General features: G+C 44.2%; 5 protein-coding genes across 22 annotated transcripts in view; all 5 read right to left on the bottom strand.

Annotated features, from left to right (window-relative positions):
* Window positions 1-4,650, bottom strand: part of LOC109869823 (protein disulfide isomerase Creld1) — a 10,625-nt gene extending 5,975 nt beyond the window's left edge. Inside the window, exon 1 of the mRNA XM_020460087.2 lies at window positions 4,440-4,650. The gene's annotated coding sequence lies outside the window, so the exon portion shown is untranslated. The remainder of the gene's footprint in view (window positions 1-4,439) is intronic.
* Window positions 4,651-4,848: 198 nt separating this feature from the next.
* Window positions 4,849-22,577, bottom strand: wu:fl23c11 (interleukin-17 receptor C). 3 transcript variants are annotated; one of them, XM_020460029.2, is made up of 17 exons: window positions 22,450-22,577; window positions 21,842-22,247; window positions 16,996-17,020; window positions 16,526-16,654; window positions 15,676-15,786; window positions 15,395-15,501; window positions 15,139-15,247; window positions 13,332-13,373; window positions 10,235-10,374; window positions 10,072-10,128; window positions 9,875-9,932; window positions 9,535-9,773; window positions 9,379-9,429; window positions 9,200-9,251; window positions 8,599-8,694; window positions 8,390-8,428; window positions 4,849-8,128 (listed from the first exon to the last, which is right to left on the bottom strand). In XM_020460029.2, exons 2-17 carry the CDS (start codon window positions 21,956-21,958, stop codon window positions 7,275-7,277), a joined length of 2,226 nt encoding a protein of 741 aa, XP_020315618.2. In that variant the 5' UTR covers window positions 21,959-22,247; window positions 22,450-22,577; the 3' UTR covers window positions 4,849-7,274. The 3 variants fall into 3 exon arrangements, with proteins under 3 accessions (XP_020315618.2, XP_031659800.1, XP_031659801.1); XM_031803940.1 differs by having other exon boundaries at window positions 15,395-15,498; XM_031803941.1 differs by lacking the exon at window positions 13,332-13,373 and having other exon boundaries at window positions 6,847-8,128.
* A 1,007-nt stretch (window positions 22,578-23,584) lies between these two features.
* LOC109869639 (interleukin-17 receptor C) lies at window positions 23,585-39,898 on the bottom strand. 2 transcript variants are annotated; one of them, XM_031803939.1, is made up of 17 exons: window positions 38,420-39,898; window positions 38,193-38,208; window positions 37,910-38,026; window positions 37,588-37,685; window positions 37,411-37,494; window positions 37,167-37,281; window positions 36,883-37,058; window positions 34,914-34,982; window positions 34,692-34,758; window positions 30,523-30,719; window positions 30,399-30,446; window positions 28,208-28,253; window positions 27,883-28,034; window positions 27,517-27,585; window positions 27,381-27,432; window positions 27,054-27,161; window positions 23,585-26,522 (listed from the first exon to the last, which is right to left on the bottom strand). In XM_031803939.1, exons 1-17 carry the CDS (start codon window positions 38,534-38,536, stop codon window positions 25,546-25,548), a joined length of 2,508 nt encoding a protein of 835 aa, XP_031659799.1. In that variant the 5' UTR covers window positions 38,537-39,898; the 3' UTR covers window positions 23,585-25,545. The 2 variants fall into 2 exon arrangements, with proteins under 2 accessions (XP_031659799.1, XP_031659798.1); XM_031803938.1 differs by having other exon boundaries at window positions 36,883-37,067; window positions 38,420-39,720.
* Window positions 39,899-53,757: 13,859 nt separating this feature from the next.
* Window positions 53,758-72,833, bottom strand: LOC109869524 (peregrin-like). Of its 3 annotated transcripts, none has more exons than XM_031804071.1 (16): window positions 72,511-72,833; window positions 70,422-71,194; window positions 65,123-65,312; window positions 64,581-64,868; window positions 63,659-64,176; window positions 63,309-63,549; window positions 62,877-63,008; window positions 62,611-62,739; window positions 62,131-62,524; window positions 61,677-61,985; window positions 61,225-61,494; window positions 60,933-61,080; window positions 60,660-60,793; window positions 59,051-59,163; window positions 58,724-58,878; window positions 53,758-56,512 (listed from the first exon to the last, which is right to left on the bottom strand). In XM_031804071.1, exons 2-16 carry the CDS (start codon window positions 71,147-71,149, stop codon window positions 56,329-56,331), a joined length of 3,933 nt encoding a protein of 1,310 aa, XP_031659931.1. In that variant the 5' UTR covers window positions 71,150-71,194; window positions 72,511-72,833; the 3' UTR covers window positions 53,758-56,328. The 3 variants fall into 3 exon arrangements, with proteins under 3 accessions (XP_031659931.1, XP_031659930.1, XP_031659932.1); XM_031804070.1 differs by having other exon boundaries at window positions 59,051-59,166; window positions 72,511-72,832; XM_031804072.1 differs by having other exon boundaries at window positions 59,051-59,166; window positions 63,351-63,549; window positions 72,511-72,832.
* Window positions 72,834-76,021: 3,188 nt separating this feature from the next.
* Window positions 76,022-140,687, bottom strand: LOC109869015 (serine/threonine-protein kinase WNK2). 13 transcript variants are annotated; one of them, XM_031803577.1, is made up of 31 exons: window positions 140,417-140,687; window positions 134,100-134,885; window positions 115,561-115,733; window positions 115,011-115,231; window positions 114,723-114,880; window positions 109,109-109,197; window positions 108,353-108,572; window positions 104,878-105,148; window positions 104,521-104,636; window positions 103,155-104,108; window positions 100,755-102,212; window positions 100,489-100,527; window positions 99,180-99,341; window positions 97,937-98,452; window positions 93,635-93,964; window positions 93,117-93,166; window positions 92,310-92,472; window positions 92,111-92,227; window positions 88,285-88,455; window positions 88,038-88,089; window positions 87,333-87,431; window positions 86,246-87,015; window positions 85,806-85,857; window positions 85,612-85,673; window positions 84,756-85,402; window positions 84,161-84,393; window positions 83,732-83,950; window positions 82,933-83,031; window positions 80,769-80,813; window positions 79,860-80,158; window positions 76,022-79,706 (listed from the first exon to the last, which is right to left on the bottom strand). In XM_031803577.1, the coding sequence occupies exons 2-31, from the start codon at window positions 134,727-134,729 to the stop codon at window positions 79,386-79,388; spliced, it is 8,736 nt and encodes a 2,911-aa protein (XP_031659437.1). In that variant the 5' UTR covers window positions 134,730-134,885; window positions 140,417-140,687; the 3' UTR covers window positions 76,022-79,385. The 13 variants fall into 13 exon arrangements, with proteins under 13 accessions (XP_031659437.1, XP_031659440.1, XP_031659441.1 ...); XM_031803580.1 differs by having other exon boundaries at window positions 84,173-84,393; XM_031803581.1 differs by having other exon boundaries at window positions 99,180-99,278.
* Window positions 140,688-144,179: the final 3,492 nt, after the last annotated feature.

Raw genomic sequence — 144,179 nt, 5'->3', positions numbered from 1 at the left:
CAGGCTGAACACCTTCTTCGCTTGCTTTGAGGATAATACAGTGCCTCCGGCGCGGCCCGCTATCAAGGACTGTGGGCTCTCCTTCTCCCTGGCCGACGTGTGTAGGACATTTAAGCAGGTTAACCCTCGCAAGGCTTCCGGCCCAGAAGGCATCCCTAGCCGCGTCCTCACAGCATGCACAGACCAGCTGGCTGGTGTGTTCACAGATATATTCAATCACTCCCTATCCCAGTCGGTTGTCCCCACATGCTTCAAGATGGCCACCATTGCATTCTTAAGGACAAGGACTAAGGTAAATGAACTAAATGACTATTGCCCCGTAGCACTCACCTCTGTCATCACGAAGTGTTTTGAGAGACTAGTCAAGGATCATATCACCTCCACCTTACCTGCCAACCTAGACCCTCTTCAATTTGCTTACCGCCTCAATAGAGCCACAAAAAATGCAATCGCCACCACACTGCACACTGCACTGTCCGACCTGGACAAGAGGCATACCTATGTAAGAATACTGTTCATTGACTACAGCTCAGCATTCAACACCATAATACCCTCCAGGCTCATCATCAAGCTCGAGGCCCTGGATCTGAACCCCGTCCTGTGTAACTGGTTCCTGGACTTCCTGATGGGTCGTCCCCAGGTAGTGAAGGTAGGAAACAACATCTCCTCTTCGCTGATCTTCAACACTGGGGTCCCACAAGTGTGCGTGCTCAGCCCCATCCTGTACTCCTTGTTCACCCATGACTCCGTGGCCAACCATGCCTCCAACTCAATCATCAAGTTTGCAGATGACAACAGTAGTAGGCTTGATTACCAACAACGATGAGACAGCCTACACTGAGAAGATGAGGGCTCGGAGTGTGGTGCCAGGAAAATAACCTCTCACTCAACATCAACAAAACTAAGGAGATGATCTTGGACTTCAGGAAACAACAGAAGGATCACCCCCCTATCCTCATCGATGGGACCACAGTGGAGAAGGTGGAAAACTTCAAGTTCCTCACACATCACAAACTGAAATGGTCCACCCACACAGATAGTTTGGTGAAGGCGGCACAACAGCGCCTCTTCAACCCCAGGAGGCTAAAGACATTTGGCTTAACATCTAAAACCCTCACAAACTTCTACAGATGCACAATTGAGAACATCCTGTCGGGCTGTTTCACCACCTGGTACAGCAACTGCACCGCCCACAACCGCAAACCTCTCCAGAGGGTGGTGCAGTCCGCCCAACACATTACCGGGGGCAAACTTCACGCTGTCCTGGACACCTACAGCACCCGATGCCATAGGAAGGCCAAAATGATCATCAACCACCTGAGCCACTGCCTGTTCACCCCGCTATCATCCAGAAGGCTAGGTCAGTACAGGAGCATCAAAGCTGGGACTGAGAGACTGAAAAACAGCTTCTATCTCAAAGCCATCAGACTGCTCAACAGCCGTCACTAGCAGATCAGAGGCGGCTGCCTATAGATATAGATTAGGAATCACTGGCCACTTTAAGGACATGAATCACTAGTCACTTTAATAATGTTCCGTATCTAGCATTACTCATGTACAGTTGTAGTCGGAAATGTACTAGTCATTTAAAAAAAAATTCAACCACTACACAAATTTCTTGTTAACTAACTATCGTTTTGGCAAGTCGGTTAGGACATCTACTTTGTGCATGAAAAGTAATTTTTTACCTTCTCAGCTCGGGGATTCGATCTTGCAACCATTCAGTTACTAGTCCAACGCTCTAACACTAGGCTACCTGCCACCCCAGTGGAAGCTTCTTTTAGAAGCTTCTGATAGGCTAATTGACATAATTTGAGTCAATTGGAGGTGTATCTGTGGATGTATTTCAAGGCCAACCTACAAACTCAGTGCCTCTTTGCTTGACATGATGGGAAAATCAAAATAAATCAGCCAAGACATCTGAAAAAAAATTGTAGACCTCCACAAGTCTGGTTTATCCCTGGGATAATTTTTTTATTAAACGCCTGAAGTATAAACACCATGCCGTCATACCGCTCAGGAAGGAGACGCGTTCTGTCTCCTAGTGATTAACGTACTTTGATGCGAAAAGTGCTAATCAATCCCAGAACAACAGCAAAGGACCTTGTGAAGGTGCTGGAGGAAACAGGTACAAAAGTATCTATATCCACAGTAAAACGAGTCATATAGCGACATAACCTGAAAGGCCGCTCAGCAAGGAAGAAGCCACTGCTCCAAAACCGCCATAAAAAAGCCAGACTGCGGTTTGCAACTGCACATGGGGACAAAGATCGTACTTTTTGGAGAAATGTCCTCTGGTCTGATGAAACAAAAATAGAACTGTTTGGCTTTGCTGCAGGAGGGACTGGTGCACTTCACAAAATAGATGGCGTCATGAGGAGTAAAATGATGTGGATATATTGACGCAACATCTCAAGACATCAGTTAAAGCTTGGTCACAAATGGGTCTTCCAAATGGACAATGACCCTAAGCATACTTCCAAAGTTGTGGCAAAATGGCTTAAGGACAACAAAGTCAAGGTATTGGAGTGGCCATCACAAAGTCCTGACCTCAATCTCATAGAAAATGTGTGGGCAGAAAAAGACTGAAAAAGCGTGTCCGTACTATTGTTTTTACAGATGAACGTGGTACCTTAAGGCGTTTGAAAATTGCTCCCAAGGAGGAACCAGCTATGTCAGGAGGAATGGGCCAAAATTCACCCAACTTATTGTGGCAAGATTGTGGAAGGCTACTCGAAACGTTTGACCCAAGTTAAACCATTTAAAGGCAATGCTACCAAATACTAATTGAGTGTATGTAAACTTCTGACCCACTGGGAATGTGATGAAAGAAATAAAAGCTGAAATAAATCATTCTCTCTACTATTATTCTGACATTTCACATTCTTAAAATAAAGTGGTGACCCTAACTGACCTAAAATGGATTTTTACTAGGATTTTTACGAGGATTAAATGTCAGGAATTGTGAAAAACTGAGTTTAAATATATTCGGCTAAGGTGTATGTAAACTTCCGACTTCAACTGTATAAACTGCACTTCACACTATTCTACGGTATCTTAGTCACTTTTAAATTGTGTTTACATATTGCATCACCCATTTAATATGTATATATTGTATTTTATTTTAGACTATACCACTGACTGTTAAACAGCCATTTACAGCACATCAGAGACTGCTGCCTATAGACATAGATTAGGAATCACTGTCCACTTTAAGGAGATGAAATACTAGTCACTTTAATAAATGTCCCCGTATCTTGCATCTCATGTGTAAACTGTACACTATACTATTCTACGGTATCTTAGTCACTTTAATTGTTTGTAAATATTGCATCACCCATCTCATATGTATATACTGTACTCTATACTATTCTACGGTATCTTAGTCACTTTAATTGTTTGTAAATATTGCATCACCCATCTCATATGTATATACTGTACTCTATACTATTCTACGGTATCTTAGTCACTTTAATTGTTTGTAAATATTGCATCACCCATCTCATATGTATATACTGTACTCTATACTATTCTACGGTATCTTAGTCACTTTAATTGTTTGTAAATATTGCATCACCCATCTCATATGTATATACTGTACTCTATACTATGTCACTGTATCTTACTCCAATGCTGCTATGACATATATGTATATATATTCTTAATCCATTCCTTACTTAGATTTACTTGTTAGATATTACTGCACTGTCGGAGCAAGAAGCACAAGCATTTCACTACACCCACAGTAACATCTGCTAAACATGTGTATGTGACCAATACATTTGATTTGATTATCATGATGGGCAGCATGATTAAATGTGTGTGAAAAGATAAGAGGATGAGTTATATCAATGTTTCAGTAAACAACGCAGAGCCACTGAATTCCTGTATCTCTCACATGTTCATTGACAAATCCAAACCTAGTTGGATCCTGTTATGGGTAAGCCTAGTGATGATTAAGCTCTATTGCCTCTGCTGCCTGGCAAAAAAAAGTATAGCTAGTTAAATTCTTAGAAAGCTAGGTATGGAGCTCACTACATTGTTGCCTTGACTGAACTATTTAGGCTGTGGTCTAATGAGGATCATCATCATTCTGAATAGCATCTTCATAATCAGTTAGACTGGCTAGTGTGGTCAGCGAACGTTAGCTAGTTACTGTAAAGTCCCGTTGGCAATCAGGTAACCCTCCATCAGGTCAGTACAAGTAATGACATGATTATCCATCTTAAACGTCATCAAAACCACCTCTGCTGGCTATTTCTTCTTGTCTATTGCTACATTGCATGGCAGTAAATTGACTGTGATAACTAGTTAGCTACCCAGATAACGCACTGCTATGGCAAACTAGCAATCTATCTAGATGGATAGCTAATGTTAGCTAAATTAGCGTTACCCTGCTAACGCTAGCTCCCAATACATTATGCTGCGCTGCATCCTACCTTCAGCTTGATAAACTCTCAAGAGCTTGTAGACAACCGATTGGAGCGTCCTCAGCACCTTAATACAATTTCACGGTCTTTCACCGGTTTAGTTCTTCATCCGTGCCATTCATTGACCGGTGCTGATGCAGTGGTTCTTGTTGATTCTTCTTCCCAGACTCTGTTTAGCTGAGGCGCAGCTGGCAGGAAACTGCCCAATCCCACTGGGACTTCAGTCTTCAACCAATCATTACCCGCGAGTACAAATAAGGGCGTGTCTTGTTTTAAAGAGGTTGAATGGGTCCTTGCCCTGATAGACTGTCAGACAGGTAAATCATTCAAGATTAGAAAAACTGCAAAATTCAACACTTAAAACATAATAATACCTAAATAGCCAACAAACGCACAGTACAAAAAATTACACAGAAAATAGAAGCAAACCACTTTATACCTATTACTGATGATGGATAAACCAGTCACGACATAGAACTGCACCATAACAGAACGCACAAATGCATAAAATGTTATACAATTAACCAACAAACCACTTAGTAAAAAATATTTTTTTACAAATTAACCACATAACACTTTGAAACGAAGATAATTGTTGAATACAACAATGTCACCCATTTACAGTTCAGAGATGAATACAAAAACGAATCACATTTTAATCGGTCGCATACAGTGCACATATTCTGCAGATGTTATCACAAGTGCAGCAAAATGCTTATGTTTCAACCTTCAACAGTGCAGTATACCTAACAACACAAAACAATACACCCCCCCCCCCCCATAATTTGCAAATTCATTCATTAAAAATCCTACAATGTGATTTTCTGTATGTTTTTCTTCTCCTTTTGTCTGTCATAGTTGAAGTGTACCTATGATGAAAATTACAGGCCTCTCTCATCTTTATAAGTGGGAGAACTTGCACAATTGGTGGCTGACTAAATACTTTTTTGCCCACTGTATATATAATGGAGGGTATGGACAGTATTGACAGTATATGAATAGGAAAGGAAAGGTGTGTACAGCAGTAGTTATATATGGTGAACCTTGATTAGAATACAGTATATACATATGAAATGGGTATAACAGGAAGTAAACATGATAAAAGTGTTCAATGACTATGTACAGTGTTTTCAGAAAGTATTCAGACCCCTTGACTATTTCTACATTTGATTAAGTTACAGCCTTACTCTAAAATTGATGAAATAGTTTTTTCCCTCATCAATCTACACACATTATTCTACACACAATACCGCATAATGACAAAGCAAAAAACGTTTTTTAGACATTATTGGGTATGAAGCTACAAGCTTGGCACAACTGTATTTGGGGAGGTTCTCCCATTCTTCTCTGCAGATCCTCTCAAGCTCTGGTTGGAAGGGGAGCGTCGCTGCACAGCTATTTTCAGGTTTCTCCAGAGATGTTCGAATGGGTTCAAGTCCGGGCTCTGGCTGGGCCACTCAAGGACATTCAGAGACTTGTCCCGAAGCCACTCCTGCATTGTCTTGGCTTTGTGCTTAAGGTCATTGTCCTGTTGGAAGGTGAACATTTGCCCCAGTCTAAGGTCCTGAGCGCTCTGCAGCAGGTTTTCATCGAGGATCTTTCTGTACTTTGCTCCGTTCATCTTTCCCTCGATCCTGACTAGTCTCCCAGTCCCTGCCGCTGAAAAACATCCCCACAGCATGATGCTGCCACCACCATAGCAATGGTGCCAGCTTTCCTCTACGTGTGATGCCTGGAATTCAGGCCAAATAGTTTAATCTTGGTTCTATCAGACCAGTGAATCTTGTTTCTCATGGTCTGAGAGTCTTTAGGTGCCTTTTGGCAAACTCCAAGCTGGCTGTCATGTGCCTTTTACTGAGGAATGGCTTCCATCTGGCCACTCTACCATAAAGGCCTGATTGGTGGAGTGCTGCAGAGATGGTTGTCCTTCTGGAAGGTTCTCCGAACTCTAGAGTTATGTCAGAGTGGCCATTAGGTTCTTGGTCACCTCCCTGACCAAGGCCCTTCTCCCCCGATTGCTAAGTTTGGCTGGGCGGCCAGCTCTAGAGATTCTTGGTGATTCCAAAGTTCTTCCATTTAAGAATGAGGCCACTGTGTTCTTGGGGACCTTCAACGCTGCAGATTTTTTTTGGTACTCTCCCCCAGATCTGTGCCACGACAGAATGCTCTCTTGGGTCTCTACGGACAATTCCTTCGACCTCATGGCTTGGTTTTTGCTTTGACATGCATTGCCAACTGTGGAACCTTATATAGACAGGTGTGTCATTTCCAAATAATTTCCAATCAGTTGAATTTACCACAGGTGGACTCCAATCAAGTTGTAAAAACATCTCAAGGATGATCAATGGAAACAGGATGCACCTGAGCTCAATTTCTAGTCTCATAGCAAAGGGTCTGAATACTTATGTATGTTTTTTATTAATATTTATTTTATTTGCAAACATTTCTAAAAGCCTGTTTTTAGCTTCGTCATGTGGTATTGTTTGTAGATTGTTGAGGATTTTTTTTTAAATTTCATTTAATTTTAGATTTACAAAAGGTGGAAACATTCAAGGGGTCTGAATACTTTCTGAAGGCACTGTACATAGGACAGAACTTTGGAACCATAAATGGAAGAAGTTTGGAGCCATCCAGAACCTCTCTAGAGCTGGCCGCCCAGCCAAACTGAGCAATCTCTAAACTGGAGTTGACAGTAGTTTTTCAGGACCACAAAAGTTAATCATTTACAATATTAACAAGTCATGCTCTACTTTGGACAGTAGCTCCAAAGGTACATGAGACACAGTTTCAAACTACCATCTCCTGAAGCCCTGATGTCCAGTATCGGATTATAGTATGCCACAGTTAGTATCCTGCGGAACAGGCTCCTGATTCCTCCTCAGCCTCTCCTGCCCTCTTAGACCCAGTCCATCCCGCTGGTCTTGGGCAGGTGTCAGGGCTGGACGGTGAGGTGGTGAGACATGGCTGCAGCGGCACAGACTCCCAGGGGTCCTCAACCCCTGCACCAACACAGTCCTGGGGCAGCCCGGCCAGCCGTAACATTGCCGAACCCCCCACAAACCCTCTCAGCCCCCCAGCCAGTGCCCGTGAGGCTGCCCTGAGCCCCCCTGCCCGCCTTCGTCGCCCTGATGCTGCCCCCCTACCTCGCCCCAAAGCCAGTTCAGTCAGGAAGCCCAGGCTCTGGGAGGGGAGGCTGAAGAGCGGCAGCCCCCTGAAGAGCTCAGGTAGGGGGCGGCAGCCACCGGGAGGCAGACACTCAAACTGCACAAGGGTGAAGCGTTCGCCGGCGCGGCCCTGCAAGTAGTCCGCTAGAATGCAGCTGAGCGAGGCACTGAAGACATCCGAATACGGAGAACGACACCCCACCCCTGACTCCCCATCCTCGTCACACCCCCTCCCCCAGAGAGTATCCCTCTCCCAGCCCCGGCTGCCCCGACTGCCCCACTCCTCAGCCCTCTCCCAGGCTGCCTGGGTCAGCACCAGCACCACTTTCCCCCCCTGTCTCTGCAGGCGATCAAGCCGGGAGTGGAGCCATGGAACCGGTCCCAGGACACTGAGCTCGGCCTGGCTCCACAGGTCTAGAGATACACTGAAGCCCAGAGAGGAGAGGGACAAGCCCAGACGACACACCAGACCCAGCACAGCCTGATCATTGTCAGGAGGGTACAGCAACACAATGTGGCCACCTCCTACTGCACCTGGGAGAGAGAGGGAGAGGGAGATGGAGGGGGGGGGGGGGAGAAAGAGACGAGAGAAAGAGAGAAGGTAGAGAAAAGAGAGGGAGAGGAGGGAGGACAGAAAGAGAAGAGCAGCCGAGGAAATTAGATCCAAGAAGAGAGAAAAAAAAGGGATAGAGAGAGGGTGGTTATTCTTCTGAAGCATGAAGAAAGAATATAATTGGATTCAGATATAATTGGAGACAGTGAATTGTGAGGGAATGTTTTAAAGGCTTATCTTACCTTTTATGTCCTCATCTTTCAACCATCTCCACACGTATCCTGTGGGGGAGATAAAAAAGTGCTAGAATAATGATGAGATGTGTGTGCCGAAAATGTCAGGCTGGCACCCAGGCTAGTAATATTATATTCATGTATAGTTAATACATTTAGTGATTAGATAGCTTCAGAGATAGGTAATAATATTGATAATATATAGCTGCATCACTAACCTTTGAGAGCACCATGTATGACGTAGGCCCCAAGTATTGCCAAACAGATTAGTAGCAGCCCTATCAGGAGAGTCAGGAGCCATCGGTTCCGTGGTGCTATAGGGGAAGTCAGTCTGATTACATACAGCTGTGGACCAATGCCTCATAATCCATCATTGTATCCATTATTTCTGCCAAATATCCTCTTTAGCTAATTTAGCACTAATCTCTATGCTGCGCGTTATAGAGACACAGATTAACCAAAGACCTAACCTGTTAATAATCCAGTATATTTCACTCTTAGTAAAAATGGTTCCAAAAAGGTTCTTCGCCTTTGACCCATAGGAGAACCATTTTTTGTTCCAGGTAGAACCCTCTGTGAAAAGGGTTCTACCTGGAACCAAAATGGGTTCTGCAAAGGGTTCTCATATGGGGACAGCAAATGAAACATTTTGGTTTCTAGATAGCACCTTTTTTCTAAGAGTGTGGGTCAGTTGCATTAATGAATTGATGACCATTTAACCAATCCTTAGTACAGCCAAATACAGCATACAACCAGTTTAGAACTATAGGTAAACCTTGTAAAATGTAACATATTGACCCTCAGGGGTGAAATGCATACTTGCAAATGGACACACGGGATCCAGCTTTGTATCCATCCCTTGTACTTTCATCTAGACAACAAGAAACAGTGTGGTGTCAGACATAAACACTTACAGTACTGCATTTCAGAGTAAGTACAGGCTCACAATTTCATTCAAACAGTGCACTCTGTCCACAGGTCAGGAGAGAAGTGTTTACCTGGACACACAGAGCAGGATGAGGGTTCACATTGATGAACTCTCCTCTTTTCTGTAAAAAAACCCAACAGAAACAGAAACTCAACAGTCATATTCAGTAAGGTCCTCAGTAAGGTCAAAGGTGAAGGGTAAGTCGACCTCACACGGTAGGCCTTACCCAGTGTCCGTGGAGAGTGGGCGTCCACCCGGCATGTGTGTGCTTGTGCATCCTCTGCCTGGAGCCCTTCAACTCCTCACAATGCCCCCCCGCTGAGCCCCTTCTACACAGCCACAGTTCCCCCTCCAGGCGACAGGGGGCAGTCACGTTCCAACTCAGCACTGTGCCGTTCCCCACCTTCTTCTGAGCCTCCTCCACTGACAAGGACACATTGTTGTCCCACATTCTTCTGAAAAGCTCTGAGAGAGGAATGGAGACATTTGGGTGTTACAATAACAAATATTTCCAGTCCAGAGTCAAGAGTTCTGCGGTAGGGAGGGAATCTGATTGAACTCCTTACCTTTGTTGTTCATGAAGGGGCAGATCTCTCTGCGTAGATTATGTCCCTTCCACCAAACCTGTTGTAAAGCAACATACAAGGAATGTGCACAAGTGACTCCTACATGACAAGGATCATGACTATTCAATTCAGCTTTGGAAACAAGTTGTTCGTCAGATTCGGTATGCCGAGCTGCAGTAAAATCAAGCAATGTTTACCTGAAAGCACAGACAGGGCGCTATAGACCTCAAAGGAATGCTCATCTCTCTCTGGCTCTGAAAGAAGAAGAAAGGGTGTGAGAAAGAGAAGGTGACAGTGAGTAAGGAGGTCACAGCTGGACCTTGTAAAAAAAATGTGTAACTTTTCTTTATACATACTGACCCACTTCTGGTATCTGCAAGGTTCTCCAGTCCCGAACATCTGGCACATGCCCATCTCACTGGTCGGTGTCTTGTTAGAACTGTCCAGTTGGAGCACAGCCACACCTCTCTTCTTATCAATCACAGCTTTGAGCTTGGGTGCTGAGACATATAGTACCGGTCAAAATTTTGGACACACCTATTCATTCAAAGGTTTTTCTTTCTTTTTACAATTTTTAGATATTGTAGAATAATAGTGAAAACATCAAAACTATGAAATAATATGGAATCATGTAGTAACCAAAAAGTTTAAATAAATCAAAATATATTTTATATCTAAAATTCTTCAAAGTAGCCACCCTTTGCCTTGGTGACAGCCTTGCGCAAGCTTTGTATTCTCTCAACCAGCTTCATGTGGTAGTCAACTGGAATGCATTTAAATTGACAAGTGTGATTTGTTAAAAGTACATTTGTGGAATTTCTTTCCTTCTTGATGGGTTTGAGCCAATCAGTTGTGTTGTGACAAGGTAGGGGTGGTATACAGAAGTTATCACACTCTTCCAACCCGGATGTTTTAGTCGTGTCTGAATCCTGGCTTAGGAAAACCACCAAAAATCTTGAAATCTCAATCGCTAATTATAACATTTTCCACCAAGATAGAACTGCCAAAGGGGGCGGTGTTGCATCTACTGCAAAGATAACCTGCAGAGTTCTGTATTACTATCCAAGTATGTACACAAACAATTCGAGCTTCTACTTCTAAAAATTCACCTTTCCAGAAACAAGTCTCTCACTGTTGCCGCTTGCTATAGACCTCCCTCTGCCCCCAGCTGTGCCCTCGATACCATATGTGAATTGATTGCCCCCCATCTATCTTCTGAGCTCGTGCTACTAGGTGACCTAAACTGGGACATGCTTAACACCCCGGCCATCCTACAATCCAAGCTTGATGCCCTCAATCTCACACAAATTATCAATGAACCTACCAGGTACAACTCCCAATCCGTAAACACGGGCACGCTCATAGATGTCATCCTAACTAACTTGCCCTGCAAATACACCTCTGCTGTTTTCAATCAAGATCTCAGCGATCACTGCCTGCATCTGTAATGGGTCTGCGACCAAACGACCACCCCTCATCACTGTCAAACGCTCCCTGAAACACTTCTGCGAGCAGGCCTTTCTAATTGACCTGGCCGAGGTATCCTGGAATGACATTGACCTCATCCTGTCAGTAGATGATGCCTGAATATTCTTTAAAAGTGCCTTCCTCACCATCTTAAATAAGCATGCCCCATTCAAAAAATGTAGAACTAGGAATAGATATAGTCCTTGGTTCACTCCAGACCTGTCTGCCCTTGACCAGCACAAAAACATCCTGTGGCGTTCTGCATTAGCATCAAATAGCCCCCGTGATATGCAACTTTTCAGGGAAGTTAGGAACAAATACACACAGGCAGTTAGGAAAGCTAAGGCTAGCATTTTCAAACAGAAATTTGCATCATGTAGTACTAACTCAAAAAAGTTCTGGGACACTGTAAAGTCCATGGAGAATAAGAGCACCTCCTCCCAGCTGCCCACTGCTCTGAGACTAGGAAATACTGTCACCACCGATAAATCCACTATAATGGAGAATTTCAATAAGCATTTCTCTACGGCTGGCCATGCTTTCCACCTGGCTGCTATTACCCCGGTGAACTGCCCGGAACCCTCCACAGCAACCTGCCAAAGCCCCTACCATTACTCCTTTACCCAAATCCAGATAGCTGATGTTCTGAAAGAGCTGCAAAATCTGGACCCCTACAATCAGCCGGGCTAGACAATCTGGACCCTCTATTTCTAAAATGATCTGCCAAAATTGTTGCAACCCCTATCGCTAGCCTGTTCAACCTCTCTTTCGTATCGTCTGAGATTCCCAAAGATTGGTAAGCTGATGCGGTCATCCCCCTCTTCAAAGGGGGAGACACTCTAGACCCAAACTGCTACAGACCTATATCTATCCTACCCCGTCTTTCTAAGGTCTTCGAAAGCTAAGTTAACAAACAGATTGCCAACCATTTCGAATCCCACCGTACCTTCTCCGCTATGCAATCTGGTTTCAGAGCTGGTTATGGGTGCACGTCAGCCACGCTCAAGGTCCTAAACGACATCATAACTGCCATCGATAAGAGACATTACTGTGCAGCCGTATTCATCGAGCTGGCCAAGGCTTTCGACTCAGTAAATCACCACATTCTCATTGGCAGACTCAACAGCCTTGGTTTCTCAAATGATTGCCTCGCCTGGTTTACCAACTACTTCTCTGATAGAGTTCAGTGTGTCAAATCGGAGGGCCTGTTGTCCGGACCTCCGGCAGTCTCTATGGGGGTGCCACAGGGTTCAATCCTCGGGCCGACTCTCTTCTCTGTATACATCAATGAAGTTGCTCTTGCTACTGGTGATTCTCTGGTACACCTCTACACAGACAACACCATTCTGTATACTTCTGGCCCCTCTTTGGACACTGTGTTAGCTAACCTCCAGACAAGCTTCAATGCCATACAACTCTCCTTCCGTGGCCTCCAACTGCTTTTAAATGCATGCTTTTAAATGTACAATTAAAAGCATGCTATTCAACCGATCACTGCCCGCACCTGCTCGCCCGTCCAGCATCAATACTCTGGACGGCTCTGACTTAGAATACGTGGACAACTACAAATACCTAGGTGTCTGGTTAGACTGTAAACTCTCCTTCCAGACTCACATTAAGCATCTCCCATCCAAAATTAACTCTAGAATTGGCTTCCTATATCACAACAAAGCATCCTACACTCGTGCTGCCAAACATACCCTCGTAAAACTGACTATCCTACCGATCCTCGACTTCGGTGATGTCATCTATAAAATAGCCTCCAACACTCTACTCAACAAACTGGATGCAGTCTATCACAGTGCAATAGTAAATATAAAGTATATATATGTATATAGTAAATATAAAGAAAAACCCTTGAATGAGTAGGTGTGTGCAAACGTTTGACTGGTGCTGTATATCAAATGTCAATCAATAAGAGATTAAGGTTTAAACTAAAGCAGGTACAGTATGGGGATGCAGGGTTGCATTATAAATTACAATGACTCACCATCACATTCTTTCACAACACTATCTAGGTCAGGGGAACAAACTAAGAGATAGAGTGGGGGAAAGAGAGAGACAGAGAGAGCGAGAGAGAGAGAGAGAGAGAGAGAGGGGTAGTCAAAATTCATGATCTGAGGAATGTACACTACCAGTCAAAAGTTTTAGAACACCTAACCATTCAAGGGTTTTTCTTTGTGTTTTACTATTTTCTACATTGTAGAATAATAGTGAAGACATCAAAACTATTAAATAACACATATGGAATCATGTAGTAACCAAAAAAGTGTTAAGCAAATCAAAATATATTTTAAATTGGAGATTCTTCAAATAGCCATCATTTGCCTTGATGACAGCTTTGTACACTCTTGGCATTCTCTCAAACAGCTTCATGAGGTAGTCACCTAGAATGCACTTAAAATAACAGGTGTGTCTTCTTAAAAGTTAACTTGAGGAATTTCTTTCCTTCTTAATGCGTTTGAGCTAATCAGTTGTGTTGTGACAAGGTAGGGGTGGTAAACAGAAGATAGCCCTATTTGGCAAAAGACCAAGTCCATATTATGGCAAGAACAGCTCAAATAAGCAAAGAGAAATTACAGTCAATCATTATTTTAAGACATGAAGGTCAGTCAATATTTTTTAAGTTTGTTCAAGGGCTGTCGAAAACCATCAAGCACTATGATGAAACTGGCTCTCATGAGGACTGGCACAGGAAAGGAAGACCCAGAGTTACCTCGGCTGCAGAGGATAAGTTCATTAGAGTTTCCAGCCTCAGAAAAAGGGGAATTAACTGCACCTCAGATTGCAGTCCAAATAAATGCTTCACAGAGTTCAAGTAACAGGCACATCTCAACATCAACTGTTCAAAGGAGACTGCGTGAATCAGGCCTTCATGGTCGAATTGCTGCAAAGAAACCATTACTAAAGGACCCCAATAATAATAAGAGATATGCTTGGGCCAAGAAACACAAGCAATGGACATTAGACCAGTGGAAATCTGTCCTTTGGTCTGATGAGTCCAAATTGGAGATGTTTGGTTCCAGCCTCCGTGTCTTTGTGAGACGCGCTGTATGTAAACTGATGATCTCCACATGTGTGGTTCCCACTGTGAAGCATGGAGGAGGAGGTGTGATGGTGGGGATTGCTTTGCTGCTGACACTGTCAGTGATTTATTTAGAATTTAAGGCACACTTAACCAGCATGGCTACCACAGCATTCTGCAGCGATGCGCCATCCCATGTGGTTTGAGCTTAGTGGGACTATAATTTGTTTTTTAACAGGACAATGACCCAAAACACACCTCCAGGCTGTGTAAGGACTATTTTACTAAGAAGAAGAGTGATGAAGTGCTGCATCAGATGACCTGGCCTCCACAATCCCCTGACTTTGACCCAATTGAGATGGTTTGGGATGAGTGGGACCGCAGAGCGAAGGAAAAGCAGCCAACAAGTGCTCAGCATATGTGGGAACTCCTTCAAGACTGTTGGAAAAGCATTCCAGGTGAAGCTGGTTGAGAGAATGCCGAGAGTGTGCAAACTGTCATCAAGGCAAAGGGTTGCTATTGGAAGAATCTCAAATATTAAATATATTTTGATTTGTTTAACACTTTTTTGGTTACTACATGATTCCATATGTGTTATTTCATAGTTTTGATGTCTTCACTATTATTCTATAATATAGAAGAAGAAAAAAATTGAATAATGAAAAACCCTTGAATGAGTAAGTGTTCTAAAACTTTTGACCGGTAGTGTATGCATATCAATAACATCTTTATAGTACAGCTATGGTATTGTGGTATAAAGAATGCCACTTACCATCTTCTAAGGAGGGGATAGTGGTGGTAACGGAGGTATATAATGCGTGGACGATGACTGGACTTCCATATTGTACTGGCTCTGGCTCCAACAATATGGACAGCCACAGCTACAGAAGTCAAACATGAACCTATTATATACTAAGCTATATGTTCTTTCCACTAAACAACCCTAGCAGTGCCCAAAGTTACCCAAAATAACCCTAACATTTTGAATAGACAACATTTTAATGACAGGCGATAAAGGGAATGTGTACCTCAGGAGGGTGCTGGTCCCCCAGAGCTGAATGGATCAATGTAAATGTCACTTCTTTGCAGCGATTCAAAATGTTTGGGTAGCTGTAACACACGGTTACAGAAGCTGCTGGAACACACAGTAGGAGAGACAACAAACAATGTATTATTTACCATGAGAAAATGTAAAAGACACATGAACAGTCAACCACAAGTTTAGATTGAGTGACTTTCATTTATTTTACTTGACCAACTTGTACACCCAAGGAGTGTGTGTGGGTGTGTTTTCTCTCTTTTTGATTACCTGTTGTGCTGCGTGGCATCCCTAGGAGACTCTCTTCTCTTAATTCCTTCTGGTTAGAGCTGTCATCTTCGTCACTGTAGTCACCAGACACTTCCTGGTCCTCATGTTTATCTGGGACAGCAGAAACAGCAACAACATGTAATGCATCAACAAATGAGAACAGCAAGAGTTAAGAATAACCTGCAAATGCCCCACAACCTATCAATACATCAATACACCCTATCGATACAACCTATCAATACATCAATACACCCTATCAATACAACCTATCAATACATCAATACAACCTATCAATAGAACCTATCAATACATCAATACAACCTATCAATACATCAATACAACCTATCAATACATCAATACAACCTATCAATACATCAATACGACCTATCAATACAACCTATCAATACATCAATACAACCTATCAATACATCAATACACCCTATCAATACAACCTATCAATACATCAATACAACCTATCAATAGAACCTATCAATACATCAATACAACCTATCAATACAACCTATCAATACATCAATACAACCTATCAATACCACCAATCAATACAACCTATCAATACATCAATACACCCTATCAATACACCCTATCAATACAACCTATCAATACATCAATACAACCTATCAATATGATCTATCAATACAATCCTGCTGTAGGTATGGCATGCTCCTGTCCCAGGCACAGTGACTTCCAGTTGGAGTTAAGGTTAGTTGTGTAGTTAGGGATAGTGGTATGGTAGAGTATGGACTAAAGACTATGGAATTGCATCCAGACATCACAGTTGCCTATGATGATAGTGTCTGCTGCAACTGAATGGTTGAAGTTGTAGGGCTACCTTTGATTGTGAAGTAGACCGTGACTCGCAGGCAGGGTTTGCAGTATTGGCCGTTCGTGCAACACAGAAACACGCTGAGCTCCAGCCGGCTAACTTTCACAGGACCCTTCATGCCAGGAAAGGCAACATCTAAGATGCAGAAGGGACAGAGAAATCGATATATATATAGATATATATATCGATATATATATATATATATATCGATATATATATATATAGATATATATATCGATATATATATATATAGATATATAGAGAGAGAGAGAGAGAGAGAGAGAGAGAGAGAGAGAGAGAGAGAGAGAGAGAGAGAGAGAGAGAGAGAGAGAGAGAGAGCGAGTGAGAGAGAGAGAGTGAGAGAGCGAGAAAGCGAGAGAGAGAGAGAGAGAGAGAGAGAGAAATGTCAATGTCATGATAAGCGTTCTAATATATTTTGGCTTATGATGGACTATATATGCTTTGTATGGTCTCACCTTTTACACTGCAGTCAGTCAGGCCCTAAGGAAACATACCAGACCAGACATATGATTGTGTAATTATTATTTAAATACATAGTAATACTTCCACTTGATATACGCGACACATGTTCTTCCGTTTAACTGCACACAACTACACTAGAGGTCAATTCTCATGACCTTGCTCCCAGAACCGTATCCTTGGAAATGGTCAACAGCAGTGGAGATGGAACACTCAAGCCCTGGGATTGGGTGTCACGCTCTAGCCTGGTCATGAATACATAATGAGCATTAAAACTTTGATGTGTTTGTGTGTGCTACAGTATAGACTGAGGTACATCGCATCTGTCAATCAAAACATAAATCTGCTCACTCAAACTGACCAAGTGTTTAACCAGCGCTGACCCATTCCCGTTTTCCACATTTTGCTCTGTTAACCCTTGTTCTAAAATGGATTAGATTTTTGGGGGAATCCTCATCAATCTACACACAATACCCCACAATGACAAAGTGAAAACAGAAATACCTTATTTACAGTTGAAGTCTGAAGTTTACATACACCTTAGCCAAATACATTTCAACTCAGTTTTTCACAATTCCTGACATTTAATGCTAGTAAAAATTCCATGTCTTAGGTCAGCTAGGATCACCACTTTATTTTAAGAATGTGAAATGTCAGAATAATAGTAGAGAGAATGATTTATTTCAGTTTTTATTTCTTTCATCACATTCCCAGTGGGTCAGAAGTTTACATACACTCAATTAGTATTTGGTAGCATTGCCTTTAAATTGTTTAACTTGGGTCAAACGTTTCGGGTAGCCTTCCACAAGCTTCCCACAATAAGTTGGGTGAATTTTGGCCCATTCCTCCTGACAGAGCTGGTGTAATTTGTAGGTCTCCTTGCGCGAACACTTTTTCAGTTCTGCCCACAGGTTTTCTATAGGATTGAGGTCAGGGCTTTGTGATGGCCACTCCAATAAGACATTTTGCCACAACTTGGAAGTATGCTTGGGGTCATTGTCCATTTGGAAGACCCATTTGCAACCAAGCTTTAACTTCCTGACTGATGTCTTGAGATGTTGCTTCAATATATCCACATACTTTTTCCTCATGATGCCATCTATTTTGTGAAGTGCACCAGGCCCTCCTGCAGCAAAGCACCTCCACAACATGATGCTGCCAACCATGTTTCACGGTTGGGATGGTGTTCTTCGGCTTGCAAGCCTCCCCCTTTTTGCTCCAAACATAACAATGGTCATTATGGCCAAACAGTTCTATTTTTGTTTCATCAGACCAGAGGACATTTCTCCAAAAAGTACGATCTTTGTCCCCATGTGCAGTTGCAATCGTAGTCTGGATTTTTTATGGCGGTTTTTGAGCCGTGGCTTCTTCCTTGCTGAGCGGCCTTTCAGGTTATGTCGACATAGGACTTGTTTTACTGTTGATATAGATACTTTTGTACCTGTTTCCTGCGTCTCCACAAGGTCCTTTGCTGTTGTTCTGGGATTGATTTGCACTTTTCGCACCAAAGTACGTTCATCTCTAGGAGACAGAACGCGTTTCCTTCCTGAGCGGTATGATGGCTGCGTGGTCCCATGGTGTTTATACTTGAATACTATTGTTTGTACAGATGAACATGGCATTTGCAAATTGCTCCCAAGGATGAACCAAACTTGTGGAGGTCTACCATTTGTTTTGGCTGATTAATTTGGATTTTCCCATGATGTCAAGCAAAGAGGCACTGAGTTTGAAGGTAGGCCTTGAAATACATCCACAGGTTCACCTCCAATTGACTCAAATGATGTCAATTAGCCTATCAGAAGCTTCTAAAGCCATGACATAATTTTCTGGAATTTTCCAAGCTGTTTAAAGGCACAGTCAACTTAGTGTATGTTGGGCCGGGTGGCGCAGTGGTTAAGGGCGCTGTACTGCAGCGCCAGCTGTGCCATCAGAGACTCTGGGTTCGCGCCTAGGCTCTGTCGTAACCGGCCGCGACCGGGAGGTCCGTGGGGCGACGCACAATTGGCCTAGCGTCGTCCGGGTTGTGGGAGGGTTTGGCAGGTAGGGATGTCCTTGTCTCATCGCGCACCAGCGACTCCTGTGGCGGGCCAGGCGCAGTGTGTTGCCAAGGTTGCCAAGTGCACGGTGTTTCCTCCGACATATTGGTGCGGCTGGCTTCCAGGTTGGATGCTCGCTGTGTAAAGAAGCAGTGCGGCTTGGTTGGGTTGTGTATCGGAGGACGCATGACTTTCAACCTTCGTCTCTCCCGAGCCCATACGGGAGTTGTAGCGATGAGACAAGATAGTAGCTAATAAAAAAAACAATTGGGGAGAAAAAGGGGTAAAATAAATTTTTAAAATTAAACTTGGTGTATGTAAACTTCTGACCCACTAGAATTGTGATACAGTGAATTATAAGTGGAATAATCTGTCTGTAAATAATTGTTGGAAAAATTACTTGCGTCATGCACAAAGTAGATGTCCTGATCGACTTAACAAAAAATTTGTGGAATGGTTGAAAAATGAGTTTTAATGACCACAACCTAAGTGTATGTAAACTTCCAACTTCAACTGCACATAAGCATTCAGCATTTGCTATGAGACTCGAAATTGAGCTCATCCTGTTTCCATTGATCATCCTGGAGATGTTTCTACAACTTGATTTGAGACCACCTGTGGTAAATTCAAAAATTGGACATGATTTGGAAAGGCACAGACCTGTCTCTATAAGATTCCGCAGTTGACAGTGCAAACCAAGCCAAGAGGTCGAAGGAATTGTCCATAGAGCTCCAAGACAGAATTGTGTCGAGGTACAGATCTGGGGAAGGGTACCAAAAAATGTCTGCAGCATTGAAGGTCCCCAAGAACACAATGGCCTCCATCATTCTGAAATGGAAGAAGTTTGGAACTGTCACTACTTCCGCCGAAGTTGGTGCCTCTCCTTGTTTGGGCGGCGTTCGGCGGTCGTCGTCACCGGCTTTCTAGCTGCCACCGATCCACGTTTCTTTTTCCATTTGTTTTGTCTTGATTGTACACACCTGGTTCCCATTACATTATTATTATTTCCCTATTTAACCCTCTGGTTCTCATTATGTTTTGTGCGTGATTGTTCCTGGTTTTGTGTTAGGGTTTGTTATCCCTGCGTGGATTTATTGGCCGATTATTTTTCAGAGTAAAGTACGTTGTTTTACTCAGTTCTGTGTCCTGCGCCTGACTCCGTCCTCACCTCTGCACAACTGACACTTGACAGGAACCACCAAGATTCTTCCTAGAGCTGGCCACCTGGCCAAACTGAACAATCGGGGGAGAAATGCCTTGGTCAGGGAGGTGACCAAAAACTTGATGATCCCTCTGACAGAGCTCCAGAGTTCCTCTGTGGAGATGAGAGAATCATCCAGAAGGACAACCATCTCTACAGCATTCCACCAATTAGGCCTTTATGGTAGAGTGGCCAGACAGAAGCCACATGACAGCCCACTTGGACAGCCCACTTGGAGTTTGCCTAAAGGCACCTAAAGGAATCTCTGACCATGAGAAACAAGATTATCTGGTATGATGAACAAGATTGAAGTCTTTGGCCTGAATGCCAAGCGTCACGTCAGGAGGAAACCTGGCACCATCCCTACGGTGAAGCATGGTGGTGGCAGCATCATGCTGTGGGGGTGTTTTTCAGCAGCAGGGACTGGGAGACTAGTCAGGATCAAGGGAAATATAAATGGAGCAAAGTACAGAGATATCCTTGATGAAAACCTGCTCCAGAGGTCTCAGGACCTCAGACTGGGGCGAAGGTTCACCTTCCAACAGGACAACAACCCTAAGCACATAGCCAAGACAGGGTCTGAATACTTATGTAAATGTATTATTATTTTTTGCAAATATTTATAAAAACCTGTTTTTGCTTGTCATTATGGGGTATTGTGTGTAGATTAAAGAGGGAAAAAAATATTTTTGAATAAGGCTGTAATGTAGCAAAGTGTTGAAAAAGTCAAGGGGTCTGAATACTTTCCGAATGCACTGTATCCCAGACTAGATCAGGAATTTAGTTGCAGGTACTCTAGTTGTGATTTCTTTCTGACAGCCTCCTGCTAGATACGACATATGGCTGTGCATGGTGTGTGCACGTGAACTAAAGCTTGTCTGTGTGGTTGGTTTTGCATGTGTCCTCCACATATGACAGCTCACCCCCCACACACTCATATAAACACATACAAAGTCCACATTCATTTACATGTGGTAAAGAAAGCAACACAAGTGTGCACATGCACATCCAAGCACACAAGCACACACATATATGGCTGACCTGAGGCTGTCCTGAGTACACTAAATAAATAGGGTGGTACAGGTGGGATTCTCATAAGCAGTTATACTCAAACATTGTTGTAGTACAGATCACACCAACATGCACAACATCCGACTTAATGGAAACTACAGGCCAAAACATTCCATGACCCCATCCAACATCATCAGAGAACAATCTGAGTAGACTGTTATAATGCTAAAACTATACAACCATATGGTAACGCTTCATTTTAAGGGGTCCTTATTGTTATAGTGTAATTACACTATCCGGGATCCTTGGGACGTCCTTACTCTAAAACTTAAACCCTACCCTACCCTTACCTTGACCATAACCCTTAGCTAACCCTTAACCCTTACCTTAACCATTTTAAATGTCAACTTCAATGGAGTAAGGACGTCCCAAGGATACTTACCAATCATACTTTTATGCAATAGCTATACCTTATCAGTATGTAGTCTAAATACAGTACTTGCACTATTAGCTTCATATTTGAAATAATACAAAAATCAATAAACAATTTAAGAAAACCTGACAGGCCTCATGTTAATTTGCTCCTTCTTTTACCTGGTCGCAGGTGAGTTGATGTGAGCCATCTATCATCTCTAGTGCACCTGCAGATGGGGACGTTAGCTGCAGCAGTAACAGTAGGACAAAGTGAGTGCAAGGGAACAGGCGAGCCATTGGCACTACAACACCCTGTACAGCGCTTCTGTGTCCAAGGTCCAGGCCTTCTTGTGCCAGTGCCCTGTCCGGAAAGTCTGTCTGGAAAAGTGGAGGTAGTTGCGCAGATCAGGCTGATTCTAACACCATTACCTAGAGGCAAGATAATTATACTTGTCACAACCCAACATGTACTGGCAGTCCTCCAAAGTCACATTGTTTCTAGTGAGGTCTTCCTGGGCACTGAAACAGGACCTGCCGAAGATCCTGGGCTACTGGAGACAGGTAGGCTTAACAGGATCCAACCTGGCTGAGGGAGAGAAGGGGAGGGGTAAGTTAATAAATTGCTAGCTGAAGTAGGCTACTAAAACTTTAAGCAGGCTACATTTCTGTATTGAATAAGATACATTTCTCAAGCACAGAACCAACTAATAACTGTATGTAATTCATATATCGATGCAGAGCAACTAATTCATATTTCAATTTCAAAGGTTAACTTGAATTTGACTTACAGTTGTGTGTGGACATGCACCTCCTGTATCAGGTTGATGGCCAGTTCTCTAGCTAGTGATGCGGGTACTCTGTGACACTACACCCAATCTCCTGAAAATATCTCAAATGGCGTTCTATGAATGTAGAGTGAGTGTGCGACAGTCAGGAGGAGGACAGAGGGGAGGTGTGTTTACCTGAAAAGGTGGCTCAATTGCACTGCATGGGGTTGGCAGTTAGATTTCTTACTAATTTAGCTTTTTAAGTAAACCATGAGTCCAGTAGTTCTGAAAATGATGCTTATACAGACTCTGCTGCTTTCCATAGTCCACTAACAGGCAGGCACAGAATTGACAGAAGTTCAGTTGCAGTAGGCTAAACCCCTAAGGTCCAGTCTTATAAGCCTGAAATGAAACATTGTTAGCTTTTCTTTCTCCATAAGAGCTTAACCATTAACTAGGGAACTGAGATTGGCATGAGAGGTGAACAGAGGTAAATACCTAAAGTAGGCAGTCATTGTTCCATAGCCACTCTCAGGTCAGGCTGTCAGGTTTCAGCTGTTTCATGCTTTATGGTCTGATCCCAGGAATTCATTGGCACAGACACACACACACATTTTATTATTCTTTTGCATTAGTTTGTTTCACATATCTGGAAAATGCTGAAACAGACTTTGTTTGTTAGTTAGCTTGTTGACTAAGCCGGGGTATGAATGAGATGGTTAGATGTAGGTTAGAGATGGGCTATGCCAGGTACAATATGTACTCTATGCCATACATACAGTAGTTTCTCCATTTGTTTCATCTGATCAGTCCTGTAAGTCTGGCTTGTTGTTTCGCAACATCAACCGGCTGTCAGCTCATTTGTTTTACTGATAACATCAACCGGTTGAGTGGGACAGAAATTACAGTTCAGTTTAATGGAGAGAACCTATCATCACGCACCTGCAATGTTGACACGCTTTAAATAGGCACCTTTTCCACACAGATGCCTGAGGGAATAATGTTGATGTATGTTTGCTTAGCTGCTGTCAGACAGATAAGCATGATGGACTTTAAGACAAACTTACCATAGATAATACATAGAAGAAGATTGTCTATAGAAAGCATAAATGCAGAAGTTATTTTTACGAGGCCAACAGCTAATATCAAAGTGAAGGATATTTACAAAATAATACACATTTATTTTACAAAAGAGCATTTCAAAATGTATGCAACAGGCACTTATAAGCCCACACACAATGGTAGAATGATAGATAGGGTAAACGCATAAACATTTGTTCTGAATACAGTTCATTTTAAAGGGGCAATCTGCAGTTCAAACAATAACAAAGTGTTTCTCCACCACTGTTTCAGTAAACAACCTGAGGGATGGGGCTGAAGAAACATAACCACTCTCAGAGCTATGGATGCAAGAGCTGACCATCCATGACATCACAATGATCATTTTAAGCATGTTTTGAGGCTAGGTTATGCAGTGGATGTTTACAATAACCTTGTTTTGAAAAAGTGGAGTAAAACAAGCAAAATATTATTTTGGTTTCTGATGGGGTATGCCAGTTGAACTAAGCTCAATGAGGCCTTATTAGGTTATATTCTTCAAGAATAAATGGGTATATATAATTAATATATAGTAATGACATATTGCCCCTTTAAACTTGAAGGAAAAGTGCTCTGTCTCTGTTAACTGCTTATTTCCAAACACAACCTACTACTGAAAAGCGTGGCTGGAAAACATCTGTGTTATGGTGTAAGGCTCCAGATGCTTTGCATACAGTCTACCGTTGAGCCCGTGGCTTCACTGACTTATTGGGAGAATGGAATGTGAGTCGTTGGTGATATTTGAATAATATTTGTTCACTGCCAATCTGAAGGGGCTTACTAGCAGTAGTATAATATTAAAGAACTGTAACTCAGTTGGTAAAGCATGGTGCTTGCAATGCCAGGATAGGGGGTTCGATTCCTGGGACCACCTGTACATAAAATGTATGCACGCATGACTGTAAGCTGCTTTGGATAAAAGCATCTGCTAATTGCTTATATTCAAATTATAAATGTCAGGCTTTGATACTATAACAGGCTCTAAGTCTGCACTATGTGTGTCCATTAAGTAAATCAACACTTAAATATTCATTTTAATTGAACAAAAGGCTATCTGAATTAATAAGAGGTGCAATGAGAAAATACATTATTAATACAGAAGTCATTTTATCTTTGTTGAATGCTATGTTGATAATAACTATATACTGCAAAGTGAAATATTCTGAGAACAAATTATTAAAATTAAAACCATAATATCCTTGGACTAAAGAATGAGTCACTAAGGTGTCTATTTCTTATATACAGTAGGTTACAGTACACAGTCCATAGGAGCTCATTGGAGTAGACCGGTTGCTATAGAGCTGTGTAGGAATGGTCTCTATACCCATACATAGATAATATAGCATCCATAATCCTCTATGGCACTGTGCATAACCAAGCAGTTCTACAGCCAACCAGTTTGAGAGATGGACAGGTGCTGGTTCAAGATGGGGCACGTTGATGCTGTGTACTTCTGTACAAATACATTTTGAAATGTTCTTGAAAGGATCTGACAGTCATGTGGAAAGTGGAGGCTTGGGTAAAACAACAGTTTGGATGTACAGTATGTGCCCTCAGAGCAAACATATCACATTATTTGATTATATACTGTTGACATTGAGAATGATGAAGTATATCCTTTCTCTTCACTGGAGCACCTGTGGTGAGGGTATCCAGGTCTATACACTAAGTTGAAGTTACATCCTGACTTTCAGGCATACCCACTTAGATAAGGCAGATGTGTGGCTTTACGTTCAGGTTCAAACTGTACACTCAGCATAAAAGCATAAACTGTGGACATTTGTGGGATGTAGCCCAGAGGAGAATATTTACCTACTCTTCACCACAGGCAAATCAAGTGGTAAGTTATCTTAGTAGTTTTATCAATACCCCCTTTGACTGTGGTAATAAGCCCTATGAAATGCTCAGTGTCTCTGCTCCACTGTTTGGGTCACTACACCACCCATGTGCTCTGCCTCATGTTACAGTCAAGACAAAAGTCTGGCTCCTGTATAAAGGTGAAACCTGAGATGCCCTGCTTCATTGCCATGGTGACCCGCTAAGCAACTCCTTCTGCTGCAAAGTGCTTGGCTCTGTCCTCTCCTCATTAATTGACAGCGACAACACATGCCTGGTCAGTGTCCTCTCTGATATCACTTCCTGTGATGATTTCGGTTTTAGCCCCTCCTCTTCCTGTGACAACCACACTCTGAGCCTGTGAGTTAGTCGTCGTGCCAACCAAAGTGACAGTGTTTTGGAAAGGAGTCTGGGCCAACAGGCCCAGCTGCCAATTACACTGTTCCTCCCTCTAGCGGTCCCATCCAGCTCACGTATCAGGCCTCCGAAGTCCCGAGGCAGGCAGTAGCGTGGGACTCCTCTGAGGTCCTTGGGGATGTCTCGACTGTGACAGAGGCCCTGGAAGTAGACAATGGTGAAGCCGTTGACCCTGCTTGCCCCCTGTCGTGCCCCCTGCAGACAGGACAGGGCAGCCCTGAACACTGGCCCTGTCACTGAGGAGGGCTCTCTCTCCTCTCTGCTCCTACTCTCCTCTTTCCATTCCTCTCTTTTCTTCAATCCTGCTTGCTCCTGTTCCACTCTTGTTTTCTCAAGTTCTTCAATTTTTTCTCCTCCCCTTTCCCCTTGTTGCATCTCCTCTCCTTTACTCCCTCCTGTCTTTTCCCCCTCCCTCCTATCCCCTCCCTCCCTCTCTTCTCTCCAGCTCTTATAGGATTCCTTAGCAACTGCGCTCCATACGATCAGCACCTGGCCTCCTGCCTCTCTGACTGCCTCCCACTGTCCATACAGCCAGGGCACAGGGCCCAGCTCAGCCACCCCAGCCCAAGACCTCTCCACAGCCCCAGGACAAGCCCCAATGGAGCTCTGGGTCCACAAAGCCATGCGCACTTCAGCACACAATTCCCCCTGTAGGAAGGAAGCCAAAGCGCACACAGCAGACACATGGGCTGACTGCTCTGATGAACACACCAACAACACAGGCCTCTGGATGAATAGCCAACCTGCAGGGAGAGAGAGGGGTGGCAGAGAGACACACACAAAGACATACAAAGAAGGAGATGGTCAAGGGAAGAGAGCGAGAGAGAGAGAGAGAGAGAGAGAGAGAGAGAGAGAGAGAGAGAAGGAGAGAGAGAGAGAGAGAGAGAGAGAGAGAGAGAGAGAGAGAGAGAGAGAGAGAGAGAGAGAGAGAGAGAGAGAGAGAGAGAGAGAGAGAGAGAGAGAGAGAGAGAGAGAGAGAGAGAGAGAGATGAGTATGGTGGAGAAACATATACAGACAGACAGACAAACAAAAAAGATGTTGGAAATTATTTGTATTTATTCACTGATTTCTCAATTATTTAAATCAATGGATATTAAATCAATGGATTAAATTAAGTGTGCTAGGTTTGAAGGATAAGGTGAGACAGACAGACACACATACAGATAGATACACAGATAGGTTAAGGATGGCACTCAATATTAATGCAATGTAATATGACTGAGGACACAAGAAGGGGCTACAAAGGTGTATGTACAGTACAATAAAAACTGACCTGTGACTCCCTTCTTGGTCACATAGCGGATGAGGCTTCCCAGCATTGCCACAGTAACCAGAAGTGTCAAGACTGCAACAGCATAGAGACCCCATCTCCTGTGGGAATCTGAGGAGGCATATGAGGATACTATGTATAAGTGTGTGTGTGTGTGTGTGTGTGTGTGTGTGTGTGTGTGTGTGTGTGTGTGTGTGTGTGTGTGTGTGTGTGTGGCTGAGGCTGAACTCACAGTCAGGACACAGTAGTCTCCTCCCATACTGTGTGTGTGTGTGTGTGTGTGTGTGTGTGTGTGTGTGTGTGTGTGTGCGTGGCTGAGGCTAAACTCACAGTCAGGACACAGTAGTCTCCTCCCATACTGTGCAGGATCTGACCGCCAGACCTTCAGAGATATAGAGAGAGTGAAAGTAAGATTAGAGATGCGTTCACGTAATACAAAAGCAATTCATAGTTCGTTAGTTCGTACCTGCACACATAGACCCTCAGTCAGGGATGATAAGGGCAGGTTCAGCTGTGTCTCTCTGGTGCCCCCACCCTGTTGAACAGAAAACTGCACTCTTAACAACATGGACCAGCAGTGTCTATTAAATTCAGGTTTTACTGTGACATGTTCAAGTACAGTGAAATGCTTAACTTGCATGCTCTACCCAACAGCGCAGTAATTAAAAACTAGTATAACTAATAAAAATACAAAATATATAATAAAGAGAACATGAAAAAGTAAAGATAAACACTCAAAGAATCACAAAATAGCACAGTTAGGTCGGAGCACGCAAGACAGCATATTATAGAGGCTATTATGTCTCTATATTGTGGTGATAGTTTATCTTACCATGTTTACTAAGTAGATAGCTCCTCTGGACACACATCCTTTCTCCTGCCAGACACAGAGTTGTGCAGCAAAGGATGCTGGGATAGTGGAGGTGAGATAGACACAGAGACTTTGTGAACCAGGACCAACATATGCCTCCCACTTAGACATACCTGAAGAAAGGAGGGAGGGATAGAGAGAGAGACAGAGAGAGAGGAAGGGAGGGTGAGAGAAGGCGAGAGAGAGAGAGAGAGAGAGAGAGTGAGAAGAAAGAGGGAGAGATTATGTTTATGATATGAACAATATCAAGTGCAGTACTTCTATCACTGTGGTCTTGTGGTCTCACCTGGTTGGAATGGACAGTGGACATCATGGCTGCCTCTGAAGGAAAACTACAAAGAGAGGGAGGGAGAGAGAGAGAGAGAGAGAGAGAGAGAGAGAGAGAGAGAGAGAGAGAGAGAGAGAGAGAGAGAGAGAGACATCAGTGACTGAAATCCACAGGTGTCATGTATCATACTGTTAACTATTGATACTAGACATACACTGAGTGTACAAAACATTAGGAACACCTTCCTAATGCTGAGTTGCACCCATTTTACCCTCAGAACATCCTCAATTCGTTGGGGCATAGACTCGAGAAGGTGTCAAAAGCATTCCACAGAAATGCTGGCCCATGTGGACTCCAGTACTTCCCACAGTTGCGTTCAAAGACACTTGAATCTTTTGTCTTGCTGATTCCCCCTCTGAACGGCACACATACACAATCCATGTCTCAATTGTCTCAAAGCTTTAAAATCCTTCTTTAACCTGTCTCCTCCCCTTCATCTTTAACCTGTCTCCTCCCCTTACTTTTCTGCTCTTCTGCACACCAATATCTCTACCTGTACATGACCATCTGATCTTTTATCACTCCAGTGTTAATCTGCAAAATTGTAATTATTTGCCTACCTCCTCATGCCTTTTGCACACATTGTATATAGACCCCCCCTTTGTTTTCTACTGTGTTATTGACTTGTTAATTGTTTACTCCATGTGTAACTCTTTGTTGTATGCTCACACTGCTATGCTTTATCTTGGCCAGGTCGCAGTTGCAAATGAGAACTTGTTCTCAACTAGCCTACCTGGTTAAATAAAGGTGTTCTCAACTAGCCTACCTGGTTAAATAAAGGTGTTCTCAACTAGCCTACCTGGTTAAATAAAGGTGTTCTCAACTAGCCTACCTGGTTAAATAAAGGTGTTCTCAACTAGCCTACCTGGTTAAATAAAGGTGTTCTCAACTAGCCTACCTGGTTAAATAAAGGTGTTCTCAACTAGCCTACCTGGTTAAATAAAGGTGTTCTCAACTAGCCTACCTGGTTAAATAAAGGTGTTCTCAACTAGCCTAACTGGTTAAATAAAGGTGAAAAAAAAATGAAAAAAAAAAATCATGTCTTTCACCTGGATTCAACTGGTCAGTTTATGTCATGGAAAGAGTATGACATAGTGTATATTGCTCAATGTGAGCAAGACAAAGGAGCTGATCGTGGACTACAGGAAAAGGCGGGCCGACAAGGCCCCCATTAACATCGACGGGGCTGTAGTGGAGCGGGTTGAGAGCTTCAAGTTCCTTGGTGTCCACATCACCAACAAACTATCATGGTCGATACACACCAAGACAGAAGTGAAGATGATACGACAACACCTTTTTCTCCTCAGGAGACTGAAAAGATTTGTCTTGGGTCCCCAGATCCTCAAAGTTCTACAGCTGCACCATCGATGGCATTCTGACCAGTTGCATCGCCGCCTGGTATGGCAACTGCTCGGCATCTGACCGTAAGGCGCTACAGAGGGTAGTGCGTACGACCCAGTACATCACTGTAGCCAAGATTCCTGACATCCAGAACTATACCAAGAGGCTTCTAAACAGCTTCTACCCCCAAACCATAAGACTATTTACATTGCCCCCCCTTTTACACCACTGCATGGCAAACAGTACCAGAGCGCCAAGTCTAGGACCGAAAGGCACCTTAACAGCTTCTACCCCCAAACCATAAGACTGCTGAACAATTAATGAAATACCCAACGATTATTTACATTGACACCCCCCCCCCCCATTTGTTTTTTTTACACGGCTGCTACTCGCTGTTTATTAACTATGCATAGTCACTTCACCGCTATTTCTCGTGCTTCTCCACCAGCATTGCTTGCTGTTTGGGGTTTTAGGCTGGGTTTCTGTACAGCACTTTGAGATATCAGCTGATGTACGAAGGGCTATATAAATAAATTTGATTTGATTTGATTTGATATATGTACAAATTACCTCGACTAACCTGTACTCCTGCACATTGACTCGGAACCGGTACCCCTTGTATATAGCCTCATTAATGTTATTTTATTGTGTTACTGTTAATTATTTTTTACTTTAGTTAATTTGATACATATTTTCTTAACTCTTTCTTCAACTGCACTGTTGGTTAAGCATTTCAAGGTAAGGTTGTTGCATTCGGCCCATGTGACAAATAACATTGATTTTATTTTATTGGCTTATACACTCTTACCTGCACACACATCTGAGGGTGTTTATCCACAGCAGAAACATTATATTTCTGTCAAGGATAGAGGGAAGATATCAGCAGCAGCATCATCATCATTTTCATCATCACCATCATCATCAACACTCACCAGATTTCCCTTCTCCTCCATGTCCTCCAGTGTGGAGTTTAGGATGGGAGTGCATTGTGGTGTGTTTCTCTGGTGTCGCCAGCAGAGAGAGGCAGAGGGCTTCAGGTAAGCAGCAGGACACAGGGCACTCCAGGCCATGCTTGAGCCCAACTCACCATACAGAGTCACATTACTGGAGCGCCACACGTCTCTGCCCCCTGGTGGTCAAACACATACAGTGCACTGTTACTGATAGTGTGAGGACTGCATGTTCTGCTGGTTTGTCTGTGACTCATTAATAATTGCTCCAGCAGAAAGCCCCTGCTATCCCCAGGTCTGATTCACTGGAAAATATACAGGTAACACACATAGAAACTGAAGCTAATCATCAGCTACGGCATCTCAAACAGGTCTAAGAGACAAACAATACATACAAAATCTGAGGTGTACTCAATAAGAAATAAGTCATTAAAGAGCAGCAGTAAAATAACAATAGTGAGACTATATACAGGGGGGCACCAATACAGAGTCAATGTGCAGGGGGGGGGGGGGGGGGTGCAAATAGTCTCATGGCTTGGGGGTAGAAGCTGTTTAGAAGCCTCTTGGACCTAGACGTGGTGCTCCGGTACCGCTTGCCGTGCAGTAGCAGAGAGAACAGACTATGACTAGGGTGGCTGGAGTCTTTGACAATTTTTAGGGCCTTCCTCTGACACCGCCTGGTATAGAGGTCCTGGATGGCAGGAACCTTTGCCCCAGTGATGTACTGGGCCATTCGCACTAACCTCTGTAGTGCCTTGCGGTCGGAGGCCGAGCAGTTGCTATACCAGGCAGTTATGCAACCGGTCAGGATGCTCTTGATGGTGCAGCTGTATAATCTTTTGAGGATCTGAGGACCCATGCCAAATCTTTTCAGTCTCCTGAGGGGGAATAGGTTTTGTTGTGCCCTCTTAACGACTGTCTTGGTGTGCTTGGACCATGATAGTTTGTTGGTGATGTGGACACCAAGAAACTTGAAGCTCTCAACCTGCTCCACTGCAGCCCAGTCGATGAGAATGGGGGCATGCTCAGTCCTCTTTTTCCTGTAGTCCACAATCATCTCCTTTGTCTTGATCACATTGAGGTGTTGTTATGGCACCACACGGCCAGGTCGCTGACGTCCTCCCTATAGTCTGTCTCGACGTTCTCGGTGATCACTGTTGTGTCATTGCCAACCTTAATGATGGTGTTGGAGTTGTGCCTGGCCGTGCAGTCATGAGTGAAGAGAGAGTACAGGAGGGGACTGAGCACACACCCCTGAGGGGCCACTGTGTTGAGGATCAGCGTGGTGGATGTGTTGTTACCTACCCTCACCACCTTGGGGCAGCCCGTCCGGAAGTCCAGGATCCAGTTGCAGAGGGAGGTGTTTAGTCCCAGGGTCCTTAGCTTAGTGGTGAGCTTTGAGGGCACTCTGATTTTGAACACTGAGCTGTAGTCAATGAACAGCATTCTCACATATGTGTTCCTTTTGTCAAGGTGGGAAAGGGCAGTGTGGAGTGCAATAGAGATTGCATCATCTGTGGATCTGTTTGGCGGTATGCAAATTGGAGTGGGTCTAGGGTTTCTGGGATAATGGTGTTGATGTGAGCCATGACCAGCCTTTCAAAGCATTTCATGGCTACAGAAACGAGTGCTACGAGTCGGTAGTAGTTTAGGCAGGTTACCTTAGTGTTCTTGGGCACAGGCACTATGGTGGTCTTCTTAAAACATGTTGGTATTACAGACTCGGATAGGGAGATGTTCAAAATGTCAGTGAAGATGTTACATGCCCCAGCTTCTGCGTTGTTGTGGGTTTGTATGTGTTTATGCGTGTATTTCAGGAAATGGCTTCCTGGATTCCCCCAAGCAGCTGATTGGTCAGCCCCATGGCAGATTGGAACTCTGATCCCGCCCTCTCGTTAGGGGATACAGTTGTCACCAATTACAAACTCCTTAAAAGCCAGTGTTCCTTTGGTAGGAGAGAGATCTTCTTTGGATGTCCTGTGTTGGTTGTTGTGCAGACAGTTTTTGGAAAGTATTTTGTAGCTGGTCCTGCTGAGGTATGTTTATGTCAAAAGGACTGTGTTTTAATTATTAAAATATTATTTTGTTTCATTTGTTCTGAGGGGAGAAGGTGAAGGCACCTTGAGAGTGCTTAGGCAAGAGGCCTGTGGGCATACATATACCCGTAGTGTGTACTCTGTCTATGCACACTAGGTAAGACCTGGGCGGACCACCCCCTGTATTTTGGTTAGCGCGCCAGGTGGTGTTAAGGTTAGGTAAATAGTGGGTAGGCAGGTAAGGTATTAGAGGGGACTCAACTTTTACTTTCTTTGCTTTGGTTCCGTCCAGTCCCTTTTCCCCACATTACCGTGTTAAGGAAATAAATTCCCAGTAAACTGTAATATTCTCTGCCTCTGTCATCCTTACCCGTAACTACAATCACATACCTCTTTCACTCCACGGGGAGTTGAGTGTAGCAGGGTGTTACGCTCCCTCCAAGAGGCGGGCATAAAAGAAGCCATTTGCCAGTTTGTCAGTGCATGCTTGCAGTACACGTCCTGGTAATCCGCCTGCCCCTGCGGCCTTGTGAATGTTGACCTGTTTAACGGTCTTACTCACATCGGCTGTGGAGAGCTTGATCACAGTCTTCCGGAACAGATGGGGCTCTCATGCATGCTTCGGTGTTTATTTGCCTCGAATTGAGCATAGAAGTAGTTTAGCTCATCTGGTAGGCTCCTATCACTGGGCAGCTCTCTGCTGTGCTTTCCTTTGTAGTCTGTAATAGTTTGCAAGCCCTGTCACATCCGATGAGCGTCAGAGCAGATGTAGTACGATTCGATCTTAGTCCTGTATTGACGCTTTGCCTGTTTGATGGTTCGTCGGAGGGCATAGCGGGATTTCTTAAGCTTCCGGGTTAGAGTTCTACTCCTTGAAATCTGCAGCTTTAGCTCAGTGCGGATGTTGCCTGTAATCCATGGCTTCTGGTTGGGGTATGTACATACGGTCACTGTGGGGACTACATCATCGATGCACTTATTGATGAAGCCAATGACTGATGTGGTGTACTCAATACCATTGGAGGAATCCCGGAACATAGTCCAGTCTGCGGTAGCAAAACAGTCCTGTAGCTTAGCATCTGCTTCATCTGACCACTTTTTTGTATTGATCTAGTCACTGTTGCTTCCTGCTTCAATATTTGCTTGTAAGCAGGAATCAGGAGGATAGAATTATGGGCAGATTTGCCAAATGGAGGGAGAGCATTGTATGTGTGTGGAGTAAAGTTGGTCCAGTTCTTTTTTTTTTTCCCCCCTCTGGTTGCACATTTAACATGCTGATATAAATTTGGTAAAACGGATTTAAGTTTCCCTGCATTAAAGTCACCGGCTACTAGGAGCAGCGCCTCTGGGTGAGTGTTTTCTTGTTTGCTTATGGCGGAATACAGCTCATTCAATGCAGTCTTAGTGCCAGCCTCTGACTGTGGTGGTATGTAAACACCTACGAAAAATGCAGATACCCTATCTACCTAGAGAGTTTCTCATGATAGCCTGTACACCACACTACCTCAGGCGAGCAATAGCTCGAGACTTCCTTAGATATTGTGCACCAGCTGTTACAAAAATACATAGTCTGCCGCCCCTTGTCTTACCAGACGCCGGTGTAGCGTATAACCAGACAGCTGTATGTTATGTTGATAGTGTCGTCGTTCAGCCACGACTCCATTAAGCGTAAGATATTACAGTTTTGAATGTACCGTTGGCAGTTCAATCTTCCGTGTAGGTCATCTATTTTATTGTCCAAAGATTGCACGTTTGCTAGCAGAATGGAAGTGGGGGTTTATTAGATCGCCAACGAATTCACAGAAGGCAGACCGCCCTCCGGACCCTTTTTCTCCACCTCCTCTTCATGCAAATCACAGGGATCTGGGCCTATTCCTGAGAAAGCAGTATATCGTTCGCGACAGGCTCATTAATGGAAAAAAGGATTCTGCCAGTCTGTAGTGAGTAATCGCAGTCCTGATGTCCAGAAATTATTTCGGTCATAAGAGACGGCAGCGGCAACATTATGTACAAAAGTTACAAACGACACAAATAAACTAACAAAAAACACAATCGGTTGGTGGCACGTAAAACGTCTGCCTTCTTATCCGGCACCATTTTAGATTAGATACTCACCATCTAATGAGCCATTCACAAATGGGCAAACTGTGGTTCGCCTTGCGTCTAGGTGTGTGTAATATACCTGCAGGCATATGTACAGACAGACAGGCAGAGAGACATGCAAGGACACAAACATGAGACATACTGTAGTTTTAGCCATGCAGTACTGTCACTGTCTATTGGACATTAGCTGATAGTTAACTCATTGTGATATGTCACTGAGTGAGACCTTCTTACCTGTACACAGACACAGGGTAGCAGGTAGGGGAAACTGAGAGTCACTGACCGATTCTGATTGGTGTCAATCTGGAGAGAACAACAGAATATTCATTAACAGATTATCAACCTACACTACCGGTCAAAAGTTTTAGAACACCTACTCATTCAAAGGTTTTTCTTTATTTTTTACTATTTTCTATATTGTTGAATAATAAAGACAAAACTATGAAATAACACAGAATCGTTATAACCAAAAAAAGTGTTAAAACAAATCAAAAGAGAGATTATTCAAATAGCCACCATTTGCCTTGATGACAGCTTTGCACACTCTTGGCAGTCTTTCAACCAGCTTCACCTGGAAAGCTTTTCCAACAATCTTGAAGGAGTTCCCACATATGCTGAGCACTTGTTGGCTGATTTTCCTTCACTCTGCGGTCCGACTCATCCCAAAACCATCTCAATTTGGATGAGGTCGGGGAATTATGGAAGCCAGGTCATCTGACGCAGCACTCCATCACTACCCTCTTGGTCAAATAGACCTTACACAGCCTGAAGGTGTGTTGGGTCATTGTCCTGTTGAAAAACAAATGATAGTCCCACTAAGCCCAAACCAGATGGGATGGCATATCGCTGCAGAATGTTCTGGTAGCCATGATGGTTAAGTGTGCCTTAAACTAAATAAATCACAGACAGTGTCACCAGCAAAGCACCCCCACACCATAACACCTCCTCCTCAATGCTTTAAGGTGGGAAATATACATGCAGAGATCATCTGTTTATCCACACCGCGTCTCAGAAAGACATGATTGGAAACAAAAATCTCCAATTTGGACTCCAGACCAAAGGACAAATTTCCACCAGTATAATGTCCATTGCTCGTGTTTCTTGGCCCAAGTAGGTCTCTTCTTCTTATTGGTTTCCTTTAGTAGTGGTTTCTTTGCATCAATTTGACCATGAAGGCATGATTCACACAGTCTCATCTGAACAGTTGATGTTGATGTGTCTGTTACTTAAACTCTATGAAGCATTTATTTGGGCTGCAATTTCTGAGGCTGGTAACTCTAATGAACTTATCCTCTGCATCAGAGGTAACTCTGGGTCTTCCATTCCTGTGGCGGTCCCCATGAGAGCCAGTTTCATCATAGCGCTTGATGGTTTTTGCGACTGCACTTGAGGAAACTTTCAAAGTTCTTAATGTTCCATATTGACTGACCTTCATGTCTTTAAAGTAATGATGGACTGTCATTTCTTTGCTTATTTAAGTTGTTCTTGCCATAATATCGAGTGGCACCGCCATCTAAGGCACTGAAACTCAGTACTAGAGGCGTCACTACAGACACCCTGGTTCGAATCCAGGTTGTATCACAACTGGCCATGATTGGGAGTCCCATAGGGTGGCGCACAAAAGGCCCAGTGTTGTCAAGGTTTGGCCAGTGTAGGCCGTCATTGTAAATAAGAATTTGTTCTTAACTGACTTGCCTAGTTAAATAAAGGTTCAATTAAAAATATATATTTTACCAAATAGGGATATCTTCCGTTTACCACCCCTACCTTGTCACAACACAACTGATTGGCTCGAACCCATCAAGAAGAAAGAAATTCCACAAATGAACTTTTAACCAGGCACACTTGTTAATTTAAATGCATTCCAGGTGACTACCTCATGAAGCTGGTTGAGAGAATGCCAAGAGTGTGCAAAGCTGTCATCAAGGCAAAGGGTGGCTATTTGAAGAATCTCAAATATAAAATATATTTAGATTTTGGTTACTACATGAGTCCATGTATTATTTAATAGTTTTGATGTCTTCGCTACTATTCTACAATGTAAAAAATGGTAAAAAAAATAAAGAAAATCTCATGAATGAGTAGGTGTTCTAAAATGTTTGACAGGTAGTGTATTTTATAAACAACATTCATCTTTTTAAAACACCTCTATACATGCACGCACGCACCCACACACACAATACACACATGCAAAATAGCTTACAGTAGAAAGAGCAGAAAGGTTGGAGCATTCTGCATCTGTGTGTCTGTAGCACAACCTGGTGTATACATCAGATGAGACAGCCGGTTGGTATATGTGGTCTCCAGTTGCTACTGTTACATTGAGGGATCGAGCCAGCTCATCCACAGACAGATCAAACTCTGGTACTGGATCTGAATCTGCATCACCTCAGACAGAGTCATAGTATGATTAGTATTGTGATGTCATTCTCATCACATCACAGGTGAGGGATGGGGATAAGTGATGGTGAAAGGTGAGATTAGTACCTGGACAGATGTCCTTCTGTACGATGTACCTGTGCTGTCTCTGTGGTTTAGAGGACAAAGACACATACACCTCTCGCCCTGCGTTAGCAGGGAAACAGTCATACACCAACTCCCACTGGAAGGCAGCAGAGACACACACAGCAACATGATCAGAAGCTTACTTTCATCATTCTACTGTGTGTGTGTGTGTGTGTATGTGTGTGTGTGTATCTGTGCATGCATGTATGAAAATATCAGATCTTACCACAATCATGTGGCCAATGTCATGGGGATGTAAGCGCTTAATGTTGGTCTTTCCTACTATGATGGATCGAAACGGGTCACTCCACTTAAAATAAAAATGAATAAAGTGAATGTATTTTATCCATTTATCTTATCCTTTAACTGAAATGGAGAGGGCTTTCTTTTCAAGAAATGGTACCTGTAAAGTGTCATTATTGACTCCATTTTTTATCGAGATGGTTCTGCGAGTTGTAGTTGACAGCTCCAGGTATTTAATGGTCAGTGTCCCGGTGAAGTCTAGAGGAACACAGAGGACATATTAAAGAATTGTGGCAGTAAAGGTAGAATGAGAGAAAGAGAGGAAGTCAGGTTAAGGAAGAAAGATATAGACTGAAACAAACAAGGCCAGAGAAAGGGAGACAGACTTTAAATAAAAGGAGGATGGGATGGAGGAAAGTTTTAAAGGGGGTGAGGATGGTGCGGAGAGACAGAGATTGGTTGTGGATGGGAAACAGTCTTACCTGCCGCTTTCATTCTGACACGTACATGGACACAGGCAAAACAGGAGCCTTGTGATGGAGAGAACCCGAGAGTGGACAGACTCAGCTGAGGAAGACTCTCAGGGTTCCAGTTGGAACCTACAGAAAAAAAGACAGAAACACAGAACATACGGACACTCAAAACAATATATGCAGTAAAATAAGTATACAAGTGAAGTCTGAAAATGCCAAATAAATGGTTCCTCTTCATATTGTGTACAAAATGAGTTATCCCATAGAGACCATGGACTGAAGTAACACTTACCATTTTGGTATTGAATCTATTGTGGAGAAATAGAGGAAGAAAAGGAGGAAGAAAAAGAGACTGGATTAGTGAAGTGAATCTTGATGCAGGACAGGTTCACATAGGCTAATCCATTTCCAATACAGTATTTCCATTATATACAGTCTGAGTATAATGTCTCTTTTGCATATTAGTTACATTATGTCCATGGTGGTGGGCCCCAAAGATGGTATGAATTAGTCCCTTACCTCGGTGACAGTTAGTCTGGCGCGTGTTATCTCCTCAGAGACACACAGGAGCTGCAGCAGGCACAACAGGAGCAGGAGCACAGCAAGTGCAGGTCCATTCCCGCGACTCATAATCATGACTAGCTTACTCACAACAGAGGCACATGTAAAAAGTAACGGCGTATCCAATGATGCTTGAACAACTTTGGCCCTAGGGACAAAAAAACGCAAATGCGCAAAAAAACAGCAGAACGACAGACCACACTCTCTACGTTTAGCCTTACTTGAATATTAAAATCAACGAAATGAAATCCAAGAAAACGGAAACGTAGCCTACATTATAAGTTCCAGTGCTATGTTGTTTTGTCTGTTCTCAATAAGAACGGTAAAAATAATGACTCATTAATAATTGTTCCATGCGTATCAAGTTGTGCATTGAGTGAGTGAGTGAGTGAGTGAGTAGTTTAGTACAGCTCCACCTTTCCAGCTGCCTCAGACAATGTGTACTCGTTTGACATGTATTTTTACGAACAATGAGGAAATAGCAGTCAGGCTATGCTAAGAAATACTTATTTTTTAACGTTACATCCAGAAGGAAAAGTGTATTGGCAAACATTGCAGTCCCCCTTGCACAGTCACTGACTGCTCTGTTAATCATAAATACCGCATCTTTTCTGAAACAGACCTTGGTTCAAATTATATTTAGGGTAATTCAGTAACTTTCTAAGACATTTCTAAGACATTTGGAAGTAAGGGTGTGTTCGTAAAACGCAGGAGTGCCAGAGCGTGCTCAGAGAGCGCTCTAGGCGTTAGTAAATTCAGTGTTGTCAGATTGTCCGTTCGTAAATTCAGAGTGTTTCGGCTCTCGGAGAGTTCAGAGCGCACACTGGACGCTCTGGCCGAGGATTACGGTTGATCCGAGTGTTCTGACCTCACAACTGGCAATCAAGCAATCAAGCACCCAAGCTAACTGACCAAAGTTGGCTAGCTTGCTAGCTACTGCCATAAACAAATGAGAGACCACCTCTCTCTGACCATTTTACTCGCCCTATCAGAGCTGGTTAAAGCTGTTTTCATGTTCTCTAGAACGTCGGTGACTGTAACTGTGCTGCTGGCAACAATTTAATAACGTTTTTTTTGCCTACGTTTACTGAAACTAGGTCATATCCAACAACGTTTACTGAAACTAGGTCATATCCAACAAGAGTGTTGCACGGTTGTAAATTCTTCAGTTATTCTGCGCTCTTGCACACATCACATCAACACCATTATCCCAGAAACCCTAGACCCACTCCAATTTGCATACCGCCCAAACAGATCCACAGATGATGCAATCTCTATTGCACTCCACACTGCCCTTTCCCACCTGGACAAAAGGAACACTTATGTGAGAATGTTATTCATTGACTACAGTTTAGCGTTCAACACCATAGTGCCCTCAAATCTCATCACTAAACTAAGGATCCTGAGACTAAACACCTCCCTCTGCAACTGGATCCTGGACTTCCTGACGGGCCGCCCCCCATTTCACTTTAAGTTATACACCTGTTGTATTCTGCGCACATGACAAATAAACTTTGATTTGATTTGAGACTAGAGTGCTCTGAAATCGAGGCCAGAGTGAATTTACCAACGCACCCTAAATATTTGAATATTTTTCATTTCATTTGAAGTATGTGGAAATATAAATATTTTCTCATGCATTTAAAAAAAAAATGTTTTACCTTTATTTAACCCTTTATTTAACCAGGCAAGTCAGTTAAGAACACATTCTTATTTTCAATGACGGCCTAGGAACAGTGGGTTAACTGTCTGTTCAGGGGCAGAACGACAGATTTGAACCTGGTCTGTTTGGTTATGGTATTTGATAATGTTTGTAAAGAAGTATTTGAAAATAGTTTCAGATAGTTTGCTGTTTATAGAAAATAATTTGATAACATTTCAACCCATGCCTGCAGCCGCCTCTGGTTAGGCTCCTGTGTTGTTTTCCAATTAAGCAATAAGGTACGAGGAGGTGTGGAATATGACCAATATCAAATCAAATTTTATTGGTCACATACACATATTTAGCAGATGTTTGCGGGTGTAGCGAAATGGTTGTGTTCCTAGCTCCAACAGTGCAGTAATATCTAACAATTCACAACAATACACACAAATCTAAAAGTAAAAGAATGGAATTAAGAAATATATTGAAACAAATATTAGAATAAGCAATGTCAGAGTGGCATTGACTAGAATACAGTAGAATATAATATAATTGTCACAACTTCTGATGAAGTTGGCTCCCCTGCCTGTTCGGGCAGTGCTCGGTGGTCGTCGTCACCGGCCTACTAGCCGCCACCGATCCCTTTTTCGTTGTCTGTTTGTTTTGTCTTATTAGTTTCACCTGTATCCTGTTGTATGTGCTTGATGGGCTTCCTTATGTAAAGTACGTGTACCCGCTCTTGTTTAGTGCGGGATTGAATTTCTGTTACGTGTGTGCGTTAGGTAGAGGTGTTCGTGTTCTGGACCTGGCACCCTGTGTTTTGGGTGGTCCATATTATTGTCCGTGCCCTGTGTTGTGGGCTTGTTATTTTGTGCCACATTAAAGTGCACCTTTTCCCTGTGGAACTCTCTGCGCCTGATTCCTTCCTCACCCACCTAGTCCCGCGTGACAATAATATAATACAGTAAATACATATGAGATGAGTAAAGCAGTATGTAAACATTAAAGTGACTAGTGTTCCATTATTAAAGTGGTCAGTGATTCCATGTCTATGTATAGCAGCCTCTAAGGTGTAGGGTTGAGTAACCGGGTGATAGCCGGCTAGTGATGACTATTTAACAGTTTGATGGCCTTGAGATAGAAGCTGTTTTTCAGTCTCTCGGTCCCAGCTTAGATGCTCCTGTACTGTCCTCGCCTTCCAAAAGATCGCGGGGTGAACAGGCCGTGGCTCGGGTGGTTTATGTCCTTCATTATGTGTTTGGCCTTCCTGTGACATCGGGTGCTGTAGGTGTCCTGGAGGACAGGTAGTGTGCCCCCGGTGATGCATTGTGCAGACGGCACCACCCTCTGGAGAGCCCTGCGGTTGCGGGCAGTGCAGTTACCGTACCATGTGGTGATACAGCCCGACAGGATGCTCTCCCTTGGTTCTCTATGGTGTTGTAGGTCAGGCCGTGACTAGGGGGGGTTCTAGTCGCTGTATTTCTATGTTTGGGTTTGAGTATGGTTCCCAATTAGAGGCAGCTGATTATCTTTGTCTCTAATTGGGGATCACACTTAAGGTGTCCCTGTTTCCACCTGTATTTGTGGGATATTGTTTTGTGTATGTGCATGTAGCACCACGTAGGTCACGTTTCGTTGTTTGTTTATTGTTTTGCTGAAGTTTCACTTCAAATAAAGATGTGGAACTCGAATCACGCTGTGCCTTGGTCCGTCTATCATAACAACCGTGACAGAACAAAAGGACTTGAGTTTCTGTAAGTTATCACAATCACACCATGAGTAGTTAATCATGAAACATACACCCCTGCCTTTCTTCTTCCCGGAGAGTTCTTTATTCTTGTCTACGCAATGAACTGAGAACCCAGCTGGCTGTATGAGCGAAGACAGTATATCCCGAGAGAGCCATGATTCCGTGAAACAGAGTATGTTACTGTCCCTGATGTCTCTCTGGAAGGAGATCCTCGTCCTGAGCTCGTCTACTTTATTGGCCAAAGACTGAACATTAGCGAGTAATATACTTGGAAGCCTTGGATGGTGTGCACGCCTCCTGAGTCAGACTAGAAGTCCACTCCGAATACCTCTTCTCCGCCGGCAGCATCTTGGAGCAGCCTCTGGGATCAAATCAAATCAAATTTATTTATATAGCCCTTCGTACATCATCTGATATCTCAAAGTGCTGTACAGAAACCCAGCCTAAAACCCCAAACAGCAAGCAATGCAGGTGTAGAAGCACGGTGGCTAGGAAAAACTCCCTAGAAAGGCCAAAACCTAGGAAGAAACCTAGAGAGGAACCAGGCTATGTGGGGTGGCCAGTCCTCTTCTGGCTGTGTCGGGTGGAGATTATAACAGAACATGGCCAAGATGTTCAAATGTTCATAAATGACCAGCATGGTCAAATAATAATAATCACAGGCAGAACAGTTGAAACTGGGGCAGCAGCACGGCCAGGTGGACTGGGGACAGCAAGTCGGAATAAGTTCAGTTGCCCTGGTGGGTACGAACAAAGGATCCAATTCTGGAAAGTCGTATTCCTGGTCGTAATGCTGATGAGCTACTGCCACTCTAATATTCAAAAGTTATTTTCGGGCTGTATGTAATAACAAAAAAACTGGGCTAATAATGTAAGAAATGTCATGACGTTCGTCTGGGGGTAGGTTTATGACAGTCATAAATACCTCTTCCCCCCTTTTTCCCCTCTCTACCCTACTGATGTTACATTTGCAAAACCCTTGGTTAACATAGAGATTCTGGGAACATCAGAAGGTGGGGGGAAATGAACTATATTCTGGTAATGCGACCAATTGAACATATGCGGTGGTACTTAATGAATACGATGTCAGTTCGGTTGTCATCTGAGACATTCTCATCAATGATAAGATGACAAACTCTACAGTGGAAAGTCTACACAGAGTTTTCGGAATCACATGGAATTGTTGTTCAATTTAAATGTTTGAATATGAAATTATTCATGAGGGGATGAAATGTGATTTTAGATTCTAAAATGTGAGATTTGGGTTTTCATAAGACAGGGCTCTGCTCAATCAGTGGCCCGCCCCTGTGAAGGGACATGGGCTATAAAACTTTTCAAACACGCCCTCCTCTCCCTTCCTACAGTGGGGAGAACAAGTATTTGATACACTGCCGATTTTGCTGGTTGTCCTACTTACAAAGCATGTAGAGGTCTGTAATTTCTTATCACAGGTACACTTCAACTATGAGAGATGGAATCTAAAACAAAAATCCAGAAAATCACATTGGATGATTTTTAAGTAATTAATTTGCATTTTATTGCATGACATAAGTATTTAATACATCAGAAAAGCAGAACTTAATATTTGGTACAGAAACCTTTGTTTGCAATTACAGAGATCATACGTTCCTGTAGTTCTTGACCAGGTTTGCACACACTGCAGCAGGGATTTTGGCCCACTCCTCCATACAGACCTTCTCCAGATCCTTCAGGTTTCGGGGCTGTCGCTGGGGAATACGGACTTTCAGCTCCCTCCAAAGATTTTCTATTGGGTTCAGGTCTGGAGACTGGCTAAGGCACTCCAGGACCTTGAGATGCTTCTTACGGAGCCCCTCCTTAGTTGCCCTGGCTGTGTGTTTCGGGTTGTTGTCATGCTGGAAGACACAGCCACGACCCATCTGCAATGGTCTTACTGAGGGAAGGAGGTTGTTGGCCAAGATCTCGCGATACATGGCCCCATCCATCCTCCCCTCAATACGGTGCAGTCGTCCTGTCCCTTTTGCAGAAAAGTATCCCCAAAGAATGATGTTTTCACCTTCATGCTTCACGGTTGGGATGGTGTTCTTGGGGTTGTACTCATCCTTCTTCTTCCTCCAAACACGGCGAGTGGAGTTTAGACCAAAAAGCTCTATTTTTGTCTCATCAGACCACATGACCTTCTCCCATTCCTCCTCTGGATCATCCAGATGGCAAACGTCAGACGGGCCTGGACATGCGCTGGCTTGAGCAGGGGGACCTTGTGTGCGCTGCAGGATTTTAATCCATGACGGCGTAGTGTGTTACTAATGGTTTTCTTTGAGACTGTGGTCCCAGCTCTCTTCAGGTCATTGATCAGGTCCTGCCGTGTAGTTCTGGGCTGATCCCTCATCTTCCTCATGATCATTGATGCCCCACGAGGTGAGATCTTGCACGGAGCCCCAGACCGAGGGTGATTGACCATCATCTTGAACTTCTTCCATTTTCTAATAATTGCGCCAACAGTTGTTGTCTTCTCACCAAGCTGCTTGCCTATTGTCCTGTAGCCCATCGCAGCCTTGTGCAGGTCTACAATTTTATCCCTGATGTCCTTACACAGCTCTTTGGTCTTGGCCATTGTGGAGAGGCTGGAGTCTGTTTGATTGAGTGTGTGGACAGGTGTCTTTTATACAGGTAACGAGTTCAAACAGGTGCAGTTAATACAGGTAATGAGTGGAGAACAGGAGGGCTTCTTAAAGAAAAACTAACAGGTCTGTGAGAGCCGGAATTCTTACTGGTTGGTAGGTGATCAAATACTTATGTCATGCAATAAAATGCAAATTAATTACTTAAAAATCATACAATGTGATTTTCTGGATTTTTGTTTAAGATTCCATCTCTCACAGTTGAAGTGTACCTATGATACAAATGACAGACCTCTATATGCTTTGTAAGTAGGACAACCTGCAAAATCTGCAGTGTATCAAATACTTGTTCTCCCCACTGTATATAAGCCCTTGACGACAATATAACCTTCTGTTTCGAGGACGTGAGGATGACGGTCTGATGTCAGAATGGTTCAGATAACAACTACAGAATGAAGCCAACATCAGCGTGAGCTTTGGTTGCGAATGGTATGAACTTTGAACTCTTATTCAAATCAAATCAAATTTATTTATATAGCCCTTCGTACATCAGCTGATATCTCAAAGTGCTGTACAGAAACCCAGCCTAAAACCCCAAACAGCAAGCAATGCAGGTGTAGAAGCACTACAGAAGTGATACCTCCTAGCCGTTGAGTTAGCAACAGCCGTTGCAAACGAGGGTTAGGAAGGAGCAGACAGAGTGTCCCATCTACCACACAATGACGTTACTACAACATATTAAATTTACCACCAGAGACATTCTTCAAAGAACTCGGTTGGGCAACACGGCCTTCCAACTACCACCAACCTACCGAAGCGCAGCTCAGCGTAAATATTTATTGTATTTTCCTTTTCCAAATGGGCGGTAATTTAGAATGCATAAGATACTGTATTTACGATAGCACAGCTTCACCCTTTGTTCCTCAGTCTTCCCGCTCTTTCACTCAAACCCAGCCTCTTTTCTTTTGTGTAACCAGCTGTCATATCTGTTCCGCCAGCTAGGGACGTTTTCCTTTATGACGTAATTTGTAATCAAGTTATGATTTGAATATGTGTATGTGTAATTCTGTGTGTTTAGTTAGGTATTTAGTAAATAAATTATTAAACTCAATTTTGTATTGCCGATTGAACTTGTTAGCCAGGGTTCGTCCAGATAACTAAGAATTTACAACTTTCAGATGAGACTGAATTAAGATGACGATTAATATTGACTGCTATTGATGTAAAATATTACTAGGTCTTTAAGAGTTTATTCGGAAGATAACAGCTCTATGAATATTATTTGGTGGTGTCCCGACTCTCTAGTTAATTACATTTACATGATTAGCTCAATCAGGTAATATTAATTACGGAGAAATGATTTTTTAGAATAGCATGTCATATTATTTAATCCGGCATAGCCAAAGACACGATAGAAATAACACACAAAAAGAAACAAAATACTGCAAAGTTGCTTAGGAGCTAGAAGCAGAGCTGCCATGTCTGTTGGTGCTATCTTGCTTCAATGCAGAGTGCCTGGATACAGCTCTTAGCCGTGGCATATTGGCCATATACCACAAACACCAGAAGTCCCTTATTGCTATTATAAACGGGTTACCAATGTAATTAGAGCAGTAAAAATATATATTTTGTCATACCCATGGTATACAGTCTGATATACCATGGTTGGCAGCCAATCAGCATTCAGGGCTCTAACCACCCAGTTTATAATGTTATATAGACTGTTGGTTGTTTAGCAACAAACCTGAGTCATACACAACTATGGGCCAACACAGACAGGGTTGGCATAGATTGTTGACAATATGTAAGCTATATTTAGTCTCCAATGTTTATTGAAAACATAAATACATTTGCACATTGAACACTTGTTGTCTCTCAAATACATCATTCCAGTTATTGGTTAGCTAGCTAGCTAATTTTAGCCAGTTAAAACACCTCAAAACAAGATATGGTATTAATTTGAAACGAGATGAATTGAGCCACTTACGATTCCCCAGATGGCAGTTTCTTGTCATTATTGTTAGCAATCTGGCCATCCAGAATCACAACAACATGCTGACTTCTGCCCCAGGAAGTGCACACATTGTTTTTGTGAGGTCAGCTAACAAACCCATCTATAGGTCTTCTAACAATATATGATTTGTGGGTTTCTGTCTATTAGTTTTTGTAAAGAAATAGTCAGATTTTTTTCTATTCTATCTATCTCAAACACACGCTATAACGTGTTAATTGTTAACTGTAGTTGATGGCAAACAGGGTCTCTAACTGGGTCAAAGGTTTCATAGTGGTGTTGATTGTCACAATACAGTGCATTCAGAAAATATTCAGTCACCTTCCCCTTTTCCACATTTTGTTACGTTACAGCCTTATTCTAAAATGGATTAAATGAATTGTTTTCCTCATCAATCTACACATAATACCCCATAATGACAAAGCGAAAACAGGTTTAGAAATTTTGTATTAAAAATAAAAAACAGAAATACCTTATTTACAAAAGTATTCAGACCTTTTCCTATGAGACTTGAAATTGAGCTCAGGTGCATCCTGTTTCCATCGATCATCCTTGAGATGTTTGTACAACTTCATTGGAATACACCTGTGGTAAATTAAATTGATTGGAAATTATTTGTCTATATAAGGTTCCACAGTTGACAATGCATGTCATAGCAAAAACCAAGCCACAAGGTTGAAGGAATTGTCCGTAGAACTCAGAGACAGGATTGTGTTGAGGCACAGATCTAGAGCTTGCTGCCCAGCCAAACTGAGCAATTGGGGGAGAAGAGCTCTGAAAGAGCTCCAGAGTTCCTCTGTGGAGATGGGAGAAGCCTTCAGAAGGACAACCATCTCTGCAGCACTCCACCAATTAGGTATTTTGGTATTGTGGCCAGATGGAAGCCACTCCTCAGTTAAAGGCACTGTAATGATGTGCGCTGAGAGTCAGGAAGCAAGTTCAGGGATTGAGTGTTTTCATAAGTAAACGTAACATAATAGAAAACAAGAAAACACGAACAACGCACAGACATGAAACAGAAACAATGATGCCTGGGGAAGGAACCAAAGGGAGTGACATATAAAGCACAGGTACTCAGGGAGGTGATGGAGTCCAGGTGAGTGTCATTAAGCGTGTACCGCTGGTGACAGGTGTGCGCCATAACGAGCAGCATGGTGACCTAGAAGCCAGCGAGGGAGCACACGTGACAGGCATAAGACATACCACTTGGAGTTTGGCAAGAAGCACCTAAAGAACTCTGACTATGAGAAACAAGATTCTCTGGTCAGAAGGTTCACCTTCCAAAAGGACAATGACGCTAAGCACACAGCCAAGACAACGCAGGTATGGCTTCAGGACAAGTCTCTGAATGTCCTTGAGTGACCCAGCCAGAGCCTGGACTTGAACCCGATCTAACATCTCTGGAGTGACCTGAAAATAACTGTGCAGCGACGCTCCCCATCTAACCTGACAGAGTTTAAGAGGATCTGCAGAGAAGAATGGAAGAAACTTCCCAATTATAGGTGTGCCCAGCTTGTAGCGTCATACCCAAGTTCCAACAGCTAGGAGACAAACACTTTTGAGTGTTTTCAGACACCCAACCCTTTGAGTTTCACTTCAGGATAGGCTATTACTGCTGTGAGAGAACATTACAACATAACATCACAGGCTTACGTTCTAAGGTTTCCACACACACACACACACACACACACACACACACACACACACACACACACACACACACACACACACACACACACACACACACACACACACACACACACACACAGAACTGTTGTGGAAATGGTAGCAGGGTGTATGTTTGCATAGACAGATCAAAGAACTCATGAACTGTCAGATGAAGAAAAACCTCAGTGTCGACATCCTGAGCTTATCTCTCATGTCATCTGTCCTTTCACTACTGGGTGATATCTATCAGTTCTTCCAGCTCCCACTCATCCTCCATATGACTGTAAACAGGAGTGGGGGGTTTAGGGCAGAAAACAGAGATCTTCAGAGAAGTGGGCTGTCTAGTTATCTATGAGTCTTTAGCCTGAATGGAAATACTAAGGGAAGTTAAGTTGAGTGGGTGATCTGGGTGGCTGGGGATATTTAACCTGTGAAGTTGAGTTGAGTGGGTGATCTGGGTGGCTGGGGGATCTTTAACCTGTGAAGTTGAGTTGAGTGAATGATCTGGGTGATCTTTAACCTGTGAAGTTGAGTTGAGTGGATGATCTGGGTGATCTTTAACCTGTGAAGTTGAGTTGAGTGGATGATCTGGGTGGCTGGGGGATCTTTCACCTGTGAAGTTGAGTTGAGTGGGTGATCTGGGTGGCTGGGGATATTTAACCTGTGAAGTTGAGTTGAGTGGGTGACCTGGGTGGCTGGGGATATTTAACCTGTGAAGTTGAGTTGAGTGGGTGACCTGGGTGGCTGGGGATATTTAACCTGTGAAGTTGAGTTGAGTGGGTGACCTGGGTGGTTGGGGATATTTAACCTGTGAAGTTGAGTTGAGTGGGTGATCTGGGTGGCTGGGGGATCTTTAACTTGTAAAGAAAATATGACACACATTTGCCCACACATGCTGATAAGAAACAATATGCAGGGCATTGGAGGACAAGTCTTGGTGATTTCTACTGTGATACATTGCATGTGGCTACAAGTCCATCCCTACTTATCGAAAAGATAATCTGAATGTCCCTGTAAGACTATTTTTTGAAAGACTGTAAATCTGACATGATATAGTGGGCCTAGAGCGAAGGATTCCCTAGTGTTAACAGGAAATTCTAACCAGTTGTACCAGCTCCAATGGCCTAGTTTAGACATCCTGTCATCTCTCAGTGCGTCAGTGTGTGAGTGACAGGCAGATAGAGAGAGACACAATGAAAGAGGTCAGGGGGAGTGTACTGTATGTTAGGCATGCACTGGGCAAAAAGGGTCCATTTCAACTGGGGAAACAAAGAAGTGAGAAGCTGTTCAGAAAAGACCTAAAATAAGTTCTCAAAACTGAGTAGCTAATTTGAGATGTTTAATTTACCTTAATAACTAGAATCAAAAGAATTAGCTAATTTAGCCAGCAGCCAGTAGGGCTAACTAGCTAACTGGTAGCCTAGCCAGCTAACAACAAAATTGCCTTCCTTTTTATCCCCTATCAAGCCTCAAGGTGACAGATAACGTTTTAAAACATTTAGGTGTATTTTGTATTACTGGTCAGTATACGCTAGCTAACTTAGCTAGCGTATACTAACCAGTAATACGAAATACACCTAAACATTTTAAGGAAGGCAATTTTGTTGTTAGCTGGCTAGGCTACCAGTTAGCTAACTAACTTAGCTAGCAACTTCGCTAGCTAGCTAGCTAGCTTGTTCCAGATAGTTTTCTCGTCATGAATGAAGACGGTAGAGTAGCTACCTTGTGTTATGATTACGTTAAATTATTAATGATTTATGCATTTACAGTTTGGAGTGGATCACAGACCGACACTACCACCACGTTGGGTCTGGACTGTGAGGGACCACCACTGACATGATGACCCAATCTGCACCCATCTCATCCATCCATTTTTATTTTCTGTTAAATATACTGAACTAAATGCAACATGTAGCTTTGGTCCCATGTTTCATGAGCTGAAATAAAAGATCCTAGAAATGTTTATTACGCACAAAAAGCTTATTTCTCTCAAATGTTGTGCACAAATTTGTTTACATCCTTGTTAGTGAGCATTTCTCCTTTGCCAAGATAATCCATCCACCTGACAGGTGTGGCATATCGAGAAGCTAATTAAACAGCATGATCATTACACAGGGGCACCTTGTGCTGGGGTCAATAAAAGGCCACTCTAAAATGGGCAGTTTTGTCACAAAACACAATGCCAAAGATGTCTCAAGTTTTGAGGGGGCGTGCAATTGGAATGCTGACTGCAGGAATGTCCACCAGAGCTGTTGCCAGAGAATTGAGTGTTAATTTCTCTACCATAAGCCACCTGCAACCATGTGGACGGCTGATGAAACTGAGGAGTATTTCTGTCTGTAATTAGGCCCTTTTGTGGGGAAAAACGACCACCAGGTGGGTGGGCCTATGCCCAGTCGTGAAATCCCAAGATTAGGTAGGGCCTAATGAATTCATTTCAATTGACTATTTCCTTATATGAACTGTAACTCAGTAAAATCATTGAAACTATTGCATGTTGCATTTACATTTTTGTTCAATATATTGAAAAAAACACTTATAGCAAAGATAAGTCTAAATTTGCATCTTTACAGAAAACGTATGTTGTGATAGGAGCTCTGGACTTGCTGTGCTGCATTTTTTAAACAAATAGCAGAGATGTGCTTTGGAAATAGCAACGTGGTTTAAATATGACGATGTTGGCCTTTGCGTGCCTTCTAACCTACTACTGAATATTGTGCAAACATATGCTCAGATCTAACATACGAGGATGAATATTAAAAATTAAATATCATGTAAGGATATCTATTGAAATTATGCATTTTTAAAAAACGGATACATAAATGATCAGGTAATGACTAGAGATTATACATTTCTGAAAATATGTGGATTCGTTCATGCCTAAGTATAAAGGCTTAGATATGCCAGCATGTTGACACATACCTTTCCAGAGTTTGAATATTCTATAAATATGTAAACGGGTGCCATGCGCATCAGTTGCATGTCTTGAATGTATCTCAGCCCAGATACAGTTGAAGTTTACATACATTTAAACTAAGTTTTTCACAATTCCTGACATTTAATCCTCGTAAAAATTCTCAATTTTAGATCAGCTAGGATCCCCACTATATTTTAAGAATGTGAAATGTCAGAATAATAGTAGAGAGAATTATTTATTTCAGCTTTTATTTATTTCATCACATTCCCAGTGGGTCAGAAGTTTACATACACTCAATTAGTATTTGGTAGCATTGCCTTTAAATATACTGCTCAAAAAAATAAAGGGAACACTTAAACAACACAATGTAACTCCAATCACACTTCTGTGAAATCAAAATGTCCACTTAGGTAGCAACACTGATTGACAATACATTTCACATGCTGTTGTGCAAATGGAATAGACAACAGGTGGAAATGATAGGCAATTAGCAAGACACCCCCAATAAAGGAGTGGTTCTGCAGGTGGTGACCACAGACCACTTCTCAGTTCCTATGCTTCCTGGCTGATGTTTTGGTCACTTTTGAATGCTGGCGGTGCTTTAACTCTAGTGGTAGCATGAGACGGAGTCTACAACCCACACAAGTGGCTCAGGTAGTGCAGCTCATCCAGGATGGCACATCAATGCGAGCTGTGGCAAGAAGGTTTGCTGTGTCTGTCAGGGTAGTGTCCAGAGCATGGAGGCGCTACCAGGAGACAGGCCAGTACATCAGGAGACGTGGAGGAGGCCGTAGGAGGGCAACAACCCAGCAGCAGGACCGCTACCAGAGCCCTGCAAAATGACCTCCAGCAGGCCACAAATGTGCATGTGTCTGCTCAAACGGTCAGAAACAGACTCCATGAGGGTGGTATGAGGGCCCGACGTCCACAGGTGGGGATTGTATTTACAGCCCAACACCGTGCAGGACGTTTGGCATTTGCCAGAGAACACCAAGATTGGCATATTCGCCACTGGCGCCCTGTGCTCTTCACAGATGAAAGCAGGTTCACACTGAGCACGTGACAGAGTCTGGAGACGCCGTGGAGAACGTTCTGCTGCTTGCAACATCCTCCAGCATGACCGGTTTGACGGTGGGTCAGTCATGGTGTGGGGTGGCATTTCTTTGGGGGGCTGCACAGCCCTCCATGTGCTCGCCAGAGGTAGCCTGACTGCCATTAGGTACCGAGATGAGATCCTCAGACCCTTGTGAGACCATATGCTGGTGCGGTTGGCCCTGGGTTACTCCTAATGCAAGACTATGCTAGATCTCATGTGGCAGGAGTGTGTCAGCAGTTCCTGCAAGAGGAAGGCATTGATGCTATGGACTGGCCCGCCCGTTCCCCAGACCTGAATCCAATTGAGCACATCTGGGACATCATGTCTCGCTCCATCCACCAACGCCACTTTACACCACAGACTGTCCAGGAGTTGGCAAATGCTTTAGTCCAGGTCTGGGAGGAGATCCCTCAGGAGACCATCCGCCACCTCATCAGGAGCATGCCCAGGCGTTGTAGGGAGGTCATACAGGCACGAGGAGGCACTACTGAGCCTCATTTTGACTTGTTTTAAGGACATTACATCAAAGTTGGATCAGCCTGTAGTGTGGTTTTCCACTTTAATTTTGAGTGTGACTCCAAATCCAGACCTCCATGGGTTGATAAATTTGATTTCCATTGATAATTTGTGTAATTTTGTTGTCAGCACATTCAACTATGTAAAGAAAAAAGTATTTAATAAGAATATTTCATTCATTCAGATCTTGGATGTGTTATTTTAGTGTTCCCTTTATTTTTTTGAGCAGTGTACATCCACAAGTACACCTCCAATTGACTCAAATTATGTCAATTAGCCTATTAGTAGCTTCTAAAGCCATAACATAATTTTCTGGAATTTTCCAAGCTGTTTAGAGGCACAGTCAACATAGTGTATGTAAACTTCTGACCCACTGGAATTGTGATACAGTGAATTATAAATTAAATAATCTGTCTGTAAACAATTGTTGGAAAAATTACTTGTTTCATGCACAAAGTAGATGTCCTAACCGACTTGCCAAAATGATAGTTTGTTAACAAGAAATGTGTGGAGTGGTTGAAAAAAACAAATTTTAATGACTCCAACCTAAGTGTATGTAAACTTCCGACTTCAACTGTATTTACCTGGATTGATATGGTAGCTAGGAGATTTCTGAGGTACTGATTGTATGCATGTAGAAACTGTCCCATTACGGAGAATATCCTAGTTCCATATGAAATTAGGAACATGCGTATCTGGAGCATGTCTACTCCTTACATCTGATAAAATGTCAGATATACGGGAAATATATAGATAAAGTTATACCGATATTGAGTCTTTTCTCCCAGTTACCGTGGTAACTAAATACACTCACTCATGATTCATCCTGGTTGAAAGGCAGAACAGGGCTTCCTTAAAACACACAGGGGTATTCCACATAACTTCCTTCTTACAACTGGTTAATGAAGGTTGCACAACAAGTCCAGGCCCTGCTGTATGTACTCATGTAATTCAATGTGATTAGATATCATATATGCAAAAATATTTTGAACGAGAGAACCTTTGAATTTAACAAGGAAAGGCAGCAATGTTGTACACACACATACACAGACAAACACAGATGCACAAACACAGGCAAAAGAGAGCTGAACAGGACCAAGGTGTACAAAACTCAATTATTTTATTAAACTTCTATTTTATGTAATCTGTATATATAAAAAGTTCTAAAGCCATTGGCCCGAGACTAGAACAGTGAGACTGGCGTGTGTTTCTTATCACATTTACATTAGTCTTCATTATTCGCCAGTGGCCAGAATAGTACAAACAGACAAGAACAAAGAGACGTAAACTAAAGAAACAAAATAAACACATACGGAAGAGTAGAGGAAACGACTGCACAATGCAATGTTGTGTAGACGGTCCGTCAGACTAGTAGAGAGAAGAAGACTGGAGGTCCTTGGGAGACGGAATAAATAACAGAGGAAGCTGCTTTGCTTTTACAGTCGATTGGCCATGCCGGCCAACCCCGTACTCCACTTAGCCGTGATTGGACACGGGGATCCGAGGGGGCGGGCAGAGGGAGTGGTGTATAGAGGGTGTTGGACCAGTGATACTGTGGAACCATAAGTGCACACCAAAGGGTGTGTGGATGCGTGTGTGTGCACATGCATTGCACTATTTGAATGTACAGTTGAAGTGGGAAGTTTACATACACCTTAGCCAAGTACATTTAAACTCAGTTTTTCACAACTCCTGACATTTAATCCTAGTAAAAAATTCCCTGTCTTAGATCAGTTAGGATCCCCACTGTATTTTAAGAATGTGAAATGTCAGAATAATAGTAGAGAGAATGATTTATTTCAGCTTTTATTTATTTATTCACATTCTCAGTGGGTCAGAAGTTAATATACACTCAATTAGTATTTGGTAGCATTGCCTTTAAATTGCTTAACTTGGGTCAAACATTTAGGGTAGCCTTCCTCAAGCTTGCCACAATAAGTTGGGAGAATTTTGGCCCATTCCTCTTGACAGACCTGGTGTAACTGAGTCAGTTTTCTAGGCCTCCTTGCTCAGAACACACGCTTTTTCAGTTCTGCTCACAAATTTTCTATAGGATTGAGGTCAGGGCTTTGTGATGGCCACTCCAATACCTTTACTTTGTTGTCCTTAAGCCATTTTGCCACAACTTTGGAAGTATGCTTGGGGTCATTGTCCATTTGGAAGACCCATTTGCAAGCAAGCTGTAACTTCCTGACTGATATCTTGAGATGCTGCTCCACATGATTTTCCCACCTCAATGAGCCATCTATTTTGTGAAGTGCACCAGTCCCTCCTGCAGCAAAGCACCCCCACAACATGATGCTGCCACCTCCCGTGCTTCACGGTTGGGATGGTGTTCTTCGGCTTGCAAGCGTCCCCCTTTATCCTCCAAACATAATGGTCATTATGGCCAAACAGTTCTATTTATGTTTCATCAAACCAGAGGACATTTCTCCAAAAGGTTTGATCTTTGTCACCATGTGCAGTTGCAAACTGTAGTCTGGCTTTTGTTGTGACGTTTTAGAGCAGTGGCTTCTTCCTTGCTGAGCGGCCTTTCAGGTTATGTCAATATAGGACTTGTTTTACTGTGGATATAGATACTTTTGTACCTGTTTCCTCCAGCATCTTCACAGGGTCCTTTGCTGTTATTCTGGGATTTATTTGCACTTTTCGCACCAAAGTACGTTAATCTCTAGGAGACAGAACTCGTCTCCTTCTTGAGCGGTATGACGGCTGCATGGTCCCATGGTGTTTATACTTGCGTACTATTGTTTGTACAGATGAATGTGGTATCTTCAGGCGTTCGGAAATTTCTCCCAAGGATGAACCAGACTTGTGGAGTTCTACCATTTTTTCCTGAGGTCTCGGCTGATTTCTTTTGATTTTCCCATGATGTCAAGCAAAGAGGCACAGAGTTTGAAGGTAGGCCTTGAAATACATCCACAGATACACCTCCAATTGACACACATGATGTCAATTAGCCTATCAGAAGCCATGACATCATTTTCTGTAATTTTCCAAGCTATTTAAAGGCACAGTCAACTTAGTGTATGTATACTTCTGACCCACTGGAATTGTGGTACAGTGAATTATAAGTGAAATAATCTCTGTAAACAAATGTTGGTAAAATGACTTGTGTCATGCACACAGTATATGTCCTAACCGACTTGCCAAAATGATCGTTTTTAATAAGAAATGTGTGGAGTGGTTGAAAAAACAAATTTTAATGACTCCAACCTAAGTGTATGTAAACTTCCGACTTCAACTGTATATATGCGTGTGTGTGTGTGTGTGTGTGTGTGCATATATCTGTGTGATGCTACCTTCTGCAGCCCATGTTCTTCAGTCGCTGGTAAACACTCATATCAGAATCATGATTCTGGGAATATCATTTTTTCTTAATACCTTTGTTTCAATTCTCTTAGATACATATTTTACATCTCAGATTAAATACCACTGTGTGTGCCAACAACGTGTGTGTGTTGGAAAGAGAGTGTTGCATGTGCTTTCCAATAGGTATTACTGGCATATTGTTCTGTGTGCTGGGTGCTAGGCTCTCCAAGGCCACAGGGTAGATCAAAACCCACAGATCTGAAACCAATACCCTATCAATACCTGGGGAGGCCAGCAAAGACGTGTGTGTGTGTGTTGGGCATATCTGTGTGAGTGTGCATATGTGTGCGAGTGCTCAGTCGCTGTCGCTGGTGTCGCTGCTGGGGTCTCCCTGGACCTTGTTGCGATGCTGCATGGCGCGGTGGTAGGCCACCTGCACTGACTTGCGGATGTTGGACTTCCTTCCCTCCAGCATCTTCTCCTTGTCCAGCTCCCGGTCCACCCCCAGAGGAACCAGCTTAGAACGCGGCAGCCACTGCCTTCAGACAGACACAGGAGACAGACACAGGAGACAGACACACACACACACACACACACACACACACACACACACACACACACACACACACACACACACACAGAGACAGACACACAGACAGACACAGAGACACACACAGAGACAGACACAGAGACACACACACACACACACACACACAGACAGACAGAGACAGACACACAGACACACAGAGACAGACACAGAGACAGACACACACACACAGAGACACACACACACAGACAGACACAGAGACACACACAGAGACAGACACAGAGACACACACACACAGACAGAGACACACACAGAGACAGACACACAGAGACACACACAGAGACAGACACAGAGACAGACACAGACACACACAGAGACACACACAGAGACACACACAGAGACAGACACAGACACAGAGACACACACAGAGACAGACACAGAGACACACACACAGAGACAGACACACAGAGACAGAGACACACACAGAGACAGAGACACACACAGAGACAGAGACACACACAGAGACAGAGACACACACAGAGACAGACACACAGAGACAGAGACACACACAGAGACAGAGACAGACACAGAGACACACAGAGACAGACACACAGAGACAGACACAGACACACACACAGAGACAGACACACAGACACACAGACAGAGACACACACAGAGACAGACACACACAGAGACAGACACAGACACACACACAGACAGACACACAGAGACACACACAGAGACAGAGACAGACACAGACACAGAGACAGACACAGAGACAGACACCGAGACAGACACAGAGACAGACACAGAGACAGACACAGAGACAGAGACACACACAGAGACAGAGACACACACAGAGACAGAGACAGACACAGAGACACACACAGAGACACACACAGAGACACACACACAGAGACACACACACAGAGACAGAGACACACAGAGACAGAGACAGAGACACACACACAGACACAGACACACAGAGACAGACACACAGAGACACACACACAGACACAGAGACACACACAGAGACACAGAGACACAGACAGAGACAGACACACAGAGACAGAGACACACACAGAGACAGAGACAGACACAGAGACAGACACAGAGACACACACAGACAGACACACAGAGACAGAGACAGACACACAGAGACAGACACACAGACACACACACAGAGACACACACAGAGACAGACACACACAGAGACAGACACAGAGACAGAGACACACACAGAGACACACACAGAGACAGACACACAGAGACAGACACACAGAGACAGACACACAGAGACAGACACACACACACACACACACACAGACACAGAGGCAGACACAGAGGCAGAGACACAGAGACAGACACAGAGACAGACACACACAGAGACAGAGACACACACAGAGACACACACAGAGACACACACAGAAACAGAGACAGACACAGAGACACACACAGAGACAGACACAGAGACACACACAGAGACACACACAGAGACAGAGACACACACAGAGACACACACAGAGACAGAGACAGACACAGACACACAGAGACAGACACAGACACACACAGACACACACAGAGACAGACACAGAGACAGACACAGAGACAGACAGACACACAGAGACACACACAGAGACACACACACACACACAGGGTTAGAAACACTTTCTCACAGGTAATTATTATCCACCCACAGTGCAGCACTGACTGCTGTGAGTTGTTTTATGTGTTGTGACCTAAAACAAAGTGTCTTTTCTCTCTCTTTGTTCTCTCTCAAAGCCTCCTCTTCAATCACTCCTGACCCACTTCTGCTAGCGGGAGATGGATTTTTTTTAGTGCTTTCTTGCATTTCTATGTAAAAAAACCCATCCTTTGCTCTTGTACTACGTGCAGACAGCATTTTGAAATGATTTAATGCTGCTGAGCTGCACATTGTTGACTACAGAATGAAGTTTGCTGCTACACTCTGATTCTGGGTTCTCCGCTGCCTCCACTGGGATATAGAAGCAGAAGCCTTCAAAACAACACTAGTGTGAGAGAGGGATAGAGGTTCACATGGGAAAGAGAAGGGGGATAATGAGTGAGAACAAAGACAGAGAGAAGAGAGAGAGGGAGGAAACAAGAGAGCTGGGGAAGAGAGAGCGAGGGGCAGAGAAAGACAAACACAGAGGACTGAGAGAGAGACAGACAGTGTACTGACCAGGTTCTCTTGTTGTCGAAAAAGAGTACCAGGAAGAGGTGTTCCCGGGCCTCTTGAGTCATCTGCTCCCCCAGCTTCAGGACATCCAGAGGGGGCACGGGGATAGGAACCCCTCTGTGGAATACCCCCTCACTGGGCATTTTAGGATCTATGATCTACAGGGGGAGGGGAAGGGTTAGAGGGAGGGTAAAGGACAAGTAAATGCAATAGTTTTATGGTATTGGTTGGTATGAGATACTAGCAACTTGTGGCCGAATGGAAATTTCAACCGTAGTTTATCCTAATGTGTGTGTATATGTGTGTGTGTCCAATCCATGGCTGGATTACCAAAGCAGGGTATGAAGGGTAGCCTCTACACTTGGCCCACACCAGGTCCAGAGCATCAAGGGAAGAGTAGTCATCTGATGGCGTCCTACAACCTGATCGGCCCCGGCCCCACCCTACTGAGAGAAACACCCAATACATCACAATCACACACATACAGTGCGTTTGGAAACTATCCAGACCCCCTGAACATTCCAACATTTAGTTACATTAGCCTTATTCGAAAATCTACACACAATACCCCATTATGACAAATCGAAAACAGGTTTAGACATTTTTGCTAATTTATACCAAAATAAAACTGAAATACCTTATTTACATAAGTATTCAGACCCTTTGCTATGAGACTGGAAATGTAACTCAGGTTCATCCTGTTTCCATTGATTCATCGTTGAGATTTATACAACTTGATGATTTGGAAAGGCACACACCTGTCTATATAAGGTCCCACAGTTGACAGTGCACGGCAGAGCAAAAACCAAGCCAGGAGGTTGAAGGAATTGTCCTTAGAGCTCCGAGACAGGATTGTGTCGAAGGAACATATCTGGGGAAGGGTACCAAAACATTTCTGAAGCATTGAAGGTCCCCAAGAACACAGTGGCCTGCATCATTCTTAAATGGAAGAAGTTTGGAACCACCAAGACTCTTCCTAGAGTTGGTCGCCCGGCCAAACTGAGCAATCGGGAGAGAAGGGCCTTGGTCAGGGAGGTGACCAAGAACCCGATGGTCACTCTGACAGAGCTCAGTTCCTCTGAGGAGATTGGAGAAACGTTCAGAAGGACAACCATCTCTGCAGCACTCTACCAGTCCTCCCTTTATGGTAGACTGGCCAGACGGAAGTCACTCCTCAGTAAAAGACACATGACAGCCCACTTGGAGTTTGCCAAAAGAACTCTCAAACCATGAGAAACAAGATTCTCTGGTTTGATGAAACTAAGATTGAACTCTTTGGCCTGAATGCCAAGCGTCACTTCTCGAGGAAACCTGACATCATCCCTATGGTGAAGCATGGTGGTGGCAGCATCATGCTGTCCCAAAGTGCTCAGGACCTCAGACTGGAGCGAAGGTTCACCTTCCAACAGGACGATGACCCTAAGCACACAGCCAAGGCAACACAGGATTGGCTTCGGGACAAGTCTCTGAATGTCCTTGAAAGGCCCAGCCAAAGCCCGGACTTGAACCCCGATCGAACATCTCTGGAGAGTCCTGAAAATAGCTGTGCAGCGACACTCCACATCCAACCTGACAGAGTTTGAGAGGATCTACAGAGAAGAGTGGGAGAAACTCCCCAAATACAGGTGTGCCAAGATTGCAGCAAAGTACTGAGTAAAGGGTCTGAATACTTATACAAATGTGATAGTTCAGTTTTCAATTCCTGATTTTGCTTTGTCATTATGGGTTATTGTGTGTAGCTTGATGAGGGGAAAAAAAACGATTTACAATTTTAGAATAAGACCTAACAAAATGTGGTCTGAATACTTTCCAAAGGCACTGTGTATACCTCCTAAACACACACACTTTGGGAAAACGAGAGGTAGAGGTGGCACGATAGATGAGATTGACGAAGACAGATAAGTGCATGCATGCCTATGCATGTATGTGTGGCACTCACAGTGTGAGACACTGCGTGACCCTCCCACAGAGTAGGAGTCGTTCTCTGTCCCTGATGTCTCCTCACTGCTGTCCTCCTGGAAGGCTGAACGAGAGAACGACTGCTTCCCCCGGCCCTGCTTAGACGGAGTGGTACTGCGAGAAATAGGGCGAGAGAGAAAGACAAAAAGAGAGTCATTCATTCATCCTAAACCAAATGTGTGCATCATAGACAGGGCAGTTGTGTTTGACTATGTGGCTGTGTGTAAATACCACAGTGTGTGTCTATAATTACCTGGTTCTGTCAGAGGCAGCACTACTGCTGCTGCTGCTGGTGGATTCAGAGTCAGAGCTGGATCGAGGAAGGCTCCTCTCGTTCCTGTACACCCGAAAACTCTCAGTCACCGGCTGGTTGGCCCCGCCAAAACCGTTAGTGGGCAGACCTAGGAGATACGGTCATAACCGTTACAGTTACTAGACTGACCTTAGAGAGTCGTAACTGTTAAAAGATTAGAGTAATGACAATGTAGTTACAGACCTAGTGTGATTGTGTATGTGATTGGTTTGATTGTGCGTGTGTGTCTTACTCGGGAGGAGGTTGTCGATATCACTGTCGCTCTCGGAGCTGGAGCTGCTGTGGGGTCTCTTCCTCTGCCGAGGGGGAGACAAGAGGGCCAGCTGAGGGGGACCTATTGGACTGGGGCTCACCCCTGCCCCTCCGTGTCCAGCGTCTCTGTTCTTAGGGGGACGGCCCGGCCTCTTGGGGGGTCCGGCCATTTTGGGGTTCTTCTTGGAGAAGAGGACAGAGGTACGGCGTCCCACCTCTGGAGCTAGAGCCGAGGATGTTGCACTTAAATCTGCAGAGAGAGAGAGAGGAGGAGGGAGAAGCAGGGAGACAGAGACTGAAAATGTTATTTCATAAATCTAACATAATGAGAGTTATACATGATAAGTATGGCTAGGCCTATGGGAGATCAATTTGTAAATGAATTCTGGAGCGTGTACACTGAGCTTAGTTTAGATATCCCCTCAGTCTCACCCTTGCCACTGATCTCCTGACTGCTGCTCTCTTCCCCCTCGTCGTGGCGTCCCGTGGATGAGGGGTGATGGGGGAGGGATGGTCCCCTGTCCCCACCGCCCCCTGAGTCCCTGACCCCCATGCCCGAGCCTCCCTCTCTCTGGTGGGCAAGTTTCCTCTTGATGACCGTCATTTCTTTCCTCAGGGCTTTGGCACGCCGCGACCGACCAATGCTGTGCTTCCCTGAGCTGACCTCATCAAAGCGCGCCTGAAGGAAACAAAGCTGCTCCTCCAATGGCAGCCTCCGCCGGTTCTCTGGTAAGAGCAGGTCTAAGGGACAGAGAGAAATTTAACAACTACAGAATCCCACACGGCTATACAGCAACATAATAACTTAAGTGGAAGAGTACAACTGTAAGAAAAGGAGAAGGCGGGAGTAGAACATTGTGATAATACAGGACTCTAAGCCACTCACCATCCTCATTGGAAGAGAGCGGCCTGTCTCCGTCTCCGTCCCTCTCTCGTTCCTGGTCCCTGTCCCTCTCTCGTTCCTGATCCCTGTCCCTCTCTCTGTCACGTTGGCTGTCCGGGCTGGGCTCTCGAGGGAGGTGCATACCTGTGTCATAGTCCAAGCCGATTCGCTCTGCCTGTCTGCGGGCAGTCCTGATCACAGCCCCACCCATCTCCCGGAGGCGCAGAGCAGCGCGGTAGAACACTGTGTCCTTGGCGTTGTATTTGAGGCAATTGTTGACGATGAGGCCGAAGTCTGCCTCAAAGGCTTCAAAGCTGAGGTAGCGGTGAGCCTCTAGTAGGTTCCACATGGTCTGGAAGTCCATGGGCCTCTCGATGTGGTCCAGGTAGTCTGGCACCTGAGGAGAGAGGTTAGGGGTTAAACCCCACCAGCCACAGTATGTGTGAGATAACACAAAGGGGTGTCAGAGTGTGTGTGAGTTACCTCGGCCAGGGGGACAGGCTCAGTGAAGAAGTTGCTGGTGTCTCTGTCCTGTAGCTGTTCCAGTGTGTTCCTCAGCAGGACCAGGAAGGGAGTCAGCTGCATCTCTAGCGCCATCTGCTGCACCTTGATCTGAACACACAGACAGATCAACATGTGTAAGCACACCTGCTCACTGTGCAAACTGCCAGATGTCAAGTGTGTGTTCATGTGCCAATATACAAAAGTGTGCATGAAGTAAGGATGTGAGGAGTGTGTGTGTGTCTCACCGTCTCCCTCTTGAGTTTCTCTCTCTTGCGGATGAGCTCTACCAGTAGTCTGGCCCTCTCCAGGTCATGTCTCAGTCTCTGCCATGCCTTCAACTGCTCCTTCAGAGCCAAGTTATTCTCCTCACTGTCCCTCTGGGGCCCCAACACACACACACAAACGTTAGATTAGCAATATAACACACACAAAATAAACGCACACAAACTGGTTAGTTTGGCAGTGTTACACACCAGTAAGCCTACATAGTTAAATCGGGATGCAGCACCACACCCACTACATCACAGCAGAATCAAACAAAGCAATCGCCTGAGACAATGCAACCTTAGCATTTAGCAAACAGAGCACACACTCCACTCCCTCTTTCCTTCTGTCTCTGAAAAGCCGGCACACTTCATTCCAAACACATGCAGAGCTTCTAGTAGTATTCTCCCTACCGCTGTGATAACAACACCAGACAGAGACTGTGTGGTGGTTACCGTGGTAACCTGCGACTGTGGCGCCTGCGGCTGTGGCTGTAGCTGCTCCGTGTTGCGCTGTGACTGCAGGTGGGTCTGGAGCCGGCGCAGCAGAGGGACACCATTCCGGCTCTGCCTCTTCAGGGTCCAATAACTGTGCAGTCGCTGCATAAACTGACTCTTCCTGGGCACTGTCAGGTTACTGGTGATCTTACTGAGCCTGGGGAGGAACACATAGGGAAGATGGTAGGACTGAAGAGACTGGGAGAGTATGTGAGGTCTGAATCTGTATGCCTTTGTGTCTGCAGTGAGTATGTGTGAGTGAGTACCTGTGTGGGGGTATACAGGGCACAGACACCACAGGCGCAGCGTTCCTCTTCTCAGCCAGTATCTTCCTGGCTCTCTTCATCTTCAGTCTGGACTTGGCCTTGGCCCTCTTTGCCCGCTCTGAGCTCCAGCCCTTGGTGTCGTCATCGTGACCTATACTGGGCTCATCGTCCTCTTCCAGCTCGCCTTCACTGTGGGAGGAGCCCATGCTAGCCCCTCCCACCCCTCCGAGTGGGCGTGCTAAGCCGGGCGGGGTGTGGATGTCGCAGTAGGCGGTCTTGCGGACGCTGAATGAGGTGCCATTGGCGCCGGTCTCCCTGACGGGCTCCATCTTCATGTAGAGGCCGGCCTGCTGGGCACAGGTCACGTGGAAGGCTGTATAGCAGTTGGCCTTGTGGCACTGAATGCAGGCCCCTGAGCCGCGCTGCTTGCAGATGTAGCAGGTGAGCTTCCAGCGCGCCGGGGGGATGTGCTCGATGCTGTCAATGGGCTCCAGGAAGACTGTGTTGGCAAAACACACCTGGGGAGAGATAAGGAGAGGGAGGAAGGGATGAGGAGATTCACATTCATTGCAACAGGACTGTCAACAGGACAGACTAGAGACATGCACAGCATCAAAACTTTGTCAATACATTCAAGCACAGCATGCACACACCCCCTACCCTCACACACTCCTACCCTCACACACACACCTAACCTCACACACACACACACACTCATACCCTCCCACCCACACACACCTACCCTCCCACACACACCCTCACACCTACCCTCCCACACACACACACCTACCCTCTCACACACACACGCACACACACACTCCTACCCTCACGCACACTCCTACCCTCACGCACACTCCTACCCTCACGCACACACACAGACTTCTACCTTCACACACTTCTACCTTCACACACACACTCTCACCTCGGGGATCCAGAGGGCACACACCACGTGTGCCCAGCGTGCATCGTCCGTCTGTTTAAAGGCCCCACCCTTGTTGGGGCAGAGGGCACAGTCGACGGCGCGGCTGGGGGACTGCAGGCAGCGGCGACACAGCCACTGGCCCTCAGGGATGTAGGGCACGCCGTAACACTCCTGGTGTACGGCCAGGTTACACATGTCACAGAACAGGATCACGTTGCTGTTCTGACACTCGCCGTCGTTACAGATGCAGCAGACGGCGTCCTCGTCGATCAGGGCGCTGGGGTCCGTCTAAGCGAGGAGGGGAAAGGTGGAGTAGAAAATGGACAAGAGGGTAAGTAAAGGGATAACTATTTAGGGGAACAGACTCACACAGCTAACGCCATTTTACATCCTACTGCTCACTCAATACAGTACACCACACACCCAACAGAAGGTGACAGATAAAGCAAGTCAACATCATGTCTGGAAAGAAGGTGGAAAAAAGCTGTAATGACACAAAATCTGTCACTCAGAGCAAGGCCGAGCGAGAGAGAGAGTGTCACCTTGTTGTGGCTCTCAAAGTAGGACTCCTTCTCCAGCCGGTCCATGAGATACTCAAACACCTCCTGGGGGATGGGCGTCACCCCGTCACTACGCCGTTTGTCATTCATGATGTCCAGCCAGATATAGTCCTCCTCATCAATGTCATATTCCACTTCTTCATCCAACTCCTCCACCGACTTATCTATGTACCTGAGGGAGAGGAATGGAATGACAGAGTATGGATATTTAGACCTTCAATACCATCAGCTGAGGCAGGGTACTGTGACTGACAATAACATGATAATATATGCCATTTAGCAGACACTTTTATCCAAAGAGACTTAGTCATGCATTGTTTGCGTATGGGTGGTCCCAGGAATTGAACCCACTATCCTGGTGTTGCAAGAGCCATGCTCTACCAACTAAACTACAGAGGACTGACTGACCTGTAGTAGAATGATTGTGTGGTACTATGACTGACCTGTAGTAGAATGATGGTTGTGTGGTACTATGACTGACCTGGAGTAGAATGGTTGTGTGGTACTATGACTGACCTGTAGTAGAATGATGGTTGTGTGGTACTATGACTGACCTGGAGTAGAATGGTTGTGTGGTACTATGACTGACCTGAAGTAGAATGGTTGTGTGGTACTATGACTGACCTGGAGTAGAATGGTTGTGTGGTACTATGACTGACCTGGAGTAGAATGGTTGTGTGGTACTATGACTGACCTGGAGTAGAATGGTTGTGTGGTACTATGACTGACCTGGAGTAGAATGATGGTTGTCTGGTACTATGACTGACCTGTAGTAGGATGATGGTTGTGTGGTACTATGACTGACCTGTAGTAGAATGATGGTTGTCTGGTACTATGACTGACCTGGAGTAGAATGGTTGTGTGGTACTATGACTGACCTGGAGTAGAATGGTTGTGTGGTACTATGACTGACCTGTAGTAGAATGATGTTTGTGTGATACTATGACTGACCTGTAGTAGAATGATGGTTGTGTGGTACTATGACTGACCTGTAGTAGAATGGTTGTGTGGTACTATGACTGACCTGGAGTAGAATGGTTGTGTGGTACTATGACTGACCTGTAGTAGAATGATGATTGTGTGGTACTATGACTGATCTGTAGTAGATTGGTTGTGTGGTACTATGACTGACCTGTAGTAGAATGGTTGTGTGGTACTATGACTGACCTGGAGTAGGATGATGGTTGTGTGGTACTATGACTGACCTGGAGTAGGATGATGGTTGTGTGGTACTATGACTGACCTGGAGTAGAATGGTTGTGTGGTACTATGACTGACCTGGAGTAGAATGGTTGTGTGGTACTATGACTGACCTGTAGTAGAATGATGATTGTGTGGTACTATGACTGATCTGTAGTAGAATGGTTGTGTGGTACTATGACTGACCTGGAGTAGAATGGTTGTGTGGTACTATGACTGACCTGTAGTAGAATGATGATTGTGTGGTACTATGACTGATCTGTAGTAGAATGGTTGTGTGGTACTATGACTGACCTGTAGTAGAATGGTTGTGTGGTACTATGACTGACCTGGAGTAGGATGATGGTTGTGTGGTACTATGACTGACCTGGAGTAGAATGGTTGTGTGGTACTATGACTGACCTGAAGTAGAATGGTTGTGTGGTACTATGACTGACCTGGAGTAGAATGGTTGTGTGGTACTATGACTGACCTGGAGTAGAATGGTTGTGTGGTACTATGACTGACCTGGAGTAGAATGGTTGTGTGGTACTATGACTGACCTGGAGTAGAATGATGGTTGTCTGGTACTATGACTGACCTGTAGTAGGATGATGGTTGTGTGGTACTATGACTGACCTGTAGTAGAATGATGGTTGTCTGGTACTATGACTGACCTGGAGTAGAATGGTTGTGTGGTACTATGACTGACCTGGAGTAGAATGGTTGTGTGGTACTATGACTGACCTGTAGTAGAATGATGTTTGTGTGATACTATGACTGACCTGTAGTAGAATGATGGTTGTGTGGTACTATGACTGACCTGTAGTAGAATGGTTGTGTGGTACTATGACTGACCTGGAGTAGAATGGTTGTGTGGTACTATGACTGACCTGTAGTAGAATGATGATTGTGTGGTACTATGACTGATCTGTAGTAGATTGGTTGTGTGGTACTATGACTGACCTGTAGTAGAATGGTTGTGTGGTACTATGACTGACCTGGAGTAGGATGATGGTTGTGTGGTACTATGACTGACCTGGAGTAGGATGATGGTTGTGTGGTACTATGACTGACCTGGAGTAGAATGGTTGTGTGGTACTATGACTGACCTGGAGTAGAATGGTTGTGTGGTACTATGACTGACCTGTAGTAGAATGATGATTGTGTGGTACTATGACTGATCTGTAGTAGAATGGTTGTGTGGTACTATGACTGACCTGGAGTAGAATGGTTGTGTGGTACTATGACTGACCTGTAGTAGAATGATGATTGTGTGGTACTATGACTGATCTGTAGTAGAATGGTTGTGTGGTACTATGACTGACCTGTAGTAGAATGGTTGTGTGGTACTATGACTGACCTGGAGTAGGATGATGGTTGTGTGGTACTATGACTGACCTGGAGTAGGATGATGGTTGTGTGGTACTATGACTGACCTGGAGTAGAATGGTTGTGTGGTACTATGACTGACCTGTAGTAGGATGATGGTTGTGTGGTACTATGACTGACCTGGAGTAGAATGGTTGTGTGGTACTATGACTGACCTGGAGTAGAATGGTTGTGTGGTACTATGACTGACCTGGAGTAGAATGGTTGTGTGGTACTATGACTGACCTGGAGTAGAATGATGGTTGTCTGGTACTATGACTGACCTGTAGTAGGATGATGGTTGTGTGGTACTATGACTGACCTGTAGTAGAATGATGGTTGTCTGGTACTATGACTGACCTGGAGTAGAATGGTTGTGTGGTACTACGACTGACCTGGAGTAGAATGGTTGTGTGGTACTATGACTGACCTGTAGTAGAATGATGTTTGTGTGATACTATGACTGACCTGTAGTAGAATGATGGTTGTGTGGTACTATGACTGACCTGTAGTAGAATGGTTGTGTGGTACTATGACTGACCTGGAGTAGAATGGTTGTGTGGTACTATGACTGACCTGTAGTAGAATGATGTTTGTGTGATACTATGACTGACCTGTAGTAGAATGGTTGTCTGGTACTATGACTGACCTGTAGTAGAATGGTTGTGTGGTACTATGACTGACCTGGAGTAGAATGGTTGTGTGGTACTATGACTGACCTGTAGTAGAATGATGTTAGTGTGATACTATGACTGACCTGGAGTAGAATGGTTGTGTGGTACTATGACTGACCTGGAGTAGAATGGTTGTGTGGTACTATGACTGACCTGGAGTAGAATGGTTGTGTGGTACTATGACTGACCTGTAGTAGAATGATGTTTGTGTGATACTATGACTGACCTGTAGTAGAATGATGGTTGTCTGGTACTATGACTGACCTGGAGTAGAATGGTTGTGTGGTACTATGACTGACCTGGAGTAGAATGGTTGTGTGGTACTATGACTGACCTGTAGTAGAATGATGTTTGTGTGATACTATGACTGACCTGTAGTAGAATGATGGTTGTGTGGTACTATGACTGACCTGTAGTAGAATGGTTGTGTGGTACTATGACTGACCTGTAGTAGAATGATGATTGTGTGGTACTATGACTGATCTGTAGTAGAATGGTTGTGTGGTACTATGACTGACCTGTAGTAGAATGGTTGTGTGGTACTATGACTGACCTGGAGTAGGATGATGGTTGTGTGGTACTATGACTGACCTGGAGTAGGATGATGGTTGTGTGGTACTATGACTGACCTGGAGTAGAATGGTTGTGTGGTACTATGACTGACCTGGAGTAGAATGGTTGTGTGGTACTATGACTGACCTGTAGTAGAATGATGATTGTGTGGTACTATGACTGATCTGTAGTAGAATGGTTGTGTGGTACTATGACTGACCTGTAGTAGAATGGTTGTGTGGTACTATGACTGACCTGGAGTAGGATGATGGTTGTGTGGTACTATGACTGACCTGGAGTAGGATGATGGTTGTGTGGTACTATGACTGACCTGGAGTAGAATGGTTGTGTGGTACTATGACTGACCTGGAGTAGAATGATGGTTGTCTGGTACTATGACTGACCTGTAGTAGGATGATGGTTGTGTGGTACTATGACTGACCTGTAGTAGAATGATGGTTGTCTGGTACTATGACTGACCTGGAGTAGAATGGTTGTGTGGTACTACGACTGACCTGGAGTAGAATGGTTGTGTGGTACTATGACTGACCTGTAGTAGAATGATGTTTGTGTGATACTATGACTGACCTGTAGTAGAATGATGGTTGTGTGGTACTATGACTGACCTGTAGTAGAATGGTTGTGTGGTACTATGACTGACCTGGAGTAGAATGGTTGTGTGGTACTATGACTGACCTGTAGCAGAATGATGTTTGTGTGATACTATGACTGACCTGTAGTAGAATGGTTGTCTGGTACTATGACTGACCTGTAGTAGAATGGTTGTGTGGTACTATGACTGACCTGGAGTAGAATGGTTGTGTGGTACTATGACTGACCTGTAGTAGAATGATGTTTGTGTGATACTATGACTGACCTGTAGTAGAATGATGGTTGTGTGGTACTATGACTGACCTGTAGTAGAATGGTTGTGTGGTACTATGACTGACCTGTAGTAGAATGATGGTTGTGTGGTACTATGACTGACCTGTAGTAGAATGATGGTTGTGTGGTACTATGACTGACCTGTAGTAGAATGGTTGTGTGGTACTATGACTGACCTGTAGTAGAATGGTTGTGTGGTACTATGACTGACCTGGAGTAGAATGGTTGTGTGGTACTATGACTGACCTGGAGTAGAATGGTTGTGTGGTACTATGACTGACCTGGAGTAGAATGGTTGTGTGGTACTATGACTGACCTGTAGTAGAATGATGATTGTGTGGTACTATGACTGACCTGTAGTAGAATGATGGTTGTCTGGTACTGTGACTGACCTGTAGTAGGATGAGGGTCGTGAGGTACTGTGATTGACCTGTAGTAGGATGAGGATCGTGTGGTACTATGACTGACCTGTAGTAGGATGAGGGTTGTGCGGTACTGTGACTGACCGGTAGTAGGATGAGGGTCGTGAGGTACTGTGACTGACCTGTAGTAGGATGAGGGTCGTGCGGTACTGTGACTGACCTGTAGTAGGATGAGGGTCGTGCGGTACTGTGACTGACCTGTAATAAGATGACTGTCGTGTGGGTGCGTCGGGCCTCTCCTGATCAAGCTCTCTGTACACCACCTCAGGCAGCTTGACTGCTGGGCCAGAGGAAGCGCTGTGGTGGTGTGACGATCCCTCCTTCTTCTTCTCTTTACTCTTGTGCTTCCCGGACTTGGGTGTTGCCTTCCCCCCGTTAGCAGCAGGGGTGTCTGGCCTGTCCTTGCCCCCCACCTCACTCCCTCCTCCCCCGCTATCGCCCCCATTACACAACCCTCCCCCACCTCCGCCCGAGGATGGAGGGTCCTCGGCCCCACTGTCATCCTCCGATACCACATCAATGTTCTCAAAAATGCTGATGCGGTGGATGTGTCCATGGATCTCCAGCTCCACCATGCGCTGGGCCTGGGCATAGGTCATCGTCTCCCTGCCTGGGGAGTGGGAGTGCTCTGACTGATTAGGACTCCCAGGGGTGTTCCCTGCCTGCCCTGGCCCACCTCCCTTTCCCAGCCCTCCCTCCCCGTCCCCGGTCCCCACCAGGGACATGCGAGGGGGGCGCCCCTTCCTCTTCTTCTGGGGCATGCCCTGTGCAGGCGTGGGGTTGTCATGGTCGTAATGGTAGAGGTGGTACTCAATGCCGCTGTAGCTCTTGTAGACCTTGCGACAGGTCTCCACTGGGCACTCGTAAGGGGGCTTGGTGGCTCGGAGGTTGTGGCAGAAAGTCTTCACGTCAAAGTCCAGCCCCATTGTGCCGATGGCCACTGCTGGGACAGGAGCTGTTCAAGCTTACATCTAAGACAGAGAGGGGAGGGGGAGGGTATTGGCATCTCTCACGCCAACATTATTGAAACACATACATGCAGATGGGTATTATGTCAAAATAAAAGTCAGTCTATGTTGAAAACATCACAGTTGTGTCCATTGCCTTTAGCCCTTTGGAATCCTAAAAGCTATTCCATGTTGTCTTGCTGATTTCAGGGAAACAAACCCCTGCAAACAGCAGGCACGTGGCTGGATAGCTGTCAACTTTACCATGGCAACGACAGGTGCATCTGACAATTTTTCGTGCTAGCTAAATCAATGCAAATTAAATTTTACTTGCAATACTGTTTACTTACTGTTACAAGTAACAATGTTATCGAATAAAAGATTGATTAAAATCTTAAACTGAAGACACAAAAAGCTAGCTAGATAGCCAGTAACCGGATCGATTTATCAGCCGAGATAAGTTACACGTTTGGAATGTTGGATTACAGATAACAGATAAATTCAAAGGTTGATTCGACCAGGTGCTTCATATAAATCATAAAGTAGACTTCTAACACCTGCCGATAGCCTCCACTGTCATTGAATAAACATATTCACCAGAAGTACCAGATAAAACTCTGGCAAGCTAATCACTGTATAAGATAATAAATAATTTGAATGACTCTTTGACTCTTGATCGATCGAATGTTTAGCCCCTGTATTCATTTGGATAGCGTAATCTTATGTTATTCTATTCACGTGCTCAAAGATCCAAGGAAATGTGTAGCAATTTACTATAGCTTGCAAATGCAACCAGAAAGCTATATCCACTAGATTGCAACTATTGTTGCTAGTTGGCAAAAAAAATGATACATTTGTATCTATAGAAGCCTGAGAAACATTGTAACCATTCTTACAGGTGACAACCCGAGGTAATACAATGTAACTGCTCAAATGATGTATCAGCTTGATACAATGTTTCCCTCCACAATGTTTAGACCTCACCCTGATCAACCAAGCCACTACAAAATAACACCCTGTGTTACCTGATTGCAACCTATTAATGTAACTAAAGCAAAACCATTTCCTTAGTCATCAATGTGGTTCCAGGGGAACTACATTTACTAACAGGGAAAGATAAATTTATCACAATTATGATAATGTAGCACTCAGAATCCTGGGTCTTATCTCGCTACCTACATAGGATAAGAAACTATTCGAAAAGCAAATTGTAACATACATCAAAGCACAAATACATTGCGTTTAAAAAAAATCATAAAACACCTTACAAATGTAAGCCTATTTCTCTCTAGACACCACGAATACATAGTCAATGTAGCTCTGAATTAATAAACACTTACTACTCAGGGCTCCTCAAGCTTGCGTGCTGCAAAATCTCTCACTCCAGCTCTGTAAATGGGACGATTGCAGATCGATGTATTAATCATATAAAATACTATATTATCACAAGAAATGTGGGGTAAATGGTTTACACGACAACACAATATCCTAGTAATTTCATTGTGATAGGAATAATTCAGGAACTCCAGCGAACAAAAGGGGCAGCCACTGCTGTACGGCATAGGCGCGTGTGGGCACTTTCGTCAAATAGAAAAGGATTTGTTTTATGGTGTATTTGTCGAAATAAGGCCCTAATTTCGATGTGTACCATTCTTTGGTGTTTGAGGAAGGTGTACTTTTGAAACCAATGGAAACCTAGGGAAGTGGCGTCACGTTTTCATCGTTAAATGTAATTTGGTTCCTTTTGTTGTTATTTTTCTGTGTGGCGAATCTAACTATCAGTTTCACACCTTTTAATATACATCTGGATAAATATGCACTATAAAGAATGGAATCTCCAAAGACGAAAAACATACGGATAAAATACGCTGCATTCGATTTTCAGAAAACTTCTAAGATCATTGTTTTTTTTATTTTTGTTACTTGCGAATCTGCCAATGTGCAAACGTAAATCATATATGGAGGGTTTCCGCCATAAATTTGAATATGAAAACGACAGATGTGCACGGTAGGTTTGAAATTGATTATTTGATCAGTATGCACACATTTTCATATAGCCTGGCAAAGGAAGACAAAATATATATAGTTCTACAGTCAAATTTAGATTTTCATTGTTCACTATAGGCTATGTCTGTTTATTATAGGCTTAATGCAAATCATCTATTGTGATTACATTAATTTCACATTTATACAGTAGTAATGTAGGCCAAAATGTAATTTTATCATGATGCTAATACAAATAAAAGATGGCAGACTATCAAAAAGTGGAGGTGGGTGGAATTTTCATTGGAGGTCAATTTGAACAGACTCATTTCTGGAGGAAAGATAATTAGGCCTTGAAATATACTGATGTGTTGTATTTATTTTCATGGTGTGGTTTTCATATAAGCCCATGGGCTTCCAACCACACCTGCAAACTGTTTTTTTTTTTTACATCTGTATTGTTGTCTATCACTTTTCTTTGGTGCAAATAAAATAAAATATATAAGGTAACATGTAGATTATTGGTCCCATATTACATGAGCTGAAATAAAATATCCCAGAACTTTTCCGTATGCAAAAAAAGCTTATTTCTCTCAAATGTTGTGCACCTTGTCCTGGGGACAATAAAAGGCCACTCTAAAATGTGCAGTTTTGTCACACAACACAATGCCACAGATGCCTCAAGTCGAGGGAGCATGACATTGGCATGTTGACTGCAGGAATGTCCACCAGAACTGTTTCCAGAGAATTGAATGTTAATTTCTCTACCATTAGCCGCCTCCAACATAATTTTAGAGAATTTGTCAGTATTCCCATCAGGAAGTCTGGGATCCAGTTGCAGAGGGAGGTGTTTAGACCCAGGATTCTTAGCTTTTTGATGAGCTTTGTGGGCACTATGGTGTTGAACTCTGAGCTGTAGTCAATGAACAGCATTCTCACATAGGTGTTCCTTTTGTTCAGGTGGGTAAGGGCAGTGTGGAGTGTGATTAAGATTGTGTCATCTGTGGATCTGTTGGGGCCGTATGCGAATTGGAGTGGGTCTAGGGCAGGGGTAGGCAACTCCAGTCCTCGAGGACCTGATTGATGTCATACTTTTTCTCCATCCCTAGCAAACACAGCTGATTAATCAAATTGCATTCTAAACTGAAGATCTGATTAACTGATTATTGGAGTCAGGTGTGTTAGCTGGGGCTGGGGCAAAACTGTTACACGAATCAGGCAGGACTGGAATTGCCCAACCCTGTTCTAGGGTTTCAGGCTTGATGGTGTTGATGTGAGCCATGACCAGCCTTTCAGAGCACTTCATGGCTACCAACGTGAGTTCCACAGGGCGGTAATAATTTAGGCAGGTTACCTTCGCTTTCTTGGGCACAGGGACTATGGTGGTTTGTTTGAAACATGTAGGTATTACAGACTCAGTCAGGGAGGGGTTGAAAATGTCAGTGAAGACACGGCCAGTAGGTCCACACATGCTTTGAGTACACATCCTGGTAATCCATCTGGCCCCGCAGCTTTGTGAATGTTGACCTGTTTAAACGTCATGCTCACATCGGCTATGGAGAGCGTGATCAAACAGTCATCCGGAACAGCTGGTGCCCTCGTGAAATGCTTCAGTGTTGCCTGCCTCGAAGCGAGCATAAAAGGCATTTAGCTCATCTGGAAGGCTCATGTCACTGGGCAGCTCGTGGCTGGGTTTCCTTTTGTCTGTAATATTTTTCAAACCCTGCCACATCAGACGAGCATCAGAGCCAGTGTTGTAGGATTCAATCTTAGTCCTGTATTGACGCTTTGTCTGAGGGCATGGCGGGATTTCTTATAAGCGTCCAGATTAGTGTCCCGCTCCTCGAAAGCGGCTGCTTTAGCCCTTAGCTCTGTGCGGATGTTGCCTGTAATCCATGGCTTCTGGTTGGGAAATGTACGTAGTCACTCTGGGGATGACGTTGTCAATGCAGTTATTGATGAAGCCGGTGAATGAGGTGGTGTACTCAATTCCATTGGATGAATTCCTGAACATATTCCAGTCTGTGCTAGAAAAACAGTCCTGTAGCGTAGCATTCACATAACCTGACCACTTCCTTATTGAGTCACCTGTTCTTCCATGGCAGACAGCGTGTATGGCATCGTGTGGGCAAGCGATTTGCTGATTTCAACGTTATGAACCCATGGTGCCCGTGGGGTTATGCTATGAGCAGACATAAGCTACAATGAACACATTGCATTTTATCGATGGCATTTTGAATGCACAGAGATACTGTGACGAGATCCATTGACGTGCCATTCATCCGCAACCATCACCTCACGTTTCAGTGTGATGATGCATGGCCCCATGTCGCAAGGATCTGTACACAATTCCTGGAAGCTAAAAATGTCCCAGTTCTTCCATGGCCTGCATACTCACCAAACATGTCATCCAATGAGCAAGTTTGAGATGGCCTGGATTGATGTGAACAGCATGTTCCAGTTCCTGCCAATATCCAACTTCTTCGCAGTCATGTGAAATCCTTAGATTTATGCCTTATGAATTCATTTAAATTGACCAATTTCCTTCTATGAACTGTAACGGAGTATAATCTTTGAAATTGGCTGCATGTTGCATTTATATTTTTGTTCAATGGTCAAGGATTTGAAGTGGAATGATTTATGCAATGCAGATGGAAACTACTGGTGCGTCATATGGACAAATCAACACCCAGAACCTGTGAAAATAAGCAATGCGCATAATATAATGCACTTACCCTCAACACTTTATTGGGGAAAGGGAACCCGATAATTTATCACATCTGTTCAGTACAATATGATTAAATCTTTACTCAATAAAAACTGTCAGTTAGATTTAATAGATTCTTGAGGAATAAAGGGAGGACATCATCAAGCACAAAATAATGTTTATTTATCTCTTTAAACATGTACAGTCTTTGTGATTAGAGTGGGGCTGACTGGGTTGGTAAGGTAGTATAGTGGGAAATGCACAGCAGGCAGAAGCAAATCCCACAGAGCTTTTTTGCAAGCCTTCCATAAGGGGGTGCATATTCAACAGGAGGCAATGTTGCTCAGAACTGCTAGAAATGCAATGATCAGAAGAAGCACAGTGCGCTATTCCTCAGATAATCATATTGACTCTATACAATCCATTTCTATGGATCTGAATGTTGCCTCCCAGTGAATATTCCAACAGAGGTTTTCTGCTCACTAAGCATAAGACAGGGAGGTGTAGCATTACTGTTAGATACAAGTAACAGAGAACATAAATCTCTTAATACTAGAAGTATTTCACCAAAGCAGAAGACTGCATAATATCCTATAAAAGTCCAATTCAAACCGAATTGATGGAATAACAAACACTGATGTGAAATTTCAAAACAAAGAAAATGTACAAATACTAACTACAGGAAAACTGTACAATTCACAGCTTTGCAGGACTAGAGTGCTGCAACCTTTAACTGGTGTGGTGGTTGTGAGATTTCTAGCTGGCGGTATAATAATAATAATAATCTTGCTGTATGGACAATATTTGAACAGTTTGAGCTGTTCTTTCAATGGTCAGGAGGATAAGGGGGGGGTTAATCCCATTATGTACGTTGGGATACATATTGAACAGTTGGTAGAGCATGGTGCTTGCAATGCCATGATTGTGGGTTCGATTTCCCGGACCACCCATATGTAAAAATGTATGCACTCATGACTGAGTCAGTTTGGATAAAAGCATCTGCCAAATGGCACACATGATCATATTTTTACAAGTTGGGAACCCATTTCATACAGGCTATGGTTAGAACACAGGCCATGTGCAATTCTCCTCAATCAAGTATCCATCTGCATTTAGCATGTTTCATTCTGAACAGAGGAATCAAACACTCAAAACCATAAAGAAAAGAAAGCCAGGGTATCAAAAACCACCTGGGAAATGAGACAGCATTTAATAATGTCAACAAGGCAATATAATAACACTGCTTCACATGAACATCTCATTGAGAAAACGTATCCTCTGAAAAAGGTATTTATTACTGGAGGGATGTGCATCAGCTTGTGTCGTGTTATCAAGTACCACGAGATACACACCCTAACTCCTCCTTTCCTTCTTAATGGATCCACCAGACACACTAGCAGCATCGACATCAAGCTCAAAAAACACTAAACAATACATTAGACGAGTAAATAAGTGGTAATTCCACTAATCACGTGTTTAATAATAGGAGCCATGCGCTTGTGGCCCAACAGAAAATATTTTGCAGTTGTAAATGCAGTTAGTGTTTTCTTTGTGATTTGTAACTTACTTTCAACTAAAAAAGGCAACAAAAGAAACTAGCTCCCGTTGCAGGTTCCTGGATAAGGCTTGTGGCAAGGCCACTACGAAAGCTAGGTGGAGGGGTGAAATTGCACTTTAAGTCTCGCTCGGCAAACCTGCCTCTGCTACATTCTGAGCTGGACACTACTGGCTCCCCTCTAAAAACAGACCTACAAATATTGAATGGGAACTCAATTGATCCATCCATTGGGGAACGTTGACTTGAATTGGAATGTTAATTCTATGCCACTAACCACTGCCCAATGAGTGGGTTGACTTGTGTTCTCTCTTATTAAACTGTAGCTACATCAACTGCCTGTTCTCGCAAGGCAACTGTCCATTTCACGTCTATGGCGTTCTAAATTTCACAAGGGTGGCGTAAACAAAAGATTAAAAACATGATTTTATTACTTAAATAAACATGCAGTGCTACAAGGGCATTCAAATGTAAACCAAAAAGTGTCTGCAAAGCATTAAAAAAATGAAGTGGCACTCAAGGCACCATTAAATAAAATCCATGTGATTTGGACAGGCTTCATTTCACAGAAAAAGCTATGTTCAAGGCACTCCTCCAGAGAACTTCACCTTAAATACAGGTATCCTGTCATCTTAAACCCTTGTATTCTAATGTAGTGTATTAAGGTTGACAAAACGTTAGTAAACGATAAAAAGCTTTCTGAAAACATTACTGCTTATTGGTTATGATGGATTGTGAAAACGTCACATTGGTGACCGCTAATATTATTTGTATGACTGAGTTTAAGTCAAGACCAAAGCAGTAGGTACTCTGACACACACACACACACACACACACACACACACACACACAAAGGACATTTATACTGTGCGCAAGCACACACAGGAAAACCTCAGGTGTTGTAGTTTATACATCTACCTGCACACTGGAGATTTACAAGCTCACAGGTTATTTACATGCATGTTACTCTTTGATAAAGCATCAAACCACATAATCAGAGCAGAGTGGAGCAGGACTATCCTGCATATAGGAACACTGGAGGGGTTGAGTAGTACAGTCAAGTAGAGGCCAGTACTCAGACACATTCTTATGTGTACTCAACACAAGAGTCATCCCATGTCATTTCAGCAAGCCATGACACCATCTCAGATTGTTCTGAAATAGTTTCTGTAGTTAGAAACATAAGATTGGCATTCTTGCAACATTGTTTAAATTTGAGAAATTAAGCTAATTGATTGTACCCAATTTGGCCCTTTTAAATTTATAGGATTCACATAGTACCAAACATACGATTTGGGTCAAACTTCTTCCAACAATTGAGTAAGACACAAGGAATCAATAAAAATGGTCAACCACCCACAGACCCCCCCACACCAATCCCACCCAGTATACAGCAACAGTTCTCTGTCTGACTTGGAGTATTGCTTCTTCATCCTATGTAACATATTCCCTTGAGCCAAAGCCATTGGTTTTCTACCCAATGTTGTAAAGAAAATGTGATCCATTTAATAAACACTTAAATATCAGTGAAATTTAAAAAAGGGTGTGGCAATAAATTATACTTCAACAAATAGTTTGAGGAATGCTAATCTTATGTTTCTAACTACAGAAACAATTTTAGCACAATCAGAGATGGTGGTTGTCAAAATCCTCTTGTGCTTTTTAAGGTGGAACGACCCATAAGCCATTTGTTGGTGCATCTAAATGTGTGGGCCCTACTTTATTCTATTTCCATCCCGTCACCCCATTAAAAGTGATTAGACTGATTTCATTACAATTGTAACCCTGGAGTGAGAACCAGGGGGGACAGAGTGGAGTTAGGTTTATTAGCACAGAATTAGGTAAGACCTGATGTGAGGGTGCTGAGATAGAGGGGAACACTGGGGGCAGTCTGTTTTGAGCATCAGGTGCAATGGGGTGGGGGGTGGGGGGGGGGGGTTGCTGGGTGCAAGATGGTGCGATTTGTCACATTAGGTAGTCCTGGTGTTAGGGCCGTTCTCAGGGCTGTGCAGGGTAAGGGGGTATGCCTGCAACCCTGGGTTGGCCCTGGTGGGGTAGGGCATTCCTCCCGCTGCCCCAATCATCCCCACAGGACTGGGCATACCAGACCACTGCTGGGGGTATAAGGGGCCGGGCACAACCCCTCCATAAGGACCTGCTGGTACCAGGTACCCGGGCTGGAGCATGGCAGAGGGGTTGGAGCCCAGGTCAGTGGGCATGGCTAGGCCTACAACTGTCAGTGGACAGGACAGAGGCAGCTGGAACTTGTTTGGAAGGATGGCACATCTCACCTGAAAGAACCAAAGGGGATGTTTAACATTGTGTACAGGGACTTATGTCAACTGCTTTTTGATGAAAATCTAAAAAGAGAGCAAGGTAGGCTGCAACTCCCACACTGGTGATACAGTCTTAAGACTTTTGATGTGTTTTTCTATGCCATTTACCTCCTGTGTGGCTCCTCCCATGGGCGTGGCTCGGCCCTCCAGGTCCTGCCTGCGTCTCTGCTGTTTGATCTGGTTCAGAGAGGGCCGTGGCTGATTGGCCGCCAGCGTCTCCTTCGTCCAATCATCTACCAGCTTGTGCAGGTCGTCCGTGAAGGTGCCTGGCTTCTTATTGTTGCTGTTGTTCGTCTGGGCCTGAGCTAGAGCCGCCATTGGTTGAGGAGATGACGAAGGGGTGGGAACAGCTGGTGGCTGTTGCTGATTGGACGCTGTCTGAGTTGCACTGGCACCGTGAGAAGACCCTAGAACAGAAATATTTGTAAACTCTGCCCAGTTACACCCTACCGATGGAATCAATTGGCTGCTGTTTGTTAGGCCTTTTACAGTTGTCCATTAAGGCACTTTAACTACTTCCAGCCTGGGTAGAGCCTGTATATTTACTCAAATTGGGAATGAGGGAGTTTCTGTTTTTCAGTGTACCTTAAAAATGTCCCTTTGATTGGTAATCATTTTCTGGAGAAAGTTAAAATGTGATCTCATTTTACTGGTCAGCAAATGTTATTTTTTCCCCCTCAAACCCAACAGCCAAAGGATTACAGCATGGTTGAACACCAACCACCCACCCAACCGATCTACCACAGTAAGACAAACAGAAACCATTAATGCTGACAACCACACAAGTCTCATTATTGAGCACCAACATTTAGGCCAAACACCGTCATGCACTACCAAATTAAAAAAAGGATTCAAATCAATCTATGAAGGTGACACTCCTTGTGCAGCAGTGCCCAACATTTAACAACATCTGGCATGTTTTCTTCCAGTGCCAAACACAACACGTGAATATAAACAGGTGCGCATGCAAACAGAAAAAAAAGAGCGAAGACAGAAAGAAGTAAATGAGATAGTTACTACTACTGCGCTCTTTGCCTAGACATAGTCGTTTCAGTGTGGACCCTATAAGGTAAAACAGCACAGAGACAGAAACAGTTAGGCCGGGACACACTAAACACCACAGGTCTGTGGACAAGCTGCTTCAAGCCACACACAGCTACCAAATCGGTTAAGGAGAGAAAGGAGTGGAGAGGAGAAGGGGGTTTAAAAATCAGTGAGACGTAATGGGAGTGGGGGAAAGACTAGGTCCTATTCAATTGTGCAGTCATTCCAAAACATTAACAGAAATAAAATAAAAGGAGCCAGAACAGACAGAGAAGGCCCTGGGTATGGTGCTAGAGTACAGGGGGTTCGGAGAAGACTGGTCCACAGTAAGCTGGGGCAGGTCAACACTGTACCTCAGACCTTCACATTATATGCTCCTAGTAAACTTCTCGTCCTATTGTCATGTTTAAAACATTTCTTTAAACTTACTTGGAATAAGTCAATGTTTTAGGCTCCAGGCTTGTATTATTTCAGTTATTACATGGCATGTTAAAGGTTATGGAAAATGCAGTGTTGATAGTAAAGCTAAGACACACACACACGATGAGTGGAGAGCCGAATCACTGAATCATCAATACTGTAATTACTGGAGTAACAAGTCCCCTGAAGCTAATTTCTAAACAGTTCAACTACCAGTAAGTACAACAATGCCTGTGAAACATAACATAAAGGAACCAAAAAAAGCACATAGAGACTATAGCCGGAGCACATCAGAGTCAGCACTTATCAAGACATGCAGGTAAAGCGGGAGAAGAGAAAGTAGATAATATTAATGATACAGCCCTTTTGCAGGAGCCAGTCTCCTTCAGTGCCCTGCCCCCCGCCTGCCTGCAACGTCCTCCCAGTCCAAATATGAGAGAGAGGGACCTCGATCAACGCAAGCCTCTCTGGAACCTGGCTGGCTATCAGGGGAAGGGCTGGCTTTTCTCTTGGTATACAGAGGGGTTGTGGGCCGATGCGCCTCAATTCAAGACATACAATTAAGGAAGTGAGTAAATGAAAACACACATAGGATACACTCTCGCTCAGGTTTCAGATCTAGCGTCGCTCATGTTTGGAGAAGACTAGCTCTATGACAATACAGTATCCCAGCTAACAATTGTAGGGAGAGAGAATGTTTTAGTAAAATAACCTGTAATGTTCCCCTAAAGTTTGAGTGTCCAGTTTTTCATTAGTTAAAGGAACATTTGATCCATGTTAGCAAAATCTTTCTGAGAACCTCTTTGCATGTTTTGGTGTTAAAGTTAGAACATCCCCTTAATGTCAAAGAACTTATCTAGAACGTGGTTACAATGTTCTTAGAATATACAACCATGTTCTAGGCGTGTTTTATGAAGAGGTTGCAAGAACATTCATGTGTCCAGTTTTCAGAGGGTTATTAGAACATGCCACCAAACATACACAGAACATTGTTGCCAATATTAAAATGTTCTAGACAGGATTCATGAGAATGTTGCAAGAGCATTCCTGTGTCCAGTTCTCTGTGGGTTATGAGAATATTCCTTCAACATCACATCCAAACATACACAGAACATAGTTGCCATTTGGTGGGACGTTGATGGAATATTCTCCTAACTCACAGAAAACTGGACACAGGAATATTCTTGCAACATACTAATTAACATATCCAGAACATTAATATTTTATATTCTGAGAACATGGCAAACATGTTCTGTGTATGGTGGTACGTTGATGGAACATTCTCTTAACCCACAGAAAACTGGACACAAATGTTTGTAGAATATAATTACATTCCGGGGTATGTTCTATTTGACATTAAGGGAATGGTCTGTTGGAAACATTCCTATTAAAATGTTAATTTCCGAATGAGACTTAAGGGAACGTTCTCTAAAGTTGTGGGAATATTTGTTGTTAGCTGGGATGCTTTTGGAGTCTGTTTAAAGCAGTGCACAAAGCGTTTGTATGGAGGAAGGTCTAAACCCAAAACCACTTAGGGCTGAGGGGAGAAAGCCATGAGGACAAAACGGCAGACATACGCTTGTGTTGGGAATAGGGAGTAGTGAAGAGGGTGAGGATGAGGGGAGAGGATCCACTATCTAAAAACATACATTCTGGTCAAGAGAAAAGATAAAGAGAGGAGAGGTGTGAAGAAAAGTAGAAAATAACAAATACAAACAGATGGACAGAGACACGGGTCCACTGAGGAATCTAGCACGCGGTTTGCTACTAGATTTATAGGTCACTCTCTCTGACGTTTGGTGGTATACCGTCCATCCTGTAAAAATTAATATAAGAGGGAAGAAGAGAAGAAACAAAGAGACACTTCTGTAAAAGTGCACAGAGACTTGGGATGAGAAACCCCCACCACAAACAGCAGCAGCACCAGTACAGGGTACAGCCACATGGGCTAAACCAGCAACAAGAGACAGCCTGCACATTCACTACAGGAACAAGTTGTCACTATGCACTGGTCAGGTTACCTTTCCCAAATCTATCCAGACCTTTACCATGAGGAGTGTTAAACTGCTGACACCTCAATGGAAGCTGTATGCAGTATAGTGGCAGTATTGTGGCAGTATTTTGGCATGGAAGACATGTGTGATGCAACTCTCACCTTGTGTACATTTGCCTAAAAACATTTGCTTTGAATGAAAGACTGATAAATCATGACTATTTGCAATGCAGCAATTACCATGTCTCCTTATGAGACTTCCGATTCAGACAGTTTAGAATATTAGAGCTTAGAATACTGAAGCTGATGGTCTTGTGTTCTTCTTGTTCAGTTGTTCCTCAGTACAAATCAGTGTGTTTGAGTATGTGTCCACATCTCAGTGAGTGACACGTTTGGGTGTGTTTTCTTTTGGTATATTATGTGAATCCAGTGAGTGAGAGATGCATTCTTAGGTACGGGTATACGCCAAATATGTGTGCTATGCCAGTGTGTATACCCATGTCCTTTATGTGTGTGTAGGTACCTTGCCCTGGGCCAGCGTGTGTGGCCATGCCACCACCATAGATGCTGTCAGAGGAGAGGGAGCCCTTGAGAGAACAGGGCTGCTGGGTCTGAACGGGTTGTGGGGCCGTGCTGGGCAGAGTGCTGCTGGTACTACAGCTGCTGCCACTGGAGCAGGCAGAGCCATCAGACACGATGGAGCTCTTAGCTGGAGATCCAGACAAGCCCGGTGCACTCTCACCTTCAGAGAGAAATAAAGCCACAGAGCCAGCTTTATGGTGAAGTGGGGATACATTTTTCATTTATTATTAACACATTTCTAATCCTCCCAACACTGCTCACAAACTCACCTTTCTCTCGCTCTCCTCCCACTCACACCTACTCTCATCCCCCTCTATCAATCACACCTCTCTCCCATCTTCTCACCACTGTCTGACACACCCACACACACCTTTCCTCTCACCGGCGGTGGTGGTGTTCAGGTTGTTTTTCAGCTGCTGCACTGTGGGGTTGAGCAGCTTGCCCGCCTTCAGCTTGTGTTTGCTGGCCCTACGTCTGCGGCCACTAGGGGGCGCAGCGTGCAGCAGGCCTACACCAGGCGGCAGGGCTTTCCCCACCTCTTTATACAGATGCTCGATCTCATTCCTCTGGAACGCCTGCAGCTCTGAGATCTCCTTCATGTGTCTGGGGAGGAAGAGAGCGCAAGAGAAAATCTACATGCAATAATATGGAAGAATGTATTCCATTTCCTCCCCCAGTTGGAGAGAACTGTTGTTTATATGGACTCATACAATTTAAAAAAAGGTCACTACAGCAGTTAAGTAGAACGACACATTTTTACCTTGTCAGCTCGGGGATTCGATCTTGCAACCTTTCGGTTACTAGTCCAATGCTCTAACCACTAGGCTACCTGCCGTGTAATGGGCTACAAACCTATCCAGGGCTATGAAGGTTACAGTGGTTGATAGTTTGCTATATTTCAAATGAGTTAACATTGACCCTGTATGAATTCATATTTGTGTGTGTGTGTGTGTGTGTACACATACTTTTCCCTCAGCCTCTGCAGCTCCTTCCTCATGTCCGCATCCTCAAACTCAGAATCGTTGTCGCTGCTGATGTACGATGCGGGGCCGGGTCCAGGCAGCGAGAGGGCGTGGCCATTCGCTACCGCTGGTTGCCGGCTCGGCGAATCAGAGCTATGCACACTGCTGCTGCGGCCCGTGCGGCGCAGGAAGGCCACCGCCCTCTTCATGAGGTCACTTCCGCTGTGTTCCGAGAGTGCGTGGACTGGAGGCTTGTGGTGGGCAGGGGGAGGGGCTAAACTACTGGTGTCCTCCTCCCCTGAGTCAGAGTCGAAGTGGAAAGAGTAGTTCGTGGCAGCATCAGCAGTGTGGGCGCGTGGGAGCAGGGTGGGGGTGGCGTTGGGGCTGGAGGTGGGAGTGTCCTGGTAGAAGTCTGGCGGGGCTGAGTAGCGGTGGCTACAGTGAGGTTTGGCTGTGTTTTCTAGCCCCTCTTCGGAGGTTATCACTGAGAACCTGCCCACGGCCATACACCCCTGGTCTCGCCGTCCTCCCCCCTCAGCTGCAGCGTGAGAGCCCCCCGAGCCACTAGAGGGAGCCGTGGAGCTGCAGGTGCTGCGACTTCTGCCCTTCTCTAAACGACGGATGATGACGTCTGGAGGAGTGGGGACAATCTGGAGGGGGAGAAAAGACCATGATCAAATTGAAACTGAGTAAACTATTTAAACATTTAATATCGTATTGAATAAACTGTTAACTAGATCTAAATCTTGAGAAAAATATTACCTACGTCAGAAGAATAATTAAATCTAATAAAATAGAAGTCAACTTTGGTTTACTCAAGATGGTTTCTCTTTTCAGAATGTTTAGCTGGTAAAGTTACCTGAAAACGGCTCTTGGAACCATAGGAACTGGAACTGCCCATCATGTCAGTGTTCAACACACCTTTACAGGCGTGACAAAATATTGAAACATTAAAACAATTGAATCACTTTGGGGTCTCCCCCAAATAGTCAGAAATGGATACAATACATAGGATAATTTGATAGAAAATGTGTGTTTTGGGATGTTATTTACCTGCAGAGTCACTCAGGGTATCCAAACTATCTGTACGCTCAGGGATCTGAGGCTGAGAGCGGGGGGTAAAGGGGGGGGGGGGGGGTATTTGGTCAATAGTATATGAGGGTTACAGGGTGTTTGTCTAGCCATTGTCCTTCTCTGACCGCTGCCGTGTCTAAATATATCAACGGCCATCCCACCCACACAACCCGCATCAGAGATCAAACCGCCATGAGTGCAGAGTATAATGTATTTTATCTGGCCAGCAACCCTGAGCTCTACTTCCTCTGCTAAACACAGTACCAGTCTCACTAAAGGCTGCGAGTTATAATTGCCAGTGATTACAGTCAATGGCTGAATCAATATCACACTAGGGATTCACACACACAGACATCAGATCAAACACTGCAGCTGCCCCAATCGGAATACGTGTGCGCACACACACGGTGCATCTTTACCAGCAGCTCTCCTTTCCTGGGGAGCCCCCCCTCTGTGATGGTCTGGCTGTCAGAGACAAGGGGAGAGCTGACCCCCTCTGTGCTGAAGCCCTGGAGGTCTGAGGCGGTGCTGGAGGGAGCAGATGGGGCGTACTCCTGGTACAGCAGGTTCCTCAGCTTCTCATCAAGAGTCTTGATTGTGCGGTCCACAAATTCCACCCTGGGGGGGCCCTCTCCATCAGACTCCCCCAGGCCCCCACCACCTCCACTCCCGGATCCACCAGGTCCATCCTGCTGCTGGGAGGCCTGGTGGGCTGGACTCTGGGGCTGTGATGGTGTTGTGGCTCCACCTCCTCCACCCACCATGCTGGGTGTGGCGTAGGGCTGCTGCAAGACCACAGGTTGGTGGGAGCCCAGAGGGGGCGGGTCTCCTGACAGGCTGGCCCCCTGATTGGGTAGACAGGAGGAAGAGCTGCTCGCCCCTTTATGTCCCACCCCATTCACATCCAGAGACACGGGTGGAACAATGGGGCAGCATGGGATGTCTGTTACCATGGAGACACAGGGCTCGTGGCGGCCCACAGCAGCAGTGGTACTATTGGTGGTGGGTTTGGTTCCAGAGGCCTGGGGCTGCTGCATTCTGGCCTTGCCCACATTGGGGTCCTGAGGCTGACTAGAGCTCTGAGGTGCAGGGAGGGCAGAAGTGGCTGGAGTAGGGGCTGTGGTGGTCAGGGCAGGAACAGGAGGAGTAGTACTGCAGCTGGACCTAGACAATGACATATCAGGAGCCTCTGTAGCAGAGAGAGCAGGGGAGAGAGAAGAGAAGGCATTAAAGAAAGATGAAATTAAAGAGTGGAGTCAAGGAGAGAGATGTCCTGTGGGTGTGTGAGGGTATTACATCATCACTTGTCTTCCCCCATCAGAGCTCTGTCAGTTGGAGCACAAAGCCTGCCCTTCACCACAGCCACTGCAACACTGGCATTACATAACTGACCCCTACACAGCACATACAACACACGCTCATTAGCTCATTCTCTCACACACGCAGCTTTATTCACCCACGTGTGTGTGTGTGTGTGTGTGTGTGTGTGTGTGTGTGTACACGCACCCTTGGCTGTAGAGGCGTCTGATGAGGTCTTCTCCCTGTCTGGCGTGGGCGTCTCAGCCACGGGGCAGATAATGAACCAGCGCTTTCCAGTGTGAAGGACTGCCAAGTACACAGAGACAAAGACACACTCCTAGATCCAGATCTACTAGCAACAACAGAATAGAGCTAGAAAGAGACCCATGCACTGAAATTCAGATGAACTGCAAATACAGGAGAAAAAGAGTCAAATTCATAAACTACCAAATTATGTTTAGAGGAAGTGAACGGGGGATAGAGGAAGTGAACGGGGGATAGAGGAAGTGAACGGGGGATAGAGGGATTGATTGGGGAAGACAGGACAGAGATGTGAAATAAGAGCGATTGAGAGCTGAAGAGATATTGCAGTCCCTATGAAACAACCAGTCACCCTCTTCAGCCACTCCTGACCACAACCTCCCAGAACATTTTAATCTGCTGTGTCTGGAGGTTCAGGGAGAGGCTGTAATGTGCTATGTAATGCATCTGAAGTGGGTTGAGAAACTAGCAGATTAGTGGTCCTGGAAGACCTCAGGGAGTGCAGGCATTTGTTCCAGCTTATCTCTAACATGCATAATTAAAAATCATTTGAAAACCATGATTAGTTGATTTTCCTGAATCTATGTGTTACAGCTGGGCTTGAGCAAAAGCCTGCACACAATGTGTAGCCAGGAGGTAGCGAAACCTTACCGTTCTGCTGGTAAACAAGCTGTGGTGAATTAGGTGTAGCAGTCTTTGAACCCTAGAAAGGGAAAGAATCGTTATAAAATGGCTGGCGCTAAAGAGTATAACTTCTAGATAACGAAGCTTGACCGGATTCTCTCAACAATGTCGCGATGTTGGCCCCCGGATGGTTTGTTGGCAGCCCTGCTCAGAGTCATCTTGAGGATGCCAATTGCCACCCCCCCAAATCCCCTGTCCCCCCCACCCTCCTCACCTCTCCCCCCAGTATGACTGTTCCGTGGCTCTGTTGAGGACTGCCCACGTGGTCAGAGCTCCTCTCCCCCTCCGTGTCTTCACTCAGCAGATCCTCAGCCTTGTCTACAATGTCCTTCAGCTGCTCTATAAACATCTCCTTCTCCAGGAGCAGGATGAAGTCATTCTCCACCTGAGGGACAGAGAGAGACAATCCATCAGTATTAGATCCCCTTAAGTTGATAATAAATGGACTTTCCTTTGGTAAATATCAGACTAGGCCTATGTGAATTGAATAAGTCACTAAAAAAAAGTGTTTGAAACCTGCCCTTTCCAAAACTGGGCCAGAGGTATCAGTTTTGGAAACCTCTATAGGATGTTGGGGGATTGAAACACAAAAATCATGTGCAATAAAATAGGAATCCACATACCAAAAAGAGGAAAAAAAGTGTACCCACCCAAAATGAACAGGGCAGGAGTTTAGAGAGAGAAGAGACAGTTTTGCTGCAATGCAGTGGAAGAGAACAGCATCATAGGGAGTTTCAGTGCCTTGAGACATGAAAGAGCATCTCCCTCACTAGGAGCTAGCAGGCAGAGAGCACAAACACAGTTTAGAAAGCAGGCTAAAAGAGGTAACACTTTCTCTGGGGCGTGGTAGAACATTTTTGGAGCTTCTGTGTGCATCTGTAGGTGCAGCAGCCCCACAACACAAATGGGTGTTCATAAGGATATTCAGGACTACACAAGCTTGTATGTTGGGGTGTCAATCACTGGGTCTGTGCTTGTGTGTCTCAAAAGCCTGTAGAAGTGTAAGTAAGGAACAAATAGTTTCTCCACAAATCCCATGGCTTTACAGTGCATTTGGAAAGTATTCAGACACCTTGATTGTTTCACTTTACAGCCTTATTCTAAAATGGATTAAATAGTTTCCCCCCACTCAATCCACACACACACACACACACACACACACAATACTCCATAATGACAAAGAGGTTTTTAGAAGTATTTGCAAAGCAATACAGGAATTTCACATTTAAATACAGTACCAGTCAAAAGTTGACACCTACTCATTCAAGTTCTTTATTTGTACTATTTTCTACATTGTAGAAGAGTGAAGACATCAACACGTATGGAATCATGTAGTAACCCCCTCCCCCCCAAACAGTGTTAAATCTAAATACATTCTATTTGGGATTCTTCAAAGTAGCCACCCTTTGCTTTGATGACAGCTTTGCACACTGTTGACATTCTCTCAACTGGCTTCATGAGGTAGTCACCTTGTTAAAAGTTCATTTGTGGAATTTCTTTCCTTAATGAGTTTGAGCCAATCAGTTGTGTTGTGACAAAGTAGGGGTGGTATACTGAATGTAGACCTATTTGGTAAAAGACTAAGTCCATATTATGGCAAGAACAGCTCAAATAAGCAAAGAGAAATGACAGTCAATCATTACTTTAAGACATGGTCAGTCAATCTGGAAAATGTCAAGAACATTGAAAGTTCCTTCAAGTGCAGTCGCAAAAACCATCAAGCACTATGATGAAACTGTCTCATGAGGACCGCCACAGGAAAGGAAGACCCAGAGTTAACTCTGCTGCAGCAGATAACTTCATTAGAGAGTTAACTGCACCTCAGATTGCAGCCCAAATAAATGCTTCAGACACATCAACAGCAACAGTTCAGAGTAGACTGCATGAATCAGGCCTTCAAGGTCGAATTGCTGCAAAGAAACCACTATTAAAAGGACACCAATAAGAGAGAGACTTGCTTGGGCCAAGAAACACGAGCAATGGACATTAGACCGTTGGAAATCTGTCCTTTGGTCTGATGAGTCCAAATTTGAGATTTTTGGTTCCAACCGCCATGTCTTTGTGAGACTCAGAGTAGGTGAACAGATGATCTCGGCATGTGTGGTTCCCACTGTGAAGCATGGGGGTGGTGTGATGGTGCGTTGCTGGTGACACTGTCAGTGATTTATTTAGAATTCAAGGCACATTTAACCAGCATGGCTACCACAGCATTCTGCAGCGATATGACTTCCCATCTCATTTGAGCTTAGATATAATTTATTTTTCAGCAGGACAATGACCCAACATACCTTCAGGCTGTGTAAGGTCTATTTGACCAAGAAGGAGAGTGATTGAGTAATGCATCAGATGACCTGGCCTCCACAATCATCCAATCTCAACCCAATTGAGATGAGTTGGACCACAGTGACAAAAAGCAGCAAACAAGTGCTCAGCATATGTGGGACCTCCTTCAAGACTGTTGGAAAAGCATTCCAAGTGAAGCTGGTTGAGAGAATGCCAAGTGTGCAAAGCTGTCGTCAAGGCAAACGGTGGCTACTTTGAAGAATCTAAAATATATTGATTTGTTTAACACTACATGATTACATATGTATTATTTCATAGTTTTGATGCCTTTATTATTATTCTACAATGAAGAAAATAGTAAAAATTAAAAATAACTTAAATGAGTAGGTGTCCAAACTTTTGACTGGTACTGTAAGTATTCAGACCCTTTACTCAGTACTTTGTTGAAGCACCTTTGGCAGCGATTACATGCGCGAGTCTTCTTGGGTATGACCCTACAATCTTGGCAAACCTGTATTTGGGGAATTTCTCCCATTCTTCTCTGCAGATCCTCTCAAGCTGAATGGGGAGCATTGTGGCACAGCTATTTTCAGGTCTCTCCAGAGATGTTCGATCAGGTTTAAGTCTGAGCTCTGGCTGGGCCACTCAAGGACATTGAGACTTGCCCCGAAGCCACTCCTGCATTGTCATGTTGGAAGGTGAAACTTTGCCCCAGTCTGAGAACCTGCTTGAGAGCACTCAGGACCTCTGCACTTTGCACTGTTCAGCTTTCCCTAGATCCTGACTAGTTTCCCAGGCTCTACTGTTGAAAAACATCCCCACAACATGATGCTGCCACCACGCTTCACCGTAGGGATGGTACCAGGTTTCCTCCAGACGTGACGCTTGGCATTCAGGCCAAAGACCAGAGAATCTCATTTCATGTTCTCAGAGTCCTTTAGGTGCCTTTTGGCAAACTCCAAGTGGGGTGTCATGTGCCTTACTAAGGAATGTATTTTGTCTGGCCACTGGCCACCATAAAGGAGTGGAGTGCTGCAGAGATGGTCGCCCTTCTTGCAGGTTCTCCCATCTCCACAGAGGAACTTGTGAGCTCTGTCAGAATGACCATCAGGTTATTGGTCACCTCCCTGACCAACGCCCTTTCCCCCCCGATTGCTAAGTTTGGCCGGGCAGCCAGCTCTAGGAAGAGTTTGTGATTCCAAACTTCTTCCATTTAAGAATGGAGACCACTGTATTCTTGGGGACCTTCAATGCTACAGTTAAGTTGTTTTGGTACCCTTCCCCAGTACCGTTCCTCTACACAATCCTGTCTCGGAGCTCTACGGACAATTCCTTCGACCTCATGGCTTGGTTTTTGCTCTGACATGCACTGTCAACTGTGGGGCCTTAGACAGGTGTGAGCCTTTCCAAATCATGTCCAATCAATTGAAATTTACCACAGGTGGACTCCAATCAAGTTGTAGAAACACCTCAAGGATGATCAATGGAAACAGGTTACACCTGAGCTCAATTTTGAGTCATTGCAAAGGGTCTGAATACTTATGTAAATAAGTTATAAACCCGTTTTTGCTTTGTCATAATGGGATATTGTGTATAGATTATTGTGTATAGATTGAGGGAAATGTTTTTTTAATCCAATCCATATTTAATCCATTTTAGAATAAGGCTGTAACATAACAAAATCTGGATAAAGGGAAGGTGACTGAATACTTTCAGAACACACTATGTGCCATTGCAAGCGTTTCCACTAACCGTACCATGTAAGTGGCGATCTCCTCAGGTGCGTCTCCGTCCAGGTCAAACTTGAAGGTGACCATCTTGTGGTTGTGGGTCTCCAGCTGACACTCCACCATCTTATCCCCTGTATTACATACCTGGACCAGGGAGGAACAGAGGTCAGACATGGATGTGTGGTGTGCAGATTGATAAGACTCTGTATGCATGTGCTGTGCTCACGTTGAGCATGCTGAGTTTGGGCTTGTTGATCTTCTCTTGGCGTGAGCGGGTGCGTGTGGAGCGGCGGTGGGGTTTCCGGACCTTGCCCTCGCCCTTCCCTGACCAGTGTGTCCCCTCATTACCGTCGCTCATCTCCTTCCCTGAGGTGGCATCGGAGTTCACACTGGGTTACAGAAGAGCGGGAGACCATGTTAAGGAAAAGTCAACCAACTCATAAAGTCATACGCAATGGGTTGAGACAGTCCTAAAATCCTGCACGAAACCAGAGTACTGAACAGTGTGTACACTTCTCCGATGCGCACTTTAAGGGTCAGCTGCGTACCAAAACTAAACCAGGTGGTAGATTAAGGGAAAGCCCACACGTTTTCTGCTTTAAGGGAAATTGTTTATAATAAAGCGATACAAGGGTCTTGTTACACACCGTTCTTTATAACAATTAAATTAGGGAGCAGAAACAGTATCCAGATTTCCCAGTTGTCAAATTGGTATGCCTCTATACTATAGTGCTAGACAACGGAACAGCGCAGAACACATGCCCAGAAAACCAGGCTGCATTCCACAACACTCAATCCCTCTGTTCATTTCATTAATCAACCACCACATCCTGCATTACAACAAGCCTGAGCAACACTCGCTCTCTTGCTAGCACTCCAAAACCATAAGTGAGGTCTATGGGATGCCTGTTGCTAAGCAACTACCACTGATGCCCCACCACCAAACCTTACTATAGTTGTTAGATTACCCTTATCCTGAGAGATCAGCGTCACTGAACAATTCTTCTACCACACCACCAAATAGTCATCATACCTGTCGTAGGAGTAGCTGGCCCCTGACGCCTGCTTCTCTGTACCAGGATCCTGCAGACAAATCAAACAAAGTGAGTACAACAGGATGAAGGGCTTTTCATGCTGTGAACAGAGGGTGGAAACATTGAGTGTGTCACTACTAGCTAGGTCATAAACAGAGATGAGGGAGAGTTGTGGAATATTAGGTTTCTACAACGTGTAAAAAGCACCACTTCCTATTATCTTTGATCTCCTGAAAAGAAACTATCCTTTCTTTCTGTGCCCCCAAATGTTTAGATATACTGGTAAAGTTACCAGGTGGTAAGCTAGTTAGCTAATGAGAACGTGACTGAATAAGGTGTCAACAAATGCAACCAAAAGGCACAATTTAACCAATGTATGGTTGGGGCGGATATTTGGTGTGCAGGGATATTGGTGATGTTGTTTGAGGAACAGGTAGAGGGGGGGGGGGGGGGGGGGGGGGGGGGGATATTTGAGGGCTTAGGGTGGGGACGTATAGGTCAGGTCAGTCCTCCATACCTCCAGATTGGACTCTGTTAGAGGCTGTGCCGAGGTGACCGTGGTCCCTGTGCTGGCACTGGCCTGGTTCTGCTGTGTCAAGCTGGTGCTGGCAGGCCCAGGTCCTGCTGTCTGGGAGCCTGGTGGCTGTGACTCTGGAGCCTGGGGTTGGCTCTGGTTCTGGCCTAGTGCCTGACGCTGAGACAGGTTTAGGCTGAGTTTCTGGTCAAGCTGGGCTGTGGCAGCGACTGTGCCCCTGTCCGGCCCACTATGTATGGGAGAGGAGAAAACTGCAGGATGGGTAGGCTGGGAGGGGTGGACTGGATCTGGAAGCTGGGTCTGCTGCTTGACCTGTTGAGGTAGGGAGGAACAAAGTATATTATAGTAGGGGAGGATGCCACATGAACATGCTGTCAACATTATCATGTCAACAAAAATACACACAAAAAGAATAGCTAGGTATGGAAAAAACAATATGGTTCCTGACTCCAGTTATAGCACAAAAACCTTGTTTAATTTCCAGCCCTCTTACGGTGCCTTCATAGTATTCACACCCCTAGACTTTCTCCACATTTTGTTGTGTTACAGCCAGTATATAATATGGATTAAATTGATATTCGCTTTCACTGGCCTACACATATCCCATAATGTCAACATGGAATTGTTTAGATATTTTTACAAGCTAATTAAAAATGAAAAGCTAAAAATGTTGATTAAGTATTCAATCCCTTTAGTCATGGCAAGCCTAGATAAGTTCACTATTAAAAATGTGCTTAATAAGTCATAATACGTTGCATGGACTAACTACGTGCAATAACAGTGTTTAACATGATTTATGAATGACTTCCTCATCTCTGTACCCCACACATACAGATAACTGTAAGGTCCCGCAGTCGAACAGTGAAATTCAAACACAGATTCAACCACAAAACACCAGAGGTTTTCCAATGCCTCAAAAGAACACCTATTGGTAGATGGACACAAATAAAAAAGACATTGAATATCCCTTTGAGCATGGTGAAGTTAATTACACTTTGGATAGTTTATCAATACACCCAGTCACTACAAAGATACATGCTTCCTTTCTAACTCAGTTGCCAGAGAGGAAGGAAACCACTCAGGGATTTAACCATAAGGCCAATGGTGACTTTAAAACTAGTTTAATGGCTGTGGTAGGAGAAAACGGAGGATGGCTCAACAACAGTGCTGTAGGTGTCCTGCAGGGCAGGTAGTTGGCCCCAGGTGATGCGTTGGGCAGACAGCACCACCTCTCTGGAGAGCGCTGCAGTTGCGGGCAGTGCAGTTGCCATAACACAGCCTGACAGGATGCTCTCAATTGTGCATTTTTTAAAGCTTGAAGGTTTTAGGTGCTAAGCCAAATTTCAGCCTCCTGAGGTTGAAGAGGTGATGTTGCACCTTTTTTACCACACAGTCTGTGTGGGTGGACCATTTCATATCATCAGTGATGTGTACACCAAGGAACTTGAAGCTTTCTACCTTCACTGCGGTCCCGTTGATGTGGATAGGGAAATGCTCCCTCTGCTGTTTCCAGAATTCCACATTCGGCTCCTTTGTTTTGTTGACGTTGAGTGAGGTTATTTTCCTGGTGCCATTCTCCCAGGGCCCTCACCTCTTCCCTGTAGGCTGTCTAGTCATTCTTGGTAATTAGGCCTACTACTGTTGTGTAGTCTGCAAATTTGATTATTGAGTTGGAAGCGTATGTGGCAACGCAATAATGGGTGAACAGGGAGTACAGGAGGGAGCTGAGCACGCACCCTTGTGGGGCCCCTGTGTTGAGGTGTTGTTTCCTACCTTCATCACCTGGGTCTGGCCAGTCAGGAAGTCCAGGACCAAGTTGCACAGGACGGGGTTCAGACCCAAGCCCCATAGCTTAATGATGAACACGGAGGATACTATGACATTGAATGCTGAGCTATACTCAACGAACACCATTCTTACATAGGTATTCCTTTTGTCCAGATGGGATAGGGCAGTGCGATGGAGATTGTATCGTCTGTGAAGCTATTGGGGCAGTAAGCAAATTGAAATGAGTCTAGGGAGTCAGGTAAGGTAGAGGATCCTTAACTAGCCTCTCAAAGCATTTCATGATGACAGAAATGAGTGATATGGGGCGATAGTCATTTAGTTCAGTTACCTTTGCTTTCTTGGGTACAGGAACAATGGTGGACATCTTGAAGAAAGTGTGGACAGCAGACTGGGATAGGGAGAGATTGAATATGTCCTTAAAACACTCCAGCCAGCTGGTCTATGCATCCTATGAGGATGCAGCTAGGGATGCCGTCTGGACCGGCAGCCTTAAGAGGGTTAACCCACGTCGGCCACAGTCAAGGAGAGCAAACAGTCCTTGGTAGCAGGCCACATCGGTGGCACTGTGTTATCCTCAAAGCAGGCAAAGGTGTTCAGCTTGTCCGGAAGCAAGACTGTCCGCGACATGGCTGGTTTTGTAGTCCGCGATTGCCTGTAGACCCTGCCACATATGTCTCGTGTCTGAGCCATTGAATTGGGACTCCACTGTCTCTGTACTGATGTTTTGCGGGGAAATAAAGTAGACTGATTTTATTCGGCCATATTCCCATTCACCTTGCCATGGTAAAATGCAGTGGTTCGCGCTTTCAGTTTTGCGCCAATACTGACATTTATCCAAGGTTTTTGGTTAGGGTAGATTTCAATAGTCACAGTGGGTACAACATCTCCTATACACTTCCTGATGAACTCCGCCACCGTATATTCGTCAATGTTATTCTCAGAGGCTACCTGGAACATATCCCAGTCCACATTATCAAAACAATCTTGAGGCATGGATTCCGATTGGTCAAACCAGCGTTGAATAGATGTGCCATCTATTTGCACACTCGACATTCTCTCAAGCAGCTTCATGAGTTAGTGTTAAACAAATCCAAATACATTTGAGATTCTTCAAAGTAGCCACCCTTTGCCTTGATGACAGCTTTGCACACTTGACATTCTCTCAACCAGCTTCATGAGGTAGTCACCTGGAATGCATTTCAAATAACATGTGCCTTGTTAAGTCAATTTGTGGAATTTCTTTCCTTCTTAATGGGTTTGAGCCAATCAGTTGTGTTGTGACAAGGTAGGGGTGGTATGCAGAAGATAGTCTTTTACCAAATAGGGCTTCAGTCCATATTATGGCAAGAACAGCTCAAATAAGCAAAGAGAAAGCACAGGATCATTACTCTAAAAACATGAAGGGCAGTCAATCCGGAAAATGTAAAGAACTTTGAACATTTCTTCAAGTGCAGTCGCAAAAACCATCAAGCACCATGACGAAACTGGCTCTCATGAGGACCGCCACAGGAAAGGAAGACCCAGTTACCTCTGCTGCAGAGGATAAGTTCATTAGAGTTTCCAGCCTCAGAAACTGCAGCCCAAATCAGAGTTCAAGTAACAGACATCAACTGTTCAGAGGAGACTGCGAGAATAAGGCTTTCATGTCTGAATTGCTGCCAAGAAAACACTGCCAAAGGACACGAATAATAAAAGACTTGCTTGGGCCAAGAAACACGAGCAATGGACATTAGACCGGTGGAAATCTGTCCTTTGGTCTGAAGTCCAAATTTGAGATTTTTGGTTCCAACCACCGTGTCTGTGAGACGCAGAGTAGGTGAACGAATGATCTCCACGTGTGGTTCCCACCGTGAAGCATGGAGGTGGTGTGATGGTGCTTTGCTGGTGACACCGATTTGTTTAGCATTCAAGGCACAGCATTCTACAGCAAAACCATCCTCTGGTTTGGGCTTAGTGGGACTATAATTTGTTTTCAACAGGACAATGACCCAACACAACTCCAGGCTGTATAAGGGATATTTGATCAAGAAGGAAAGTGATTGAGTGCTGCATTAGATGACCTGGCCTCCACAATTACCTGACAATCAGCATATGTGGGAACTCCGTCAAGACTGCTGGAAAAGCATTCCAGGTGAAGCTGGTTGAGAGAATGCCGAGAGTGTACAAAAATGTCATAAAGGCAAAGGGTGGCTACTTTGAAGAATCTAAAATATATTTTACATTTGTTTAACTACATGATCCCATGTGTTAATGTAGAAATGTACAATGTAGAAAATACATTGAATGGGTAGGTGTCCAAACTTTCAACTTGTACTGTATGTAAATTATATATGTATGTATTTAATGTTCAATACATATGCAAAAACTGATGGGGTATTGTCTGTAGATGGGTGAGAAAAAAACATCTATTTAATCAATTTTGAATTCAGGCTGTAACAACTAAATGTGGCATAAATTAAGGGGTATGAATACTTTATGAAGGCACTGTATATTTACCTGTCTTAATGGCTGAGAGCTGTGCAGAGCAAGCTCAGGTGCAGCGGCAGGGTGTGAGTATGTGGGGTGTGGGTTGTGTTGAACAGGTAGGGCAGAATGGTCTGGGTTCATGTGGTGCTTATTCTGCAGTTGTGTGTTCTGTTGTCCAGGGAGTGAGGCAGGGTGTGAGTGAGTAGGTTGTTGTGTGTGTGGGTGTGTCATAACACTCTGTTGCAAAACAGCAGGGTACATCTGCAGGTGCTGTGGCAGTGTGGGTGTTGCCATGGCCAGCAGGGTTGTGGATGAAGGTATCAAGGACACAGAGGTGGGTGGCACCAGAGCGTTCCCTATATGCAGGGGGGCAAGGGGCGAGACAGAGGGGGGCAGAGTGGCAGGCTGGCCTGGGGAGAGGTAGAGAGGGGGCAGAGATGGGGCAGTGGAGGAGGGGTAGGACTGGGGAACATGGCAGGGGTGAGGGTAGGAGTCACATCCAGCCAGAGGTGTCACCACTTGGATGTTGGGATACGGTGAGGGAAACTGGGAGGAGAAGAAAAGGGTAGAATATGAAAGCAATCAGAAACCAGGGTCTGGAGTATGGAACCCAATGGTGTTTCCAGTTATGTTCCATACTGCAAACCGATCAGGCAAGCAAAAGGCAAATATACCATATTCCCAATATAGTGTACAGCTTTTGACAAAAGCACTGCACTATATGAGGTATAGGATGCCATCAGACAAAGAAAGAGATACCAAGCTATACTCAACTAAGAACCAAAGTACTCTCAGCTTGAGGTCAGTTAAAAATAAAAAAAATACAGTACCAGTCAAAATTTTGGATACCTTCTCATTCAAGGGTTTTTCTTTATTTCACTATTTTCTACATTGTAGAATCAAACTATGAAATAACATATGGAATCGTGTAGTAACCCAAAAAATATATTTTAGATTCTTCAAAGTAGCCACCCTTTGCCTTGACAGCTTTGCACACTCTTGGCATTCTCTCAACCAGCTTCACCTGGAATGTTTTCCCAACAGTATTGAAGGAGTTCCCACATATGCTTTTCCTTCACTCTGCAGTCCAAAGCATCTCAACCCTTAAATGAGTACATGTCCAAACCTTTGACTGGCACTATACTTTAGTGGCAACATGTAATTAGCACATCTACGTACATAGAGTTGGCTACATACAGTATGGTACCAAAAAAAAAAGTGAATAAAGGACAATCCATCCCTGGTAGCAGTGAAAGTGAAAGGGAGGGGTTACCTGTGAAAAGTGTGTTGGTGGAAGAGAAGTGGACATCTGTAGTGGCTGCAACTGCAGAGGGTCAGAGGCCTGAGCCAATGGCTTCTGAGGAGGCAGTGCCTGGGCAGGCAGACTAGATAATGATTGGTGGTGCTGGGGAAGGCTTTGACCCCCAGGGACATTCTACAGACAGAGTACAAGAGAGCGAGCGAGAGAAAAAGAGCGAGAGCTGTTTGGCCCTGTCCGGGGGTGTCCTCCGATGGGTCCACAGTGTCTCCTGACCCCTCCTGTCTCAGCCTCCAGTATTTATGCTGCAGTAGTTTATGTGTCGGGGGGCTAGGGTCAGTTTGTTATATGTGGAGTACTTCTCCTGTCCTATTCGGTGTCCTGTGTGAATCTAAGTGTGCGTTCTCTAATTCTCTCCTTCTCTCTTTCTTTCTCTCTCGGAGGACCTGAGCCCTAGGACCATGCCCCAGGATTACCTGACATGATGACTCCTTGCTGTCCCCAGTCCACCTGGCCGTGCTGCTGCTCCAGTTTCAACTGTTCTGCCTTCTTATTATTCGAACATGTTGGTCATTTATGAACATTTGAACATCTTGGCCATGTTCTGTTATAATCTCCACCCGGCACAGCCAGAAGAGGACTTGCCACCCCACATAGCCTGGTTCCTCTCTAGGTTTCTTCCTAGGTTTTGGCCTGTCTAGGGAGTTTTTCCTAGCCACCGTGCTTCTACACCTGCATTGCTTGCTGTTTGGGGTTTTAGGCTGGGTTTCTGTACAGCACTTTGAGATATCAGCTGATGTACGAAGGGCTATATAAATAAATTTGATTTGAGAGAGAACAAGAAGTGGGGTGAGGGGTCGGCCTCCGGTTACATCTCTCAATTGGATATCTGCTTTTCCTGCTATTGACCCAATCAGAATCAGGCTCACATTTCCCATCCTGTCCTTGGAGTCAGCCAGCATGTGGCTGTTACTGCAGCACACTCAAGACACAGAACAGGCCCGAGGGACCGAGGAGCTGGCAGATGCCACGGATAGAAACACTATTGTTTTCATTATAGTTCCGATTATGTCTCCGTTTGGCCACGCTCAGATGAAACTCCTACTACTTGCTCTGTGATTGGCCAAACGTCCTCATCCCAGGAGCACCTAAACAACCCCAACGTCCTCATCCCAGGAGCAACAGACAGGCAAACCAACAGTATTGTCATAACTAAACACTGTTCATCTGACACAAAGGATGTACAGTGCATTCGTTTTCTCTTCCTCCGACAGTGTTATTTAGGTGATTTTGACAGTGTATATTGAGACGAAGGGAGATCTACCTGGTTCGGGAAAGCTGGGTTGTGGAGATAGTACCAACTCTATGAGAAATGAAAACAGGATCAGAGAACTGAAACTTTACTCAAAGGGGAGCACTGTACTGGGCAGTTTCTCCACCAGGTTAGCTTTGGCCGGGGAGAGGTAATTACTTTTGCCCAACTATATATCAATCCCTAGCCTTAAGCACTCCATGAAGAGAACACCTCAGGTTGAAATTGGGCAACTTGCTAAGTTACTGAAGACTCCTTCAACTTCATATTGAACTCACCTGCTGGCCTGGGGGTAGTGGGGCCACCTGGATCTGGCTGTGCTGTGCAGTAGTCCCAGTCTGTTGTTGCACTATGGGGGCCACTGGGTAGGTCTGTGGGTCTGCAGCCTGCTGTGGAGCCTGAGCAGATGGATAGGCCTGACCCATCACACTGGGTTGGAGTGATGTGTAGCCTTGCACCATTGCAGCCTGTGTGGCTGTGGGTGGGTAGCTCTGTGAAGCAGCCTGTTGTGTGTGTGGGTCTGAGGATGGGTAGCTCTGTGAAGCAGCCTGCTGTGCTGTGCCACCTGAGGGTGGGTAGCTCTGTGAAGCAGCCTGTTGTATGTGTGGGGCTGAGGGTGGGTAGCTCTGAGAAGCAGAGTTCTGTTGCCCCATCAGGGGTACAGAACTGGGGTAACTCTGGAGGGTTGAACCTTGCTGCTCAGTATGGGCAGGTGACTGGTAGCGCTGGACAACTGGAGCCTGTTGGACAGTAGGCTTGACCATTGGCTGGCTGTGTTGGGGTAGGGGGACCTGCACAGTCGGTTGGCTGTGCTGCATGGGACTATCCTGTTGGACAGCGGTCTGTGCCATTTGCTGGCGGTGTTGCTGCTGAATGGGGACCTGCACTGTCTGTCGTCTGTGAAGCATGGGACTAGACTGGCCAGGCTGCAGAATGAGAGGCATAGCTTTGTCTGAGAGGCTGTGTGGGGCTGGGCAAGGCTGGACTGGGGGAGGCACAACAGAAGCTAGAGGTTGTGTTGCTACACTGGGGGTCCAAGTAGGGAGAATGGGTATAGGTACTGTGTGGACCACAGTTGAGGCTACAGATGCATAACTCTGTGTGGGTGCAGTCTGTTGGAGATGCCCCACTGGAGTAGAGTAGTTCTGTGCAGCTGGTTGTGAGGGTTTTGTTGCTGCTGCTATGTTAGTGGCCAATACAGTCTGTTGGACAGACAAGGCTGCTGCTTCTGAGAAGCTTGCTGGTGTTGGGTTTTGTTGCAGAGTTGGAGCTGCGTAGCTCGCTGCAGTTTGAGTCAGCTGTTGCAGAGCTGGAGCAACATAACTCTGTGGAGTTGGTGTCCGCTGGATTGGCATTGTTGCTACTGTGTAGCTTGCTGCGGTGTGTGGCTGCTGCGGGGGCATGGTTGTCACTGAAAAGCTTGCTGCAGGCTGTTGAAGTGGTACATTTGCAGTTGTATAACTTGTTGCTGTCTGTTGCTGAGGTGGAGCTGGGTAGCTCTGTCCAGTATGATTCTGTTGCAGGGGAATGCTTGATGCAGAGTAACTTGCTGAGGCTGGGGTGTGTTGTAAAGCTACAGCTGAGAAGCTGGCTGTGGTGGGTGTCTGTTGAATGACCTGGGGAGCGATGGGGTAGCTGTGGCCAGGCTGGAGGTATTGCAGGTGGGTGTGCGGGGCCGGGGCAGGCTGGCTCTGGAGAGACGCATGGTTCTGGAGCAAGGTGTGCACAGCACTGGACTGAGAGAAGAGAGAGACACGTTAAAGGACAAAGACACATTGGGGGCGCTTTAAGGCCCTCGTTAAAATGTACTGTATTTGACAGTGACGTGTTCATTCAGAAATATTTTACATCTAGATATCTGAATCTACAAACTTGGAACAATAGATAGACATCCTCTACAAGAGGAAAAACCAATATGAGCCAAAACAAATACACAGGATGTCAATGATAATGAGTGGCTGAAGGATTAAAATAAAGTTTTTAAAAACACCCAGACAATGGCAGGGTTAACAGAAGAGGCAGCAGGTGTGCACTACAATAAGGAGGTATGGGAAAGGGAAGAGGGGATATGAGAGGTTAGAGGGGACACAGCAGCATTCATTCCCCTGGTTTGCAGCAGCCATCTGTTCATTCACCGAGGATGTTCCATGGGTAAGTCGATATGAGCGAGTGTAGAAGGATGGGTTTTGCATTCTGGCATTCGGTCAGTAAAGCAGAAAGAGAAGACATTAACAGGCCAGCTCAAGTTGGCAGCGGGTTAGAGAGTTAGTCAGTCAGCAGTATCTATGGTTCTTCAGAGAACCAGCTTGTCCCAAAGCACACCAGTAGAACCATGGACTTCTATGATAGTTTGAAGCTGAGCGGAAGACAGCAGGGTCCAGTCCCATGACAGCACTAAAACAGAGCCCCTTCTACAGGTCTAAGCAGGAAGTGAAGACTACAGGAGTCAGCTGAGGGTATCTCAATAGTCTAAAGTAACTTCCTCTCCTCACCTGCTTTACCACATTTGCACTAACATCAATGAATTGGACAAATGAAAGCAAATTCTTTGTTGGCATCTGCCATATTACTTTCATCTATCCTTTGTTGTCTGTTCAGTGCAGATGAATGAAAGATACTGAGCGAAAGCTACTTTAGACTATTGTGAGATGCAGCCCTAGTCTCCCTGTGTGACCTACCACTCCCAGGGGCCCGGTGGCTCGGTGCTCCCCAGCGCAGTAGCTGGCCCTGCGGTCCTGTGTGGGTCTGGCCAGAGGAGGTGTAGTGTGGCCACCACTGAAGCTGCCTCTCTGGGGTAAGTTCAGACTCCCATCCCCATAGTTCTTGGCAGGCTGCTGGGCTGCAGGCAGGTGGAGGAGGGAGGGTTGGCCCTTGTTGGATAGGGTGGTTTTACGGCTGATGATGTTCATCAGGTTCTGTTGTAGTAAGAAGAGGTCAGAGCAGTCACTTCCTATTTGACTTTGACCTTTCACCCCTCCTGATCCTGCAGTTGTCGCTACCCCACAGGGGTGTGGTGGGAAGGGAAAGGCGATGTGCTGCTGCTTGTGCCCTCCTTCTTGTGACTTCAGCAGCAGCAGAGAGAAGCAGGCCTGGCAGAGGTGCTTTCTGGGTGTGCCTTGGTGGTGGTGATGATGATGATGATGGGCAGAGTTTCGACTCAGCAGGGTGCTGAAGTCTGAATGCCTCCGCCCACCTGACAGAGATTTAACCCTGCTCGCATTGGTGGCTTCCAATGTCTGGGATTCAACAGAAGAGTCACTAAGACGCCGGGCCTCAGAGTGTGTGGGGTCAGGGAGGGCCAGGAGGGGGGCAGGCAACGCACTTGGAAAAGGGGTGCCGTCCTCTGCCTCGGAGCGGAACTCAGATGGGCTGCTCTCTGTTTGGTTGTCTGGTGATGTGGGGGCAGGACTGGCAGCTCTCGGTGGGCTGCAGGGCCCAGAGGTCAGAGGTTGCAGGAGCATATGAAGAGTGACGTTGTTGCCCCTTAGTGTGTCAATGACAGAGGCACTCCCTCTCCTTGCCCCTGCTCCTACCCCCACTTGGAGCTCTGGCCCGAGGGCTCCTTTCCACCCCTCGCTCTTTTCACAGGAGCGGGGGCGTGCTGAAGCCAAATACAGACCACTGCGTTGACGCTGAGCCCATACAGGGACCCACGGGCAAAACATATGTTACTCAAAACACAATCAAAAACAGATTGAAGAAATTCAACACGTTAACAATAAAAAAAACATGGAAATGGAATAGGGTGGAGATTCATTGGAGAATTGTGAGCAAATGAGCTGCAGTGACTCTTTAGGTTGGGCATAAACATAAATGTACCTATGTTATTACATTTGTAATAAAATGAGGATCCAAATGTGTGTGAGCATATGCCACATATGTGATGGGTATTACTGTGCAAATGAGTATGTACTTTATGTGCACATGCTCAGTGTGTAGAGTGAATGTATGGTATGTCCTGTGTGTGTATTAGTGGGGTACATTTATGATAATGACCCTGTGTATAGTGCACGTGCCCTGGGTGCAAGTGTGTGTGGTACAGACCTGCTGCGTTGCCTTGGTGATGGGCTCCACTAGGGACTGGTAGAGGACATTGTGTTGGCTGCTGTGGGAGTCAGAGTACACAGCGGAGCCCAGGCCGCTGTCAAACGTACTGTCTGCTACAGACATACAAAGATTGGGGGTTAGTCTTTACACACAAAGGAGACTGAGCGAGAGAGTTTACTCAGACACAAACAAGCACTAACCACCATATAATAGAAACTACTGTCAAAGATTAATTCCACCACATGCCACAAAGAGCACGGTGTCAAGTGTATGTGACAGTGGGAGGTGTAAGTCTTGTGGGGTTTCACTCGTTGCATGTCATTCTGCATGATGTGCGTGTCAGTGGTGTCTCACATGTGACAGAGGTGGCGCTGGCTGGAAGGTTACACAGCCTGGCGTGCTGGTCTGCCTCTGGCTCCAGCAGAGGGGGCTGTACTGCCTGTGTAGCCCCAGCAGAGGCCCCCTGGGCCAGGGCTGACTGGGCCCCGAGTCCTGCCTCTCCTATGTCCACTGGGGGTCCTGCCAATACGGACCTCTCTCTCCTCCATTTGATCAGCGCTACACGGTCTCGGATAGACTTCCCCACGATCTTAGCATCACTCTCATGGAAGAACCCAGATTCCACCTATCGGGGAGAGGAGTGTAGGAAGAGGAGTATTTTTAGAGTCAATGTGTTAGAGGAAGAGTTGAGAAAACAGGAGAGAGATGGGAGGAGGGAGCAGGAAAGGGAAGAGTTGGAGAATCTATTGTGAGGAAGGGGGGGGGGGGGGGTTTAAAAATATATATATATTTTTTTAAATACTGTCAGCAGCTGGGTTCAGAGGATTCAGGCAAAATAGTCTGCCTCTGTGTAGAATACTACAGGATAGGTGCATTTAAACCAGGGGGTAGGCAACTAGACTCAGCCACGGGACAATTTTTATTGGAGAAAATATTTGTGGGGCTAAAACATAATTATAATTTGTACACTGCAAATTGACCACAACCCAAACAGTAGTACTGCGCGATTAACCGAAATGTCAGTTATTTTTCATTTTTTACACAATTGACTAACATTGTTTTTTTTCTTCCCTTCTGTTCGCTCAATACACAGTTTCTCTAGAGATAAATTCAATCAAGCACAAACTGCGATGTAGTAGGAAAATGTGGCAACTAAATACAAAGGCTATAATCCATTGCGCGCCTACTTGTCCAGTCTGGATTTCTTTTACGCCTCCTACGTAAAAGACAGAAGAATGCACGAATGAAAGAGAACTCACGAAGAAACTGCTCTCTACGTGAAAATACATGATCTAAGTGATTGATAGTTGGTATTCAGTCATAAAAGGTTGCCTTATTTACTCTGAAGAACTACTAAAATAGTGATTTTGTCAGACATCAGCTCTACAGAGATGAGATGACTTGGAAAGAAATAAGTCTTAAAATAAAACAAATGTAATATGCAGTTATTCTGTGTTGTTTACAACATTCAACTCACATAACACATATAGCATTATGTTCATTTGTTTGGATACTTGGGAACAGATTTCCTAAAAGTTTGATGTTATAATTTACTAAAACCTTTGTGGTGGCCCAAGGGCCACCTGTTGCCAACCTTGTATTTAGACCATGGAAGATATGAAAGGCTAAAATAAGGAGTTCTTTTTTTAGAGGAGGTTTGGAATTAAATGACTCATTAATAGGAATCATGGCCTGCCATAAAACGCTTCAAAAAGCTCTCCGTTTTGGCACAGGCGGGCAAATGGATTTATTTAATTGAGTACGAGTCCCATATCTTTAACACAATCATTTTGCTTTTAAGACCTTTGTTCACAGTAATATAAGATGAAGTAATTTAATCAACACAACTGAATAAAACCTGACATAAACCATGTCCTGAATTAGAAACCAAAGGAGCTCTGAGTAGCAGAGTGCATGACCGGAGACAAGAGCCCCGTTGGTAAACTACATCTCCCATGATGCCTGTCTGTAGAGAAATTAGTCATCGTAGGGTGACAAGGGGTGATTGGAGATGGAGCGTGCAGACAGTGCATCCTCAATGTGCTGTGGGCCACATTCTCCTCCTCTCCTCCAAAACGACCGTTACAGCTAGACCATAATTCCCCCAGCATGGGGAGATGTCAGGATAGAGGGAGGCAAGCAGGTCAGCTTGCTGTCTGACAAAATAATCGATGGCCCTGATTCTCAGTAACACTAAGCACTGCAGCCAGACCCATTCACAACGGAAATGAACAATCACGACAGCCTGGCCCGTTGACAAAAGGACAGCTTAACAAACTGAACACACAAAACTATGGTCAAGCACACAAACCCAAGCCTGTCCCAAACACAAATAGCCTACAGGGTCAAATAAACACTATAGAATCTATTCACAGCATAAAAACACCAGAAACTCATGAGCTCACTAATACAAACACAGACAACCATAAAATGAAGGTCACCCAGACATGGTCAAACAATGACAATGATTAGTGGCTGCTCTTCCTGACTTGATGGAATAGACCGTGATGCTGAGGCACGAGAAGAGAGATTCAAACCAGGCACATCTGGTGACCATCACAATGAGATATGAAGAATAGAAATGAAGAGAAGTCTGCTCATGGTCGTTTTGAACAGTCGCTACACAACATAAGAGGACAAACAGATTGAGTTAATCCAGGCCAAAATAAAGACAACACTTCTTCCTTTTATACAATTAACACCACAGACAGGTGTACATGACCAAAAGTATGTGGACACCTGCTTGTCAAACATCTAATTCCAAAATGAGGAAGAAAGCAACAACCAATGATGGTGCCACGTTGAAAGACACCGAGCTCATCAGTAAAGCATTCTAATGCCAATGTTTGTCATGTTTGCATGGCTGTGTGCTTGATTTTACACCTGTCAGAAATGGGTGTGACAAACTGCCGAATCCACTACTCTTTTGCACTTCATAACCCTCTGCCATCTGCAAGTGTCCAGTGAGACGATTTCTAGTTTCACTAGAGGCAGTGTTTTAGCCCAGTGCTCCTCAACCTGGTATAAAGCCCATACCTGCTTTCACTTAAACAGCTTGAACAAAGTCTGAAATAAGTTAGATGTTGGGTCTGAGAACAATCTACAGGAGAAAACCGTAGCTAGGTCCATCAGAAATGTAAAACCACACCAAGAGCCTGAGCACTCTAATGTTATCACTGGGTTAATTAAGTACAGAGAGAGAAATATGCTGCCTCTCTGGCCCAGTGTTTTGTCACAAGGCATGACCAGGTCTTATCTGATGGTGGATGTTCGTTGGAAAAAACATGCAAACAGAAAGAAAAAAAGAACATTCCTGGAAGTACAAATCGTATCACTGCCAATCTGCATGAGGGCACATTCCCTGATGAGATCAGAGCACATTCCCTGATGAGATCAGAGCACTGTTGGCACACTGTCTGCCTGGACTCCACACAGACCTCTGCTGCCCTCCACGACAAGTAACCCAACACAGACCTCTGCTGCCCTCCACGACAAATAACCCAACACAGACCTCTGCTGCCCTCCACGACAAGTAACCCAACACAGACCTCTGCTGCCCTCCACGACAAATAACCCAACACAGACCTCTGCTGCCCTCCACAACAAGTAACCCAACAGACCTCTGCTGCCCTACACAACAAGTAACCCAACATGGTTACATTTGATAAATGATGACAACCACACTGACTTGAGAAATATTGTGATGAGGATCAAAGAATCAGAAATTCTAAAATATATTTTCATGCAGGTCAAATTCATACTCTACCTTGGATTGTCTGTTCAACCAGTCTAACACTATAATACACACGTCTTCAACCATCCATCTTACCATCTCTTGGGCTACGCCCTCTGGTGTCTCTTTCTCCAGTTCAAAGGTGAACTCAATTGCGCCACTCTCCTTGTACTTCCCCTTCAGCTTCTTGGGGTCTTCCACCCACAGTTTCAGGGCGATAGCTTCCTTCTTCCCATCATCATCCTCTGCCAGCTCCACCCGCACCCCTGTGTCCTCCGCAAAGAAGGCATGGTTCAGCAGGTCCTTTATAGAGTACCTGGGAGAAAGGAACAAGAAAAACAACCTTCACCACTGTGATAACATGGCTCCAACTGATCTTCTGTTGTCATTTCAGAGATTAGGCCAACATTAAATAAATGAGACGAAAGTCAGTCTGAAAGTACAAAGTGACTCAATAGTTATGTCATGCACGAGCTGAAAAACAGACTCCGCTGGGCACCAATGTTTTCAGTGTTTCCGTCTGTACACAGCCATAAGAACATAAGCCCTTATCTAAGAGTACCCTCCATTTATTAGCTGCCAGGACAAGGACAGAGAGCACAGCACACAATAACCTCAGTATGAAAACCTGCAAAAGAGGGGGTTCTCAGGGATATTTTCTCCTCCGTATCAAACCAATTATTCAACTTAACAGAGGACACCCTACAGATCGGGAGGGTAGATTGCAATGTTGTTGAGAGCACTGACTATCATCGCTGTGGTGATAGGACGTGGGCAGGATGATGCGAGGTGCGGAGGGACGGCAGGGCACCTTGGGGGCCCTGTGGCCGAGAGGCGGGTACAGTCACTCACCGCTCCGCTTTCTTTTGGCAGATGCACTCGCCAATAATCTCCTTGATTTCAGGATCCACAACCTTGTTGAAGCTGGCAGGCTTCACTCCCTGAGAACAGAGAAAGGAAAACAAATCATTCAGAGGGAAGGCCAGACTCTGTGAGTAAGTATTGTGGGGGAAAAAAACAAAAGGGTGAAAACAGAGCGAGATGGCTAGTCACCAGAACAGCATGATAATATGACCAAAGGTTATATGGTTTCCAAATGTGGTCTTAGTTTGCACACCTCATTTTAAGTTATTGCATCCTGACTTTGGGAGTTTTCTTGATATGGAGACATGCACAAAACGAGTCCTTAAAAACCTACATCACATTTCAGGTGTCGTCTATATCACTTGTCAGATCGCTAATGTTTTAATCAAGACCCTTTCCGCAACTATATGGACAAAAATAAAAAATGTAAATGGCTTTTCAGGAACTGGCACATTCATACAGATGCAAATATGTACTGCATGTAGTCTGGTTTATAGCTATTGAGGTTTCCCTTTGATAAAGGAGCTATAAATAACCTTCTCTGGTCTCTCCAGGGCACTGATATGCATAGAGTAAAGAAGACTCAGTGAAACACTGCCTCTTCCAGAAAGAGGGGGTTGTGTGTTTAATAGCAGGTGGATATAGCCTGGTAACGTGGTAGCCTGGTCCCAGATATGTACAGTGCATTCAGAAAGTATTCAGACCCCTTCCCGCTTTCAACATTGTTAAGTTACAGCTTTATTATAAAATGGATTAACTTATTTTCCCCTCAACCTACACACACACACACACACACACACACACACACAATACCCCATAATGACAAATCAAAAACATTTAGAAATATTTGCAAATGCATTAAATAAAAATGTCACATAAGTATTCAGATCCTTTACTCAGAATTTGTTGAAGCACCTTTGGCAGCGATTACAGCAGAGTCTTCTTGGGTAGGACGCTACAAGCTTGGCAATCCTCAAGCTCTGTCAGGTTGGATGGGGAGCGTCACTGCACAGCTAGTCAGATCTCTTGAGAGATGTTCGATCGGGTTCAAATCCAGGCTCTGGCTGGGCCACTCAGGGACATCCAGAGACTTGTCCCGAAGCCACTCCTGCATTGTATTGGCTGTGTGCTTAGGGTTGTTGTCCTGTTGTAAGATGAACCTTCGCCCCAGTCTGAGGTACTGAGCACTGGAGCAGGTTATCAAGGATCTCTGTACTTTTCTCTGTTCATCTTTCCCTCGATCCTGACTAGTCTCCCAGTCCCTGCCACTGAAAAGCATCCCCACAGAATGATGCTGCCACCATGCTTGACCATATGAATAGTGTCAGGTTTCCTCCAGACATGACACTTGGCATTCAGGCCAAAGGAATTCAATCCTGGTTTCATCAGACCAGAGAATCTTGTTCCTCATGGTCAGAGTCCTTTAGGTGCATTTTGGCAAACTGACATAAGCAGGCTGTCATATGCCTTTAATGAGGAGTGGCATCCATCTGGACACTACCATAAAAGGCCTGATTGGTGGATGCTGCAGAGATGGTTGTCCTAGAAGTTCCTCCCGTCTCCTCAGAGGAACTGAGCTCTGTCAGAGTGACCATTGGGTTCTTGGTCACCTCCCTGAACAAGGCGCTTCTCCCCCGATTTCTCAGTTTGGCCAGCTCTAGGAAGAGTCTTGGTGGTTCCAAACTTCTTCCATTTAAGAATGATGGAGGCCACTGTTCTTGGGGACCTTCAATTCTTCCTCAAATCTTTGCCTCAACACAATTCTGTTGTTTCGGAGCTCTACGGAGAATACCTTCAACCGCATGGCTTTGTTTTTGCTCTGACATGCACGGTCAACTGTGGGATCTTATATAGACAGGTGTGAGCATTTCCAAATCAGTTGAATATATCACTGATGGACTCCAATCAAGTTGTAGAAACATCAAGGATGATCAATGGAAATAGGATGCACCTGAGCTCAATTTCAAGTCTCATAGCAAAGGGTCTGATTACTTACGTAAATAACTCAAGTCTGTTTGATATATTCGATACATTTGCAAAAAAATATTTAAATCAATTTTAGAAGGCTGTAACGTAGAAAAAAGTAGACTGAAAACTTTCTGAATGCAGTGTATATGCCTGACTATCTTCAGCATAGGCATGTGCTTTAGAGACACATCCTCTGATTATCATTGATAAGGCTAGTCAGAAGTCAGCTAAAGCACAGATCTGAAACCAGGATAAGGTGAGTCACTCCATTCCAGCAGTGCCTGCCAAGTTTAAAGAGCGCAAAATCAATACCCGTCATCAAATATATCATGACTCCAAACCCACCCCCATCTAAAAACAGTTTGCTGCATGCGTTCTTCCTCACTGGCATATAGTGGAATACACCCTCAAGGCTGGATCTGTGAAGAACTACTGGGGGTTCTAGATGGGGCTGCGGCGGTCACGGAATTTAGTCAGACGGTGATTGTCAAGCAAATAACTGCCAGTCTCAAGGTAACTGGCGGCCGTTAATTAACAAACACATTCAGCATCTCCTGGCTTGCACACATAGCGTACAAGCCCAATGATGCAGACCTTTGGATTTAAACTTTTTACATAGTATGAAGAATACAATTGAACAAAGCAGAAAAATATAAAAGGATACTTTCCTCAAATCAAATTGTATTTGTCACATGCGCAGAATACAACAGGTATAGAACTTTCCGTGAAATGCTTACTTACAAGGCCTTAACCAACAATGCAGTTCAACAATAACAAGGCTATACACAGGGGGTACCGAGTCAATGTGCGGGGGTACAGGTTAGTCAAGGTCATTCAATGGACTATGCATAGATAACAGAAAGTAGAAGCAGTGAAAAAACAAAGCTGGGGGGGGGGGGGGGGGGGTCAATGTAAATAGTCCAGGTGGCCATTTGATTAATTGTTCAGCAGTCATATGGCTTGGGGGTAGTAGCTCTAAAATGAGCCTTTTAGTCCACCTAGTATATTAGGTCCTGGATGTCAGGAATCTTGGCCCCAGTGATGTACTGGGTCGTACGCACTACCCTCTGTAGCGCCTTACGGTCAGATGCCGAGCAGTTGCCATACCAGGCGGTGATGCAACTGGTCAGAATGCCATCGATGGTGCAGCTGTAGAACTTTGAGGATCTGGGGACCCAAGACAAATCTTTTCAGTCTCCTGAGGAGGAAAAAGGTGTTTTAGTGCCCTCTTCACAACAGACTTGGTGCGTTTGGACCATGATAGTTTGTTGGTGATATACACCAAGGAACTTGAAACCCCGCTCCACTTCAGTCCCATCGATGTGAATGGATGCGTGTTCGGCCCTCCTTTTCCTGTAGTCCACGATCAGCTACTTTGTCTTGTTCACATTGAGAGGTTGTTGTCCTGGCACTACACTGCCAGGTATCTGACCTCCCTATAGACTGTTGCATCATTGTCGGTGATCAGGCCTAACACTGTTGTGTCATCAGCAAACTTAATGGTGTTGGAGTCGTGCTTGTCCACGCAGTCTTGGGATAAACAGGGAGTACAGGAGGGGACTAAGCATGCACCCCAGACAGGCCCCAGTGTTGAGGATAAGCACGGTGGATGTGTTGTTACCTACCCTTACCGCTTGGGGGCGGCCCGTAAGGAAGTCCAGAATCTAATTGCAGAGGGAGTCCCAGGGTCCTTAGCGTAGTGATGAGCTTTGTGGGCACTGTGGTGTTGAACACTGAGCTGCAGTCAATGAATAACACTCTCAGATAAGTGTTCCTTTTGTCCAGGTGGAAAAGGGCAGTGTGGACTGCGATTGAGATTGCATCATCTGTGGATCTGTTGGGGCGGTATGCGAATTGGAGTGGGTCTAGGGTTTCTGGCATGATGGTGTTGATGTGAGCCATGACCAGCCTACCAAAGTATTTGAGGGAGTGCGCACAAACCTTGGCCTACATGTTTTCATTTTTAATATATTCTAAAAAGATACATGATGCGATTAATTATGGTTTGAAAAAAGTTGCATGAAAGGCAGGAGCTCTGCTTTGTTTCTTGTGCAGGCTATACACACTTCATCAGTCTCTCATTCACAATTTGACAAGCACTTGATAATGCTTCAAATTTCCCAGCAGCATCCCCTTTGTGTGGCCTAATGCCCCTTAAAACAAATCTATGCCTTTTGTGGGTGTTGTGCCCTTGGGCTGCATATAATAATTTGAATTCCCTTCTCCTTTATCTATAGTTAAAGCTGTGGTATATCAGACCTTAAACTATGGGTATGACAACAAACTGGTAACCAGTTTATAATAGCAATAAGGCACCCCGGGGGTTTGTGGTATATGGCCAACGAATGTATCCAGGCTCTCAGTGTTGAATCATGCTTAAGAGCCCTTAGCTGTGGTATACTGGCCATATACCATACCTTCTTGTGCCCTATTGCTTAATCATAGCAGTCAAACAAGTTTAGTCAACATCCATTGATAGAAAATATAATTTGCCCTTAAACTCAGAATTTTCCCTTGCGACATATTCAAATAATTTTATTACAACATGTCATAGCTCTCAATAATTCTTATTTTGAGGGAAACCAATTATTTCTTCTAATGTCGTTACAAGTTCCTACGCTATTCCTTGATTGTCAAGATAACGTTATGAAAAAGGTTATTGTGTAAATATGGCAACGTTTTGGGGAAAATAAAATTGTGCTCGTTTTCAGGCCTTTTGGGCAGGTTGAGAGTAGTCATTGGACTCAATTTTAGCAGGAGTCTGACTAGTAGTAGAAGCGTTGTCTTCTCTTCCCTAGCAGTAGAAACTAAAACATAGAAAAAGTACCTAGCTTTTGAACAAAAGTATGCAAATGGCCAAGAAACACAATACTTTCATTTCAAGTAAATTAGACTTACCTGTGCACAGCGCTTCTAAAAAAATAATATTTCACTCAGCTCTTCACGTGCGTACAGCCCGGCCAGACAATGTAGCAGCGCTAAGTGAAATAGGCTATAATAGGATTCTTAGTTTTGACTTTGTGCAATGAATTTACCGGCTATGAACCCCCCCCAAAAGGCAGAAATACTTTGAAACGGCTACTGCAGCACTTATTGTACTATAAATGGGACCATAATTGACCATTTTTATGCACAATTGCAAGTGAAATGCTCACATTGTGGAGCCCTGACCACCAGCCAACATGGCTGGTGAAATAGACATCTTGCCTGCCAATGACAATCTACCCGCATTTGGCAGGTGGCCGGTGTTCATTTTAGGCCCTAATGTCAACTTCTAGTCAGTCCATGTAACTTGTGTTTTGTTAAACCACATTTAACTCAACTAAATTAGGATTGCCTAAACAGAGGCTAAACACTCGTTCAACAACTATAATTTAGTTATATCTTTTTATCATTACAAATAAAATGTTAAAGGTATTTTGTGTATATTGTTGACAAAACATGAAAATTAAATACATTTTAATACTACTTTGTAACAAAATGTGAAAACCAGGGGATCTGAATAATTTTGCAAGGCAATGTATGTGTCTGCCATTCATAGTAGTCACAGGGCCACAATTTTTGTGTCTACCCTAGTTGTGAGAGTGTTACCTCTATAGCTGAATTGGTGTACATGTTAAAAATGTGGACTCACGCTGGTAACTTTGCGATAGATCTGTGCAGCGTTCTGGCACTCCGAGTAGGGGTACTCTGAGGTGGCCATCTCCAGCATACACATCCCAAAGGCATAGACGTCCACTGCCTCGTCATAGTGCTCCTCATACATCTCTGGGGCCATGAACTCTGGGGTGCCTGGGAGGACAGGGGTCAAAGGTTAGAAAGGAGGACACTATTAGAATCTGGAGGCTGTTGTCCATTTGAGAAAGACTAATAAACGATGAGACACCATGTGTTACTGATGCAGTCAGGTTGGATCTCCTACCTATGACACTCTTGGCGAAGGAGGCCCTCTTGAGCGTGGCCAGGCCCAGGTCTCCTATCTTTACGGAGCCGGTGGGGCCCGTGATGAAGATGTTGTCACACTTCAGGTCCCTGTGGATGATAGGAGGGTCCCGGGTGTGGAGGAAGTGGAGGCCCTTTAGGATCTGTCTACACCAACTCCTTAAGACCTTGGGTTTCATCACCTTGAAGCGCTTCAGATACCTACAGGAGGGAAGGACATCAGTATCACAACCCATACATTCTACAGTCTTGGGATTGATAATCGACTCAAAAAAAAAATGTAACTTGGGGCTAACTTGGAGCAACTATTAAATGTGCATATCACCCCTTGCCTCTTTTTGCAGTACTAGGGATAAAATAGTCATCTGATCAATGATAAATAATACTCCAGCACACATGTTGACTGGTTTGTTGGGGGGAATGCATTACAAAAAATGTGTGTTGCGTTTATGAATAGATGCAGCCCAGTTATAGTCTGTTCCGTTGACCATCATCTCTCCCATCTCCAGCAAGTCTGACAGCACACTCACGTTTTGAGTGTTCCGGAGGTCATGAGCTCAGTCACCAGGACAATGCACTTCTTCCCTTTGAGGGGTGACTCCCAAAAGTCATAGAAGCGGACAATGTTGGGGTGCTGCAGCCCCTTCAGCATCTCGGCCTCCTCCTTAAACCGCTGACGCTCCACTTTGGTCAGCTTACGGTCCTGAGGGAGGGGAAGGAAGGCGACAGAGGTCAAATCCAGGCAATGTGGCCAGGAGATCAAAGAAAATTTGGAAAATGCCTGGTTGAACATTGGTATTTTCCAATGTTCTTCACAATCAAACGTTACAACACTATACAAACTGTGGGCAGATCATGTGAAATGAAGAGGTAATTAACATCAGAGCATTTCCAGAGGGACCTATACGCAGGATGGGAGAGTGGGCCTACAGTATGTGCAGGAAGCGCTTCCCTTGCTCCGTCCGTTTGGTATTAGTGTGTCTGAGCGCCATATTCAGCTCACTAATTGAAAAACAAGTTTGACCCAGCTGGTCACCCCAGGGCAATGACTACTTTGGGCAGTGAGGACCAGTACGGGAAAATGAAAGTTAATTACAATGATATATTTTACGGGGACTGAAGGCTGCCAGGCTTGCTAGGACAGACCAGATACAACTTCAATTAGCACTAAGGTGTGAAGAAAGAAGTGTCGAGGCAATCGGGCCCAACAAGTGGTAGGAGTCTCACAACCCGCCCCACCCAAATTCAGAGGCCTTTGAAGTCCCCTTCTGCTGTTCAGAGACCATTCACTGGCATTTTCTACAAAAAAATCTGCCTCCAGAAATAAAAGCTTCTCCCAAGTGGATGTCACACCTACTCCCATTGCCTACTGCTTGGATTCCACCAGGCGATCTGTTCCGTCTGCCCTGGCCTGGCTCCCCGTCTGGTACACACATTTAGCGGCTAAATGTTCTTTACCATTTGGGCATCAGATTTGCCACCAAAGCCCCTTATAGGACACATCACTGCACTCTACAGTCGTAGCCAAAAGTTGAATTACAAATATTACATTTTCAAAAAAACTCTGCTGCCTCAGTTTGTATATTGGCAATTTGCATATTCTCCAGAATGTTATGAAGAGTGATCAGATGAATTGCAATTAATTACAAAGGCCCTCTTTGCCATTCAAATTTACTGAAATCCCCCCGAAATAATTTCCACTGTATTTCAGCCCTGCCACAAAAAGGACCAGCCGACATGTCAGGGGGATTCTCTCGTTAACACAGGTGTGAATTATTATTATTATTTTTTAACCTTTATTTTACTAGGCAAGTCAGTTAAGAACAAATTCTTATTTTCAATGACGGCCTAGGAACAGCCTGTTCAGAGGCAGAACGACAGATTTGTACCTTGTCAGCTCGGGGATTCGAACTTGCAACCTTCCGGTTACTAGTCCAACCCTCTAACCACTAGGCTACCCTGTTGACGAGGACAAGGCTGGAGATAACTAATTGAGTTCGAAAAACAGACTGGAAGCTTCAAAAGGAGGGTGGTGCTTGGAATCATTGTTCTTCCGCTGTTAATCATGGTTACCTGCAAGGAAACATGTGCCGTCATCATTGCTTTGCACAAAATGGGCTTCACAGGCAAGGATATTGCTGCCAGTAAGATTACACCTAAAATCAACCATTTATTGGATCATCAAGAAGGTCAAAGAGCTGTTCAATTGTTGTGAAGGCGGCTTCAGGGCGCCCAAGAAAGTCCAGCAAGCGCCAAGAGAGTCTCTTAAAGTTGATTCAACTGCGGGATCGGGGCACCACCAGTACAGAGCTTGCTCAGGAATGGCAGCAGGCAGGTGTGAATGCTTCTGCACGCACAGTGATGGAGGATGGCCTGGCAGCAAAGAAGCCACTTCTCTCCAGGAAAAACATCAGGGACAGACTGATATTCTGCAAAAGGTACAGGGATTGGACTGCTGAGGACTGGGGTAAAGTCATTTTCTCTGATGAATCCCCTTTCCGATTGTTTGGGGCATCCGGAAAAAAGCTTGTCCGGAGAAGACAAGGTGAGCGCTACCATCAGTCCTGTGTCATGCCAACAGTAAAGCACCCTGAGACCATTCCTGTGTGGGGTTGCTTCTCAGGCAAGGGAGTGGACTCACTCACAGTTTTGCCTAAGAACACAGCCATAAATAAAGAATTGGTACCAACACATTCTCCTAGAGCAACTTCTTCCAATCTAGAACAGTTTGGTGACAAACGATGCCTTTTCCAGCATGATGGAGCACCTTGCCATAAGGCAAAAGTGATAACTAAGTGGCTCAGTGAACAAAACATTGATATTTTGAGTCCATGGACAGGAAACTCCCCAGACCTTAATCCCATTGAGAACTTGTGGTCAATCCTCAAGAGGCGGACAAACAAAACCCCACAAATTCTGACAAACTCCAAGCACTGATTATGCAAGAATGGGCTGCCATCAGTCAGGATGTGGCCCAGAAGTTAATTGACAGAATGCCAGGGCGGATTGCAGAAGTCTTGAAAAAGAAGGGTCAACACTGCAAATATTGACTCTTTGCATCAACTTCATGTAATTGTCAATAAAAGCCTTTGTGACACTTATGAAATGCTTCAGTATTCCATAGTAACATCTGACAAAAATATCTAAAGACACTGAAGCAGCAAACTTGGGAAATTAATATTTGTGTCATTCTCAAAACCTTTGGCCACGACTGTATACTCCTCTGTAAACCCGTCGTAAGACACACTGGTTGATGCTTATTTATAAAAACCCTCTTAGGCCTTACTCCCCCCTATGAGATATCTACTGCAGCCCTCATCCTCCAGATACAACATCCGTTCTGCCAGTCACATTCTGTTAAAGGTCCCTAAAGCACACACACACACACACACATCTCTGGGTCGCTCGTCTTTTCAGTTCGCTGCAGCTAGTGACTGGAACGAGCTGCAACAAAACACTAAACTGTCTTTGGACAGTTCTCAATCATGGATACTCTTACTGGCCTTCTTGCCCTTTAAGAATTTAATAAGAATTTATTCTTAACGGACTTGGCTAGATAAATAAAAAATAAATATGGTCGTGGAGAATATGGGGTGTAAGCATAGCTCAACAAACAGACACTTGCTGCAAAGTACCATGTGGTTTACTTCAGTAGGACCAAAGGCTCTTTCACAGTGTGTGTGTCAGTGTGAGAGTGCATGGTGTTGAAGTGATAGATACCACTGGGTCAGGGACAACAGACACCATAGAGCTCTATTGAAAGCACACATTCTATGAGCTAAGGCTGTGACTAGTGTTGTCATGATACCAGTATCATCATACTTGGATGGAAGGAAGCAAAGGAAACACAACATAAAGCAGACTGAATGAGAAGAAAGTTCTAATGTTGGGAGAAAAAATAATAATTTAAAAAAATTAAAAAAATAGCCTTATGTTGTCACCCAGAGCCACATGTTTATTTTGGAAGCTAAAGCACACCATATTTTACAAAAGTAGGCTTTTAAAAAAGAAAAGAAAAGAACAGAGTTTAGTTTAAAACATTTTGCCAAGGAAAAATTGGTAGCATAGTCATGCTAGTTGTGACCCCCCCCCCCCCCACCAGGGGTGAGGATCTGATGTCCCTGGGGGACACACATGCAGACACATCCCACTGCAGGGGAGAGAAAACATTAAATCAATATCTTCCCTCTTTCTCCCACCCCCGCTCCATTCCATTTACACCTCTGCTCCCCCATTTTCATCAACCACTCTTTTCTGCTCCCATCACCTAAGCTCCCCTCATCTTCTCCATCCTTTTCTGTTCTCTATGCATCCTTCCCCATCTGCGCACCACAGAAAAATAAGCACCAGTAGGTCTGTTGGGTTCCTGAGTGTGACGCTTTGCTTTCCCTTTAGAACACAGTGAGAGTAGTCACCCAACCCAGCACCACACAGAGAAGCAGACCCCATTAACGATAAGATCTGATGAACATAAAACCAAGAGATCAAAATCCATTCAATTATTCAACCTACGGATTGGAAATTGGAGATTGAGAACAGCGATGAGGAATTCAATGAGGGAGCGTGAGACTAGTAAAACAAAGTGAAGATTAATTTTAAACAGAGGCTGTGTGTGAGTGAGAAAAACAGAGGGTATTTTAGTCGGCCTCAGATACAATATCACGCTCAATGAGGGGGACTGATCTGGAGGAGTGTGTCAAGTATTATTAGTCGTATGTATGGGATACACACCCCGTCCAAAGAAATGCTTCCTTGCAGGGTCCTTAGACAATGCAAAACAATAAATAATACAAACAAAAGTATATGGCTCAGAATAGAGATTTTAGCATATGTACAATACAGGAAGGCACAAATTCTAGTCCAATATTTACATGTGTTTTGGGGATCAGTGGATTGGGAGGCAAGTGTTTAAATTGTGCATGTGTGTGGGGGGGGGGATTTTTCACTGCACTCTGAAGTCCAATAAATAATTGACAGTTGCAGAGAGGCTGAGCTGTACTATGGTAGGCGGCAGGGGATGGGCTGAGTGGGGCTGTCCTCAAATGTTGCTGCACAGGAGGATCCCTGTACACTATATCCCCCTCCTTGAATGACTACCTCATCTCTGTACACAACACATCATTATCTGTAAGGACCATCAGTCGAGCAGTGAATTTCAAAACACAGATCCATGGTGGTTTTCCAATGCCTTGCAAAGAGGGGCACCTATTGGTAGACAGGGTAAAGAACAGGAAAAAGAGCAAACATTAAATAGCTCTTTGATCACTGTGAAGTTATTATTTACACTTTGGATGATGTATCAATCCACCCAGCCATTACAAAAGATACAGGCGTATTTCCTCATTTAATTGCCGGAGAGGAAGGAAACCACTCAGGGATTTCACCATGAGGCCAATGGTGACTAAACACTTAGAGTTTAATGAGTGTGATAGGAGAAAACTGAGGATGGCTCAACATTGCAGTTACTCCACAATACTAACCTAAATGACAGAGTGAAAAAGAAGTAACCCTGTACAGAATACAAATATTGTTTTCATTAAGGGACTAAAGTAAAAGTGCAAAAAAAAAAAGTGTCAAAGAAATTAAGATTATGTCCTGAATACAAAGCGTTATGCTTTGGGGAAACTCCAACACAGTAACACTTCATATTTTCAAGGATGGTGGTGGCTGCATCATGTTATGGGTATGCTGGTCATCAGCAAGGACTAGGGAGTGCTTTTGGGGGATTAAATTATATATTTTTTTAAATATAGCTATGCACAGGCAAAATCCTAGAGGAAAACATGGTTCAGTCTGCTTTCAAAAAGACACTGGGAGACAAATTCAGCTTTCAACACAAGGCCAAATATACACAGGAGTTGCTTACCAAGAGATATGAAATGTTCTTGAATAGCCTAGTTACAGTTGACTATGTCAAGACTTCAAAATGGTTGCCATGATCAACTTGACAGAGCTTGGAGAATTTAAATAATGCACAAATATTGTACAAGCGAAGCATGCAAAGCTCTTCGAGACTTACCCAGAAAAACTCAGCTGTAGCTGCTGCCAAAGGTGATTCTATCACGTATTGACTTAGGGGTGTGAATACTTATGTAATTTAATACATTTGCAAATATTTCCAAAAATATGGTTTAGTTGGTGTAGATTGTTGAGAAAAATAATTTAAATCCATTTTGAATTCAGGCTTTAAACAGAAATGTTGAGTAAGTCTCAATGGGTGTGAATACTTTCAAGGCACTGTACATCCTAAAAACCAGTGTTATTTTTGTTTTAATAGGGCTGTAGCAGTCCCTGAAATTGTATTGTAACCAATGCATCCATGAATTAAACTCAAATTCTGCCATTTTCAAATAGCTGTGCTGTAAACATTGTGTACATGCATTGAGATCACACACACACACGTGTGTGTGTGTGTGTGTGTAGAGACCCAGCTACTGTAGCCATCTTCCAGAACAGGCTGTATAGAGTAGCCCAGAGCGAGCCAGGCAGAGTTGAAGGCACACAGAGCCATCCCATCGGGCCATGCGCCCTCTGAGCTTGAACTCTATTCGTACAAGATTGTAGGTGCGACTGTCCTCACTCATGAAACAATCTCACCTGGCATCCCAGAAGTAGGGGAAACATAGTTATACTACCAGTATAACTACAGAGCCCTAACATAATGCCTTAAAACTAAATCACCACCAGCTTAACCAGGCCAATGTCCAGTGCTTCATGTCTAACAATTCCAATGATTGGATAAAGTTCTGTTACCACTCAAGTCTTATGAACGCAAACACATAACCATGGCTGGGTCACTACACATAATATGGCCCAGTCACAAACAAAAGTTCAGAATGTGGCAAACATGAAAAGATCACCTGATGTGTCGCTTGAGCAGCATGACAGGAAGCAATTATTAGTGACCCATCTGAGTCAAAGATCAGAGAAACTGGAATTACACAGACAGAGGGGATGCTGGAACGAGAGACGCTCTGAAGATCCATGAGAAACAGTCCTCGTGAAAACCGTAACCAGTCCAGTGGTCTCCTAGGCTTTCTGTTCAAGAACAGGACACAAAAAAACAAACAAAAATAAACACCACAGATCTTTCCAGCGGTCGTTAGTTTTCCTAAGGTAACCGACACCAAAGGGATTTTTCCACCACTGAATGGATGTTAAAATCTATTTTATGCCTTTGAGGACCTGAACAACAAAAAGCCCATTTGCCTTCAATGTTGTTTCTCTTGTTCCAAGTGGTCATTTCGTTAAGAGACCAAGTTAATCAATAGCTGTCCTGGTCCAGCTGGACAAAGACTAGGCCCGCGCTTTGAGCCTGACCAGGCCCGCGCTTTGAGCCTGACCAGGCCCGCGCTTTGAGCCTGACCAGGCCCGCGCTTTGAGCCTGACCAGGCCCGCGCTTTGAGCCTGACCAGGCCCGCGCTTTGAGCCTGACCAGGACCGCGCTTTGAAGTAGGAACTAAAAACACTGGTGGGAGAAAGTAGTCTGTAGTTTCTAGTGGCTTCCAGCATGTCATTCCATTGATTAGACCACCACAGGGTCAGTGAGGGTACAATAACAGAGCTCAGTGGGGAAAGTTGATTGTTAAAAGGTTAACAGCCTTTATTATTGCCAATATTCATGTGTGACCTACATAATTTATGTATCAAATTTAAACTGCCTTGTCCAGGACATAGCTGGATAAATGAAGTCTGTTTAAATCAATTGAACCAAAGCAGAAGAGGGCAGTAAGGAATAAACTAAATCAACTAAAGCATCATTGCAGGGCCTAACAGGGTTAGTGGCAGGCAGCCAGGATTATCCAACCATTGAAAGTCATATCTAACCCAGGAAGAGGGCTGTCTGTCGGGTGGACTCAGTCAGCGATGGGCCTTGGCCGTCTCGCTGGAGGATCCATAATCGGAAAAAATATCCATACGATGTTCAGATGACGCGCATGCGTGCACACAGTGAATGATGGCTTGCTGTGGCAGAATGACCTTAATCCTGCCATGGGGCTGCTGGAAAAACATGGGTTGTGTATTAAAAGGACTCCCCTACACCTTTAATCATGCACACTTCTTAACAGACAGTCACACACCAATTGCTCTGTGAAGGCAATAGAAAAAAATTCACTTTTATTTATCAAGATGGATCCATTCCATTTCACAACAGCAATGTGAAGAATCTAACCTGAACAAGACAGGAATGAAGATTTAAAAAAAATAGCACAACAGTTGCGACAGACCTCCAGAAAACCCAATACATTCCAACATTCACAGCACATTTCTAGTTCACTAATAATGATCTAGCCTGCAGCTCATTCCAATGTAAAACATTAGCTACTAAAGACATTACACACATTTAACAAGTAGACAATTCAAATTCCTGCGGAAAAAAAGGTAATACATTAAACAGTCGGTGGGATTAGTATCTGTCCAATCATATAATATAGTAAGACGACATCCGCCCCTGCAGTCTGTCCCATCAGTCATCCAGTGCAGAAAGTTTTGGCCGGCAACAGCGTACCTGTCATCTCTGTTACCATGGAGCTGGGCTGAGGGCTACTTATAATTGACACACTGGCATCTAGGGTGGCCCGGTGAATGATTAAATTCAGGGGTGAGATGGAGAGACTGACTACAGCAACAGTAAAAGGCCAGGAGAGTGTGCACATCCAAACATACAAGGGCACACCTGTCCTTTTAAAATTATGAAAGATGGGCCGATGCAGTACACAAATTTACAAAACTAACCTGAGCCTAAATACTGATTAAAAACACTGACCATTGTCAGTCCAATGACGTGCCAGCTACTCTACCGGATGTGTGTGTGTGAGGGGCCGTGGCGAAAGTGTGTACAGCCTGGACTATGACACAGCCCTCCCAATAAGCCTCTCCAGTCAGACTAAATGTGGAGGCTGGCAAAAAAGTACTGCCTTTGACACACAGCTGAACATTGGTGATAATAAGCTTTTACCCCCACCCCACCCCCAAACTAATGCTGCTTATGTAATGAGCTCGGCAATGACAGGGTCGCACGAGGAAATTCTGCCTGATTAGAGCGGTGTGTCAGAGAGAAAGAGAATGTGTCTGACAGCTTACAGTGCCTGTGACAGACAGCGAGAAATGAGGGAGCGTAACAGAGTGAGAAAAAAAAAAAGACTGGTAATACACCAAGCTGAGGACAACGGGGTCATGTGGCCTAGAGGGGAAGAGCCATGTTGCCATCAGTGTTGTTTGGACAGGATCAGAGAAAAGGGCCGATCAGAGCCTCAGGCGGTCAGTCTCTCTACAGTACAGAACAGGGGCTTCCTCTCCATCCACCATGGGAGGATTAGAGCCAAGAGGGCAGCAGGCCTTAGAGAACCAAATTAGCCTGCTCCACTCCCACCCTCTCCACTGCTCTTCTGCTGAGCAGCAGCCGGGCACCTGGTGGACAGTTTACCCCATTTTGAACAATTCCATTGGTTCTAGGTGCTACTTCTGGTCACTGGCGCACTGGGCAAGCCATATGCACCTATTTAGAACAGGACCTCAAAGGGTTAACTACTGGATGGGGGTGGGGACCTGAGTTCTGTAGCTGACTGAACCACTGATTGACAGGGGCAGATGATCCTGCCCATGGGGTTCTGTTGTTTCTCCATGGTGCTCAGCAGCCTGCTCATGTTTCTTTAATAAGACAACACCAGCAACAAAGCCCACTGTGCCACTGCCAATCCAGACAGTGGGGGTGCAGGAGCCAGATATCTGGATGTGTACAGCCGTACATCATAGCATTTTCCAGCTGGTGTTGACATCCTGAAGTTAACTACCTGTGAGTGTGTTTTGGTTAACATGGAATAACTGAGGCACCACGAAACCCAGTGATGAGGCCTTAGCTTTCTCTTAGCTCCAACTATCTGTTCAGGGTCAGCTCAACTCAGGTAGGAGGATACTCGGCCTACAAAGAGAATATGAACCATCTGAAAATCAGTCACAGTATGACAGGGGACACTCAGAGGTCTTGGACACCACTTCCAGGTCAGTCATCTTGAGACCAAACCTGCGTCCAAATTACAGTACCATAAGGTCTGGAAAGGTTTTCACCGTAGAGTCAGCATCTGTCAAGACATTTCAGATGCTGAAGCCTTGAAGAAGAAAAAATTAAATAAAACAAGCAAGCAATTATTCAGTATGATTGCCTGTCCTCCTGGTCTGAGGGTGTCAGAGCACTACTGGGGCTTTAGGGACCTAAGCTGAACCGGAAGTCTAACTCACACCCTTGCCAATTTTATTGCCTGCTGCAGTGAAGCGGCACAGAGCCAGAGAGACAGGCTTGACGCAACACTGTCTAACACACACACAATTAATGAACAGCCCAACTCGGTTGCCCCCAACCCCAGCTATTAGAGGTTTCAGCTAAATATTTATCATGGTGATTACCCTGAATGGTCTTTATGAATTACCCAATAAAAACTACCGGTAGTTGGGGGGGAAAAAAAACAATACATGTTAGAAGTATCGGAGCCTTGCACATCTGGATTGTACAATATTTGCACATCATTTTTAAAATTCTTCAAGCTGTCAAGTTGGTTGTTGAGAATTGCTAGACATCCAAGTCTTGCAATAGATTCAAGCAGATTTAAGTCAAAAGTGTAGCTAGGTCACTCAGGAACATTCAATGTTGTCTTGGTAAGCAACTTCAGTGTATATTTGGCCTTGTTTTAGGTTATTGTCCTGCTGAAAGGTGAATGTCTCCCAGCGTCTGTTGGAAAGCAGACTGAACTAGGTTCACCTGTTCTTAGCTCTATTCCATTTAATTTTTATCCTAAAAAAAAAAAAACTCATTAGTGCTCACCAATGACAAGCATACCCATCACATGATGCAGCCACCACGCTTGAAAATATGGAGTGGTACTCATTAATGTTTTGTATTGACCCCAAATATAACAGGACAAAGGGAATTGCTTTGACAATTGCTTTTGCAGTATTAATTAAGTGCCTTATTGCAAACAGGATGCATGTCAAGAGGTGTGAATACTTTCCAAAGGCATTGTATGCTGTTACGTAAAATGACTTAATGAGCAGCAGTAGCCATAAGCAAAGCAACCCTTTCCCTCATACCAGGCCTGACAGTTGGAGACTCTTACACAGCACAATAGGGAGTGTGGAGGAAAATGCATTACATCATGTCTCGTGCTCTCAATGATGCCTCAAATTGTGAGTGGATCAACAGTCATACTGTATTGCACTGTAACACTGAACACGACTGTAGGGTCTAGGCCTACTTTGAACACTATTGTGGCACAGTCCTCTTCTATAGGGTTGTTTTAGTTTTCAATGTGCTTGAGGTAGGGCAGGCGAGTGGTCTGTGGGAGCCTGTGGTCAACAGGTAGGCCTATGATGTGGAATGGAGGTTTGATAAATGATCTGAGAGAGGAGTTTTGCAATGGAGAGGGTTAAAGGGATACAAGATTCTAGCATTTAAGCCCTTGTTCTTCTTACCCAGAGTCAGATGAACTTCTGGACATCATTTTATGAATCTGCGTGCAATAAGGAGGAAGTTTGTTTTCCTTCACAGAGAACACATTTCAGCAGAAAATAGCTTAATTATCATCAGTTAACAGAAGTGCAACACTATTTGGCTAGGAGCCACACAAGTAAATGAGCTTACAATGAAAAAGCATGGTATTTTCTGCAAAAACAATGCTTGGCCATCATATTTATAATGTTGATCATAGAAATAATGTGTAGCCAGCTACATTGCCTAATGTTTTGCTTGAAGTTAACATTGCATTTTACCTGTGAAAAGACTGCTGATAGAATGCCTGTTCATGAATTCTCATCCGAGTGGAGAAGTACAACTGTGTCTGATGCCAAAGAAAATAAATATCTTAGTGCGTTGTTTGTAAATGCAGATCTAAAAAGCTTATGAGTTCTGTGTTAAAGAGATCCCTGAAACTTACCCCACTAAAACCAGATAAAGTACATATGATAAAATATGTATTTTCTAATCTTTGAGAACTAACAAATCAGCTAAATAAAAGCTAGAGAGTTCGGGAGAATTGGAAATTGGAAACTTTTTTTTTTTAAGTGAATAGAGCAGTATTGATTTTGTTATTCTTGCAACATTCTCAGAGCCATAGCAAAATGTGTAGAATGAGGACATTTGATTTCTTTTATGTTGGCATTGCAGGAAATTGCCCCCCCCCCCCAAAAAAAAATCTACACCAGCCAAGATGGGGTGATCTACACCAGCCAAGATGGGGGGTGGGGTAATTCCTAAAGAAGCAAATAAGTGTTTGCCTCCTGAACAAGTAGGCCAGTGATGGCTGCCATTTTGTTGGCGTCAGCCAGACCAGCACTCGTCCACAAGCTGGTTTTGACAGGCTAGACAGGCTTTGTCTCACAGTCGAGTTGCATTGTTCAGATGGTATTTCCACCACAAAAATCAGTCACACATCCTGAGTCAGGGGAGGGAGAGAGGGAAGAAGACCGGTGCTCAGGTGCTCCAGGCTCTCTGATAGCAAATACAGTGCATTCGGAAAGTATTCAGACCATGACATTTTCCACATTCAGTTATGTTACAGCCTTGTTCTAAAAAGGGATTACCCCCCCCCCAAGCTTCCCACAATAAGTTGGGTGAATTTTGCCCATTCCTCCTGACAGAGCTGGTGTACCTGAGTCAGGTTTGTTGGCCTCCTTGCTCACACACTTTTTTTTCAGTTCTGCCCACAAATTTTCTATGGGATTGAGGTCAGGGCTTTGTGATCGCCATTTCAATACCGTCACTTTGTTGTCCTTACGCCATTTTGACACAACTTTGGAAGTATGCTTGGGGTCATTGTCCATTTGGAAGACCCATTTGCGACCAAGCGTTAACTTCTCTAGGGTAGGGGGCAGCATTTGGAATTTTGGATGAAAAGCGTGCCCAAATTAAAACTACCTTCTACTCAGGCCCAGAAGATAGGATATGAATATAATTAGTAGATTTGGATAGAAAACACTAAAGTCTCCAAAACTGTTAAAATAAACGCGAGTATAACAGAACTATTTTGGCTGGCGAAAACCTGAGAAAAATCCATTCAGGAAGTTGGACTTCTTTTTTTGGGTAGTTTTCTAATCAATGCCATTACAGTATCCATTGACTTAGGACTCAAATTGCAGTTCCTATGCCTTCCACTAGATATCAGTCTTTAGAAATGGTTTCAGGCTTGTATTCTGAAAAATGAGGGAGTAAGAGCAATCTGAATGAGTGGACCCTGCCGTGTCACAGAGCTTTTTCATGTACGCGACCGAGAGAGAGTGCCTTTCTCATTTACCTTTTATATTGACGTTATTGTCCGGTTGAAATATTATTGATTATTTAGGCTAAAAACAATCTGAGGATTGAATATAAACATCGTTTGACATGTTTCTATGAACTCCACAGATATAATTTGGATTTGAGCCTGTGGATTACTGAAGAAAAACAAAGAGGTTTTCAGTTTTCAGATATAAAGAGAGACTATCGAACAAAAGGAACATTTATTGATTAAATGAATGTCTGGAGTGCAAATATATGAAGATGAAAGGTAAGTGATTAATTTTCTCTATTTCTGACTTGTGTAACTCTTCTACTAGGCTGGTTACGGTTTGTAACAATTTGTCTGCTGGGCTATGTTCTCAAATAATTGACGGTATGCTTTCGCCGTAAAGCATTTTTGAAAACTGACAGTTGTTAGGTTTAAAGATTAACTTCTTGTGAATCCATGTAAAATAGGTGTATTTTCTGAATTTTTATAATGAGTATTTCTGTATTTGGCGCTCTGCAATCTCACTGGATGTTGGCCAGGTGGGACACTAGCGTCCCACATACCCTAGAGAGATTAACTTCCTGACAGATGTCTTGATGTTGCTTCAATATATCCACATCATTTTACTCCTCATGATGCCAACTGTTTTGCGAAGTGCACAAGTCCCTCCTGCAGCAAAGCACCTCCACAACATGATGCTGCCACCCCCATGCTTCACGATTGGGTGTTCTTCGGCTTGCAAGCAGCCCCGTTTTTCCTCCAAACATAACGATGGTCAAATAGTTCTATTTTTGTTTCATCAGACCAGAGGACGTTTCTCCAAAAAGTACGATCTTTGTCCCCATGTGCATTTGCAAACCGTAGTCTGGTTCTTATGGCAGTTATGGAGCAATGGCTTCTTCCTTGCTGAGTGGCCTTTCAGGTCATGTCGTAATAGGAATAATTTTACTGTGGATATAGGTACTTTTGTACCCGTTTCCTCCAGCATCTTCACAAGGTCCTTTGCTGTTCTGGGATTGATTTGCACCTTTCGCACCAAAGTACGTTCATCTCTAGGAAACAGAACGTGTCTCCTTCCTGAGCGGTATGACGGCTGCGTGGTCCCATGGTGTTTATACTTGCGTACTATTGTTTGTACAGATGAATGTGGTACCTTCAGGCGTTTGGAAATTGCTCCCAAGGATGAACCAGTCTACCATTTTTTTTTTTTTCCTGAGGTCTTGGCTGATTTTATTTTCCCATTATGTCGTTCTGCCCCTGAACAGGCAGTTAACCCACTGTTCCCAGGCCGTCATTGAAAATAAGAATGTGTTCTTAAGTGACTTGCCTGGTTAAATAAAGGTAAAAAAATATTTAAAAAATAAAAAGAGGCACGGAGTTTGAAGGTAAGCCTTGACATACATCCACAGGTCCATCTCCACAGGTACATTTCCAGTTGCCTCAAATGATGTCAATTAGCCTATCAGAAACTTCTAAAGCCATGACATCATTTTCTGGAATTTTCCAAGCTGTTTAAAGGCAGTCATTTTAGAGTGTTTAAACATCTGACCCACTGGAATTATGATACAGTGAACTTTAAGTTTAATAATCTGTCAGTAAACAATTGTTGGAAAAATGACTTGTCATGCACAAAGTAGATTTCCTAACCGACTTGCAGAAACTATAGTTTGTTAACAAGAAATGTGTGGAGTGGTTGAAAAACGAGTTAATGACGCCAACCTAAGTGGATGTAAACTTCCAACTTCAACTGTGTATAACATTTCTAAAAACCTGTTTTCAGTTGTGGTATTATGTGTAGATTGCGGAGGATTATATATATATTTTTAATCCATTTTAGAACAAGGCTGTAACGTAACAAAAATGTGGAAAAAGTCAAGGGGTCTGAATACTTTCCCAAGGCGATGTACATGTATAACCTTTGTGGTAAAAACTCTGGACTGCAGGATCCGACAGTAGCTGTCAGAGAGAACGACTCCAGGTCTGTGATACGGTTGGCCCACTAAGGAAACTTCTGTCAGTGACTAGGCCTACCATTTCTTTACACCTGCTAGGCTTTGTCAGTGTGAGTTTCACCATTTCATACATATGACAAGGACTAACTCTGTCATGAACTAGTCAAGGCCTTTTCTACAGTTCACACACTGCCTTTGTGCCTTGGTCACAGTTCACACATTCTAGCTACAGCTACCCCCGAGCATAGCCTGGTCCTGTATGTTCTTTAGACAACAGGACACCTGTAACGGGCTTGGCCCACTTCACCATGGCTTTGTGACAAAGGAGCTCTGACATGCTGGAGGACACAGCCACTGACGAGGCCCTGTTAGAGCCATTGTGTACCTCTCTCACTGCCCCATGGGCTGTGACCAATAACAAACTTGGAAAAATAAAACAAAGGTGTCTAACTTGTAAATTGCAGTGCACACACACTACACAAACCACAAAGTACCGTATTGGATTTGTTTTCAATTAAAAATGGTCAAAAAACAAAAATAGCTTATTAGTAAAAGAGCAATTTCTCAAGCAAGAATTTGCCTAGGAATGCCTGGGAGTGGAAAACTACAAACTAGCCATTATTGGCAGAGAGATTTTTTAGAACTCTTTCTTATTGGTCAATTAACAAACGTACCACCTGGTGGTCGCCAGGCAGGCCAAAACTCCATCCCAGCAAAACATTTTATGCCAACTTTTCAGACTGCTTACCCCTAAAGGGCATTATCATTTTCACACTATTATTCCAAGTATATTTATATACATGTTCACACTTTGAAGGCACTGGGCCTTTAACAATAGGTCTCAATCCAAAACAGGAAGTCCAGACTTTTGGTCAGAGTATGCTCAACGCCCAGTAGAACTGGTTACAGAAGGGTGTGCAGTTACTGTCCTTATCTCAGCGAGAGCAAGTTTCATTCCGATGCCATGGTGTCAGCACAATCACTGCATTCAGAAGCACAACAGCAGATTTTATCTGCAGAGCAGCATGCACCCTGCCAAATACCAGCACACACACTCAACCCTGTATGTGTGCAAGACCTGATTACACACCATCTTAAAACAGAACTGAGCTAGTGTGAGTCAGAACCAAAGAACTTCCAAGAGTGAGTGACAGACCTTGATGATTAGTAGCCGAGTAAGAGTCCGACAACGAATATTAGACTTTACAATTTACATACATTAACATGTAGGATGCGTATGCGCCTCAGGTACACATACATGTGTGAGAATGGAATTTCTCCCTTATCAGCACCCGTCCCTCTGCCATCTGTGTGGTGCCAGGGCAGACAGAGAAAGTGATGTAGATAGAGGCAGAGACTGAGTAAGTGAGACAAGCCTGAGAAGAGAGCAAGAGAAAGCCGGTAGCAGAGAGAAAGAGCAAGAGAGAGTAAGTGAGGGGGAAAAAGACCAACAGGGAGAGATAGCACAGGACCAGATTAAACTTCCAGGCAGAAGGGCCACATGACCAACACAGGGCGGGAAACAGTGGAAAATCACTGAGACGTTCCCCTCTTTCTATCCCAAACAATAAATGCTCCAGCAACATTCGCATAGCACCACAGAGTACACTGAACAACACAGGGCTGGCACCACCCACGTGCCCGGTTGAGGGCCAAATGTGCACACTGATTAACGTGCACAGTAGCTGAGCCTACCATGCACTGCTGTTGAGGGTGAATGAGGCGTCGGGGTGACGGCAGGGTAGAGGGCATTTTTTCTCATTAAACTCTAGAGGCTTGTCTGGGCCCTTCAGACAGTGAGCTGTAAAACAGGCCCTTTATAGGCCATCAGGGCACTTTCATCCCTAGTACCCAGCATTACTGTAAATGCTGCTGAATCTAACTTAGCTAATAGACTGTATTGCAGCAGTCTAAGTGGATCCATGTTCAATTTCACATGCCTGTCCATAATTAGATTACACAGAGACACCCACCCACATTAGGTGCTATATCCCTCAAACTCCACTCTGGAAGCCAGATCCACTGCATGTTTTCCCATTGCGCCCCTCTAACCAGGAACTGATTTCGACTGGGACTCCAGGTGTGTTGCAGTTAATAATCAAGTACAACAGAAAACCAGCAGGCGCCGGACCTCGTAGGGTAAGAGTTCAGCACCGCTGTCCTATAGGATGCATGCAACACTACCATTTCCAATGACTTAAGGCACCAACATGTGACTCAATCAACAGGGCCACCTCAAGCTCTAATCAATGCTTCTAATAAATTAGGCTAAAAGTCCTAGGAAAGAACCAGAAAGCATCAGCGTTCTGATGAAAACCATTGAGCAGGGCAGCATTTCTGTCAACAATGCCATTTATCTGTTAAAAACCGACAATACAATAGTACAATAGGCCTACATAGAGAATTGAGGAAGAAAATGGTAGTGGGAAAAATGGAACCTTGGTGGTTTGTGTTTTTATAGCAAACTGCCCACTAGAGGGAGTGTTTCCACACATCTATGGGAAAACAGTAGGCTATAGAATTAATGATTTACTGTTCCACATCCAGTGTCCAATTATGGGTCATACTTTGCTTGTTTGAGTAGATATTGGCTTCCTCTATTCCATGATCACCTATATGGCATCATCATCCCAGTGAAAAGAGGAATCTGTCTCTGGGCCAAGCGTGTCATTGCTTGAACAATGCTGAATGTCCCTTCTCTGAATAGGAGGGAGACATACAGCTACACTCCTGAGATTTCACTTCTGGGCTAACTTGTCATGATCCCATGAGGTAGGCCAAGCAAGCAACATTATCTCACTCACACACCTGAAAGAGCTTCAAGGCCACAGGGCCACCACACCGCTCCCAGCATGCATCAGCACGTTTCAGCTGCTTCCTGTCAGCAGCCCTCCTGTTGCACAGCAGGGGATTCACCCCTCATCTGCATACTGCTGGGACAAAACTCGCAAGCACTCTACCCTATACTGTCTGACTGCTTAAATACAGCCCAATATGGAAATTCTTCTTTTAGTGTTATATGAAATTTTATTTGCATATAGGCTATCCAGCACACAGGCACATTTGTATTGTTAAATGGGTTTGTTTGGGTCTGCACTAGGGACACTAGGTCCATGAGGAGCCTAGCCATGGTTACTGACGGTCATTCATTTAAAACCACGCTTCCTGAGAGAGAGAGTAGTGAAGTCTGCAGCACGGGATTGAGGTCAGAAATAATTAGTTTGTGATTTTCCAGTGTCTAACACACTTCGATCAGTTAAGGTCTTGTTGAAACAAGGAGAGACTAAGAATAGAGTCAGTGTAGCCTACAAAGGCCTCTTGGTCAATGGCAGTGACAAATGCTTGTCAATCCTACAGACCTCTTAACCATTTAAAATTTAGTGGAAACCCATTTACAACTTAGTAGATTCCCATTCCCTATAGTAGTCTAGCTGATTGACAGCTCCCCGTAGACATCACCATTATGCTGTCATGAGGTGTGAACATTCACTGACAGCATAAGAGAGAGGACTGTGAGAGCCATGCATCAGCCCTCTAATGGAAATCACTCGGTGAAACCAACCAGTCGAGCAGGACACCCATCAGAGAGAGCCAGAGGACTCACTCAAAGAGGCATGTTGATACTTAATATATTGATGATGTTTCATAAAAGGCCTTTAGGAAAAATAGACTGAAGTGCATTGAAACTTCCCAATCTATAGTTGTCCAAATTAAACCCATAGCTGCATTACTATAAAAAATGTTTTAAATGTATTAAAAGTTAGAGCAGATGGAATAAGTCTTCTTATTCACAACAAACTGCAGTGAAGTGCTTGAGCATCAGGACACTATGGCAAAACAAATAGAGGTACAGCATCTTACCTGAAGTTCACACCAGGCAACTTCCACCCAGGTGTCAGTATCCAGACCTTTATAGACCGTCTTGAAGGACCCTCTCCCGAGCTCGATATCGAACTTGAGAAACCGTCCCCCAGGGGACGTGGAAACAGCTTTCATCTCAGCCTCTTCCTCCTCGCTAGCAGTTCTGACAGTGTTTTTACTGCCGTCGGTGGATGTAACATTCAATTTATCCACAGTCTTCTCCTTCTCATCAGCGCTGGCGCTCTCTGTGGCGCTGTCTTTCTTCCCCCCTTGACTCTCGGGACTGGAGCTCTCCTGTGGCCCCAACAGAGCCCCCCGTGTCCTGTCAACTATCGTGCGCAGGCTTACGTTGAGGATTTTACTCCGGTTGTCACATTCTGGCACCTCAAAGGCCTGCTCATCAGAGTCTGAGAACCACAAACTTCTCCTGATGAATCTTTGGCGCACGATCCGCTGATAATTCGATGGAGGATATGCACTTGGGTCGCTCCCACCTCTCACGACCGTCGAAGTGTCCATATTAGTGACGTTTCCGTCTCTGATAGTCTCATACATATTTATGTTGAGTTCACATTGTGAATTGGGAAGAGATGGGTATTTAAAGCCATCGGGCTCGGCACCCGATTCCATGGCGATTTAATTGTTGAGTCACTGACGTTTCCAGATGATTGCCATGGCTATTCCCAAAGTGAAGATGGAGTGGGGGCCGAATATCTGCAGCACACGCCCGGTAACAATTCTTCAGCATGGGGGTATCAACGGAACGATGTCAGTGTGCACATCAATCTAAACAGAAGCACAAAAAAATGTTTTAAAAACAGTGTTGAAAGATTTAAAAAAGGAGTGGAAGTTGAAAACATTAACAAAATATATAAACCAAATCTTGTTGTTTTCTGCTTCCTGGCTCAGTCATACTGACATAGGAATAACTAGCAAAAGTTTGAGAAATTAAAAATGCCAGAGAGGAAAGATGACACTGAAAAACAAATGGTTGTAAAAGCTGGCTGAAAGGATGTATCTAGCCAGATAGCTATTTAATGAACATAATTTACAGCATTTAGCAGGTGAACATAAAATAAAGAGCTAGCTAGCATTTGGCTAAATAAACAACCTGGACTTAAGGGTAGATGTAACATAGTAGACAAATCTGGGCCACTACAATTTGTATGATATGTTACATATTAAAATTTGTGGATAAAATAGTTAAAGGGTTAGGGGACGGTCTAGTAGTTGCAAAGTATCAAGACAAAAAAAGTTTAGTTGCAAGCTGCAAATTAGCAAACATTCTAAAGTAGTCTGTGACCACGTTTACATGCACACCAATATCCCATTATTATACTCAAGTATTTACAATAACCGGGATACAAGCTTTGAGTTATGAAAAACCTGGATAAGACCCCTGGGATATGCTGATCTAAGACCGGATACTGTGGCATGTAAACATCTTATCCCGTTTACTGTTGTTTTTAAAAGGTCTGCGCAGGCTCAGTTTCCCATATCGTGGGGTGTTGTGTGAAGTCCATAATTTGCCTACTATAATTCATTTACATTTCTGCTTATCATTTCTGACATGTCGTATGCCATATTATAATTTCCGACATTTGGTAGGCCATTTGTCTGTCAACTATACTTTGATACATGCAGCTTCTGTCATAACTTCTTTCCCCAGAAGACTAAATAAAGTGCTCACCAGAATAAGGTCTTAAGTCAATAGAATGAATGCATTGGTAATCTTGTTAACACTTGTAAAATTGTCTGTTTTGTTTAGGGAACAGGAAGAAAAAGGCAATAACTCCAAAACAATGGTAAAATGTGTCCTGTGCAAAACGTCAGTGTCACCGGTTAAGGAAATTAAAATCTGTGAAAAACGACAACACGTTTCTGATAAGACCTGTTTGTCTTGGGTGCATATTTTGATTGGTTGAAACATGAGAAAGTATTCCGACCCCTTTCCACATTGTTACGTTGCAGCCTTATTCTAGAATGGATTAAATACATGTTTTTCCTTCCTTAATCTACACACATAATGACAAAGCAAAAACAGGTCGACATTTTTGCTAATTTATTACAAATAAAAAAACAAATACCTTATTTAAATAACTATTCAGAGCCTTTGCTATGGAGACTTTAAATTTAGCTCTGGAGCATCCCGTTTCCAATGAGCATCCTTGAGCTTTTTCTACAACTTGAGTGGAGTCCAACTGTGGTAAATTAAATTGATTGGACATGATTTGGAGAGGCTCACACCCGTCTACATAAGGTCCCACAGTTGACAGTTCATGTCAGAACAAAAACCAAACCACGAGGTTGAAGGAGTTGTCCGTAGAGCTCTAAGACAAGATTGTGTCGAAGGAAAATATCTGGGGAAGGGTACCAAAACATAACTGCAGCATTGAAGGTCTCCAAGAACAGTGGCCTCCATCATTCTCAAATGGAAGAAGTTTGGAACAGCCAAGACTCTTCCTTCAGCTAGCCACCCAGCCAAACTGAGCAATCAGGGGAGAAGGGCCTTGGTCAGGGAGGTGACCAAGAACCCGATCATCAGTCTGACAGAGCTCTAGAGTTCCTCTGGGGAGACGGGAGAACCTTCGAAGGACAACCATCCCTGAAGCACTCCACCAGTCAGGCCTTTATGGTAGAGTGGCTAGACGGAAGCCACATTACAGCCTGCATGTAGTTTTCCAAAAGGCACCTAAAGGACTCAGAGACCATGAGAAACAAGATTATCTGGTCTGATGAAACCAAGATTGAACTCTTTGGCCTGAATGCCAAGCGTCACATCTGGAGGAAACCTGGCACCATCCCTACGGTGAAGCATGGTGGTGGCAGCATCATGCTATGGGGATGTTTTTCAGAGCCAGGGACTGGGAAAATAGCCAGGACAGAGGGAAAGATTAACAGAGCAAAGTACTTAGAGATCCTTGATTAAAAACCTGCACCAGAGCACTCAGGACCTCCGACTGGGGAAAAGGTTAATCTTCCACAGAACAATGACCATGAAAATAGCTGTGCAGCGACACTCCCATCCAACCTAAGAGGTGGAGAGGATCTGCAGAGAAGAATGGGAGAAACTCCCCAAATACAGGTGTGCCAAGTCTGTAGCGTCATACCCTCGAAAGATCAAGGCTGGAATCGCTGCCAAAGTATTGAGTAAATGTTTTTTCTTATACATTTGCAACATTTTCTATGCCTGTTTGTTGTTTTTTAATCTTTATTTAACTAGGCAACTCAGTTAAGAACAAATTCTTATTTTCAATGACGGCCTAGGAACAGTGGGTTAACTGCCTGTTCAGGGAAAGAACGACAGATTTGTACCTTGTCAGCTCGGGGGTTTGAACTTGCAACCTTCTGGTTACTAGTCCAACGCTCTAACCACTAGGCTACCCTGCCGCTTTGTCATTATGGGGGTAGTGTGTTGATTGAGGAAATAAGAATAGAATAAGGCTGTAACATAACAAAATTTGGAAAAAGGGGTCTGAATACTTTCCCAAATGCACTGTACATACCACACAAGGGTTTCTTTATTTTTTACATTGTAGAATAATAGTTAAGACAAACTATGAAATCATGTAGTAACCAAGTGTTAGAATGCCAAGAGTGTGCAAAGCACTCAACCAGCTTCATGAGGTAGTCACCTGGAATGCATTTCAATTAACAGGTGTGCCTTGTTAAAAGTTCATTTGTGGAATTCCTTTCCTTCTTAATGCATTTGAGCCAAATCAGTTGTGTTGTGACAAGGTAGAGGTGGTATACAGAAGATATCCCTATTTGGTAAAGGACCAAGTCCATATTAAGGCAAGAACAGCTCAAATAAGCAAAAGACAGTCCATCATTACTTTAAAGACATGAAGGTCAGTCAATCCAGAACATTAAGAACTTTGAAAGTGTCTTCAAGTGCAGTCGCAAAAACCATAAAGCACTATGATGAAACTGGCTCTCATGAGGACCGCCACAGGAAATGAAGTCCCAGAGTTACCTCTGCTGCAGAGGATAAGTTCATGCGAGTTACCAGCCTCAAATTGCAGCACAAATAAAATGCCTCAGAGTTCAAGTAAAACATAGATCTCAACATCAACTGTTCAGAGGAGACAGCATGAAACAGGCTTTCATGGTCGAATTGCTGCAAAGTAACCACCACTAAAGGACACCAATAAGAGACTTGCTTGGGCCAAGAAACACACGCAATGGACATCAGACTGGTGGAAATTGGTCCTTTGGTCTCAGTCCAAACTTTTTGGTTCCAACCGCCATGTCTTTCTGAGCCGCAGAGTAGGTGAACGGATGATCTCTGCATGTGTGGTTCCCACCATGAAGCATGGAGGTGGTGTGATGGTGCTTTGCTGGTGATTTATTTAGAATTCAAGGCACACTAACCAGCATGGCTACCACAGCGATACGCCATACCATCTGGTTTGCGCTTAGTGGGACTATCATTTGTTTTTCAACAGGACAATGACCCAACACACCTCCAGGCTGTGTAAAGGCTATTTGACCAAGAGGAGAGTGATGGAATGCTGCGTCAGATGACTTAGCCTCCACAATCACACAACCTCAATCCAATTGAGATGGTTTGGGATGAGTTGGACCGCAGAGTGAAGGAAAAGCAGCCAAGCGCTCAGCATGTGGCAACACCTTCAAGACTGTTGGAAAAGCATTCGAGGTGAAGTTGGTTGAGAGAATGCCAAGAGTGTGTAAAGCTGTCAAAGGCAAAGGGTGGCTACTTTGAATCTAAAATATATTTATGTTTGTGTGTTTGTGTGTTTAACACTTTTGGTTGCTACATGATTCCATGTGTGTTATTTCATAACTTTGATGTCTTAACTATTACTCTACAATGTAGGGGGAGAGGGCCTTGAATGAGCACGTGTCCACCCACAATGGTCTGGGGCTGTTTTTCATAGTTAGGGAAATCTTAACGCTACAGCATAATGACATTCTAGACGATTCTGTGCTTTCACCTTTGTGGCAACAGATTAGTGAAGCTCTTTCCTGTTTAAGCATGACAATGCCCCATGCACAAAGCGAGGTCCATACAGAAATGGTTTGTCGAGATCGGTGTGGAAGAACTTGACTGGCCTGCAGAGCCCTGACCTCAACCACATCAAACACCTTTGGGATGAATTGGAACGCTGACCGCGGGCCAAGCCTAATCGCCCAACATCAGTGCCTGACCTCATTAATGCTTGTGGCTGAATGGAAGCAAGTCATCGCAGCAATGTTCCAATATCTAGTGGAAAGCCTTCCCAGAAGAGCAAAGGCTGTTATAGCAGCAAGGGGGGAGGGAATTCATATTAATGTTCATTATTTTGGAATGAGCAGGTGTCCACATACTTCTGGTCATGTGCTGTACTGTCTGCTTGCATAACAGTGTCAAAGATAAACACATTACACGCATTCTCTCAAGAGAATGCTGAAAGAAATTACTCCAACTCCTGTGGAGACAAAATTAACTTGTATAATTTCACTGCAAGAAATGCATAGTTGTGCAGGAATTATATTACATGTGAGAAGTTGTAGTCCTACAGTCAGTGTCCATATTTCAGTTACTATTTAACCCATATTAACTTAAATTAGGAATATTCTGTTTATTCATGGATACAGGGACACTCATGAGCAGAATATCAAAAGGTGCATTTAAACAGATGATCCCGAATAATACCTTAAGTGGGATATGAGCTACTATCCAGAACTGTACACATGTAAACGTGGTCTGTGAGGAGAGTTGAACACACAACCTATGGAATGCTAGACATTTGTTATAGGCCCACCTGTCCAACCACCCTTCCCTTCATTTTGGCTTAAGTAGCCTATCTTTTGTAACCATACCAAACACAACATCATACAAATTGAGTGTTCAGGGTTTTCGTTTACCATGTTACGTGTAGTCTTAGTGGCTTAAATCAAATGTAGCCTGATAAGATTCACATCAGCAAGAGCTTGTGAAATAATTGACAATGTGATCTGGTTAGTTATGTTTCCTCAACGGGTAGCTACCTAACACCCACTCAAAATGTTATTACATTCGTGGTAATTTGTTTGGAGCCTAACGTAACTCGATTGAGCAGGCAATGAAGCTGGCTGATGCTAGCTAGCCGGCTGATGATGCTAGCTAGCCGACTGATGCTAGCCCCAAATGAAACAACATTGAACCCAATGACAGTATATAGGAAGGTTGAACCACGACGAGACAGCAAAACGAGAACAGTTTATCGGTTTATCCACAATTGCTTATTTTCGTTCCATATAGCTGTTAGGTCCAAGCAGTAAATAATTATAAACGAGAAAACTGTTGCCAATTCGGACGGAATGTCACCAACCTTTCTTCCCGGCCTCGACTCATCCGATGTGGGAAATACGCGTGCCGTTGATCTTTCTGCAGCTTACCTGCCCGAGTGTCTGTCATACGACTTTCAGATGCGATGAATCTTCAAGAGTTGTAATGCTGATGTCCATAGTGTCCGGGTAAATATCCTCAGTATTTAACTTGAAACGTTAATAGGTCGTCAGTGTTTCCCATCACAAAATAAATCAGCCCGGTAAATGCAACTACTGTCTACTGCTGCGAGGTCCCCTTTTTACAGGTTCCACGCCCATTGTAATGACTGGAGGGCCACCCAATTAAAGCGCACGTTTAGCTTGCGACAACAGAGGAGGCGATACGTGTTGACCCAGCCCATTTGCTTTGTCCACCAGTGAAACGATATATCCCGCAACAACAAAAATACCCACATTGGCTATGGAAGTTGTTCAAAAACGCTACGTTTTAATTTGATTTAATCATTATTTTGCCCTTAACCAACACAAAAACATCCTATGGCGTTCTGCATTAGCATCGAACAGCCCCCGTGATATGCAGCTTTTCAGGGAAGCTAGAAACAATTATACACAGGCAGTTAGAAAAGCCAAGGCTAGCTTTTTCAAGCAGAAATTTGCTTCCTGCAACACTAACTCAAAAAAGTTCTGGGACACTGTAAAGTCCATGTATAAGAACACCTCCTCCCAGCTGCTCACTGCACTGAAGATAGGAAACACTGTCACCACTGATAAATCCACTATAATTGAGAATTTCAATAAGCATTTTTCTACAGCTGGCCATGCTTTCCACCTGGCTACCCCTACCCCGGTCAATAGCACTGCACCCACCACAGCAACTCGCCCAAGCCTTCCCCATTTCTCCTTCTCCCAAATCCAGTCAGCTGATGTTCTGAAAGAGCTGGAAAATCTGGACCCCTACACACCAGCCGGGCTAGACAATCTGGACTCTTTCTTTCTAAAATTATCTGCCGAAATTGTTGCCACCCCTATTACTAGCCTGTTCAACCTCTCTTTTGTGTCGTCTTAGATTCCCAAGGATTGGAAAGCAGCTGCGGTCATCCCCCTCTTCAAAGGGGGGGACACTCTTGACCCAAACTGCTACAGGCCTATATCTATCCTACCCTGCCTTTCTAAGGTCTTCGAAAGCCAAGTCAACAACAGATTACCGACCATTTCGAATCTCCCCATACCTTCTCTGCTATGCAATCTGGTTTCAGAGCTGGTCATGGGTGCACCTCAGCCACGCACAAGGTCCTAAACGATATCTTAACCGCCATCGATAAGAAACATTATTGTGCAGCCGTATTCATTGATCTGGCCAAGGCTTTCGACTCTGTCAATCACCACATCCTCATCAGCAGACTCGACAGCCTTGGTTTCTCAAATGATTGCCTCGCCTGGTTCACCAACTACTTATCTGATAGAGTTCAGTGTGTCAAATCGGAGGGTCTGCTGTCCGGACCTCTGGCAGTCTCTATGGGGGTGCCACAGGGTTCAATTCTTGGACCGACTCTCTTCTCTGTATACATAAATGATGTTGCTCTTGCTGCTGGTGAGTCTCTGATCCACCTCTACGCAGACGACACCATTCTGTATACTTCTGGCCCTTCTTTGGACACTGTGTTAACAACCCTCCAGGCAAGCTTCAATGCCATACAACTCTCCTTCCGTGGCCTTCAATTGCTCTTAAATACAAGTAAAACTAAATTTATGCTCTTCAACCGATCGCTGCCTGAATCTGCCCGCCTGTCCAACATCACTACTCTGGACGGCTCTGACTTAGAATACGTGGACAACTACAAATACCTAGGTGTCTGGTTAGACTGTAAACTCTCCTTCCAGACCCACATCAAACATCTCCAATCCAAAGTTAAATCTAGAATTGGCTTCCTATTTCGCAACAAAGCATCCTTCACTCATGCTGCCAAACATACCCTTGTAAAATTGACCATCCTACCAATCCTCGACTTCGGCGATGTCATTTACAAAATAGCCTCCAATACCCTACTCAACAAATTGGATGCAGTCTATCACAGTGCCATCCGTTTTGTCACCAAAGCCCCATATACTACCCACCCTTGCGACCTGTACGCTCTCGTTGGCTGGCCCTCGCTTCATACTCATCGCCAAACCCACTGGCTCCATGTTATCTACAAGACCCTGCTAGGTTAAAGTCCCCCTTATCTCAGCTCGCTGGTCACCATAGCATCACCCACCTGTAGCCGGCGCTCCAGCAGGTATATCTCTCTGGTCACCCCCAAAACCAATTCTTTCTTTGGCCGCCTCTCCTACCAGTTCTCTGCTGCCAATGACTGGAACAAACTACAAAAATCTCTGAAACTGGAAACACATCTCCCTCACTAGCTTTAAGCACCAGCTGTTAGAGCAGCTCACAAATTACTGCACCTGTACATAGCCCACCTATAATTTAGCCCAAACAACTACCTCTTTCCCTACTGTATTTATTTAATTTATTTATTTTGCTCCTTTGCACCCCATTATTTTTATTTCTACTTTGCACATTTTTCCACTGCAAATCTACCATTCCAGTGTTTTACTTGCTATATTGTATTTACTTTGCCACCATGGCCTTTTTTTCTTCCTTTACCTCCCTTATCTCACCTCATTTACTCACATCATATATAGACTTGTTTCTACTGTATTATTGACTGTATGTTTGTTTTACTCCATGTGTAACACTGTGTCGTTGTATGTGTCGAACTGCTTTGCTTTATCTTGGCCAGGTCGCAATTGTAAATGAGAACTTGTTCTCAACTTGCCTACCTGGTTAAATAAAGGTGAAATAAATTTAAAAAATGTAAAAAATTACCAGGTAAATTGACTGAGAAGACATTCTCATGTACAGCAACGACCAGGGGAATAGTTACAGGGGAAAGGAGGGGGGATGAATGAGACAAGCTAAACTGGGTATGGCCATGATGGTATGAAGGCCAGATTGGGAATTTAGCCAGGACACCTGGGTTAACACACCTACTCTTACGATAAGTGCCATGGGATCTTTAGTGACCACAGAGAGTCAGGACACAGGTTTAACGTCTCATCTGAAAAACTGATCACATGGCATTCAATTTATTTTGAGCTATATGGGCAGGAGACTATTAATTTTGATTAAAGACAGCTAGTAGCTATTTCCTATGAAATGATCTGGTCTACATCTCTACCTATGACCATATTGCTGTCCTGCCTGAGCATTCAAAATGTAAAGAGTACTTTTGGGTGTCAGGGAAGTATGGGAGTAAAAAATAAATATTTTTATTTAGGAATGTAGTGGAGTAAAAGTGTGTGTGTGTGTTTGTGTGTGTGTGAGAGAGAGAGAGAGAGAGAGAGAGAGAGAGAGGTAGAGAGTGAACAGCAAAATGCAAAAAAACTGCCTCCCATAGCCTTCCTTGAGTCACCACTTCCCTCTTGAGTCAACTGACTGACAGAACTGTGGATAGGATGAAAGATTAATGATGAAATCTGATTACCCTAATCCATATAATAAGTGATGTTCTTTTGTAAAACTGTGAGTCCCTCCCAGCATTGTAGCTAAATGAAATGTACACCTTATCATTCCTTGGCTTGGCGTTGGCTCAAGATAACTACAAAGCAAATAGGTTACTGTAGATGCGTCACCACCACACACAAGGGAACCTCAAACTCCAGATTTGTAAATAAAAAAAACAAGAGAGGGCCAAACAGACATGTATAAATTGAATATGCATACTTGAAAACAAACATGGTTGAAAACAGTCTTCTATTAAG

The sequence above is a fragment of the Oncorhynchus kisutch genome, linkage group LG24 (assembly GCF_002021735.2).
Source record: "Oncorhynchus kisutch isolate 150728-3 linkage group LG24, Okis_V2, whole genome shotgun sequence".
NCBI classification, from domain to species: Eukaryota; Metazoa; Chordata; class Actinopteri; order Salmoniformes; family Salmonidae; genus Oncorhynchus; species Oncorhynchus kisutch.
Note: the sequence above shows the minus strand (reverse complement) of the source record. Positions and strands in the feature narration are given on the sequence as shown.

Excerpts from the sequence above, each read along its gene's own strand:
- wu:fl23c11 (XM_020460029.2), bottom strand. The coding sequence starts at position 21,958 with ATGGCTCGCCTGTTCCCTTGCACTCACTTTGTCCTACTGTTACTGCTG. Across the intron at positions 16,655-16,995 it reads GACTGACTGCAGTGTAAAAG|ATGTTGCCTTTCCTGGCATG; the intron begins GTGAGACCATAC and ends TCTGCATCTTAG. Across the intron at positions 9,933-10,071 it reads CGCCCTGTCTGTGCTTTCAG|GTTTGGTGGAAGGGACATAA; the intron begins GTAAACATTGCT and ends GCTTTACAACAG.
- LOC109869015 (XM_031803577.1), bottom strand. The coding sequence starts at position 134,729 with ATGGAATCGGGTGCCGAGCCCGATGGCTTTAAATACCCATCTCTTCCC. Across the intron at positions 88,090-88,284 it reads CAGTCATACTGGGGGGAGAG|GGTTCAAAGACTGCTACACC; the intron begins GTGAGGAGGGTG and ends TTCCCTTTCTAG. Across the intron at positions 87,432-88,037 it reads GCTTGTTTACCAGCAGAACG|TCCTTCACACTGGAAAGCGC; the intron begins GTAAGGTTTCGC and ends TGTACTTGGCAG.
- LOC109869639 (XM_031803938.1), bottom strand. The coding sequence starts at position 38,536 with ATGATTATGAGTCGCGGGAATGGACCTGCACTTGCTGTGCTCCTGCTC. Across the intron at positions 30,447-30,522 it reads TGGAGGAGAAGGGAAATCTG|AAATATAATGTTTCTGCTGT; the intron begins GTGAGTGTTGAT and ends TATCCTTGACAG. Across the intron at positions 27,162-27,380 it reads GAGACTACTGTGTCCTGACT|ATTCCCACAGGAGATGGGGT; the intron begins GTGAGTTTAGCC and ends ATGCCTCCTCAG.
- LOC109869524 (XM_031804070.1), bottom strand. The coding sequence starts at position 71,149 with ATGGGGCTGGACTTTGACGTGAAGACTTTCTGCCACAACCTCCGAGCC. Across the intron at positions 58,879-59,050 it reads ACCCTTCATACCCTGCTTTG|ATCATAGATCCTAAAATGCC; the intron begins GTAATCCAGCCA and ends CTCCCCCTGTAG. Across the intron at positions 56,513-58,723 it reads TTCGACAACAAGAGAACCTG|GCAGTGGCTGCCGCGTTCTA; the intron begins GTCAGTACACTG and ends GTCTGTCTGAAG.